The sequence below is a fragment of the Arvicola amphibius genome, chromosome 12 (assembly GCF_903992535.2).
Source record: "Arvicola amphibius chromosome 12, mArvAmp1.2, whole genome shotgun sequence".
Classification (NCBI taxonomy): Eukaryota; Metazoa; Chordata; class Mammalia; order Rodentia; family Cricetidae; genus Arvicola; species Arvicola amphibius.
The window spans coordinates 151,525,065-151,652,234 of record NC_052058.2 but is presented as its reverse complement, the minus strand read 5'-3'; the positions used below and the strand labels follow the sequence as shown (position 1 = coordinate 151,652,234).

General features: G+C 43.6%; 1 protein-coding gene and 2 non-coding genes across 4 annotated transcripts; 2 read left to right on the top strand and 1 right to left on the bottom strand.

Annotated features, from left to right (window-relative positions):
• The first annotated feature begins 29,681 nt into the window (after positions 1-29,681).
• Positions 29,682-119,136, top strand: Blm (BLM RecQ like helicase). Of its 2 annotated transcripts, none has more exons than XM_038313824.1 (22): positions 29,682-29,767; positions 57,180-57,280; positions 58,426-59,108; positions 62,585-62,747; positions 65,418-65,545; positions 68,637-68,769; positions 69,038-69,678; positions 71,714-71,905; positions 74,330-74,448; positions 75,746-75,859; positions 77,552-77,650; positions 77,848-77,996; positions 92,530-92,636; positions 93,522-93,682; positions 98,499-98,694; positions 102,528-102,718; positions 105,800-105,938; positions 109,553-109,752; positions 110,575-110,767; positions 113,342-113,464; positions 115,457-115,643; positions 118,496-119,136. In XM_038313824.1, the coding sequence occupies exons 2-22, from the start codon at positions 57,183-57,185 to the stop codon at positions 118,668-118,670; spliced, it is 4,191 nt and encodes a 1,396-aa protein (XP_038169752.1). In that variant the 5' UTR covers positions 29,682-29,767; positions 57,180-57,182; the 3' UTR covers positions 118,671-119,136. The 2 variants fall into 2 exon arrangements, with proteins under 2 accessions (XP_038169752.1, XP_038169751.1); XM_038313823.1 differs by having other exon boundaries at positions 69,035-69,678.
• On the top strand, positions 37,548-37,682 carry LOC119803130. Its single transcript, XR_005283546.1, has one exon. It is a non-coding gene; the product is annotated as a small nucleolar RNA SNORA70 (small nucleolar RNA).
• Positions 103,744-103,882, bottom strand: LOC119803139. The gene has a single exon (XR_005283553.1).
• Positions 119,137-127,170: the final 8,034 nt, after the last annotated feature.

Here is a 127,170-nt window from a genome sequence, read left to right as displayed (position 1 = left end):
GGCGTGTGCTCAGAGGACAGACCACAGCTGACCCAGCAGACTTGAGTCCCCAGGATTACTCAAACACCCGCCCGAGTGGCCTCAGGCTTCTTTTTCCTGCTCAGCTTGTTTAATCTTCGGTTTCGCTGTCACCAAGAGAAAGTCCCATTTAATTCGTACCAGATGCTGGGTGAGCTGCATGAATCAATACGGCATCTCTAGAACCCACCAAATGAATCACAAGAACAGACAGTGTTTTTCCCTCTGTAAAACAGTCACTAAAATAGTGCCTTGCCATTTAGGTAAAAAAAAAAAAAATGTACGAGGTTAAGAAGAGGCCTGCGGGCCTGCTGTCTGAACCACGTGTTTGTGAGTGGAAAATAAATTGTGTGAGCCCTGAGAGATCTGCCGCTGAGCCAGGTGGGCGCCTGCTGGAAGAGAGAGGCCCACGGAGGAAGATTCTGGACGGAGGGTCCAGCTATCCCCGAATCATTTATGTGATCTGTTTTCATCTGGGTCTCCAGGGTGTCTGAGACTCAGGGGGTTGGTCACCTCCTACTAAGGTTTGTGTGTCAGCTGCCCCCGAGAAGGTTCCGCATGAGAAGCTTGGTCCCCTGTGTGTTAAGAAGCAACAGGAGCTGTCAGGTATAATGGCAGAGTTCTGTCATGCCCACATGCAGTGAGCTGAGGCAGGTGGAGCCTGAGTTTGAGGCTAGTCAGAGCTGAATAGCTGGTCTCAGACTAAAAAGACAAAGAGGAGGTGGTGGTGAAAGGGGAGGAGCGGGGGGGGGGGGGGGAAGAGGAAGAGGGGGAGGAGAAGGGAGGAGGAAGAAGAGGAGGGGAGGAGGGGGGAAGTGGTGCCTGGAGGTCATTGGTGCACTGCCCTTAGAAAGGCTTGACACTGATGGTCGTGAGCTGCCATGTGGGTGCTGGGAATTGAACCTGGGTCCTCTGGAAGAGCAACCAGTGCTCTTAACTGCTGAGCTGTCTCTCCAACCCCCCTTTTTGTTCGTTTCTTCCTTTCTGTTTTTGTTTTGTTTTGTTTTTCAAGACAGGGTTTCTCTGTGTAGCTCTGGCTTTCCTAAAACTCACTCTGTAGACCAGGCTGGCCTCAAACTCGCAGAGATCCACCTGCCTCTGCCTCCCAAGTGCTTTGATTAAAGTTGTGTGCCTCCATAGCCCAGCTATTTTTTCCCATTTTTTTTTCTTCATAAAGTTACTCAGCCTCAGCTATTTCATTATAGTTTAAATTAATTACATCTGACTGGATATAGTGGCACATGCCTTTATTCTTAGCACTTGGAAGGCAGAGGCAGGTAGATCTGTGAGTTCGAGGCACGCCCCCACACACGTTCGAATATGAAAGAAGACTCCTGGGAACTAGGGAGTACCTTCCAGGAGCCCATCACCCCAGACCTCTCCTGGTAAAGTTGACGTGGTTCAGGAGCCTCTTCCGTGCTAGCTTTCTTGGCCCTGCTTCTCCTTGCCTGACTCTGGGAAGGGCACTTTGGTAATCTATGGGGGTCAGAAACAGAGTGGAGGGTGAAGAGGATGCACCAGCCCACCTGGACACAAGGACCTTGGCCCTTGGAAGGAAGGAAACAAGACTTTGGGATGGGTGAATCCCTGTGGGGACCAGATAGGACACTGTCAGTTACTGATGTGGGCACCAGCACTTTTCTTGTTCCTGTTCTTTCCAGACCCAGCTCTTCAATGTTCCTTTCCACTCTGTCAGGGACTCCACAACCTTGTGATCAGGGTCCACATTTGCTGCTTGCCACCTCAGCCCCAAGTAGCACGTTCCCTCCAAAGTTCCTAGAGGCTGGAACTCATACATTCCTCACCCCTCACGTCGGCAAGAACAGCTGGGAACACGCAAGGCCAGCTGAGTGGCAGCCTCAATGTTTTCTGTCTCTAATTCAGCAGCCTTGTCGTGTGCTTCTCTGGTCCTAGGATAATTGCAGTCAGCCATTTGCTCAGGTACCCAAGGTCCTCCCACCCCCCTACTCCCAGGAGAGGAGGCTCGTATACCACAAACAAGTTCTGGCCATCTCAGGAGCTCCGCTAGCTTCCTCGCACAGACTCCACACCCTTCTCCCCTCTTGGCTGCCTCTGGCCTGCACATTGTAGGGTATTTAGCAGCCTTGTTGGCCTCTCCACACTAGACAACCACACTAGTAGTACATCCTAGTTACGACCGTTGAGAATATCTCCAGACAGCAGGGCATAGCAGTGCACACTTGTAATCCCAGCACTCCAAAGACAGAGAGGCAAGAGAACCACTCTCAGACCCACAAAGGGGGGCTTGGAGCTATAGCTCAGCTGGTAGGTTCTTGCCTAGTAGCCACAAAGCCCTGGGTTCAATCCTCAGTACCACATATGCCAGGCCTGCTGGAGCACACCTGTAACCATAGCACTCAGAACCAGGAGCATAAGAAGTTCAAAGTCAGCCTCAGCTTAAGAGTGAGTTGGAGGCCAGCCTGGACTACAAGAAATCCTGTCTCAAAAAGGGATTTAAAAACCCAAAACAGAGTGAAGCACATAGTTCAGTGGTGTGTGCAGGAGTGCTGGGTTTAATCCCTACACTCCTTATGGTGTCCTTTTACCGAATGCGGTGGTTACGAAAAACTTGTTTCAAAGGTTTCTGGATATACAGCCACAAATCAATCCAAAGTCGGACAAATACCGAACCCAAGACGTTTCTGGCCACGCTCATGCAACCTCACTGCAGCCTCTGCTCAGAACACACGGCACACTTTGCCCTTTGCGTGCTGCCACAGCACACACCACTCACCGCAGCTAGCTGCCAGAAACAGCCTGGCTTAGTGGCTTTACCGGGCATACAAAGCTCTCTGCTCAGACAGAAGCAATAGCTTAGTTATAGAAACCAAAGACAAGGCCAGGTATGATGGTGGCGCACACCTTTAATCCCAGTCCTAGGAAAGCAGAGACAGGTGGTCCTCTGTGAGTTCCAGGCCAGCCACTCTCCACAGTGAGTTCCAGGCCATCCAGACTACATGGTGAGACTCTGACTCAACAACAAGAAGACAATGTTTTTCTATTGTCATTTCTCATGACGTAGGTTTAAAATTAGCTTAGTTTTGGATTGTATTGTGTAGAATGCTTGGTGTTAAAAGCTGCTTTCTGAGGGCTAGTGGTGGCTTAGCAGTTAAGAGCACTCACTGCTCTTCCAGAGGACTTGGAATCAGATCTCAGCACCACAGTGGGTGGCTCCCAACTGCCTATAATTCTGCCTACTTGGGAGCTAACACTGTCTTCTGCTCTCTATGGGCACCCACACATGTGGCATACACACAGGAGCGTGTGTCCACACACCCACATGCATTCACAACATGAGCAATAAAATAAACCTGTAAAAGATTGCTGTCTGAGAGGCCGAGGATGTGGCTCATAGGTTAAAAGGCTTGTTGTGCCAGCATGAGGGCCAGAATTCAGAGCCCTACACCTCCATAAATGCCACCATGCCTGCCCATAGCCCTGCACTCAGTAGTTGGAAACAGGATCCTCCGAGCAAGCTGGACAGCTGGACTGGTCAAATCTTAGAACTCTGGGGTCAAGGGTCAAGTGAGAGACTGCATCAATATGTAAGGTGGAGAGTGACCAAGGAAAACACCTGACAGTAAGCCCTGGTCTCCCCGTGCATGTGCACACATGTGCAAAACCACATACATGAAACATGCATAGACACACATGCATGCATGTAAGACAATAAAAAGTACTGTTTGAGTTGTTGACTTGAGTTTCATAAAAAGTCATTCGATGAATCTTGGCTTGGGATTAGCACAGGATTGCCGACAATTTTCGAAATGGCCTTAAACAAACCTCTGCCATTTTGTACTGCATAGTTATGAGAAGCAGCTTTCTCAGCCTTGGCAATCATAAAATCAAAATGTCAATCAACTCTGAAAAATGGTGAAGATGCTCTTCGGCCTGCAGCACCATTCAGCCCAGATTTTATGTTATTTTTATGTAAAAATCAGCAAGCACAGCCCTCTCATTAGTATGTAAATTTTCCCTCATCTTTAATAAGTGGTAAAATATGTATGCCACAAGTTTTTAAAATACATTTGTAATTTATTATCAATAAATGTTTGATTTGTATGTCTATATTTATAGACATACAATTTTCTCAAGTACAAAGGGGTTGTGAGGGGGAGGTTAGGCACAACATGTTAAAGGATTGGGATGGCGGATTCTCAAGACCGATTCCTGCTTATTTGTGGGGGTCGTCTTGGGGGGGGACTTGAGAAAGCTGGAGTGACAGGCAGATGTGAGTCACATGACATAGGTGCTGGACTCCTAAACTCAAGTCCTCTAGAAAAGCAGCAAGTGCTCCTAACTTGAACCATCTTTCCAGCCCTGAGATGAAATACTTTCTTTTTTTTTTTTTTTTTTTTTTTTTTTTTTGGTTTTTTGAGACAGGGTTTCTCTGCAGCTTTAGAGCCTGTCCTGGAGCTAGCTCTTGTAGACCAGGCTGGTCTCGAACTCACAGAGATCCGCCTGCCTCTGCCTCCCGAGTGCTGGGATTAAAGGCATGCGCCACCACCGCCCGGCGAAATATTTTCTTTTAAAAAGGGCTCTGCTGAAGACCTGGAGTGGGTGGTGGCGGGGAACGGATGGACACAGGACAAGGAGGTCCCAAAGAGGATGTGTGGAGAGGGGGTGGGGATTTCAGGTCCTATCAGGTCTCAAAGAGGAAGTGTGGAGCAGAGGGGGAAGGAGGAGACAGACGCAAACTGAGGCAGTCAGGATGGCTGCCAGCAACCTTTAATTGCAAAAAGACTACACTTTTTACACTGTATAATTTGTACATAGGCTTAAGCAGGAGACAAGGGGAGGGGTCTGAGAGCTGGGGTGTATGGGGCTTGAGGAATCTAGCATTGACCTTGACAATAGGCACAGTCCCATGTTACTGAAGAGCCACAAATTCTTCTTGCTAGAAATAAGAATAACTGCTTTATCAAGCAGAAACTTCCCTCAAGCCCCCAAAGGAATGGAGACCCTTATCCAAACACCTGACTTCTGGTGTTTTGGGGTTTTCTTTCACTCTAGCCCCATGTTGGAATGCTAAAATGTTGGGTTTTCTTTTACTCTTTTTATTCTTTTGGCTTTTTTTGATCTTTGATCGTTTGGGGGGGCCCACCACCCAGTTCCTAAATAAATACACATGGAGACTTATAAATGCCGGGCCTTAGCTTGGCTTGTTTCTGGCCTTTCTTTACGACCTTTTGCTTCTGGGCTTTTACCTTTCTCTATTTCTGTATACCTTTCTTTACTTCTCACTCCTTGACTGGCTGTGTAGCTGGGTGGCTGGGTGGCTGGCCCCTGACCTCCTCCTCTCCTTGTTCTGCCTGCTTCCTTCCCAGTCACTCCTCTTTCTTCCCAGATTTCTCCTTCTATTTCTCTGCTTGCCAACCCCTGCCTATGCTTGCTCCTGCCTCGCTATTGGCCCTTCAGGTCTTTATTAGACCATCATGTGTTTTAGACACAGTAGCACAGCTTCTCAGTTATGCAACCTAAACAAAAGTAACACCTTAAAATAATTTCCTATAGCCAGGTGGTGGCACACGTCTTTAATTCCAGCTCTCAGGAGGCAGAGGCAGGTGAATCTCTGTGAGTTCGAGGCCAGCCTGGTCTACAAGAGCTAGTTCCAGGATAGCTAATGCTGTTACACAGAAAAACCCTGTCTCAAGAAACCAAAAATAAATAGATAGATAGATAGATAGATAGATAGATCGATAGATCGATATAGATAGATAGATAGATAGATAGATAGATAGATAGATAGATAGATAGATAGATAGATAGATGGATAGATTGATACTTTTCTGCAGACCCTACACTACAGTTCTTAGTCTTACTATATGAGCTTGGACTCCCCTCATAACCTTCCCAAAAGGGATAATCATGATGTTCGTATGTGTGTGTGTGTACGTATTTCTCTACACAAATTAACTGAACTCCTGCCCTTAAGGGCCTCAGGTTCTGGATTGTAGGCATTTTATCCTTGGGGTCAAGTGGGTCTAGTAAATATAACATTCCTGTTCTTGGTGTAATTAGGAGGGCACAAGGGAATAATTCCTGAGTCCACAGTGGTGGGGATTTTTTCTCAAAGAATTATTTTGTTTAGAGAGACTGACATTGTACACATTTTTTAAAAAAAAGATTTATTTATTTATTATGTATATAACATTCTGCCTCGATGTATGCCTGCATGCCAGAGGAGGGCGCCAGATCTCAGTACAGATGGTTGTGAGCCACCATGTGGTTACTGGGAATTGAACTCAGGACCTCCGGAAGAGCAGCCAGTGCTCTTAACCTCTGAGCCATCTCTCCAGCCCCCATTGTACACATTTTTATCCTTTACCGAAGCCCGCACAGAATTTCCCAAAGGGAAAGGCATTGATAGTGAGAATCATTAGAAATGAAAGCAAAAAGGTGCTGGAGAAGTGTGATTACAACGTTGAAATGCTGGAACTTTGCCAAGCAGCAACGGTCACCATGCGGTCCACACCAGATTTGTTTTTTATATGTATGCGTTGGGGCTTGCACACAAACACACACACACACACACACACACACACACACACGTCCATGAAGAGGCTAGCACTGAGCCCAGGTCCTCTGCTAGAGCAGCTAGTGCTCTTAACCACTAAGCTATCTCTCCAGCCCAAAGTTAGAAACACTCTTCTCAGGTCTGCTGTCATAAGCCTGTAGTCCCAGCTCTGGAGGAAGCAGAAGGATTCAGAATCCAAGGCCATCCTCAGCCACATAACAAATTTGACACCAGGCTAGACCACGTGAGACTCTATCTCAAGACAACAAAAATGAAAAATAAAATAGCCTACTTTTCATGAAAAAAAAACACTATAGAAAATAAAACAAAGCCTTCTTTTTATTCTCAATTAAAAAGGGACCACCCAAGCTGTATAGTAACAAATACTTATAATCCTAGCCCCGGGAGGCTAACATGGGAGCGTCAGGAGGCAAGACCAGCCCAGGCTACAAGACTCAGAGAGAAAAACACATGATCACCTAAGACCACAGATCTCGGCAGAGCCTGAGAACTAGACCGGACCTACAGCCTGCAGCAGATGGTGACTTGTGACTCGGTGAATAGCTTTTCTTTATACTGATAAGGAAATTGAAATTAAACAAAGAGCCCTGCTTAGCCAGCTAATCAGGTCGGAGCTAGCTCCCAGCAAAGCCCTGCTCTAGATCCCAAACTGCAGACTTCCTTTCTTAGAATTCTTTCCCACTGCAGGGACTTGGATGGTTCAGCAGGGGTGAGGGGTGTGGGAAGGGGTCCACACACTGTCCTCCTGTGTGAGTTGGAACTTTTTCAAAAGAAAAACAAGTTAGAATTAATAATAATAATAATAATAATAATAATTAGTGTGTATCTGTGTGTTAGAAGTGAAGAGCAACTTGCAGGAATAGGTTCTTTCCTATTACGTGGATCCTCTGGACTGGCCTCAGGTTTTTAGATTTGGTATAAGGCTCCTTTACCTACTAAGCCGTCTCACCAGCCCCAACTTTTCCTTCCTTCCTTCCTTCCTTCATTCCTTCCTTCCTCCCCCCCCCCCCTCCCCCCTCCCTCCCTTTTTCCCCCCCTCTCTTTTCTTTTTTCTGTCATTCTGTTGTCCACGCTGGCCTCTGATTCAGGCCAATCCTCCTGCTTCAACTTCTCCCGTGCTGAGGTCACAGGTTTGAACCACTGCTCCAGAGAAAATAAATGTCTGTTTCTTCCCCTCTCCCACCTTCCTTCCACCCTGGCTCACTAATTAGCTCTCACCTAAAATATAACCCTTGCTCCAAGCGCATCCTCGACGAGCTAGTTTTCGTTTTGCTCCTTTGTTCTAACCATATGTATGTGTGCGTGTGTGCCGCTCTGAGAATTTCTGAGCAGGAGGAAGTGGTTCAGCCTGCACGTCTCTGAGCAGCTGTTGGCTTTTTGAAGAAAGGAATGGTTCTGCGTTGTTTCCGATTCAGATGCAGCACGAGGCATGCTTTCATCCACGTATCTAAATTTAAACTCCTGTCTTCTCTGCCTGGAAAGCTCTGTCCTCTCCCTCCATAGGATTACAAGTTGGGTATGCCTTTACGTGGTGTTTAGGTGGGACACACAAGGGGTTGCTGGTGTGGAGAAATCTCAAGGAGGGCCGTCACGGTGGCTCAGTGGGTAGAGGAGCTGGCTGCTGAGACTGCCGACCTGAGTTCAATCCTACACTCTGGAAGGACTGAACCTATGTCCCCAATTGTCCTATGACTCCCACACGTGCCGTGTGGCACTCGCATTACAACCCCACCTCTTCCCTGCTCGAGATCTTGACTTTCCTTCTGATCTGAGCTACTGAAAGCTGTGTCAAAGTTGTTTACCAGCTCTGCTTCTCAAGCACGTGTTGCCTTGGCCTTGAGGATCAGAGGATAAGGTTTTCACCTGTTGGCCCACCTGACTATGTTGGGTATATAAGCCTCCATGGTGCTACTGAATAAAGGGCTTCTTACCAGTGACTAGAGGTTCCTGTCTCTGTCTGTCTGTCTGTCCATCTGTGTGTGTCTCTGTGTGTTTCAACCTCCAGCCCCTTGCCCGAAGCTCACGAACTGTATGGTAGCGCATAGAACGCAGACAGGCGGTGTGTGTGGCACCCACCCCCATTCCACCTCCCACATAAAATAACATACAGAAAGATGTTTAACAAACAAACAGATCCTAAGGGAGAATGCTAACTGGTGTGTGTGGAAACCCGATGCAGGCCAGAACGCTCCAGATGGCGAGAATGTGGCATAAGCCTGTGTAGGCACCGAGATCGGCAGGAAAGTGCACTGGGACCAGGACCAGTCAAGGTCCTGGTGCAGCTAAGGTTCATCCTTTCCTCCAACCGTAACTCATAACTCCCGTCCTTCTGGCACCCCTCCCGCTCCTACGGCCACATCAGCAGAGGGCAGCCTCTCTGCATGGAAACTTGGGGCCTGTGTTAGTATCGGCTTGCACATTTTCTCCACTTTGCTTAAATGTTTACTTTGATATAATTTCAAACATACAAAAATCTTGCAATAACAGTCTAAAAGGGACAAATGACCTTTTATGTTGGCTATGGTTTAGTTCAGGTTTAGTTTTTGAGACAAGTTCTTGTCATGAAGCCTCAGGCCCGTAATTCCTCCCCCTGAGCCTCCTGAGTGTGGTGATTTTGCTATGCTCAGTTAGCAACACTTCCCTCTTCTCTCACCTAAATCCCCCTGCCTCCTTTTGTTGAATCTTGCTGGAGTTTATGAGCCTTACCAATCTTTTCAAAAAGTTAAATTGTAATTTTCTTTTGTTGGTTTGCTTTTTGTTTTTGTTTGGGACAGAGACTATACATAGCCTTGCTTGTCCGGTAGCTCACAATGTAGACCAGGAAATGCAGAGACCTGCCAGCCTCTGTCTCCCTGAGACTAAAGGTGGGTGCAACCACACCCAACTGTTGGTTTCCCGTTTCGCTGTTTCTGTTCATTTTTGTTTTTTTTTTCTCCTATCTCTTTGGATTAAAATTAGTTTGTATTTTGACGGTGTTTCTCTGGCTGTCCTGGAACTCGCTTCATAGACCAGGCTACAGCTAGCCTCAAACTCAGACATCTGCCTGCCTCTGCTTCCTGAGTGCTGGGACCAAAGGCATGCGCCACCATTGATGGGCTTCCTTCCTTTGTTCCTTTCTTTATTCCTTTCTTTTATGATCTAAGCCCCAAAAGCTACTAATGCTCCTCGGAAATGAGTCTCACCTACATCTCATAAATGTGTGACTAGCTGTTCCCTTCCTCTTTTTCACCATTTTATTCATTACTATTTTTTTGAGACTTGGGCTCACTGTGTAGCCCAGGCTATCCTTGAACTCTCCTCCTTCTCCTGTACCTTAACCACTAAGGTTTTTTCCTTGATTCATAAGTAATTTTCTAGTAAGTTGTTTAACTCCCCAAATTAGTCTTCATTCGAATTCTGTGTTGTTATTTAAAATGTTGCTCTATGATGCTCAGAGAATCTTCCTCTATGTAGTCTATATGGATGCCAGCCTTTAGGCTTTCTTGACCTATTTTGTAGCCCAGCTTGTCATGGGGTCTTGGGGACCAAAGTTTGTTCTTCAGTTACTGGGCATAGAGTTTCAGAAACGTCAGTTAGTACAGGCTGGTGGGTCACATGCCGTGTTCTGTATCTGTGATTGTCTATACAGATCAACGCCACAGGCTCTAGAATCATCCTGGAGAAGATTTCTAGGAATGTCTGTGAGGTTGTATCACAATCAGTTAATAGAGTTGGGAAGAAAGACCCATCCTAAAACATGTGGCTGGTGTGATTCCATCTGTGGAGGCTCTGCACTGGCATCCAACGCTCTCATCCGACACTCTCTGCTTCTTGGCTGCAGGTGCCATGTGACCAGCCCCCTGCCTCAAGGATCTATGGCTGTGACTCCCCTGCCACCATGACCTGTGACCCCAAATAAACCCCCTCTTAGATTGCTTTTGTCGGCGTTCTGCCACAGCCACAGGGCAACTAATGAACACAAGCTCCTTGCTGGTTTTTTGTACTCTTAGTCCTCCGATGACAGACAGATGCTAAAACCTTCATCAATAAACTGGTCTTGGTGGGTTATACCTATCATTCCACCGCTGGAGAGGCTGGAGCAGGAGGATTGTCAGAGTTTGAGGCTGGCCTGAGCTATAGGGTAAGACCCTCTACTGGATGGTTTTATGCCTACTTGACACAAGCTAAAGTCATGTGAGAGGAGGGGACCTCAGTTGAGAAAACGCCTCCAAAAGACAAGAGCACGTCAATAGTTCAGTCAGTAAAGTTCTTGCTTTACAATCACCAAGACCCATTTTTAAAAAGCCAGGCACAGTGACAGGCTTGGGATCCCAGGGTTGGAGAGGCAGACACAGGAGGCTCTCTGAAGCTTGCTGGCCAACCAATTTACTCAGAGAATTCCAGGTTGGTAAGAGACCCTGACTTGTTAAACAAAGATGAAGGGTGCCCGAGGAACCACAGCAAGGTTGTCCTATGGCCTCCCTGGCTATCCACCCATGAACTCGGACACACACACGCACGCACACACGCACACACGCACGCACACACGCACACACGCACACACGCACGCACACACACTGGTGGGCTCTCTGTCTGGACTGACTGAGGGAAAACACTGTGATGACCCGTGACAGAGAGAGATGATCTTCAGACAGAACTAGTCCTTCCAATTCCCTATTCTTAGACATCTAAATCCCGGGGCTGAGGAGGTGGCTCAGTTGGCCAAGTGGTTGCCTAGCATGTAAGAAACCCTAGAATTGCCGGGCAGTAGTGGTACACACCTTTAATCCCAGCACGCGGTAAACAGAGACAGTGAGATCAGAAGTTCAAGGTGGGGCTGGAGGGGCCACTCAGCAGTTAAGAGCACTGGCTCTTCTTCCAAAGGACCTGAGTTTAGGTTCACAACCAACTCTACCTCGGTCCCAGGAGATCCAGTGCCCTCTTCTGACCTCGGCAGGCACCAGGTGTTCATGTGGTACACAGATATACATGCAGGCAAAACACCCATATGCATAAAATTTGTTTGTATCTTTTTTAAAGAAGTTTAAGGTTGTTCTCCACACAGCAAGTTTGAGGTCAGCCTGGGATACATGAAAATCAGAAACGAAGAAGAAAAAACCCTCTCCTTATGTCTGTTAACAAGCTTATCTTGAAGCTGATTTTACTTGACCTTTATCTCCACGGCGGCTTTCTTGTTTGTTCTTATTCCTGTTTGTATTTCTTATTATTATCTTATTATATCTACATAATATACACTTTCCCATTCTCTTATTTTTAGTTTATCTGTTCATTTGAAATAAGTCACTTAAGACTGAATACATTTGAGTCCTTCTTATCTAGTTTGATATTCTCTGCCTATTAACTCAAGTGTTTGCTCTACCTACAGTTAACGCAATGGAAGGCAAGATTGGGCTTAAATGTACCACGTTGCTGTTTGTTTTCTGTTGGCTCTGCTTTTTTCCCTCTCTAATGTTCCTTTCCAACCTTCAGTTAATCACACATTCCCAGACCTCTGTTCTGGTTTCTCCATTTGTTTTGATTAGCTCAACCTTGTCATAGGCTTGTCATTGTGATCAGACTATGCATCCTTTATTGGTCATGTTCTACATAAAACTAATGCTTACCAAATTCCCTAAAAATGTATATTTCCCCAAGAAGAGTTCATTTACTCTCCCTATTGTCCTGCCATCATTCTCGTGTATTCTACTTTCAGTAAGTAGTGTCATTTTTTTGTTTTTTGGGTATTTTGTTGTTGTTGCTGGTGGTTTGTTTTTGTTTTAGTTTTGGTTTTTAGTTTTTGTTTTTTTTGAGACAAGGTTTCTCTGTAGCTTTGGGGCCTGTCCTGGAGCTAGCTCTTGTAGACCAGGCTGGCCTTGAACTCACAGAGATCCACCTGCCTCTGCCTCCCGAGTGCTGGGATTAAAGGCGTGCGCCACCACCGCCCAGCAAATAGTGGTGTTTTTGCTGGAATCATTTTCCAAAGTAATTAAAAGAAAATAGCAAAAAATACAGTGTTTCATATTTTTCCATTTTTCTTGTATATATTAATTTTATCATTTTAATTTTTGAGATTGTACTTATCTATTTCTTTTATTTGCTTTTTCTTTGGTTTTTCAAGACAGGGTTTCTCTGCAGCTTTTTTATCTTTTTTTAAAATATTTATTTATTTATTATGTATACAATATTCTGTCTGTGTGTATGACTGCAGGCCAGAAGAGGGCACCAGACCCCATTACAGATGGTGTCAGCCACCATGTGGTTGCTGGGAATTGAACTCAGGACCTTTGGAAGAGCAGGCAATGCTCTTAACCACTGAGCCATCTCTCCAGCCCCCTCTGCAGCTTTTTTAGAGCCTGTCCTGGAACTAGCTCTTGTAGACCAGGCTGGCCTCGAACTTACAGAGATCCGCCTGCCTCTGCCTCCCGAGTGCTGGGATTAAAGGCGTGCGCCACCACGGCCCGGCTTTTTTTTTTTTTTTTTTTTTTTTTTTTTTGGTTTTTCGAGACAGGGTTTCTCTGAAGCTTTTTTAGAGCCTGTCCTGGAACTAGCTCTTGTAGACCAGGCTGGCCTCTTTTTTTTGCTTTTTGAGACAGGGTGTCTCTGTAGCTTTGGAGCCTGTCCTGGAACTAGCTCTTGTAGCTTATAGACCAGGCTGGCCCCGAACTCACAAAGATCCACCTGCCTCTGCCTCCCGAGTACTGGGATTAAAGGCGTATCTATTTCTTTTTAAATTTTATTTATTTATTTATTTATTTATTTATTTATTATGTATATACAAGCCAGAGGGCACCAAATCTCATTGTAGATGGCTGTGAGCCACCGTATGGTTGCTGGGAATTGAACTCAGGACCCCTGGAAGAACAGTCAGTGCTCTTAACCTTTGATCCATCTCTCCAGTCTGTTTATGTATATATGTATGTATGTATGTATGTATGTGTTTATTTATTTATGGTTTTTCAAGACAGAGTTTCTCAATAGATATGGAGCCAGTCCTGGAACTCACTCTGCAGACCAGGCTGGCTTCAAACTCACAGAGATCCACCTGCCTCTGCCTACTGAGTACTGGAATTAAAGGCGTGTGCCACCACCATCACCTGGCTGAAAGTCAATATACTTTTGAGAAACCACAGCCACAAGGAGGGAGGGAGACTCACAAACACAGCATAGCCATGTCAGTGCAGAGAGCTCAGGATCCCAAGGGTGACCAAACAGAGTCACAAGGTAAAGCCATTGAAAGCAAGGGGCTCAGCTGGATCCGACCCTCAGCGCCAAAAGGAAAAGAAAACAAAAAAGAGCAAGCGGGGCTGTGTTTGTAGCTCAGTGGTACTTACTTAGCATGATCCAGGCTATAGGTTCAATCTCCAACATGGAAGGAAGGGAGGGAGGGAGGGAAGGAGGGAGGGAGGGAGGGAGGGAGGGAGGGAGGGAGGGAGAGGTGGGGGATGAGAATGAGAGAAGCTCTGAGGCTGGAGGATAACAGAAGAAAGAACACAGTGATGGAAGAGCACACAGATGAAACTCCACAGTGTTTGCCATGGCAGGTTCCAGAAGGCTGGACAAACCTCCCAAAATGATATTTTGGCTAATTTAGGAGTCAATCACTTATTTATTTTAAGTGTGTTCTCCTGGGAACCTAATGGGAAGTGTCCTGGGCCTGTCTATTCAAGTTTCAAGATAATAAAGTCCTGTCTTTTTGATAGGCATGCATTTCATATTGAGAAAAACCCTGAGTGGCATCCAGGTGCGTCATATCTTAACCAATTTAGTTGTCAAAATCCTATTCTGTCTTTTTTCTGCCTATATTGGCTGAATCTATTTTGAAAGGTTTGTCTGATTCACAGACTTTATTTCCTGTTGGACTTAGATGTCCTGTTACATTAAAGAAAAAAAAAACAAGGTGCTGTGGAATAATCCTGTACATTATGAATATGTATTATTCTCATTGGCTAATAAAAAACTGACAGGGAAGTAGCCAGGCAGGAAGTATAGGTGGGACAGCCAGACACAGAGGACTCTGGGAAAAAGAAGGACAGAGTCAGAAGAGTCACCAGGAACCACAGAGGTAACAGGACTTTGGAGGACAGGTAAAGCCACAACCCAGTGGCAGAATGTAGGTTAATAGATATGGGGTAATTTAAGTTGTAATAGCTAGTTAGTAATAAGCCTGAGCTATCAAACTAGCATTTATAATTAATAGAAGCCTCAGTGTTTTTACTTGGGATCTGCTGGTGGGACAGAAACTCTGTCTAGAACAAGGATGCTTCACATATGAGCATGAGGAGGCCATGGAGATTGCTCAGCAGGTAAAAAGAACTCACCTCACAAGCTGCAACCCCAGTTCAGTCCCTGAAACCCACAGTAGAAGGAGAGAATGACTACTAAAAATTGACCTCCAACCTCCACACTTGCACCCTGGCATGTGTGCAGCACCCAATAATAGACACCTTATTTTTAAACTATTTGTTGTTTATTACTGAATGTGCGCATACTTGTGGGCACCATGGCACACACATGGACCTTGGGACAACTCACAAGAATGGGTCCTCTTGCCGGGCGGTGGTGGCGCACGCCTTTAATCCCAGCACTCGGGAGGCAGAGGCAGGCGGATCTCTGTGAGTTCGAGACCAGCCTGGTCTACAAGAGCTAGTTCCAGGACAGGCTCTAAAAAAGCTGCAGAGAAACCCTGTCTCGAAAAAAAAAAAAAAAAAGAATGGGTCCTCTTCTTCACTGTGTGGGCTCAGGAGACCAAACTTTAGCTGTCAGGTTTGGCAGCCAGTGCCTTCACCCGCGGAGCACTCTCCCCAGCCGCAGGAATAAGTGATTTGAAAACTCTGAGTATGGAAACTCTTACCAACTCTTTGATGAGAGTCGTGTGTTAATTTTGTATAGGGTGATATTTCTTTCCTTTTATTTTTTTTACACTATCAGTTGAGATGTTTTCTTTCTTCAACGGATTTTTTAGAACATATATTCATGTAGACAGAAACTGCTTGTTCATTCTTGGCCGTCCAGACCCAAAATAATCACACAAAAACTGTATTAATTACAACACTACTTAGCCAATAGCTTTGGCTTCTTATTAACTAACTCTTACATCTTAAATTAACCCATTTCTATTAATCTGTGTATTGGCACGAGGCTGTGACTTACTGGTAAGGGTCCAGCAGGCATCTTTCTCCTTTGGCGGCTACATGGCATCTCTTTGACTCTGCCTATTCTCCCTATACATCTCTGTCCTGATTTCCCACCTGGCTTTATTCTGCTAAGCCATTGGTCCAGACAGCTTTATTCATCAACCAATAAAAAAAAAACACATATACGGAAGGACATCCCACATCATATTCATATTTTTTATTAAAATCTCGCAGGGTGGTCATGGCACACGCCTTCAATCCCAGCACTCAGGAGGCAGAGGGAGGCAGATCTCTCTGAGTTTGAGGCCAGCCTCATCTACAGAGTGAGTTCCAGGACAGGCTCCAAAGCTACACAGAGAAACCTTGTCTTGAAAAACAAACAAAAAAGTTATTGAAATCTCATGTTCTAAACTTAAACATTAAAATTAATATTTTTAAAGATTCTTTCTCTTCAGTTGTCAGGAAGATGTACTTTTCTTTCTTTCTTTCTTTCTTTCTTTCTTTCTTTCTTTCTTTCTTTCTTTCTTTTGAGACAGAGTCTCTCTGTGTAGCTCTAGCTGTCCTGGAACTCACTCTGTAGACCAAGCTGGCCTCAAACCTACAGAGATCTTCCTGCCTCTGCTTCCCCAGTTTTGGGATTAAAGGTGTGCACCACCACTCCCTGGCTAGGAGGATGTATTTTTCATTGAGTGTGTTGAAAATTAGGAAAACTGGCGGTTCTTTTCTGTCACAGTATTTTGACTGTTATTTTGACAGAACCCCGTTGCTCTGATGTGATTTGAGAATACTTGTTCCTTTTGAGCATACTCAAAGGGAAAGAACTGGGGTGTGGGGTGAACGCACCACACTGGCTGGAATCATTTTTGTTCATAATCATCTGGGGTCTGGACAGTGAGGAGGTTGTATGGAGCATCTTGGGACTCAAAATACAAGAAAACACAGGATTGCCAGGGCTCATGAGGGGAACTGGTGGTTCAGGTTTCATTTCTGCATCTGAAGTCCAAGTGCTTTTCTTAACCCAGTTGCAGTTGTTTCTCTCTCTCTCTCTCTCTCTCTCTCTCTCTCTCTCTCTCTCTCTCTCTCTCTCTCTCCATCTTCTTAATCTCTTCATCTTAATCAGCAGGTCTTTCCTGGCAGTGAGAGGTCTGGCGAAGGTGCAGGAACGGAAGGAAAGCTGTGGCAAAAACAAAGCAGGACAATCCTATCAAGTAAACTCAACGTCTGACCTGGGGAGTGAGAGGGTGGGCAAAAGCTGTGAATCTTCCAGTGACGATATTTCTGTATATCTGTGAACATACATTTCTATTCGTGTGATCAACAGTTTTTCATCTGGATGATATGAGCAGAATAATACCATTCTGGATTGTGTGCCTTTCATGATAGGCTTAAAAGGGCACAGAAGGGGTGGTAGTGGCATGTGGCTTTAATCCCAGCATTTGGAGAGCCGAGGCAGGTGAATCTCTGTGAGTTCAAGGTCAGCCTGATCTACAGAGTGAATATCCAGGGTAGAGACAGGACTACACAGAGAAACCCTGTCTGAGGGGCTGGGAAGGCAGATGGGACAGTTCTTTTTTTTTTTTTTCGAGACAGGGTTTCTCTGTAGCTTTGGAACCTGCCCTGGAACTCACCCTTGTAGACCAGGCTGGCCTCGAACTCACAGAGATCCGCCTGCCTCTGCCTCCCAAGTGCTGGGATTTAAGGCATGTGATACCACCGCCCGGCAGGGACAGTTCTCCAGTCCACTGTAAAACACACTGAAACACATCAGTACTAGCCAATGACTTAACCAAAAGTCTTGTATCTTACCCCTTTATTCCCAGGTGTCAGTCCAAGAACTCTGGAGCACCACCATGCGGTTTCCTGGAGATGCCTGGGGACAAAAAGTTTACCTTGGTGTAACATTCTGCCTCAGCAGTTTTCCTCCTTGTATTTGGGGTCTGGCTTTGGAGTGCAGAAGTGCTAAAGTCAGTTGTCAAAGGAGCCTAGCCAGTAGATAAAAATAGAAATAAACCATGGTCCAAGAAAGGAAAAAAAAATCCTGGCAGTAGCCAGAGGTTTCTTTTTTTTAAGATTTTTTTTTTTTTAGAAATATGTTTCATAGTAAAATGAGGGTAAGGAACCAAGATGTATCATATCCTCCCTAGTCCCATGTGCACAGCCTTCCCCGTGATCCACCCTCCACTAGAAGGCCAGTTTCTACAGTTGATGAACCTTCCCCGACATACCTTCAGCACCCACACTCTCTGGTCTAAGATTTGCTCAGGGGCCTGGAGAGATGCCTCGGGGGCCGAGAGCGCTCACCACTCTTAGAGAAGACCCAAGTTCGGTTTCCAGCTCCACAGTTAGGCAGCTAAAAACTACCTGCAACTTCAGTTTCAGGATGATCTGATGTTCTCCTCCGGACACACACACACACACCTGATAAACTGTCTTTTAGAGTAAAGGTATCCTTTTTCAATCCCAGCAGCAATGAATGAGCTCCATATTCTTACTAGGGTTTCGTACTGTCAATGTCCTAGACCTTGGTCATTCCAATGTATGTAGTGGTATCTAATTATGGTTCAATTTGCATCTCCTTTGTCACATATAGAGCATCTTTTTTATATGCATGGGAAAGTGTGACAATGTTTAGGTGGTGCATGTCTGTATCCCATCAGTTGGAAAATAGGAGAGACTGGCAGAAGGATCAGATAGTCAAGGTCATCCCTGGCTACACAGTGAGTTGTCAGACCAGCTTGGGCCACAGGAGACCCTATCTTTAAAAAAAAAAAAGAGAGAGAGATCCAGGTGGTGGTGTGGTGCATGCCTTCAATCCCAGCACTTGGGGGGCAGAGGGAGGTGGATCTCTGTAGGTTTGAGGGGCAGCCTGGTCTATAGAGCGAGTTTCAGGATAGCCAGGTCTACACAGAGAAACACTGTCTTGAAAAACAAAACAAGAGAAAGTGAGAGGGGGCATGGAGGGAGGGAGAACACGAGGGGTAGAGGAAGGTAAATAGGCCTGTTATTTATAAACTGCCCAGCCTGGGGGTGTGTTAGAGCAGCAGAAAACAGACTGAGACATAGGACAGAAAGCATGTGTTACAGAAGCCACCTGGCACCGTGAGAGCCTTAGTGTAGTGGCCACGGAACAGTGGCATGGCAACACACTTGCATCAGCTGCTGACACCTGCCTTTGACCAAGTCTGACCCCCCGATTCAAGAGATAACAGGAAAGATGCAAACAGGGATGGGGAAGGGGATCTTACTATGTTCAATTTCACATTTACTTTAAAAAACTGGAGTATCTTATCTCAATTAATAAGACGCCTGAAGGTTTCCCCAGGCTAAACTCTTTCCTGGCCATAAAAAAGCTACTGTGATAAAACAACCTGCCTCCATCTTGGTCTTGAAACCCACCTGATGTAAACTCAAACTAGACTCATTCCTGGTTATTATTAAATTTCTGTTTTTCAAGAATTGGGCTATGTCGCACACGTAACATTAGCTGCGGCGAGCGAGCCCCGACCAGCGGGGAAAGATCACCACCGACACAGGACACAGGATTCTTCTCTGATCACACTTTATTGAAGCGCTGCTTGGTTGAGGGAGAGCTGGAAGCAGGGGGCCCCCCGAGCCGGGCTGGGTGGCGGCTTATATACAGGAGGACGGGGCGTGTCTACTGATTAGGTGACGTGGCAGAAAAGGATTGGTGGAAACCTGTTGCTAGGCAGATGTGGCGCGAAAAGTTCGCGCCACATACTTGTTTACTTTAGCCCTCGGCGCCATCTTGTAATGGCGAAATGTAAGTGCGGCCGCCACAGTTCCCCCTTTTAATTTTATGAAATTTAAAAGACAGTCAAGGCTGAGGTCAGAGGACCTTACCCTGAAAATGTAGACATGTCCCGTTTTTCTCAGGGATGGGAAAAATAAGCGGGACTACCCATATGCATAAGGTCATGATCTCCTGAGTGGATCTACTCAGTGCACTCTTAGGTGCAAAACCTCCTGTCCAGGACAACACATCCCCAGATTCAGGGGAACCTCATCGATCCCTCTTTCCGAGTGCAATGGCTCAATGGCCTTCGGGTGCAAAAGCAGGGATTAGGGTCAGGAGTCCTGTAAGATGCTGATCCAAGCTTGGGGGGAGTTACCGGCCTCCAAGGCTGCGAGGGCACGTGCAATGGCCACCTTTTCCCGTTTCCTTACCCGAATCAGCCTTAGAATCAGAAACAACGCCAATATCACTCCCGAAGTTAATATTAATCCTAGCACACCTACCCCTGCCCATTCCTTAATATATGAAAAAGTATCTACCAGCCAATCTGTAAATTCCCCCAGCGAAACCATAGTCGCCTGGGTTTGATTCAAAGCCAAAATCTTCAAACTAAAATTGGCTTGCAATTGTTCCAATTCCCTTGTCCAATTGCCATTTAGATATTGAGTGTGGACTCATTGTGAACAGGAATTGGAATGGGCCATGTACGGGCCACAGCCCAGAAATAAGATTCTTCAGATTCAACTGGAACCGGCAGGTTCACCAACAGGATCAGGAGCAGCAACATCTCCTTGCTCTTCGTCAGGCTGTTCCAGTGTTGTCACGATTCTTGTCAGTCTGGTAGGGATCCACACCGGATCTGGCCGATTCTGAGGAAAGACACAAACAGCTCCCCTTCGGGGAATCGAACCCCGGTCTCCCGCGATTAAAGCAGGTACCTGATCTTCCCTGCCCCCTGGAGACTGCTAGCATAGCAGCCGCTAGACCAGCATTAGTTAGAGGGCCGCCTATCTCTCGGCAGGCCTTAAGCCAAGCATCCAGTCCTTTATTTTTCCACGGCATGATGGCTCTCTTACATTCTTTAGTAGCCTGTTCAAACACTAACTGCTGAACCAAAGGCATGGCCTCTTCGGCTTCACCAAACACCTTCCCTGCGGCTTCCATCATGCGAGCTACGAACTCCGAAAATGGTTCAGTAGGGCCTTGAATAATCTTCGTAAGATTGCCCGTTACTTCACCTCTTTTTGGTATCATTTTCCATGCTCTTGTATAGATTTCATTAATTTGTTGATAAACCTCCACTGGATAGGCTGTTTGATTAGCCGTCCATTGCCCTTGCCCTAATAACATGTCTGCATTCCAGGGAGCTCGATTTGGCGTTTGCGCATTTACTCGAGCCTGAGTGTGAGCAGCTTCTACCACTATAGATCTATAATCTAGATATTGACCTGTAGAAAGGCATGCTCTAGCAATTTCCCACCAATCTGTTGGTGTCATAGCTCTGGTGGTCAACCGAGTCAGTAATGTGCGAGTATACTGCGCATTAGCTCCATAAGTCTTTGCCGCTTCCACTAAATCTTTTAACTCTTTATAAGGGACTGGCTCATGATATCTTTGTTGATTTTGATCCTCAAAAACAGGAAATACCACCACTGAAGGTGGATAATGCACAGCTAACTGCGCAAGAGTGCCCCTGTCAATGAAATGGCAGCTACTCTTGGGCTGCACGTAAGGAGGGGGAAACTCTCTAGTGGGCACTTTTAGAGCTGGCCCATATCTCTCCTCCTCATAATGTGCATCTTCCTCCTCTAAGCTCTCCTCCTCTGCCTCTACCAGCTCCTCTTCAGCCAGCCGCAAGGCTGCGAATTCATCCAGCACCGGATATAGGGGAGGTGCTGAAGGTTTATTTATCTTAGGATCCTCCTTTTCTTTTATATCTTTCTTTTTCCCTTTTTTGTTCCTTATTACCGTGCACTTTTCTTCAGTATCCTCCTCTGTCTTTGAACCTGCTTCTGAAAGGCTGTCCTGGTGTCTTGCCAGCATTTTCCTTCCTTCTCTTAACTCCTCTACATTTTTTCCGTCTTTCAAACAGGAGTGTACTAATCTCCAAAAAGGATAAGTTCCCTTCTTTAATTGCCCCTGTTCCTTTGCTGCCTCCAAATCTTTGCCTAGCTTTCTCCAGCAATGCAAATTTAGATCCCCAGACACCGCAAACCACCGCGCCGTGCGATCAATATCCCCGACAATCACCTTTATGGTGGATTTCGAGATTTTCAATCCTCTCTCCTGTAGTAACCGCTGTATGGGATCTACAAAATCGCATGCACTGGAGACAGACTGATCGTTGCCCATCTTTGCTTACTTTTCTACAAGAGGCTTACAAAAGGGCAGAAAAATCGCATTATCTGCCACGGACTTACTTTCGCTTTAGATGTTGCAGCAGCGACACTCCTCTCCTGGTCTATGACAACGGATAAAAATGCAAAAGGCATAAACCACTACAGCAAAAACAACCACTGCTAATGCAAACCACAAAGGACTAATTCCTCCAAGAAGCATACCTGAGGATACTTACCGGCGCCGACCGCTTCGTGTGTAGAGTTCTGAATCCTCTTCGGCCCCCCGTGTGTGTCCGCCGAAGTTCCCGGGTTTCGGCACCAGCTGCGGCGAGCGAGCCCCGACCAGCGGGGAAAGATCACCACCGACACAGGACACAGGATTCTTCTCTGATCACACTTTATTGAAGCGCTGCTTGGTTGAGGGAGAGCTGGAAGCAGGGGGCCCCCCCGAGCCGGGCTGGGTGGCGGCTTATATACAGGAGGACGGGGCGTGTCTACTGATTAGGTGACGTGGCAGAAAAGGATTGGTGGAAACCTGTTGCTAGGCAGATGTGGCGCGAAAAGTTCGCGCCACATACTTGTTTACTTTAGCCCTCGGCGCCATCTTGTAATGGCGAAATGTAAGTGCGGCCGCCACAATTAGCCACACATGGCTCTATATTGCCTGTTCCAGGAAATGGCAACCATGCCTCTGTTTCAAAAAGTTGTCATGACCACCTTGTTTTGACTTCCGTACAACCATGTCTTTGTTTTAAGGCGTCCTTATGACCAACTTGTTATGCTTTTAAAACCGGGCCTATTTGCCTGCTAAACACCCCATTTGGAAACCCCCTACTCCTGACTATCAAAACCCTATCTCATCATTGAAGTAGGAGGTTCTTAGTGTTTGGAGATAGGAGTTGAGAGACTGGGTTTCTTGAGAAGCCTGTGGCAGGACAAGATGACCAATGGAGATTAGTGGAACGGAAGCCAACTCCTCGGAGAGCTGACCGGAACTGTCTTTGGATGCTTTACAACTATTTGCTTTACAAATATTATTTATTATACTTTCTTTTCTTCTTTTTTTTTTTAAATAGAGGTGTCTGTGTATGACCTTGAACTTCACATCGTCCTGCCTCAGCATTCTAAGTGCTGGGATTAGGGAGGACGTGCTCCGCTCCACCGCACCCAGCTTTGTATCTGGGTTCTGAGGCCCACAGCCTGCTTTAGAGAGGGGTCAGGAAGAAAAGGAAGCAGCTTCACCAGGACGGAGTCCCGTCCCCCCACACCAGATGCCACACACAGCTAGGAGGGCTTCACTAGGCAATAGACAGATGCTCCATTAGTTTGCGTTTGCAGGATTACAGTTAAGTCTTTTTTTTTTTTTTTTAACGACAGAAGAGAGTAAAGCGCTTACTGTAATGGGGTAGCTACCAGGACTTGTTTAAAGAGGGGGAAAAACCTTTTAGGCTTTGAGACCAAGGTAATTATTTAATGGTGTTATCTTGGGTTAGTTCTACTAGCGGTTTTGTATTTAAAGCGTATTTTAACATTTCCTGCCAGCCAAGCCCAGACGTGGACAAGAAGGTATGCATTAGTAAAATGGCAGTGGAGTTCAGGTCCCTGGAGAACAGCTGCTTCTCCAGAACAGAGCCTGTCTGGTTTGCCGATACATTGTGTACACTCAAAGAGCTAGGGACAGCATAATTGTAATTTATTTTAGCAGCCTCATGGCCCTTAAGGACACAGAAGGAAGGAAGATTGAGAAATCTTTTTTGAGGCCCCTTAATGAGGAGGAGGCCAACAGAAGGCCACTAACATATTAGATAAGAACACAGTTTCCAGGAAATACTATCTAAATCATTTTTAAGAAGCAGGGAGTACCGGAGTCCTGGCCAACTTGCAGATTAAATATGCACATCTGAGCTCATTCTTTCCAAGCCCTGCCTTGCTACAGGTAAACGATGTCCTAGCTGCAACAAATCTACAAGGATAAGAGGAATAGACTGGGTGATGGGAGCAACGCTGAGGAGGCCAAACAGAGGATAGAGGCTGTTGGCAGTCAAGACATGACAGTTCTGGGGCCACGGGCAGGGTGAGGGGGAGCTAGGTCATGTGATTACCGGACTGGTAAGTTCGAAATCTGTAAAGTGGCCCGGTGGTACAGCAGACACTGAGAGAATAAGCATTCTGTTTTTTTTTTTTTTTTTTTTTTTTTGGTTTTTCGAGACAGGGTTTCTCTGTAGCTTTGAAGCCTATCCTGGAACTAGCTCTTGTAGACCAGGCTGGTCTCGAACCCACAGAGATCTGCCTGCCTCTGCCTCCCGAGTGCTGGGATTAAAGGCGTGCGCCACCACCGTCCGGCTTCTGGTTTTTTTTTTAAAGATTTATTTTTGTTTGTGTGTGCACGTGCGCATGCACACACGTGCAGGTGTGACTGTTTATATGAGCATGCGCCATATTAAGTTTATGCCACATGTGTAGGTGTCCACAGAAGCCAGAGAGGGTGTCGGATACCCTGGAGCTAGAGTTACAGTTGGCCATAAGCTGCCTGACGGTGCCGGGAACCAAGCTGGGGTCCTGTGGGAGAGCAGCCAGCACTCAGTCTTTAAGTCTCTGTAGCCAGCCTTCTGATTTAAAGACCACCGTGAGGGTGGGGATGGAATTCAGTTAGTAGACTGCTTGCCTAGGGTCCACAAGGCCCTGGGTTAAATCTCCAGTGCTGCATAAACTAAGCGTGGTGGCAAAAGCCCGTCATCCCAGTAAAAGTTCAAGGTCATCCTCATCTACACAGTGAGTTTAAGACCAGCCTGGGATACATGACCTCTTGTCTATAAGTAAGTAGGTAAATAAATAAATGAATAAATAAATGTCACTGGGAAGGAAGACTCAGCATGGCTAGTAAAATTTAAGATGGTCTGCTGTAAACTTCCTCTTGTATGAGAGAAAAGCCAATCTTTGATACTGTCCTGGCTTTTAACTGCTTAGACAAAGCCTACCCGTGTTATTGGGGCATTATGGTGCAGATGTTTGTGTGTTGACGCTCCCCCTGCCCCCCCACAGCATAATGACATTTTCAGGAGGTTATGAGGGATGACTGAATCCCGAGGGAGCCTTCAGGCTGGCTATGTCATAAAGCACACACACACTTATAAAACCAGGTGTGGCAGTCTGCTCCTATAATCCCTGCACCTGAGACTTGGACACAGGAGGAGCTAAAGAAGTTCAAGATCACTCTCAGTTATATAAGTTATGTAGAGAGAGTTTGAAGCTAGCTTAGGCTACTTCTTAAGTGTGGGGTTTCAGGCATGAGACACCATACCTAGCTCTATCATCCTCTTTCCAGGATTTCATGTAGTGCAGGATGGCCCCAAACTTACTATGTAGCCAAGGATGACCCTGAACTTCGGGATCTTCTACCTTTACCTCCCGTGTACTGGTATTACAGGCATGAGCCATCACAATTGGTTTATGTGGTGCTGGGGATCAAACCCAGGGTTTAGGGAGCACCAGACAAGCACTTTTCCAGCTGAGCACCATCCTTAGCCTCAACTTTCTCTTCAAAAATGTTAGGCTTGCTGGGCGGTGGTGGCACACGCCTTTAATTCAATCCCAGCTCTCCGGAGGCAGAGGCAGGTGAATCTTTGTGAGTTCGAGGCCAGCCTGGTCTACAAGAGCTAGTTCCAGGACAGGATTCAAAGCTACAGAGAAATGCCTATAATGAGCAAGGCCTTGGATTCTGTCCCTAGGGTTCAGGTGTTTCCCATACAGGGCACATGTTCTCCAATGCATTCAACACAGTGCATAGTAAATTCAAATGTTTTGTATGTTCCTAGAAACAGATATCTCCCCTGATAGGACTATAGTCCCATCAGAGTTGGGGTTCTACCTTACATCATGTAATCTAGTCTCCTCCCTAAACTCCCAGACATAAAATCTCCAAATACAGTCACAATAGAGGTAAGGACTTCAACACGTGTGGGCTTTGTTTGTTTGTTTTTGTTTTTGGCAGGGATGGAGTGGGGAGATGAACACTCGGTGCAAAGCAAGAATCTCCTTGTGGAAAAACTACAGTCTTGATGGTCTGCTCCCATTCATTAGCATTTCTCCCAGCCACTACCCCGAATATTGACTATTCTGTCAATGGCAGGCACACTGCACACCTACTAGCACTTGGCCTATTGTGCTGTGTTCAGTGCCTATTTTTCAACACTTTGTGTCCCATCTCTCCAGGGACACAATACACCTTTCCTGGGCAGTGTGGTGTGTTATCTCATCAGCTTTGTTAGTGCACACACAAGATATTTCTGCATTCACCATTCTGGGTTCCTTTTTGGGTCCTGTCTCTTAATTCCTTTACAAACCAACAAGCCGGGCCTGGTGAGACACAGCTGCAATCCCAGCACTTGGAAAGTGGAGGCAGGAGGATTAAAAGTTCAAGTTTATCCTTAGCTACATAGTCAGTTTGATGTCAGTCTGGGATACATGAGACCCTGTGTTGAACACACGCAGGGTTGACAGGCAATGTCATCAGTACCTTTAGATCTTATGATCTTCCTTCAGCCTCAGACTACTTATGAGGTTTCTGATGTGAGAGCTCTCATACTGTACATTCTTAAGATGGCCAGCAACTAGCTCCATTTTGGAGAATTCCAGGAGATAAGGGTTCTCATCGTCCCTGAGCCTGGGACCCTCTATACCTATAACGCCTATATTGCCAACTATACTTTAGGTCATAAAAACTGAATCCCACAATCTTGGCACAGTTATGAAGTCCTCCTTAAGTCGGTTCAGAGGACTGGAAATGCAGCCTAGTTGATAGAGCACTTGCCTAGCATGTGTGAGGGCCTGGATTTAGTCTCTAAACACTACATATAAAAACCAGCCACAATGGCCCATGCCCACAATCCCAGCAGTTAGAGGCTGAGGTAGGAGAATTACAGATCTTGAGTTCAAGGCTCACCTATCTTACCTATCAGGCCCATGTCTCAAAGAAACAAAAAGCCAGTGTGGAACCTACCTTGGGCACTCTGGTGTAAATCCACCTGCAGGTGGTTTTCATTATCCCCAGCTCCTAGGCAGACGCTATGGTGCTAGGCAAAGTCCATCCTTAGGCAATGCAGCTCCTTGGTATGAACTGGGCAGTACTGGGCATCCATGGCTTATGGGAGGGTACTGACAGTCACCAAATGGGGTGAAGCTCAGCCAGCGCAGTGCATTCCATTCATTAGTCAAGGTGTCTTCTAAAGGACAGGCTTGGAGGCCTATGCATGTGACCATCTTCTGGCGACAGCCTTAGCATACGATGCTCTGGTTAACAGATATTTTCACTTTCACATTTATGAGGCAAAAGCATTTTACCATTACTTAAAAATTGTCCCCTCCAAGATAAGGAACTTTTACTCCCTGGAAGTACGAGATGTAAATGGCGATCGCGACCATTTTTACGTATACCAGTCACAGTGCAAGGTTTGACAAACACCCCGTTCCCTTTATACCACAGGGTGGTGTTAATAAAGACATTCATTTCTCTTCTTAGAATATATAATATGGGGAGACTGGCGAGATGGCTCAGCAGTTAAGAGCACTGACTACTCTTCCAGAGGACCCAGGTTCAAGTCCCTGCACCCACCTGGCAGTTCACAACTCCAGTTCCAGAGACTCTGACACCATTACACCAATACACATAAAATAAAATTAATTAAGCCGGGCGGTGGTGGCTCACGCCTTTAATCCCAGCACTCGGGAGGCAGAGGCAGGAGGATTTCTGTGAGTTCGAGGCCAGCCTGGTCTACAAGAGCTAGTTCCAGGACAGGCTCTAAAAAAGCTGCAGAGAAACCCTGTCTCGAAAAAACAAAAAAAAAAAAAAAGAAAAAAGAAAAAAATTTAAAAAATAAAATTAATTAATTAAAAAAGAAAAGAATATACAATTATAATATGGGTGTTTCCAACCCCTACTTCCCCCTCCCCCGCACAAGACGGGCTTTTGATCATTCTAGGCAAGCGTTCTACTATGTAGTGACATTCCCAGCCCTATGGTATAATTTAAATCATCTCTAAATTACAATAAATAACACAATTGGGAGGGTTGGAGGCGTTGTTATTGTTGTCGTGTAACCTGGTCTCTCTTTTTTTTTTTTGAGACAGGGTTTCTCTGTTGCTTTGGAGCCCGTCCCGGAACTAGCCCTTGTAGACCAGGCTGGCCTCGAACTCACTCAAATTGTCAGCACGATGCCTGCAGATGCATATAGGTAGTAAGGTTACTATAATCAAACAAATGAATTTCGTAATCATCTGTAGTTATCCTTTCTTGGTTTCTATAAAGCCTAATCAACAGAAATGCAATATACAGGACCTGCATATTATATACTGGATCTCCAAATATGTTCTCCTTATATGTCCTTTCACCCACATCTCTATACCAGTCTTTTTTAGATATGAATTTTGGAGTTTTTTTTTTGGTTTTTCGAGACAGGGTTTCTCTGTAGCTTTAGAGCCTGTCTTGGAACTAGCTCTTGTAGACCAGGCTGGTCTCAAACTCACAGAGATCCGCCTGCCTCAGCCTCCCGAGTGCTGGGATTAAAGGCGTGCGCCACCACCGCCCGGCCCGAATTTTAGAATTTTTAAAAGATTCCACATATAAGACCACGCAATAATTTTCTGTGCCTATCTTTTTTTCACTTAGCACAATGCCTCTCAAGTGCATCCATTTTCTGGCAAATGGTAAGATCTGGTTCTCTTTACAGGACTGAGTCACATTCTTTTATGTGCTAAAGTTTCTCTTTCCACTCCTGCAACTTATTTTCATAGCTTGGCTATTGTGGATCATGAGAATGAACAAGGAAAGAAGATAGCTCTGTGAAGGTATCATTTATGTCAGAAGAGATATTGCTGGGTGGCTTAATTTTTAGTATCTCTGAAATCCTCTGTACTGTTTTCCATATGACGAAAACAATTTGAATTTCCTTCTTATAAGAGACTAAGGACAGAAAAGAGGGTGGGAAGATAAAGGGTTAAAAAGAAGAACCCAGCCTGGTGGAACAAGACTGTGGTCCAAGTCCTTGGGAAGTGGAAGTAGGTGGGTCAGAAGGTCAAGGTCATCTGCTAGGTAGTTTGTTGGAGGTTTGAGGTCAGCCAGGGCTTTGTAAGGTCCCATCTTAGAAACAATAAAAATTACAAAACTAGAAGATCGGGCATCACCCAGGGCCACATCTCTTTTATCATTATTTTATTTGTGTTGTTGCCTGTATGTATGTCTGTGTGAGGGTGTTGGATCCTGGAGTTACAGACAGTCGTGAGGTACCTTGTGGGGGCTGGGAATCCAACCCCGGTCCTCTGGAAGAGCAGTCAGTACTCTTAACCGCTGAGCCATCTCTCCTGCCCCAAGGGCGACATTCTTAGTGGCAACTATCCGATAGAACTGAAGCTTCACACTCAGGCACTGTACAGACCCCTGAACCATCTGAGTTTGCGACTCCAGTTCCCCACCAGTGACAGCAGCGGAAGACCACCGAAATCTCACAAGAGCAGAGTATCAGATCCAAGAGAAGGAACACAGACACTTCGCCTGACTTATGCAAACTAGCAAGTCTCGGTTGCCTCCAAACACCAGAAAATTCCTATCATGTCAGAGCCTGGGCTTCAGGAGCCTTTCCCCACACTAGGAAAAAAAAATAAATAAAATAAACAACAACAACAAAAAAACCCACAAAAACAAAGCCTTTCTAGTGCCGGAAGCTCGGTACGTTTGCCACGATCACCTGACCCACCAGCTGGCTTCTGATTGGGCTTTGGGAGTGTGTGCTCTGTGGATCCCGCCCCTTGGAGCTGCTGGGGCGGGACCGAGTCCCAGAGGCTACGGTATTGGTTAGTCCCCCCCAAGGTTCATCCAATCAGAACTCTCCTTCTTGCGGCGCGAAACGAGCGGAGCGGGGCGCCGGAGGGCTTCGTCGGCGCGCGGAGTTTGAATAGCGATTTAAGTTGGCGCGGCGTGAGCCTGAGTGAGGTGAGTTCGGCGAACTCGGGGCTGCGGTGACTCTGCCAGGTACCCGGCTCTCCCCGGGCCGGCCCGGAGTCCCAGGCCTCGGCCATTCCCCTAGTCGTCCGCCCCAATTCCTCGTAGCCTCGCTTGTGGCCAGAAGCCCAGGCGAGAGAAAAGACCCGGAGCCCCAGAAAAGGCCGCGTCGGGCGGCGACGCTTGAGTCTTGCTGTCCAAACATTCCTTAAGGTCCAGGATCTTGCTTTTTGTCTGTCACACGCGAGAAATGGTCTCATCTGCTTCCCGGAGTTCAAGGCTGCAACGACCCCTATCAACACACAAATTGCCCTGGTTTTAGACGGCAAGACTCCGAAGCTCCAGCCTCGTTTGCCTAAAGGGCACGTGGGCTTGGATGCCAGAGAGAAAATCTGAATAAGACCCGCCCAGCTCGGAAGCGTGTCCCACTGCCAACCTACCCATAGGTCGCTTGCTGGCTGAGATGAACCCGCCTCCCATTTGACAGCTCCCGGCGCCATCCTCAGCCAACACAGCGCTCCTGTGCCTACCCCATTAAGGGGCAGGGGTAGGAAAGACTGATTGAGGTGTCCCTAGGTGGAGCAGCGGAGAGGCAGAAGCCTGGCGAGTGGAAAATCCATTGGATCTGTAGTGGAACTTGAAAGACTTCCTCAGTCACCCAGTGCTGACTAGCTGAACACCACGCCCAGCTCGAATCAACAGTCTGTTAGCCTGGCTGCTATTCTGTCAGATGGTCTCTTTAAATTTACTTGGAGGAAATGGAGTTTCTAGGTGTCAAACCACTTTTGGAGTTGGGGACGGGGTTTTGAGACAGGGTTTCTTCGTGTATCCCCGGCTGTCCTGGAACTCACCCTGTAGACCAGGCTGGCCTCAGACTTAGAGATCCTCGGCTTCCCATGTTGGGGGAGGAGGCAAAGGTGTGCGCCACCCCCACTGCCCAGTCACTTTCAATGCTAGTTCCCAAGTCAGGGAGTGGCTATCAATTTTTTTGTTGTTTTGGCCCTTGTGGTCCAGGCTGGCCCTCAAGCTTGTGTAGCTGTGGATGACCTTAGACTCCTGATCTTGCAGCCTCACCTCACAAGTGCTGGGGTTACAGGCTCGTGTCACCAACCCAGATATTTTAAATTGTATGTTTTGAAATGTATACCTTTAAGAGACCCTAGCATAGAATGTAACGCTTGGTTGATGGGCATATAGCTGTCTCTCTGTTTTCTGTATGTTTCCTTTGTCTTTTGTGGGGAGTGGGGATATGAGTGTGTCCTTGTTTGTGCAGATCTGTGTCATTTGTGGGGGAGTGGGGATGAGTGTGTTCTTGTTTATGTTCGTGAGTGTGTGTGTGTGTGTGTGCGTGTGTGTAAGCAGGCCAGATACATCTTCCACGGTTGTTTTCCACCTTGGTGTTTGGGACAGTCTCTCACTAAGCCTGGAACTTACTGATTTAACTAGCAAGCCTCCCAGAGCTGGCATTATAGGTGCATGTTACCACACCTAACTTTTTAGGTGAGTTCCAAAGGTCTGAAATCGGCTCCTCGTGTTTGCAGACCTCATGTTTGCACTTAGACTAACTGAACCATTTCACAGGTCTTTGCTGTCTCGCTGGATTCAAAGGGATTGCGAACTGATCTGTACAATTTAGTGTCTAAAAGCCTCTGAGTGTAGCGTTAAGATCAGCTTCCACAGGAGTGGTGTTCACACCTGTATAACTCCAGCGCTTTGAGTAAGACAGGAGATGGAGAGTGAGCAGCTGTATGGAGACTACAGAAGCTGTATGGAGACTACAGAAGCAAGCTACCTGTGGCAGCTCAAGCCTGTGTCCACACACATGGAAGGGGAGGTAGAAGGGTCAGGAGTTATTCTACCTCGGTTACATAGTGAATTTGAGACCAGTCCGGAATATATGATGAGACCCTGTCTCCAAAACCGAAAGCAAACATTAAAATGCCCATTGCTTTTCTTTTTTTTTTTTTTTTTTTTTTTTTGGTTTTTCGAGACAAGGTTTCTCTGTAGGTTTGGAGCCTGTCCTGGAACTAGCTCTTGTAGACCAGGCTGGCTTCGAACTCACAGAGATCCACCTGCCTCTGCCTCTGCCTCCCGAGTGCTGGGATTAAAGGTGTGCACCACCACCACCCGACAGGTTCAGAGATTTTTAATTGAGTGTTACTCTACATAGCATACAAGGGCTCTAACAATGAGCTCTGCTACCAGCTCTTGGGTTTTGAAACAAGGTCTTGTTATATAACTTTGGCTGGCCATGAACTGGCTATCCTTGCCTATGCCTCCTGAGTGCTGGGATTATAGTTGCATGTCACCATGACCAGCTCTGTGTGTTTTGTTAATATTTGTTGTTAATTTTCTGTCTCTTTTCTTTTGCTCTGTGACATGGTAGGAGTTGCGCCTAGGGCTGGTGCTCACCAGGCAGGTGTTTGACCACCACTCACTTATACTCGAGCAGTTAATAATGTTTCTAAGATGCATCTGGTCGAGAGCAGTGGTTCTTTGGGGAAAGTGCTTACTGCACAAGCATGAAGACCTAAGTTTAGATTCCCAGAACCTACATAAAAAAAGCCAGTTCCAGCGGCACAAACCTGTAATCTCATCACAGAGATGAGACAGGAGCTTGTTGGCCATCCAGTCTAGTCAGACTGCCAAACTCCAGGGTCAGTGGAAAGACACCTGATTGGCTATGGCCTCCACACATGAACTCACACGCTTGCACTTGTGAGTACAACACACACATTAACACACACCCTATCGTGGAAATTTGACTGCAGCAGGTTGGACAGAAGTTGTGGATAATATTGGGGTCCCCTATTTATGGTTAGAGTCTGAAGCAGATGAAAGAAAGGCATGGGGCCAGGCATGGTGGTGCACAACTATAACCCTAGTGCTCAAGAGCCTCTGCAGTAGGATCGCTGGGAGTATAGGGCAGTGGTGGTACACGCCTTTAATCCCAGCATTCGGGAGGCAGAGGCAGGAGGATCTCTGTTAGTTCGAGGCCAGCCTGGTCTACAAGAGCTAACTCCAGGACAGGCTCCAAAGCCACAGAGAAACCCTGTCTCAAAAGAAAAAACAAAAACAAAACAAAACCAAAAAAGATGACAGTCCCACAACACAGATGAACCTTGAAGACATTCTAGTGAGCAACATTGCCAGTTACAGAGGGACAAATACTACGTAACTCCACTTACAGTAGGGTAAAGTTGCCATGTGTAGGGAGATGAGCAAATTCTATTTGATTAGGTTTAGGAGAGAAAGACAAAGATGCCTGGCGATCTGCAGGACAGCACTCTGCCTATATTGTATTATTCCCCTAAAGAAATTTGAGACAGCAAACAAGAGTTCAAAACCAGCCTGGGCTATACAGTAATACCTTGTCTCAAAACCAAAAATGAAACAAATCCATTCAGCGTGTAGATTTCAGGTGTTCTTATCACAATAAAATGAAAACAACTGGTATAATTACATAATACAAAATTTCAATTTATTAACAATATTCAAATATTTTTATTTCATGGGCATTGGTGTTTTGCCTACATATATGTCTGTGTGAGAGTGTTGGATTCCATGGACTTGGAGTTACAGACAGTTATGAGCTGTCATGTGGGTGCTGAAAATTGAACCTGGAAGAGCAGCAAGTGCTCTTAATCGCTGAGCCCCAATGAAATATGTTTTTAAGGTATAAAAATTGGTGCTAAAGAGGTAACTCGGTAGTTAAGAGCACTTTCTACTCTTCCAGAGTACCCAGGTTTGATTCCCAGCACCAACATTGCAGGTCACCACCATTTGTAACTCTAGTTCCAGGTGATCTAATGCCCTATTCTGTCACCCAAGGACACCCAGACACAGAGGTACATAGACATGCATGCAGGCAAAATACTCATAAGCAAAGTACTTTTTTTTTTTTTTGATATAAAAAAGGGGCTGGAGAAGTGGTCCAGAGGTAACGAGAACTTGTTTCCCTTGCAGAGGATCCTTGCTTGACATCATTCCATAAGCCTGACGACCATTAAACCGGATATAGAAGTGTGGGTGTCTGTGACCCCAGTGCAATGATGGGAAGTGGTGATGGAGGCAGGAGAGTCTCTAGAAGCTTGTCAGCCAGCTAGCCTGGGTTACACAGTGGTAGAGAAACCCCATCTTAAGGGCAGAAAGTCTAGGAGCCAACTAAAGATTGTCCTCTACATACATGCCATGTGGATGCATCCCAGTGTGCACACACTTACACAGTATTAGACTCGGCTATTAAGTTCCTCCAGAAAAACAAAAGTGAGAATTTTGATTGGAATTTTATTGTTTAGATCAGTTTGGAAGGAAGTAGCATCTTGAGAATAGTACCTTTTTGTCATGAATGTGGCTCATTCGTTTGTTCTTTAATTTTTTAAAGAACTTGGTTGTTTCTCGTGAGCATGTGTGTGTATAGACATAGTTTGTTGGATATTGTTGATGTCACTGTACGTAAATCATAAGTTTTCTGGTTTTTTGTTTGTTTGTTTTGTTTTTGTTTTTCGAGACTGGATTTCTCTGTGTAGTCTAGCCCTAGCTGTCCTGGAACTAGCTGTAATCTAGTATTGTGGTGAGCTCTCTTAGTTGATTTTCTAATGATGAACTAGCCTTGTATTCTCGAGACAACAGATATGGCCCTGGTTTTATATATAGCTGGGTTTTGTCTGCTGTCATTTGGAATTTGTGCACCTACATCTGTGAATAAGAAATAAAGCCTGGGGTGTTTTCACTGTTGAGCTGGCTTGCAGTGTTTGCTTTTGGATGCAGATGTACATACAGTAAGAGAAATGAGAAGCTGGTCTGTGCTCTGGGGTTGTCCGTGTGGAATTGGAGTGCTTTTTATTGTAAATATTCAGAACACTCTGTTCGCTACTTCCTCTTGTCTCCCCTCCCCCAAAAAAGACAGGGTCTTATGTGATAGCCCAGACTACCCAGAACTCACTGTGTGGCCAAAGCCAGCCCTAAACTCACAGCAGTGCTCCCTATTTAGCCGCCTACGGCATTAGCCATCACACCTGGCACTTCCAGTTTTTCTGAGACAGGATCTCATACACCCCAGGTTGATCCTGAACTCTTTATACAGCTGAGACTTGCCTTGAATTCCTGATCTCAATTGCTCACCAATTCCAGGTATTCAATATTGCTTTGGCAGCTTAAGATAGTGAAATCAGGTAAGAGAAATTATTCAGAGGCACAAAGTTTGAGGGAAAAGGTATCACTGTCCTTACCTGCAAATAATAGAAGTGTCTAGAGCACAAATAATAATCAAAATAATTAAATTAAAAAAATTTCCCAACACTCATATATGACTGCATTAGATTTGTATTCGAGGTTGTGCTAGCTACATGGTGAGTTTGGGGCCAACCTGGACTATGTAAGATTGTCTCCAAAACAGCACACACACGAGAGAGAGAGAGAGAGAGAGAGAGAGAGAGAGAGAGAGAGAGAGTTTAGTAAGATGACAGTGTACAATTTACATGCAAAACCAATTGTTTAACAAATAAGTTAAACTATATAAGGAAGGGGATAGTCTCATTATAGTAAAAATAGAAAGATTAAAACATTTAGGAATTTTAAGACATAAATGGAGAAATCTTTAAGACTGCTAAATCTTACAGAAGTTGACTTAATCAAATGCAAAGTCTTTTCCCAGGATAGAATGACTTAACACCCTGAGAGCACTGGATCTACATAAGTTGACACAGATTTAATGTAGTCTCAGTAAAGATATCAGCAAGGTTTCTTTCTGGTGTTAGGCATGTTGGTTCTAAAGTTCATGTAGAACAAACAAAGTACAAAACCATGAGGCCAGGTATGGTGTCTCACACCTGTAGTTTGAGCACCTAAATCCATAACTGGTGGAATGAAAGAAGTAATAAAGACCACAAAAGAGACCAGTGAAATATAGAAAGTACCCTGGGTGTGGTGGCACATGCCTTTAATCCCAGCACTCTGGAGGCAGCGGCAGGTGGATTTCTGTGAGTTCAAGGCCAGCCTGGTCTATAAAGTGAGTTCCAGGACAGCCAAAGATATACAGAGGAACCCTGTCTCAATCTCCCCCCCCCCAAAAAAAGACAGAAAGTAAAGCAATTAAGAAATAGACAAAATCAAGAGTTGGTTCTTTGAAAAGATGTGGAGTTCAGAGGACAGCTTGAGGAAGTTGTTCTTTGCTTCCACCGTGTGGGTTCTGAGAATCTAACTAAGGTCATTGGACTTGGTGACAAGTGCTTTTAATTACTGAGCCATCATCACAGGCCCCTGAGAAGGTATTTTTAAATTGACCATCTTTTAACTAGATGAACAAAGACAGTGTCTTAGTTCCTTTCCTATTGCTGTGATGGAACATCACACCCAAGGCAGCTTATAAAAGAAGCGCGTAGTAGGGTCACGGCCCAGAGGGCAGCAGAGCATGTGACCGTCATGGCAGCAGGGAGGCAGGCAGTCATGGTGTAGGAGCAGTAGCTGAGAACTTACATCTAACCTGCAAATTGGAGGCAGAGATAGAGAGGAGAGAGAGAGCACCAGCTGGAATGATATGGGCTTTTGAAACCTCAGAGTCCCCCCAGTGACACATCTCCAATAAGACCACACCTCTTCCAACAAGGCCACGCCTCCTAATTCTTCTCAAACAGTTCCACCAACTGTGGACTAAGATTCAAATGTAAGAGCCAATGTGAGGCCATTCTAATTCAAACCCCACAGAAAGAAAAGCCATTCAGGTAACGTAGGAATGAAAGGACTGTTATAACTGATTGTAGAAGTGAAAGGGTTTTTACCCTGGTCTGGTAGTACAGGCCTGTAATTTCAATTTCTCAGGAGACTGATGCAGGAAAATTGTAGGTCAGTGCCAACCTGGGCTACAGAGTATGTTTAAGGGAAGCCTGAATGGCTTACTAAGACCTGTTTCAAGATAGAAAGTGCAAAGGTTGGTTGTAGTTTGGTGGCAGTGCCGTAGGTTCTGTTCCCAGCATAAGGTGAAACTCAAAGAAATAAAATTCTTTTTTTATGAAAAAGCTATGAGCAGTTGTATGTTGGCAACTATGATTTGAGGGCTGGAGAGTGACTCAATGGTTAAGAGCACTGATTCCTCTCCAGGACCCAGGTTCAGTTCCCAGCACCCACATGAAGGCTCACAACAACCTGCAACTCCAGTTCCGAGGATCTACTGCCCTTTTCTGGCCTCTTTGGGCATCAGGTATGCGCATGACAAAATACATGCAGACAAAATATTCATATGCAGAAAATCTTTTTAAAAACCTTCCAAGGGGCTCAAGTGTCGGCACTTCCATTCCTCAGTATGACTGTTGAGAGGCCAGCCTACTGGGAAATACTGGATCATGAAAAGAGAGACCTCAGGGTTCATGAGTGTCTTTCTCATGGGAATGTGTCTGCCCCATCTCCTCTTTTCTGCATGAGCCTCTTTCACCTTGAAGGGCCCACCAGGAACTGACAGACCCTGGAGCCATGCTCTTTGGCTTCCTGCTTTTTGTAACTGTAAGCTAAAATCAACCTTTCCTTTCTAAGTTACCCAGTTTCAGGTATTCTGACACAACAGAAAAGCTGTAGCACACTTGATAATGTAGATCAAATGTACATGTTCTAGAAATGTTTAAGTACTGGATCATGAAAAAAAGAAAAGGAAAAATTGAACAGAGCTAGAATTAGTAAGTAGATTGAATTAATCAGGAATGTTCTTAGACACCAAAAAAATCTCAGGACCAGATGGCTGCTGGTGATTTATACTGTAAGTTTAAAGAATTAACCCTCGGTACTGCCAATTTAGCTGGTCATGTTCCTTTTCTCATGAGAGCCTTGTGTGCAGTGGCTCCAAGCTACTGCCCCTTCTTGGAAGTGTGCAGCCTGTTGCTTGTATGTGTTGCCCCACTGGACCTTGGAGAGAGTTTTTGGTTAGTATTCATGTGTTTGATCTAATTCTGTCTCTGACCTAGGCTTCAGACATGTATGCAGGTTGCCTTAGGGCTCAGCGGGTTCACATTGGTCAGGTCTTCATGTCTATCCTCACCAAGTTTCAGAATAAGGAATATGTGATTGAGACCTTGTGTGAGTCTAGTTCAAGTTCCCTGGCCACCAGAAGCTCCACATTGCAAAGAAGTGAGGCTTCACCAAGTTTAATGCAGATTAATTTGAAGACATGGTAGCTAAGAAGTTGTTTATCCTTGGTGACTTTGGGATCAGGAATGTCCCCAGCTGTGGTGCCCTGGACAAGGGATGGGCCCTGTATTCCTGAAGATCTCTTGTGCTGAGTCCACACCCTACCAAACCATGTTCACTAATTAATTTTGCATCCAGTTAAAAGATTAACACTAAAATTACTTCAGACTGTATAAACAAATCATATATATATATGAGCTCAGCAAATTAGAAACACCAGTTTGAAAGGGTATAGATGAGCTGAGAATTTTACTTAGTGGTTGTACCCTTTGAAAGGCCCTGAGCTTGCTTCTAGCACACACACACACACACACACACACACACACACACACACACAAAGCACAACGTGGGCGAAGGATTTTTCTCGAGAAGATATACAGTGGCCAGTAAACACATGAAAAATGCTCATTTTCATAAATTGTTAGAGAAACGCAAATAAAAATCAGAATAAAAGAAGACCTTACATCCATTAGAATGTGAAAAAAACAACAAAAAAGCCGGAAAATAGCACGTGTTGCTAAGGATGCTTAAAAATGGGAATCTATGTTCACTGTTGGTAGCAGTGTGAAAATGGTATCACGGAGGGAAACGGTATGGTAGCTCCTCAAATGGTAAGAAGAGAACGGCCTTACGCTTCATTTAATCCACTTCTGGGTTGTATCCAGGACAACTGAAATCAAGATCTCAAATGTAACGGTTAATTATTTAAATTTTTTAGATTTATTTTATGTGTGTGAGTATTTTGCCTGAATGTGTGTACATGCACCATGCGCATGCCCGGTGCCTGAGAGCTGGAGTTCGAGGGTTGTGAGCCGCTGTGTGGGTCCTGGGAGCCACACTCAGGTCTTCTGCAAGAGCAGCAAGTGCTCTTCACAGCGAAGCCATCTCTCCCGTCCTGTGGCGATTGGTTTAGTTATTAGTTAGATTGGATTGGGGAAGACCTGGGATACTGGTAAAGCACACCCTGGACGGTCTGTAATGGTGTTTCCTGAGATCCTGAGGGCTCTGGCCCAGTCAGTGGATTAGCCCTTCGATGAATTCATGAGGTGATGGCCTGTTGTGAGGTGGTATCTAGTAGAAGAAGGGCTCACTGGTGGCTGTATCTTCCTGCAGTTCCTCGTAGGCCCTTTCCTCAGCTCCCAGGCCTGAATGGTGTGAGCTGTTCTGCCCTGCTATTCCTTCCCCACCATGATGGACACCCACTAAAAAACCATAAACACAACTAATGACAGCTCTTAAATTGTTAAGGTGTTTATTCAGACACAGCAACAAGAAGGTTAGCTAATTTGTCAAGTATTTCTATTCCCATGTTCATAGCAGGGTTATAGTAGCTGTGATATAATCCTTGACTGTCAACTTGACTGGAATTAAGTAAGACCCAAATGGCTATACACACCTGTGAGGGATTTTTTTTCTTAATTAAATCACTTGAAGTGGGAAGACACACTTTAAATCCAGGCAACCCTTCTCCTGGAAGCCTGGAAGACTATGTAGAGGACATGGAAGAAGGAAACTGTTCTTTATCTGCTTGGTCTCATGGCAAGGCCATTCCTTCACTGGCATTAGAGCCTGCTTTGGAATTCTGGCTTATACAGAAACTGCTGAGACATCCAGCCATGTGGACTGAACAACTGCTGGATTCTTGGGCCTTCTGCTGGTAGATAGCCATTGTTAGATTAGCTGGATCACAGCCTGTAAGTTATTCTAATAAATCCCCTTTATATATGCATATCGGTTCATTCTATAAGTTCTGTTCCTCTAGGGAACTCTAATACAATAACCAACAAGTGGAAGCAATCCAAATTTCCATCACGAGATAAACATAAGCAAAATGTAGTATATACATATTTTAGAACATTGCCCAGCTTTAAAAATGAAAAGTTCTCACTCATGCTGCTTGAGTGAAGATGTTATATTCAGTAAATAAGCCACCTGCAAAGAGCAGGGTCTCTGTGACTCCACCTGACTGAAGAATTAGACACAGCCGACTACAGTGTAGTGGGTGCTGGTGTCTAAGAGGAGGGAGAAATCAGAAGATGGTGTTAGCAATGGATAATGCTGGTATTATAAAAGCTTCTGGAGTTTGGTGGTGCAGCAGAGCCACTCTCGTGAACACTAACCATTCTAATTAACTTTTTGTTGTTGTTGCCACGATGCACATGTGAAGGTCAGAGAACCATTTTCAGAGTTGGTTTTCTCCTACCTTGAGTTCCAGGGGTTGAAATCAAGTCGTGGGGCTTGATCAGCAGGGGCTTTTACCTGTTGCCTGCCTTGACTGCCTTAGAGAACACTAAATTGATGATGGTAATCATGTGTCATATGTAGTTTCATGCAATATACAAGTTTAAAAAGACAGCTTGAAGCAGTACTTCTCTCAGTGGTCAAATGTGAACTAATTTGTGTGTCTACATACAGTTGTCCCTCTATCTGTGAGGGACTGGTTTCGAGACACTCTGGGTGTAAAGACTGTATGTACAATGACCTCATTTGCTCTTGGCAGGTTACTGAATGTTTAATCTCTTTATTTCTAATTACTTAAAAAGAAAGAAAAAAGGCCTTATTTGCTGTAGAGCCCTGGCTAACCTGGATCTTTTGAGGGGCCTTCTTGCTTCTGCTCCTGAGTGTTTAGATTATAGGTGTAGGTGTAGAACTGTGCCTGGCAGTTCCTCCTCCTTTCTCCTTTAACACTTTTTTTTTTCCCTTTTTGGTGCTAGTAACTGAATCCAGGATCCTTGTACATGTTTGATAACTCCTTGTTACAAAAAAAATAGATTTTAATTTATTGTGTACATGTGTGGGGACTTTTTTTTTGTTTTTGTTTTTGGAGATAGGATTTTTCTGTGTAGCCCTGGCTGTCCTGAAACTCACTCCATAGGTCATATTCCTGCCTCCTCCTGCTGGGATTAAAGTGACTCCTGGCAGGGACACCTTTATTTTTTAAGTAACAGCTTTATTGAGATAGTCATATAAAATCCAGTTATTTAATGTGAACAGTTCATTGACTTTTAGTATACTCATTGAGGTGTGCACTTATTAGCATGGTCAAGGTTAGACCATTTTCATGAGCCCAAAGAGAAACCCTAGGCTCTTGTCAATATCCCTAGGTCCTGTCATCCTCCCAACCCTAGACTGTCTGATTTGGGGCTTTCCATCAGATACTTGCTATGTAGCTCGAGGGTGTACTTGTTCTGTTGGCCAGGCTGGCCTTACATTTGCAGCACTTTCCCAAGTGCTGGGACTAGAGGCGTGCACCACGATACCTGGCTAGTATCCTTGACTTTTAGTTATTTTTGTTGTCAGAGCAGGTAGAGTTTCTTCATATTGAAGATACTATGTTGTTGTTGAGATAAGGTTTTGCTTCAACCCCGGGCTGGACTTGAACTCTCAACCTTCCAATCTCAGGCTTCTTCTGAATTACAGATACACACCACGCTGCCCCCTCTACTGGTGCTTATTGTCCCATTTACATTTTGTGTCTTGCAGATACTGCCAAATGTGCCTTTTATTTCTCAAATCAAATATCTTGTTGTTTGTCTCAGGTCTGATAGCGTTATCAGGGCTCTGTTCATTAGTTATTTCCCATGCCTTGTTTATGTGCGTGTGGCTATTGCTGTGCCTGTCCTTGGAAGTTGTTTTTGGAATTATTTAAGGTCTAGAATAAAGGCATATTTTTCCAGACAGGGTTTTGTGCTTGCCAAGTGACTTAGTGTTAGACTTTAAATTCATACCTTCATTTTTTTTTTTTTAATTTAGGTGGTGAAAGTTGCTCAGATTTGTGGTTTCAGTGTTTCCCTTAGTTAATCCTTTAGAAACAGGTAACTTTACTTTTTCTGTAGGTTCTTGGGAAGTGGGGCTTAATGTTTTGTTTCTTCTTCCCCAAAGAACATAGTTTGTGGGAATGCTCACAACCTTCATGGGCCTCCAGTCTCTTCCTCCGAAGTGTAAATTGGTGATGGTTCTCAAGATTAGACAGACATCCTCTGCTCTCATCACATTTCTGGGTGCCCCGTGCTGTTGAGATTATGGCTTCAGAATTTTTCAGAGAAAATATAAAATATTGGATAGATGTACTTCAGATTTTTATTTGTTTTATCCAGCAATAATCAAGAGCATAAGGCATTTCTACAAATGACCAGATAGTGAGATTTTAGGCTTTGCGAGGCTGGAGGTCTCTGCAGTTCTGTGCAGTGCAGAACAGCCATAGGTAATATGTGAGCATGTAAACCATGTTTACAAACCAGGCCTCTGCTCAGGTTTGGCCTGAGCCATAGCTTCCCCGTTGTTTATCTGGAGAACAGTGCTGATTTACTGTCCTCATAACTTTTGTTAGGTAATGACTCCTATAACATTTAACTTCATCATTGTGGGAGAGTGGGATGGGGCTTAAACCTAGAGCCTCTTGCCTGCCAAGCTCGTGCTCTCCTGCTGACCTATGTCTCTAGTTGCTGCTCTGGTGTTACTTAGTACCTTTATCTTATGCTTTTGTCAACTGGATTTTATTTTGGATTTGAATTTCTTTTTTTTTTAATTAATTAATTTATTATGTATACAATACTCTGTCCTTGTGTATGTCTGCAGGCCAGAAGAGGGCACCAGACCTCATTGCAGATGGTTGTGAGCCACCATGTGGTTGCCGGGAATTGAACTCAGGACCTTTGGAAGAGCAGGCAATGCTCTTAACCACTGAGCCATTTCTCCAGCCACTTGAATTTCTTTTAATATTTTAATTAGAATAGAATTACATCATTTCCTTCTGTCCCTTCCCCCCTACAGCTCCTCAAATTGATAACCTTTTTCTCTGATTATTATTGTATGAATATGAACAATTTTATTAGTTTATTGTGTGTGCATGCACACATACACACGTGGAAGTCACAGAACAACTTAACAGGAAGCGTCTCCTTTCACATGTTGGTTCCTAGGGTCACACTCAGTCCTCAGGTGTGGCAGCAAGTGCTGACCCATCTTACCCTACCCTCAGCTGAATTTTAGAGGCATTTTTGTCAAGGTTTGTGAGATATTCTTGTAGTATTTTAATTAGAATTTTATTGATCCATATACTATTTTATAAGGAACTGTTATCTTTATATCTAGAACTTTTATTTAAGAGCATGGATATTTCCATAAGACGTTTGTTTTTTCCCAATAGTATCTGGTCATTTTCTTCATATCACCTATATATGTTTTTTGGTGGATTAATTGCTGGTTGTTAAATACTCTTCACTGTTATTGCAATTGAATGACTTTTTAATACTGTATTTTCTAGTTAGTTATTTTTGCCACGTGACAGTACATTTGGCTTTTGAGAATTTATATCTTTTATCTTATTTTTCTGAAGTTTTTTTTTTCTCATGGTTTATTTTTTTTTTATATTTAAAAATTTCCATCTCCTTCCCTCCTCCTCCCCCCTCCCTCCGTTCCTCCTCCCCCTTCCCTCCCCTCCTTCTCCCCCTTCCCTCCCCTTCCCTCCACCCATACCTCCCCTCCCTCCCTCTCAAGGCCAAGGAGCCATCAGGGTTCCCCACTCTATGCTAAGTCCAAGGTCCTCCCAACTCCCCCCAGGTCCAGGAAGGTGATCGACCAAGCTGAGAAGGCTCCCACAGAGCCTGTCCATGCAGAAGAATCAGAGCCCAGCGCCATTGTCCTTTGCTTCTCAGTCAGCCCCCGCTGTTGGCCACATTCAGAGAGACGGGTTTGGTCGCATGATCCATCAGTCCCATTCCAACTGGAGTTGGTGATCTCCCATTAGTTCTGTCCCACTGTCTCCATGAGTGAACGCACCCCTCACGTTCCTGACATTCTCCCTCATGTTCTCGCTCCTTCTGCTCCTCATCAGGACCTTGGGAGCTCAGTCCAGTGCTCCAATGTGGGGCTCAGTCACCTTCCCCATCTGTCGCCAGCTGGAGGTTCCCTCACAGTCCTGACTTTCTTTCTCATGTTCTCTCTCCTTCTGCTCCTCATCAGGACCTTGGGAGCTCAGTCCGGTGCTCCAATGTGGGGCTCTGTCATTTTCTTCATCTATTGTCAGGTGGAGGTTCTATGGTGATATGCAAGAAATTCATCAGTATGGCTATAGGAACTGGCCTTTTCAGGCTCCCTCTCCTCAGCTGCCCAAGGAACTAACTGGGGGCGTCTCCCTGGAAACCTGGGAACCCCTCTAGGGTCAAGTCTCTTGACAACCCTCAGGTAGCTCCTTAAATTTATATGCTTCCCTGCTCCCATATCCACCCTTCCTATATCCCAAGCACCCCATTCCTCCGAGCTCCCCCCATTCTCCCCTTCACACTTTTCTCTCCCCATCTTCCCTTGGCCCAGTCTCGCCCAACCCTCAAGTTCCCAATTTTGCCTGGCAATCGTGTCTACTTCCAATATCCAGGAGGATTACTGTATCTTTTTTTGGGAGTTCACCTTCTTATTATCTTCTCAAGGATCCCAAATTTATAGGCTCGATGTCCTTTAATTATGGCTAGAAACCGATTATGAGTGAGTACATCCCATGTTCATCTTTTTGGGTCTGGGTTACCTCACTCAGAATAGTGTTTTCTATTTCCATCCATTTGCCTGCAAAATTCAAGATGTCATTGTTTTTTACCGCTGAGTAGTATTCTAGCATGTATATATTCCACAGTTTCTTCATCCATTCTTCCACTGAAGGGCATCTAGGTTGTTTCCAGGATCTGGCTATTACAAATAATGCTGCTATGAACATAGATGAGCATATGCTTTTGTTGTATGATTGGGCATCTCTTGGGTAGATTCCCAATAGTGGAATTGCTGGGGTAGGTTGATCCCGAATTTCCTGAGAAACCGCCACACTGCTTTCCAAAGTGGTTGCACAAGTGTGCATTCCCACCAGCAATGGATGAGTGTACCCCTTACCCCACAACCTCTCCAGCAAAGGTTATTATTGGTGTTTTGGATTTTAGCCAATCTGACAGGTGTAAGATGATATCTCAAAGTTGTTTTGATTTGCATTTCCCTGATAGCTAGGGAGGTTGAGCATGACCTTAAGTGTCTTTTGGCCATTCGAACTTCTTCTGTTGAGAATTCTCTGTTCAGTTCAGCGCCCCATTTTTTAATTGGGTTAATTGGCATTTTACCGTCTAGACTCTTGAGTTCCTTATATATTTTAGAGATCAGACCTTTGTCAGTTGCAGGGTTGGTGAAGATCTTTTCCCAGTCAGTAGGCTGCCTTTGTGTCTTAGTGACAATGTCCTTTGCTTTACAGAAGCTGCTCAACTTCAGGAGGTCCCATTTATTCAATGTTGCCCTTAATGTCTGTGCAGCTGGGGTTATGCGCAGGAAACGGTTCCCTGTGCCCATTTATTGTAGAGTACTTCCCAATTTCTCCTCTATCAAGCTCAATGTGTTCAGATTAATATTAAGGTCTTTAATCCATTTGGACTTGAGTTTTGTGCATGGTGATAGATATGGATCTACTTTCATTCTTCTACAGGTTGACATCCAGTTATGCCAGCATCATTTGTTGAAGATGCCCTCTTTCTTCCATTGTGTACTTTTGGCTCCTTTATCAAAATTACCTATTGTTATGACAGTTTTCTTTGGATTGTGTTAGTGTATAATAGTTGTCTCCATGTAAGGGTAAACTCATTTCTCCTATTCTTTCCCTTTTGCCAGTACAAGAGTGGAAATGAGAGAACAATCTTGATTTTGTCTTTATTTTTAATAGACTCATTGCTAGTATAAAATATGACATATCAGTTTTAGAGTTTTAAATACTTATGGTTTTTTAAAGATTTATTTATTTTTGTTTTATGTGTGTGAATGTTTGCCTGCATATATGTCTGTGTACCATGCCTGCAGAGAACTGAAGAGGTTGTTGTATCACTGGAGTGATAAGACAGTTGTGAGCCAGCTTGTGATCCCCTGCAAGAGCAACAAATACTTGTAACCTCTGAGTCAGTTCTACAGCCCTAATGATTCTATTTTAATGCATGTCTAAAGTGGTTTGAGTTTAGGGCTGGAGAAATGGCTCAGTGGCTGAGGGCCGCACCAGCACTTAGTGTTCTTGTAGAGGACCTGAATTTGCTTCCCCGCGCCCATAATGAGCTGAATGTTGAGCTGAATGTAGTGGCCACTACTATAATCCCTGAATTTAGGAGCTAGAGTCAGAGCTACAAGTGAGACCCGGTCTCAAGGAGAAAGCAAAGCAGTGGCCTGGAAAGATGGCTCCGTAGTGAATAAAACTAACTGCTCTTACAGAGGACTTGGTTTCAGTTCCCACCACCATCTGTAGCTACATTTCCAGCGGCCCAGTACCCTCTCTGCCCTGCATGGGCACCAGGCATGCAACTGGTGCACATACATACACAGAGACAATACATTCACAACATTTTAAAAAATCTAAGAAAAAAGAAACAAACCAGAAAAGAATAGCAAAACAGATCCAACTGGGAAAGGGTGCAGGAACCTCCTGTGTGCTGGGAATGCTCTGTACCTTGGTTTGAGTTAATTCAGTTGTGTATGTAAGTAAAACTGTTGACGCCCCCCACCAAAGTCACAATTTTTGCCTAGCATTGCATAAATGCTACATCTCCATACATACAAAAATCATATTTATCGGATTATACATGTTTTTATTAGTTAAACTGTTCGGATGGTAGATTAATAGTTTAATTTGTTCCAGACTTATGTTTCTCGGGTAAGTCATAGTTGATTACAATTTTAATCCTCTTCAGACATCTTTTTTATATTCTTTAACACTTTTTATTCTCATCCAGTAAATATTGGTTGAGCCAGGCATGGTGTTACACCTGTTTAATCCCAGCTCTCTGGAGGAAGAGGTAGGTAGATCTCTGTGAGTTCAGTCCAGCTTCTACTTAATAAGTTGTCCAGCCAGGCCTACACCGTGAGACCTGTCCCTAAATACATAAATAAATATTGGTTGAGCTCTAAACACTTAGAGATGCTGTTAGAAAACTAATAATAGCTTGTATTTACCATTTAGTGAGAAAATAGTCAATCAGATAATTAATTATAAAATGAATGTTAAAGCCAGGCGGTGGTGGCGCACGCCTTTAATCCCAGCACTCGGGAGGCAGAGGCAGGCGGATCTCTGAGTTCGAGGCCAGCCTGGTCTACAAGGGCTAGTTCCAGGACAGGCTCTAGAAACTACAGGGAAACCCTGTCTCGAAAAACCAAAAATAAAATAAAATAAAATAAAATAAAATAAAATAAAATGAATGTTAAATTGCAGCTATAAGTACTCCAATTGGAAGTTATTTGTTCTTACGATAGCGTTATAGGATAGCTTTCACTAGGGCCAACCCCAGCATGGGTGACAACTGGAAACCTGGAGTGCGTGGCGCATTTCAGCAGGTTCAGACGGTGTCTCTCCAGGCTGCTCAGTCGGGCTGACTGCGAGGACCTCAGCTGTATGTGCACACACGTGAGTGAGTGTGCATGCTGGCGGCAGGGGGACTTACTGACTGTTCAGGTTCAGGAGCTTCCCCAAGTCCTTGAGTATTTTCTTCCTGATTCTAACAAGCTTCTCTGCAGGCTAGAACGTTGTACTTTCACTTAGAGCATGGTCTTGTTTGACCTCCCATTTAACATCCTGTGTCTTAAGGACCAGGATTCCCTCTAAGAGGGAAGACTTCTGGAGGAAGTTGTTAAATAAGTTGCATAACAACCGTATGAGGTGAGCAAGCTTTTGTTTTACAAAAGCAAAGGTGAGATTTTTGTTTGGTTTGGTTTTTCAAGACAGAATTTCTCTGTATATCTTTGGAGCCTGGCCTGGAAGTCGCTCTGTTTACCATGCTGGCCTCAAACTCAGAGATCCACCTGCCTCTGCCTCCTGAGTGCTGGAATTAAGGGCGTGCACCATCACCACCTGGCATAAAAGTAAAGGTGGATTTTACAAAAAGCTTTTAATCCATTTTGAGTGTAGACATTGAAAGAGAGAAAGGCTAGGATAGTTTTATGCACCCAAGGGTAGATGTGTGCTTCTCAGAAAATGTCACCTAACCTAGGCCTTGTATTGTTTATTGCTGAGGTTGCTCACTGTAATCTAGGTGACCTCTCAATCAACATCTTCCTGGTTACCCTGCTGCCTGTGTGCTGCGATTATACAAGTGTACAACAGACCTAGTTTCTCTTTACGCTTTTAGATTTAGCTTTCTTTTCTTGCTATGTTCTTTGGGTCATATAGATTAGATGTAGCTTGGGCAGTTTTTAAACTTTTTAATTCCTGAATTTTCCTTTGAACATGTAGATTCCTTTTATATTTCTTATCAATTGTTTGCTTAATTTTGTTAACTAGACATTATTGAAACATAACCTATTTGTAAAAGGCTGAGAATTACTTGACTATATTTTTACTGTGGGTTTGTTTTTTTGTTTTTTTGTTTTTTTGTTTTTTTGGGTTTTTTTTTGTTTTGTTTTGTTTTGTTTTTTCTCTTCCACAGTTTTTCCTCCCTCTTCTCTGCCCAGTTGCTCCCCTCTCTCCCAGATCCACCCTCCCTTTTTCCCCTCCCAGAGACATCAACCAAACACAGCATTGTATACTATTATAAGACCAGGCACATACTATATCACATAAAGGCTGGCTGAGGCAACCCAGTAGGCGGAAAAGGGTTCCACAAGTAGGCAAAAGAGGCAGCAACCCCCCCCCCCCATTAGGAATAGCATAAGAACATCAAGCTACTCCTTGCAAGACTCCCTGAGCTCCGCCTATGTTTTACTGTGGGACCCTGCATTATTCGTCAGCTGCTGGATGGAATCTCTCTGGTCTCTTTGATGAGGATTGTGCTAGGCTCTGGTCCAGAACACTCTGCAAGTAGGGCAAACCGTAGGTTTTGTGGCTGGTATCCCAGTCCCTCTACTTGAGGCCTTGCTTAGTTACAGAAGATGACTGGTTCAGGCTCCATGTTCCCCATTACTAGGAGTCTTTGCTAGGGTTACTCTTGTAGATTCCATGCAGTTCCTTTGCACTAGGTTTTCACCTCACCCCAAAAATGCCCCCCCCAATTCCATTCATTTCTCCTAGTATTCCACATGCACACACTTGATCTCCACCTGTTCCCAATGCCACCTCCCCCAGTCCACCCCCAAAATCTATTTCGTTTCCCCTTCGCAGGGAGATCCATGTGTCCCTCTTAAGCCCTTTGCCTCTCTGGGTCTGTGGACCGTAGCATGATTATCTTTTACTTTACAGCTGCTTTATCTTTTATTTTACAGCTGCTACCCACTTATGAGTGAGTACATAACATGTTTATCTTTCTGGGTCTGGGTTACCTCACTCAGGATGATTTTTTTCTAGTTCCCTCCATTTGCCTGTAAATTTCCTGATATCATTGTTTTTAACAGCTGAGTAGTACTCCATTGTGTATAAATGTATCACATTTCCTTATCCATTCTTGGTTGAGGAACATCTAGGTTGTTTCCAGGCTCTGGCTATTATAAATACAGCTGCTATGAACATAGTTGAACAAGTGTCCTTGTGTTAGGATTGGGCATCCTTTGGGTATATGTCCAGAGGTGGTATAGGTGGATCTTGAAGTAGGTCAATTCCCAGTTTTCTGAGAAAGCACCATACTGATTTCCAGAGTGTCTGTACAAGTTTGCACTTTTACCAGCAGTGGAGGAGTTTTCCCCTTGTTTTCTATCCTCGCCAGCATAAGTTGTCATTAGTGGTTTTGATCTTAGCAATTCTGACAGCTGTAAGAGAGAATCCCAGAGCCATTTTGCTTTACATTTCCCTTATGGCTAAGGATGTTGAATGTTTCTTTAAGTGTTTCTTAACCATTTGAGTTTCCTCTGTTTATAACTTTCTGTTTAGATCTGTACTCCATTTTAAAAATTGGATTATTTAATTTTTTGAGTTCTAATTTCTTTTTTTTATATATATATATATTTTGGATATTAGCTCTATGTCAGATGTGGAGTTGGTGAAAATCTTTTCCCATTCTATAGGCTGCCTTTTTATCCTAATGATGGTACCCTTTGCCTTACAGAAGCTTTTCAGTTTCATGAGGTATCATTTATTAATTGTTGATCTTAATATCTGCACTATTGGTGTTCTGTTCAAGTTGTCTCCTGTTCCAGTGAGTTCAAGACTACTCCCCACTTTATCTTCTTCCTTTTTTCCCCCCACTTTATCTTCTATCAGGTCTGGTGTGTCTGGTTTATGTTGAGGTCTTTGATCCACTTGGACTTGCATTTTGTGCATGGTGATAGATATGGATCTGTTTGCATTCTTCTACATGCCGGCATCTGATTAAGCCAACACTATTTGTTGAAGATGCTTTTTTGCCATTGTATAATTTTGACTTTTTTTGTCAAATCAGGTGCCCATAGGTATGTAGATTTGTGTCTGGGTCTTCAATTCAATTTTGTTGATTAGTGTGTCTGTTTTTATGCCAATACCATGTGGTTTCTATTACTACAGCTCTGCAGGACAGCATGATGTCAGGGATGGTGATTCCTCTGGAAGTTCTTTTATTGTGCAGGATTGTTTAGGCTATCCTGGGTTTTTTTTTTTCCATATGAAGTTGAGTATTATTCTTTCAAGATCTGTAAGCAATTGTGTTAGAATTTTGATGAGAATTGTGTTGAATCTGTAGATTGCTTTTGGTAGAATGGCCATTTTTACTATGTTAGTCCTACTGATCCATGAGTATGAGAGATCTTTCCATCTTCTGATAATCTTCTTCAATTTCCTTCTTCAAAGACTGGAAGGGTTCTTTTTTTTAATCATGCAGGTCTTTCACTTGCTTGGTTAGAGTTATGCCAAGATATTTTATATTACTTGTGGCTATGTGAAGGGTGTTGTTTCCCTGATTTCTTTCTCAGACCATTTGTTATTTGTATATAGGAGGGCTCCCAATTTTTTTTTCAGTTAATCTTGTACCCAGCCATTTTGCTGAAGGTATTTATTAGCTGCAGGAGTTCTCTGATAGAATTTTGGGGTCACTTGTGTATACTTTATCTTAATCTGCAAATAGCAATACCTTGACTTCTTCCTTTCCAATTTGTATCCCCTTGATCTCCTTCAATTTTCTTACTGCTCTGGCTAAGACTTCAAGTCTGTATTGAGTAGATATGGAAAGAGTGGACAGCCTTGTCTTGTTTCTGATTTTCACGGAATTCATTGAGTTTCTCAATATTTGATGTTGGCTATAGACTTGCTGTAAGTTGTCTTTATTATGTTTAGCTATGTTTCTTACTTACCCCTGATCTCTCCAATACTTCTATCATGAAGGATTGTTGGATTTTGTCAAAGGCTTTTTCAGCATGTGATGAGATGATCATGTGGTAGGTTTAAAAAAAATGAGATGAATCTGTTTTTATAAACAACTGTAAATGAGAAGATTCTTGGGAAAATGGGCTTTGAAGCTCTGATAACCATAATTAATTCAGGAATACATTTGGACAGCTGTTTTTCTACTTTAGGTTAGAGAGAATATTACATGTCTTGTCCCAGTTTCCTTGCTGTTGCTATGATAAAATACCCTGACGGAGCACCGCCAGGGAGAAGGGGTTTATTTTAACTGGTAGCTCAATGTATAGGTCCATCATGTCAGGGAGGTCAAGGCAGCAGGAGCATGAGCTGGTCACGTGGTGTCCACAGTCAGCAAGAGAGGGATGGGTGAGCTTTCATGGCTGCTCGGCTCCCCTCTCCACTCACGGCCCGGCCTCCCCAGCCAGGGAAGGTCCCACACATAAGTAAGATGTCTCTTCCTGTTTCACGTGATGTAATGAGTCCATTTTCTCACAGCACACCTACAGGTGCATTTCCCAACTGATTCTAGATTCTATCAAGTTGATAATCAAAACTAGCCCTCTTAAAGAGACATATGACATTAATGAGGGTCCTGTCTAAAGTTTCTGTTCAGAAATTGTTTACTTGATGTTTGGTTTGCTAGACAGCCTGTGTTTCTAGGGTACCAGTTGACTTTATGGAGTTATGATTGTTCATGTGTGGAGGCTTACCACCTTTGCCCCAGGGAAGATCACCTTTCCCCACTGGCAGGTCACCTGGTGAGGCTTGCAGAGCTTGGCTGTATTTTCAGGAATGACTTCCTAAAAGCTCTGCTTTCAGCAGAGAACTAGAGTAAGGAATAGTCTTTTTGGCAGTCCGCCTCTTGATATTCTGAAGTAGCTCTTGGTGCAACGAAAGGAATAAAAGCAAAGTTTGTCCTAGAAAAAGAAGTTGTCCTAATTTTGAGAAATCTAAAAATTGTTCATTTATTTGAAAGAAATGGAATCCTTCACCCCAAAAGAACTTTTATCTGTCATGTCTCTGTGTTATTAAAGAGGTTTATTTATTTATCTATCGTTAACAACTTGATTTGATTTGATTTGATTTTACGACAGTCTGTGTAATCTGTCCTGGAACTCACTGTGTAGACTGGCCTTAAAGTCACAGAGATCTGCCTGTCTCTGTGTCTCTGCCTCTAAGTGCTGTTGAGCCACCATGCTTGGCTCATTTTTTGTTCTGTTCTGTTTTTTAAGACAGGGTTTCGCTGTGTAGCCAATTGTCCTGGAACTCACTCTGTACACCACGCTGGTTTCGAACCCAGAGATCCACCTGCCTCTGCCTCACAAGTGCTGGGATTTAAGGTGTATGGCACCACTGACTGGCAATACTTATTAAAGTTTTCTAAAAATCTTTCTTTTGTTTTAATAATTATATATTTTCTAGCAGTAGCCCTTTTCTTATTACTCTTCCTTTGTTATTGTTTATAATTTTGTATTATATGGCATGCATGTATAGCATATGGTCACATGTGTACATGCATGAGCCTGTGTGTGCCCACATGTATGGGAGCCAGAAGAAATTAGATGTTTTTCTGTATGTCACTCTCTGCCTTATTTCTTTGCGACAGGGTCTCTCACTGATCCTGGAGGTGGGCTGGTGGCCAGCAAGCCTCTTCCCACTCTTCAACACTGGTTGTAGGCACGTAGCCACACCTGGCTTTTTATATGGGTGCTGGGATCTGAATTTAGGTCCTCATGCAGACAGTGCCCTTGCCCACTGAGCCATCTTTTCCAGCTCCGTCTTAGTATTTTTAGGTTATTTATTTATTTATTTAAATATTTATTTATTTATTTATTATGTATACAATATTCTGTCTGTGTGTATGCCTGCAGGCCAGAAGAGGGCACCAGATCTCATTACAGATGGTTGTGAGCCACCATGTGGTTGCTGGGAATTGAACTCAGGACCTTCGGAAGAGCAGGCAATGCTCTTAACCACTGAGCCATCTCTCCAGCCCTTTAGGTTATTTAATATACCTGGCTAACTTAGATAATCAATTCCTTCTGTTTTATTGGTTGATTGATTGGTTTTGGTTTTTCAAGACAGGGTTTCTCTGTAGCTTTGGAGCCTGTCCTGGAACTAGCTCTTGTAGACCAGGCTGGTCTCGAACTTACAGAGATCCTCCTGCCTCTGCCTCCTGAGTACTGGGCTTAAAAGTGTGCGCCACCACCACCCAGTTTAGTTTTTATTTTTTAATTTTTATGTGTATAGATGTTTTGCCATGGGTGTCATTTTCTGGAACTGTAATTACAGACGTTTGTGAGCTATCATATCAGTACTAGGAATTGAACCCAGATCCTCTGGAAGAGCAGTCAGTGCTCTTAACCACTGAGCCATCTCTCCAATCCCTTTTTGTTTATTTTTATGATCACTGTTGCTTAAATTATTTGGATAATTTTAAATAGCTAGTTTTAAAGATAAGCCTTGAAGTGACCAATGGTTAAACTCCATAAGTGGGGCCGGTGAGACGGTTTAGTGGATAAAGGCACCTGCTGCCAAAACTGACAACTTGAATTTGATTCCCAGAACTGGTGTGGTGAAAGGAGAGAACTGATTTTTTCGTACAAGTTATCTTTTGAGCTCCACACACTCAATGAACAGACAAATAGTTAGTAAAAGGGCAAAGGGGATGTGATGTCACAGGTCTTGAATCCCAGGAGCCTGTAAACCCAGTGCTGTGAGGCAGAGGTAGGCAGATCTCTGCGAGTTAAAGACAGCTAGGATTACATAGAAAGACCCTGCCTCAAAACAACAAAATTAGAGCAAACAAAAAGTTAAAGTGTGTGTGTGGGGGGACTCTTTAGAAGATATTTTCCTTAGAGCCCTGGCTGGTAGCAGAGGCCTGTAGTCCAGCTACTGGGGAGGCTTACGGCAGGAGAATCTTGGTTTCAAGGTCAATCTGGAAAACTTAGTGTGACCCTGTTTCAAAGTTAAAGTTTTTATTTTTATTTTTTAAATTTATTTATTTATTATGTATACAACATTCCTTCCATGTATGCTTGCATGCCAGAAGAGGGCACCAGATCTCACTATAGATGGCTGTGAGCCACCATGTGGTTGCTGGGAATTGAACTCAGGACCTCTGGAAGAGCAGTCAGTGCTCTTAACCTCTGAGCCATCTCTCCAGCCTCAAGTCAAAGTTTTTAAAGGGGTAAGAATGTACCTTAGTGATAGTTCACTTGCCTAGAGTGTATGAAGCCCTAAATTCAATCCTCAGTAACACCAAAAATTTAAAAAAATAAAAAAAGACTACCTCTGAATATCATGATCTGGTTGTTAAATAATATAGGCTCTCTCGATTTCTGGTCTGAAATCTTATTAATTCAAGACATAGTTCAAATTAGATTCCTTTAATCATCTATTATGGGATAATGCTTTTGTACCCTGTAAAGATTTGTCACTTGTATTGGTTTAATAAAACGGTGGTTCGTCAGTAGATAGGAAGGAAGTATAGGCAGGGCTACCAGACTAGGAGAATTCTGGGAAGAGGAAAGGCTGAGTCTGCAGTCACCACCCAGATGTAGAGGAAGCAAGATGAAAATGCTGCACTGAGCTGGGCGGTGGTGGCGTATGCTTTTAATCCCAGCACTCAGGGAGGCAGAGGCAGATGGATCTCTGTGAGTTCAAGGTCAGCCTTGTCTACAGAGTGAGTTCCAGGACAGCCAGAGACACACAGAAAAACCCTTTCTTGAAAAACCAAAACCAAAAATAAAACAAAACAACAACAACAAAAAAGAAAATGTTACAGTGGGAAAAGGTACCAAGCCACATGGCTAAACATATATAAGAATTATGGATTAATTTAAGTTGTAAGAACTAGTTAATAATGAGCCTAAGCTAATAAACCAAACAGATTATAAGCCTCTGTGTGTTTCTTTGGGGCCAGGCAGGACAGAAACCTCCGTCTACAATCATGTATTCTTTTCATCATTTGTTTTTGGGATAGGTGTAGACCATGCTGACTTTGAGCTTGCTATGTACCTCAGGCTGGCCTCAAACTCTGATTCTCCCAAGTGTTGGAATTACAGGTATGAGCCACCATGCCTAGCTTGGATATGGTTTTCCAGTTTGTTTGACCCTCTACTTTGATTAAGAAAAAAAAAATTACTCACAGGTATGCCCACCCATTTGGGTTTTAGTTCATTCCCGATGTAGTCAAGTTGACAACCAAGAGTTGCCACCATAAGTCTACTTAACACAATCATCTCCTTATGTCATGCTTAATTTCCAAATGAAAACAATAATCAGGTCATAATTACATCTAACATGTTATAACTATTCTACATAGAATCACAAAATGCATTATATATTTAACCAGGTTGTTATTATTACACCTAACATGATAGAACTATCCCTCCTGAAACAGCAAACACTTCTATTTTAGTCATTGTTCTGTTGCAACAAAGAGCCACCATAACCACAACTCTTATAAGAAAGAATTGGGGCTTAGGTTTCAGAGGCTTAGTTCATTGTTGTCATGGTGGGGAGCATGGAAGCATGCAGAGAGACATGGTGTTGGAGAAGTAGCTGAGAGTTCTACATCTGGATCTGCAGACAGGAGAGAGGGAGGGAAGAAGGGAGAGAGAGGGGGAGGGAGGGAGGGAAGGAAGTGGAGGAGAGACAGTGGGTCTGGCTGGAGCTTCTGAAACCTCAAAGCCTATCAAAGAGTTCCCCAACCTGTGTGTGTGTGTGTGTGTGTGTGTGTGTGTGTGTGTGTGTGTGTGTGTGGGTGACAAATATATGAGTCTATGAGAGTCATTCTTAATTAAAACACCACACCTAGTATCAGGAAGAAATGGGGCCTGTAAAGTGGTTCAGTGGGTAAAGGTGCTTGCTCTGTAAACCAAGGACCAGGTTCGATCCCTGGAACCCACATAAAGATGGAAAGAAAGAAAGCAGCTGCACAAAGTTGTCCTCTGACCTCCACAAGTGTAGCAGGTGCCCTTCCATCATCCATGCGTGCAGCTGTACACATATACACTAATTGGAAATGCTGTTTAAATCCAGGTAGAGTGGGAAAGGGGGGTATAGCTTATCTGAAATACCCTCCTTTTTTTTTTTTTTTTTTTTTGGTTTTTTTTTTTTTTTTTTTTTTGGTTTTTCGAGACAGAGTTTCTCTGTGGCTTTGGAGCCTGTCCTGGAACTAGCTCTTGTAGACCAGGCTGGCCTCGAACTCACAGAGATCCGTCTGCCTCTGCCTCCCGAGTGCTGGGATTAAAGGCGTGTGCCACCACCGCCTGGCAATAACCTCCTTTTAAACTCTTCATAAATGACCACTGTCTTTCTTTAGCTCAGTGATATCCAGGTGGTTTGAGCTGTGCTTTATCTGGGTGAACGCTAAGCAGTGCAGCAACTTGTTACACAAGGGATATAAATGGATGTGACACACTGTTCTAGGCTGGAGCCAGCTGATTATGTAGCATGCTCTCATGCTGGTCAACCTTTGCACTCGCTGCAGATGCTTTTCTATCTTTACCAGATTTTTACCTTTGGACAGAGAATTCACTGACTGGGTGTTTTTGCTAGTTTGCTTTGATTATTCCTCCCGCCTCCCTTCTTGTCCTCTTCCCTTTTACCCTCCAAGCCTAGGCCAGACCCTTTTATTCTACAGCCCTTTTCTAATCACTGCTTCTCTAACATCTATTGTGTTGATTTTAGCATCTGTTGAGGAAAGGGGGGAAACCAGGCCATTTGTTATTCAAGTAAATCTTTAGCTAGTTAAAAATTGTGTTTTTTAAATGTCACCAGATGTAAATGGTAAAGCAATCTGTTGACCAGAAAAAGAAAAAAAGAAAAAGAAAAAAGGAAAGTAAAAGAAGCAATAAAAGCATGTTACTCTGGGCACATTTGGAACAGTGACTGAGTACAGTCCTTCACTGCCTCAATAAATATGTTGAATGGCACAAATTACCTAACTCCACTGATGGTTGCCCTTTTCCTCTTTAGATCATGGCTGCTGTTCCTCTGAACAATCTACAGGAGCAACTGCAGCGTCACTCAGCCAGAAAACTTAATAATAAATTGAATCTTACAAAACCCAAATCTTCGTAAGTATATTTATTAGCATGTGGACAATAACTTGTGTCATACAGGTGGGACTCTCGTCTCTCAGGTCTGTCTAAAGTAGGATCCCATCTGTACCTCTTAGTGGCCTAGAACTTACTGTGGTTCGGGCTGGCTTCCCTCACACCCTGCAGCAGCCTGCCTTAGCCTCCTGTGTGCTAGGACCGTCACCACACCTGCTTCTTCCAGCTCGGCCATTTTACAGAGGAGGTGAGGGGCTCATTGGTTTTCTAACTTTGCAAATTGCTAGTAGAGCATATTCAAGCAGATCTGGGTAGTGATTGCTCTGCAGCTTTACACGGTTCCTGGCACATACTTATTCAGCAAAGTTGGATGAACAAGTAATGAATTTTCTTGTAAATATGAGCAGATATTATACTTAAATATAATCTCATATGATCTGCCAAACTTTGTAGGGAAACGACCACTCTTGTTCTGATGTCGCCTACAAGCTATATCCCAAATTTCTAATGGTGCCTAATAATAATTTGTATTTGTTGTGCCCCTAGGGTGCAGGCACTGCTTCAGGTGCCATTAATTTCAGCTCCTGGTCAGGACTCCGCCTCTGTTGTGTCCTTCACATCTCAGCAGTCTCTTTGCTTTCTCTCTTTCTTTCTCTCTTTCTTTCTCTCTTTCTTTCTCTCTTTCTTTCTTTCTTTCTTTCTTTCTTAACTCTTTTGTCTCTTAAAAAATTTTTTTTATCAGAATAACTAAAGCCAGTTAGAGTACCATCATTATTTTCCACACATTCTGTCTCTTCCTTCTGAAGGTGTTGTTAAGGACTGGCAGCCTGGGAAATAACGTGTGGGCCTGGCCTGGGAACTCTCAGACTCAGTGGTCAGCCTCTGAGTGGGAGGATCAGAGAAGCCAGATGTATTTGTTACCTGGGAAAATTTCAAAGCCACGGAGGGAGATGGATTCTGTGCTTATTTGTAGTAAAACTAATGCAATTTGCATTTGAAAATATGTTTTATAGGTGAGTGAGTTAGGTAAAATGGAAATGGCTCTACCTAGGGGCTGGGATTGTAGCTTATGTTAGAACACTTAGCATAAATGAGACCCTGGGTTCAGTCCCCAGCATCAGAAACAAATGAATTAATCTAATTTCAGCTTTTCCATTATTTTTCAGAGGTTTTACTTTTAAAAAGAAAACATCAGAGGGCGATGTGTCTGTAACCAGTGTGTCAGTGGCAAAAACCCCTGCGCTGAGTGATAAAGATGTGAATGTGTCTGAGGCCTTTTCAGGCACGGAGCCTCCGCTGCACACACCAAAGCAGCAGCCTGGGACTGGTGACTCCCTCAAAAACTCCCCGGGAGGACAGCAAACCAAGGGGCCCTGTCCTGAACCGCCACTGCTGGACTTGACGCAGACTCCTCAGGAAGTCTCAGCTATAAAAACCCCAGCTGGAAAGAAACCCCACGTTGCTGTTTTCAAGAAGTTAGAATTTAGTTCTTCACCAGATTCCCTCAATGATTGGGCTGATATGGATGACTTTGATATTTCAGCATCCAGTGCCTTTGTTTCTTGGACCAAAAATCCTGCTGTAAGAGCAAGCACCGCTCAGAAATCAAAAAAGACTAAGAGAAACTTTTTTAAACCACCACCTCATAAAGCAAGTACAGTAAAGGCTTATTTGACACCTTCTTCCCCGGAAAACCCACAAGTGGATTTAACCAAGGACCAGAAGGATGAGTCGGAATGCCTGAGCAGTGATGTGATTGTCATCGACAATGACCCTTGTTCTGAAGAACTCATGAAGAAAGATACTCAGGAAAGTCAGTCTTTGGAAGCTCATTTGGGAGCTGAGAAAGGTAGCCATTATTTCATCTTCATTTCAGTATGTTTACAATACGTTTTTAATTGAAAGCTAAGCATTGGGAACAGTGGAAAGCAGTTTTGTTCTTGAGGGTCTTAATATCTGCTATGCCGGGGTTAGCTCTGTGGTTTTATACATGAAGAAAATAAGATGGTAATATATAATCATTCTGTTTAATACAGTCATGTATCACTTAGTGACAAGGATATATTTTGTTTTGTTTTGTTTTTTAATTTATTATGTGTTCAGTGTTCTGCCTGCATGTACAGCTGTGGGCCAGAAGAGAGCACCAGATCTCACTACAGATGGTTGTGAGCCATCATGTGGTTGCTGGGAATTGAACTCAAGACCTTTGGAAGAGCAGTCAGTGATCTAACCTCTGAGCCATCTCTCCAGCCCCAAGGATATGTTCTGAAAACACCTTATTATGCCATGTCATTTTGCCAATACCATAGGGCACTTTAACCTAGATGGCAGAACCTACTATACACCTAGGCTATATGGTTTGCCTCTTACTCAGAGGCTCCAAAACCATACGTCTGTGAATACTGTAGGTGTTTGTGCACAATGGAATATATCTGTGTATCCAAACACTTCTAAATATGCAAAAAGTATAGTAAATATAAATATTGTACTGAGTAGAGTACATACCATGAATGGAGCTGAGGACAAGAAACTTTTTTGAGCGAGTAGAAGTGAATATGGAGGCATAGGATGTTGCTAGCCATTTCCGTACATTGTAAGCACTGCACTTAGCTTAGAGCAAATTCATTAAACATTTACACTTCCTCAATAATTACTTTTAGTTCATTGTAATTTTTTTTTTTCGAGACAGGGTTTCTCTGTAGCTTTGGAGTCTGTCCTGGAACTAGCTCTTGTAGACCAGGCTGGCCTCGAACTCAACAGAGACCACCTGCCTCTGCTTCCCGAGTGCAGGGATTAAAGGCGTGCGCCACCACTGCCCGGCTTCATTGTAATTTTTAAGCTTTAATTCTTGTAGTCATGCTTACCTTAAATCATAAAAAAACACTGACCATGCAAAATTTTGCCCACCTCACTAGGCAGTGCCACCCCTGGGTTGATAGTGCTGGGTGCTATAAGAAAACAGGATGAGAAAGCTAATAAACAGTGTTTCATGGCCTCTGCAACAATTCTTGCCTCCGGATTCCTTCTGAGTCCCTGCTCTGACTATCTAGATGGTGGAGAACATGATGAAAAAAACCTTTCCTCCCTAAGTTGCTTTTGGTCATGGTGTTTCATCACAGCAATAGAAACCATAACTAAGAAATAATGTGTATGAGTGTTTTACCTGATTTTGTATGTTTATGTGTGCATTGTGTGTGTGCTTTGTGCCTTCAAAGACCAGAAGAAGGCATCAGATCCCTTGGAATTGGAGTTACAGATGGTTATAAGTCATCTTAAGGGTGCTGGGAACCCAACCCAGATCCTATGCATGAATTGCAAGTATTTTAAAGGTGTTAAGCCACCTCTCCAGTCCCTGCTCTTGATTCTTGCTACTCCTTCCTCAGTCTCCTGAGTTCTGAAATTAAGATTATAAGCTACCAGACCCAGTTCATCCTTTGCTTTTCTTCCTTTCCCTTCCCTTCTTTTTCTCCCTCAATCTTTTCTCTCCCTCTCTCCTTCCCTCCGTCCCATTTTCCATTTCTTTATTAATGTTCTTTTAAACTAGGACATGAACATTAACAACACAGGGTCAGGATTGTAAGCATCGTTGTCCTCTCCCATCACATCTCCCCCCTGAAGGTCTTTAGGGGCAACAACAGGAAATGATCCTCATCTTTTGTGCATTGTTTGTTTTGCCTGCATCTGTGTTAGAGTGTCAGAAGTCCTGGAACTGGAGTCACATGCTAGCTGCCGTGTGGGTGTTAGGAAGTGAGCCCGGGCTCTCTGGAAGAGCAACCAGTCCTCTGATCCACTGACTTATCTCCCCAGCCCCTTGATTGTTTTCTTTTGTTTGTTTTTTTGAGACGTGCTCTCTCTACATAGCCCTAAGTGTTCTGGGATTCACTGTGTAGACCTAGCTGGCCTCCATCTCACAGAGCTGCACCTGCCTCTGCCTCTGCCTCAGGAGGACCAGTGCACACCTGGTTCTTCTGTGCATTCTTATAGAATACCACTTATTCTTTGGTTTTGTTTGAGACAGATCTCACTGTATTGCCCTGTCTGGCCAGCAGCTCACTTGCCTCTGTCTCCTACGTGCTACTACACCCAGTTTAGAATACCTCTTGAAAGGCCTGTATGAGAATATTCTGCAGTAGATGGAATGCATTGGTAAATAAACACACTAGTGCCATGCCCAGTATAATATACTGTAAGTAGTTATATACCAGAACAGAAGAGTAGGGCATTGCACTATTATTATTATATTTTTTGTTTGATATTTTTGGGTTTTTGGGGTTTTTTTTGTTTGTTTGTTTTTCAAGACAGAGTTTCTCTGTGAAACAATTCTGGCTGTCCTGGAACTCACTCTGTAGATCAGGCTGGCCTTAAGCTCACTGACTTTAAAATTTTTTTTAAAAGTTGGGTCTTGTGTTCAGACTTGTCCTGATCTCCTGGACTCAACGCATTACCACCACTACCCTTCCCTTATATTTTAGGAATTGAATCTAGGAATGTGCGCACTAGATAAACACCATCACTGACTTATATTCTCAGCTTTTTATTTACTGTTTATTTGTGACAGGATCTCACCACACTCTCTACATACACCTTAAGCTTGCAGTCTTCCTAGCCTAGCCTTCTGGGTAGCTGGAATTATAGACCATTCTTATGCCTCAGCCTCCTTAGCAGCTCAGACCGCAGGTACATGCACATCCTGAAACTAAAATTGTAAACACCAGTTCTATTAAAATTGCTACACAATGAGAGAGGACTGAAAAGTAATTGATTAAAAAAAACAGCAAAACTCTAGTTTAATCTCTTGTGTTGCTGTTTCTCAAGAGAATTCTGGGTGAATAGTAAACGGCAAAACCAGAGAGCACCAGAGAGATGCTTGTATAGCTTGGACACCTCTGTGGTGGAGATGGTTTGTCTGTATAGCAGCAGTGTGTGTGCCAGCTCTGGTGTATGCCACGCCTGTGATCTTGGATGAGGAGGTGAGGCCGGAAGATAAAGAGTTCAAAAATGTAGGCTGTATAGCAAGACCCTGTCTCAAAACAAGCCCAAGTGTTTGTGCTGCTGCAAATTACTGAAGTGAAACAAGAGTTTCATAATTTAACTAGAAATAGGTCTTGAATTCCTAAGCAGATCTCTGGCTTTAGTCCAGCTTTGGACTTCTTCCAGTTGATTCCCTTATTTGTGAAGAAATCAGCCAGCATTAACCTGCAGGAGACTCCCATACAAAATGTTCTGATTGCTTCTGTCTTGCCCAAAAAAGCCCTCATAAAAGCTCGTGCATGTTCTGTCTCGCTAATTATTAAAGTAATCTGTTTACCAACTGTTTTTCTTTAGATAATAGTGAAAAGAAGAATCACGTAGACGAAGTTCATTTACAGTCAACTGAGGAACCTCTGTACTTTCAACTTGATGATGATGACTATGATATAGATTTTGTTCCACCTTCTCCAGAAGAAGAAATTATTTCTACAGCTTCTTCCTCTTTGAAATGTTCCAGGTAAAATAGTTAATAATAAATATTATTGTTTGTTTTTAAGATGCCTTAAGTATGTAGCTTAGGTATATAATATCATTTCTATATAAGTATTCTTTGTGCTTCTGTGGTTTATTTTGTATTCAAATGAAAGTGTCCAGAACGTTGCTATTTATTGTTTACTTGGTTGTTTAGAAACCATTCTTTGCTGGGCTTGGTGAGTCATGTTTTTAGTCCCAGCACTGGGGAGGCAGTGCAGACAAATCTCTGTATTTGAGACTAGCCTGGTCTACATAGTAAAACTCTTCAAAGACAAAAACAACAACAACAAAACTCTTACTGTGTTACTCAGGCTGGCCTTGAGTTCAGGATCCTCCTGCCTTAGTCTCCCAAGTACCACGATTACAGGTAGCAACTACCATAATTGGAGGGAAGTGGGGGCTACTATTTTATTTTACTGGTCATATTTTAAAGACCTGCATTGGTGTTTTGCCTGCATGGATGTCCGTGTAAGGATGCCAGATCTCTTGGAACTGGAGTTACAGACAATTATGAGCTGCCATGTGTGTCTGGGAATTGAACCCTGGTTCACTGGAAGAGCAGCCAGTGCTCTTAACTGCTGAGCCATTTCTCCAGCCCCGTTTAAGTCACTATTTTGACAGAAACAGATCTCTGTAGTCTATCATCTGGATTAGGAAGAGAAGGAAATGTTTTATATGTAACTTCTGGTTTGTGCTTTAAAATTTTTATTATTAGATTTACTCATTTATGATGTGTGTTTTGCCTGCATTTAAGTATATGCACTACCATGTATGCTTTGTGCCCAAGGAGATCAGAATGGGGTATCAGAACTGGAGTTATGGGTGGTTGTAAACCATCATGTGGGTGCTAGGAGCTCAACCTGGATTCTCGTCAAGAGCAACAACTGCCCTTAACCTCTGAGCCATGTCTCCAGCGCCTGGCTTGTGATGTATTGTGATGTCTGTATTGTGATGTCTGAGGAAGTGGTGAAGGTTGAAGTATGATCACTGTTCGCTACAAAACTGATGAGCCATACCCACTCACCTGTCTCCTTTCCTTGCTGACAGAGAACCAACCAGACAAGCATAGAAAGTTAACCACTGGAGTGAAAGGTGTTCTCTAACAGCTGAGGCCAGGGAGGGGCAGGAACTCACCAGGGTCAAACAGTTCGTAGCACATGGGCTAAGACCCAGTGTGGTGCTCTCTCCTTACCCTTCTGTTTCCATGTTGAATGCTTAGCTTTATTCTTTATTAAATATATGTATTGCACTAATGACATTGTAGCCACCTTAACTAGGATTTTAAATAAGCGGGAAGAAACATTTTTAGCTCCAAAGCCCTAACAAACTATTTCTTGTTCTTGCTTGGTTCATGTTGTGACTGATAACAGGTGTAATTTCAGGCCCTGATTATTTTCTCTTAGCATTATTCTCCATATTGCTATTGTGTCCTTTCCTAACTTACTGAGTTCTTCTGCCATGGGTACCTTTGCATAGCATGTTATTTTGCTCGTTCTGTGACAGACCCTGTGTGAAGAAGGATTTGCTTTGGCTTGCAGTTTCAGAGGGTGCGGTCCTGCACAGTAGGGCAGGCATGTGGAGCAGGAGCTTATGATGCTCACTCTCCCAGGGTGGTGGCTCAGGATGTAAAAATGAAACTGGAAGTAAGGCTAGCTAAGTTCTCAAGGTCCACCTCTGGTGGCCTCTATTGCCAGCCAGGCCCTACGTCCCAGCGACCTCTAAAAACAGTGTTGCCAGGTGTTCAAACATGAATCTTTCATACCCAAAGCATAATTTAGATTTTTAGCAATTGGAAACGATTATTTACAAGGTTGATTATTTTTCCATTATTGCCTAATGTGAATAACTGTGCATATTGTGTCTTAACTAGGAATTTTATTGCTGTGAAGAGACACCATGACCAAGGCAATCTTATAAAGGAAAACATTGAATTGGGGCTGGCTAACAGTTCAGAGATTTACTCCATTATCATTATGGTGGGGAACGTGGCAGCATGCAGGCAGACATGGTACTGGAGAGGTAGCTGAGAGTTCTACATCTCAATCGGAAGACAGAAAGACTGGGCCTACCCCTAATGATACACGTCCTCTAACAAAGCACACTTGCTAATAGTGCCACCCCCTGAAATGAGAAGTTCAGGTAAAGCTGCTTGGAATCTCAGAAAACAGTGTCATTAATAACTGCTTTCCAGGGAGAGCAGTGACGACATGCTTGAGACTCTAAGAACATGTATAGTTTGGGTACAGTGAGCTTGGGACAGCAGGTTTTCCAAATTGAGAGAGGAGAATCCATGACCCTAGACAACATGGAACTCATGCAGTTTGATTGAGTCTAGTGTAACTGAAAGGATATACTTGGAGACAGGAGTTGAAAGGGTCTCTTGGGACCAGAAGATAGAAGATGTGAGGCTTAGCTAAAGAGAGATACAAACGTGTTTCCCAGCTAGATATGGTGCAAGACTCTAATCTCAGCACTTGGAAGCCTTGGGCGTAGAGCAAGTTTCTGGTCATCCTGTGCTTCTTGACCCTGTCTCAAAACAAGCAAAAGAAAAGAAAACGTTTCCTTTGTCTGTTAAGTATTTATTGGAAAAGATTGGGAGACAAGGTTTGCATTCATTCTGCATGATTGATTTAGCACTTTTTTTTTCTTGTAGTATGCTAAAGGATTTTGATGACTTGGATAAAGAGAAAGGCATTCTTAGCACCTCAAAAGACCCTTTGTTGAAATCAGAGAAAATAAACACCCAGGAGCCTGATCCAGGAGCCAGTACAGACTGTGACGGTATAAAAATCATGTTTCAGTTACTTCTATAAATATAATAATTATATTTGCATACCATAGCTGCATAGTATAAAACGGTATATGTACTGTATCCGTTGTTCTGATATACTTCATTTGTTAGCTAGTGTTTTTGTGAACATCTCCTGAACTCAACATCTCACAAGCTTGTTGACTCATTTCACAGGTGGAGCCAAAATTCACCTCCCTGTAAGTTTAACCCTTGTTAGAGGAATTAAAAACCCCTAGAAATTTTGTGAGTTTTGTTGGTTTTGTTTGTTTTGTTTTGATACAGTGTCTTGTTATGTATCCCAGGCAGGCCTTGAACTCATTGACAGTCCTTCTACTTTGGCTTCTTTAGTACTGAAATTACAAGAAGTTCCTATAAGTTTTACACACACACACACCCTAAACCTGTTGAGTCCTCTTCACAGCCACATTGATTTCTGTAGATCATTCAGCTCCTCCCTTGTATGTATTCTGATCTGGGTCTGGTATCCATTGTAAGCTAATTAATTCTCTTTTTGCCTGTTGACTCATTCCTTTCTTCTCTTCCTTTATTGCTGGGGATTGGACCCAGGACCTCTGTGTTCTACCATTTGTCTGGATCTCCAGCCCTGTTTCAGTTCTTTCTGCTTCTCTTGTTTTTTCTTTCTGCCAAAGTATCTAGTATAAATAAGCCAATCGCTCTGGAAGACTTTGAAAAAGAGCAGTCCTTTGGAACACCTTTGATTTCAGCTTCTAGACACACATGCCAGAAATGTGTGTTTTCATTTGGGAAATTTATCTGGTAATTTTTTTCCCCTTTTCTTTCTCTTACTCTATCTAGAACCTACGCTATTTGGATGTTAGACACACACCCCTCCTTAATTTTCTCATCTATTTCTTATTTTTTTTCTATGAAATAGGACCATTTTCTCAGGTTATTTTAGACTAGGTCTCACTATGTGGATGAGGCTGGCTTCACACTCAGAGCTGCCTGTCTCTGCCTCCTGAGTGCCAGGGTATGAACGGCCAGCACCTCCACACCTGGCCAGCACCTCCACACCTGGCCAGCACCTCCACACTTGGCCAGCTCCCTCCGTTTTATCACTAACTTTCTTTAATTGATTGTTTTTGTCTATTCAGCTCCTGGAAGCCCAGGAGCTCTTTTCTGCTCTCTGAATGTCATGAGAATCTCCTTAGACACATCTATACTCTTCCTGTGTAGTGCACGCGCTTTCGTGTAGTCTTCTCTGTTGGTTTTGTTTTCTCCAAGTTTGTTGTATTTCTTTTCAGTTTTTGCTTTTCTTGCTGGAAATGTTCCTGAAATATCTGTTTCTCACTCTAAGTCCTACAATACAAACTGTTTAATCTCCATCCCATCACCTTAAGGTAGTTGCTGTTACCTCTTACCATAGACATAAGGAAACTAACATACAGAAGAATTAATAATTAAATGGTTGCAGAATTAAGGCAGCAGCAGAGCTAGAATTTGAACCAGCAGCGTGGAGGCTCTTGAATTCACCCTGACAACCATGGTGCTAGTCGGTTTCTTCATCTCTAAGTTTCCCTGTTATAATGGCTGCATTTACAAGAATGTGGACAGAGTCCTTCAGTGTCACAAGAGACTTCCCTTGTAGCTGACATCAGTTAATTTGTCACCTAATTATGAACCTTTCTTCAAGATACTTCTCTTCCTTCTCCATGGAATTACAAAAGACTAGGTTATAGGACTCCAGAAAAATCAGTCTGAGACAGGAAGAATGAAGGGATTGAGCAAGCTGCGGACGGATCTCCTGCTCCTGACAGTGACAGCATTTCAACTAAACCTCTTTGGACCTTACTGAGTTTTGGGTTTTGGTTAATTAGGGTCTAATGCTATAGCCTAAGCAGCTTCTAACTCATAATCCTACCTCTGCTTCCTGAGACTTGGGATTGTAGGCATGTAGCACCACCCTGCTCTCAGGTTTTCTTGTAGAAAATGAAGAGAATAATACCTGCCTTGCTGGATAGTTATTAGATCTCAAGGTGTACTGTAGGCCATCAGGAAATGTGAGCTATTCTTATCTGCTAGTCTAGTAATCCTTCCAAAGAAGGAGCAGTAAGATGGCTGTTTTGTTTTTATGAATGTTCTGTAACTCCATAATTGTTTCCTCTTGGAGAGCTACAAAGCAGCGTTTTGATAGTGTGTTCTAGAGTTTTGCCTTGAGTCAACACAAGGTCACTAGTTTGTAGCTTTTGGCAATCACTTTTTTTTCTTTTTCTTTTTTTTAAAAATCAGAACAATGTCTGTCTTCACTTTCCTTGGAGGCCTTGGCCAGGTTTTTCCTTGGAGGCTGAGATGGGATGTGGTCTGTCTAGTAGGGTGCCATTGTGTAGGTGTGGTATTTCTGAGCCTGCTTTAGCTTCAATTTTTTAGACCATTGTGAAATCCCTTCTTTCCAGACTGAGACTCCTTTTATAGAGAACCAAAATGGCACCTATGCCATTCAGCAGCTCTCCAATCAATACCTCCCAGCCATGCCCTTTTCCCATAATTACCAGCGGGCATCCACACTTCCTGAGTCTTTCTCATGCAGATGCTTGTCCCTATGCTGTTTTGTTTTGTTTGTGCTTGAGTTGTTTTGTTTTGTTTTGGTTTGGTTTTAGTTTTTAAGACAGGGTTTCTCTGTGTAACAGTCCTAGCTGTTCAGGAACTCGTTCAGTAGACCAGAGTGTCCTCGAACTCACAGAGATCCGCCTGCTTCTGCCTCCTGAGTGCTGAGATTAAAGGCGTGTGCCACCTTCTCCTGGCTCCCTCACTGTTTTTGTATGGCCCTGTCTTTTCCTCTTGTCTTCTTCCCGCCCCTTAAACCCATCAGCTGACTGTTTTCTTCTGAGCATTTTTTTGGTCTGTTCTGATCCCCTTGCCTCCAGAGAGTGCTGTCTTCCCACAGCCCATGTACACTGGCATCTCCTCCTTCATACCATGTGGAGTTGAGTGGGTGTCTCTTGTTGTATGGCTTGATAAAGAAGTCGGGGTGGTTTGTGAGGCAGCACACGGGCAGAGTGCTTGCTGGGCATTTGGGGTTCTGGGTTTCACCCTCATTCTTTATTTATAATTGCTTCCTAGACAAACAGATGAGTGTAAAGGAACAACTTATTCGTGTGATGGAGCACATCTGTAAATTAGTTGATACGGTTCCTACTGATGAACTGAAAGCTTTGAGTTGTGGGAACGAGCTGCTTCAACAACGAAACATAAGGTATCGGGTTGCTATTCACTACTCCAAGTCGAGAAATGGCAAAATGTCCAGACTTTCTGGCCTAGACAGAAGGATGATAGTCACATCACTAAGTTTTAAATTTATTTAATTTTTAGACCATTTGTTTAAGATTTGTATTCAAATTTTTTAGACTAGAAAAAAATGACATTTTTTTCCCTATAGTTTCTGTTGGGGTTAAAAATGAAAGTAAACTTTGCGGCTACTGTAACAAACTAGTCACATTTAATATGTTCTCTTTCTTCAGAAGGAAGCTCCTGGCTGAAGCTGATTTTAGCGGAAAGGGTGTCAGTATTCTGGGTTCACTGTGGAGATGCAGGCCTGACTCACCTGGTAACACTGCACAGGGCAATCCCTCCCCTGTTGGGCGTCCTAGTAAGGAGTGCAGTTCTCCATCCTTTCCCTCACATTCCCTTCCCACCAAGGAATGTTTACCAACCGCCACTCCAGGAAAGACAGGGTTCTCCGCCACCGCGAAGGACCTCCTTGAAAGGCCGTTATTGAATTCCCATTTACAGAAGTCCTTTGTAAGTAGCAACTGGGCTGAAACACTAAGGACAGAAGAAAGAAACGAAAGCTCTTATTTCCCAGGAAATGTTCTCACAAGCACCACTGTGAAAGATAAGAACAAACACACTGCTTCGGGAAATAGCTTAGAGAGAGATGTCCAGGCTTCCTTTGATATTGATAACTTTAACATTGATGACTTTGACGATGATGATGATGATGATTGGGAAAACATAATGCACAGTGTTTCAGCCAGCAAACCCTCCACAGCTGCCTACCCACCTGTCAAGGAAGGTGGGCCACTTAAATCTCTGTCAGAGAGGATTTCCTCAGCCAAGACAGAATCTCTTCCAGTGGCATCAACTGCTCAGAAGAGTTACACTGGTAAGTCTAGAGTAAATTGGATGCTTAAATATTATAGGAAAACAAAACCATCCAAAATAGGCACAAACCATTGCCTGAAAGCCACATTGTTTCTACTCAAATTTCTACTGATAATGTGAGTTACAAATCACAATTTAAAAAGCAAGTTGCTCTTTTGTGTCTGTAGCAGCTGTAGGTTTATAAATGTATAATTATAACTATTGTAGTAGAGCCCTGAAGTCATCACAATGCGCTTTGCCTTCAGACTAGCATCTTCTAGTCCCTAAAACAAAGCACACAAGTGCCAAATTCTTAGTGATTTGGGGGAAGGCCAAGTAGAAAGGTGAATTTATATGCTCTAAATATGCATAGTTTTAGAATTCTGGATGATGATAAGTAATTCATTTATAAAGTAGAAAACTGTGTCATGTCTCACAACATTAAAATGTGAGGCAGCATAAGAAGGTTATAAAATCTGAAATTCAGCAAATATAAAGTTAATCATGGTGGCTCTCACCTGTAATACCAGCACTTGGGAGGCTAAGGTAGGAGGAAGACAGTGAGTTTGAGAATGACCTGGACTGAGACCTTGTCTCAGAACAGACATCTCTTAAAAGCTCAGTAAAGGCTTACGGTGTGTCATGTCCTGAGTTGGGCTCTGGGAAGATTTCAGAGACGCCGTGTTGGAGCTACAGTTTAATGAGAAATGAACTAAGCTACTGCAGAAGCTCGGGAAAGCCTAAATAAATGTGGAGCCTTACGTCAGCCCTGTAAAGTTATCTCAGAGTGCTTTTACTGAAACAAGAATGCATGTGCAAAGTTTTAGGAAGTACAGCCCTCCCTATTTTTGCCATTGATGACTTAATAGCTCTGAGTTTGTTCTTACAGTGATGCTGCTGACCTTTAAAATAGCCACTAATGGATTTATTTTGGTATGCTAGAATGTGTCACACTCGATGTTTGCAATTATCTCTGAGACAGTTGGAGTGAGAGGAGCTGCCAGAGCTGATGTGTGAGAACCTCTTGTTCTCTTGAACCAGAACCGCCCCAGTAAGAATGCAGCGCAGAGAGAGATGCGAGAGAGAGTGAAGGAAGTATCTGAGAAGTTCAGGTGACATTGAGGTCTCACACCCAGGTGGCTGTGACACCATCCACAGAAGTAGGGAGGTCAGAAGGCAGAGTTGGATATAGACCACAGCTGAGCAGGACTATTTCAGACTGTTGAACTTGAAACTGGAAGCCATTGTAGTAGATGTGTGTAGAGATGGACTGTCAGTTCAGAGCATTGGCGTTCTTCAGAGAACTTGGGTTAGGTTCCCAGCAATCCCATGGCAGCTCACAACTGTCTGTAACTCCAGCTCTAGGGGAGCCAGCACCCTCTTTTGGCCTTCTCAGGCGCCAGGCATACATGTGGTCCACAGACATACATGCAGACAAAACTCTCATATCCATAGAATAAAAATTATATAAATTTTTAAATGTTTTAAAAAGAAAGCAGTATTGTACAGGCAGTAGAATGTATGTAGGTTGGGAGCTTAAGAGGACATCAGGAAACAGCTAATCTTTCTCTGCACACAGAATCTGTTGACTAGAAAAACTCCAAATCAGAATGTGTCAAGAGCCTAGTCCTAGGTATTTGAAAGACTCCCAAAGTTAAGAAGTGGAGCCAAGGAAGGGAATTCAAAGCCAGTAGAGTGACTGGGGTGTGCTCACTGTGTCCTGATGATGGTGCACTGCAGCCTAGCATGGACAAATCATAGGTTTGCTTGCTAGCACAGAAGAAATAAAATAAAGCAAATAGAAAAGGTATGATTATCTTGAAACCAAGGGAGAAGAGGAAGGGTGAAGAAATTGTGTTGATAGGAACTACAGAAGAATAAGGAGAGACTAGATGTAGGCCCTGAGGAACGTCTGAGACTAATTGGGAAGGAAGCCATGTAAACAGTTAAAAGTGTGCTGTAGGGAAAGTGTGCCGTTGATCCTGCAGGGTAAAGGTGAATGTTTAACTATGTTAACTATATTAATGCACTGTTTTTAAACATTGATTGTTTTGTAGATAAGATGGAACAAAATTTATCATCAAAAAATCTGAAACATGAACATTTCCAAAGTCTTAATTTTCCTCATACAAAAGAAATGATGAAGATTTTTCATAAAAAATTTGGCTTACATAATTTTAGAACTAATCAGCTAGAGGCGATCAATGCTGCGCTGCTTGGTGAAGATTGTTTTATCCTAATGCCCACTGGTATGTATTTTTAGATATGAATTGGCAGGAGTCCATCGGCAGATGTTAAATGAAAACTCTTTAATGAAATAAAAAGAACACCTCCCATTATTCTTATTGTTTAGAAACCCTTTAAAACCTACAAACCTCAGTAAAAAAGCCTGTCCCCTTAGCCTCTGTTCAGGTTGACACAAGGTTTCTACTCTTTAAGGAAGTGAACACACAGCTCATTGGGTTGACCTGATTTAGAGCTTTTCTTTGAACAATTTTCTTTATTCTAATCTAAACAAACCTAGAAGGGAGCAGAAGATGGATGTGAGAGACCATGACCATTTCTGGCTAGTGTTAGTGCTGCCTGGCGGCTCTGATCGTCCTTTCTGGACTGAAGGCCCAGGCTCCCAGTGTAGCTCCACCCCCTGCCAGGGAGGGGTGTACCTGTGGACAGACTAGCCTCTTGGCTCTTTGTGGGGTATGGTCAGGACAGTATGCGGTACAGTGCCACTCCACAGGTGAGGCTCAAATGAAAAGGATGCAGCGTGATTCTTTGTCAGTCTCAGTTTGGAAGAGACCAGGACTGTGCATTGTTGTAAAAGCCTGTAAGAGCGGCTCAGTGTTTTGAAATCAAACACATAAGATGTTAGCTATGTGGTTAGGCTAGGAAGCAGGTTCAGTGTCTCCAGGTAGACCTCCTGTGTGTTGCTTGCCTTGTTACAGGCTCTAGCAAGTCCCAGTTGTTGCTGCTGCTGTCACATGCTATTGACTTGACACCTGACTTCTTTCAAACCGCTTTAAATCTTTTTTCTTTAATTATCACGTAGCTGTAGATATGATGGTCAGGAGAGCCATGTGCGAGCCAAGGCACACATGTGAAGGTCAGAGGACAACCTCATGAAGTCCATTTTCTGCTTCCACCTTTGCTGCATTCCATGGGTCACACTCCTGTCAGGCTTGGACAGCGAGCTTTTACCCAGGTCCTCAAACTGATTTTAAAGATGAGACAGTGTTGCCTTATCCACATTTCAGACTTTATTAACTTAGTGACATTGTGCCTCCATTTCCACCCTGGTTTGGTCCTTGGAAGCTCTAACACTGGAAAGGACGTTGGCAGTCTAATCAGGCTCTCAGTGGCTCTTCCCAGCTTCAGGAGGTGTTGTCAAGTCCTTCCTACCCTGGTTCCAGTCTCTTGACAGATACAATAAAAAGATTACAAATAGAGTTTCTTTTGGACAACCCTTTTTGATGTTGTTTTGTTTGAGACAGGGGTTATCTTTGTATCCTTGGCTGTCCTGGAACTCAGAGATCTGCCTGCCCCTGCCTGCTGAGTGCCACCATCACCCAGCCTTGGACAGCTCTTTAAACCCGTGGCCTTGTGCATTTTACAGATGAGGAAATTGAGACCTGTCTGAGCTCATGCAGCTAATTAAGTGCATCCCACTCTTGCCTTGACATGTCCATGTATATGCCAGGATGAAATTTGCTCACTGTGGAAAAGAAGGAATGCAGGACATACGTTTAGAACACATTGAAGTCCTCAAAGCTACCTAGCCCACCCTTTGCCATTAGTAGAGGGTGAGATTGCAAACTAACTAGAATATAATCATGCAGTTATTTTAAAATATGTTCTTGGGGGCTGGAGGCATAGGTCAGTGGTAGAGTACTTGCCTGCTCTGTACAGAGCCCTGGGTTTGAGCCCCAATGGGACAGGCAGAGAGAGAAATAAATATGCATTTAACGTCTGCTATTTTGTATCGGAGTAAATAGCAAAATTGTGTTAGATTTTCAAGTTCTCTTTTTCATTATCTTCTGTTAATATGCACACATGCAGTTTTGCCCTTTTATTTCAAAGGAAGATTGGGACTGTTACCTTAGAAATCGGAGTACTGGTAGTTAAAGCTGTATTAGAAGACTCTGCCTATGGTTTTTAAAATCCTGAGGTCTGTGCTGGGTATGTAACTCAGTGGGAAAGCTCTTGCCCAAGTGTCCAGGACCCCCAGCAGGGGTGGGGGAGGGAGGTACGGCTAAGGGGTATCTTAATACTAAGCCAAATCTTTGTTTTTACTATTGTATATTTTACTGCATTATATAAAAAGCAATTATGTTAATCCTAGACTTAAGATTTTTTAGAGATGGCTTATATTTCGAGAAGCAAAAAAAAGTTTATTCTATTTGGATTTCTCTGGTAGACTTTCTTACCAGTTCCCTTGGCTCCAGTTTCTTGCTCTGGTTCTTGCCTTTACTGTCGCATGTGCCTATACAAGGTGTCCTGAGAGACTGTTTGCTCATTGTTTGCATTCCCTGAAGAATTCGTCTCATGTGTTATGGCAGATTGCTGGCCCCATCCGTGGACAATACCATTTGATGTCCTGTTAATTATTATATTTGCTCTCTTTTCGCCTTCACACTCAAGATGGAAGCTGACAGTCTTTTTCATTATTTGTCTTTTAGGAGGTGGTAAAAGCTTGTGCTACCAGCTGCCTGCCTGTGTTTCTCCTGGGGTCACTATTGTCATTTCTCCCTTGAGGTCACTAATAGTAGATCAAGTCCAAAAGCTGACTTCCTTTGATGTAAGTTATTACTTAAAGTTTTAATAGGAATGTGCCTTAGAAACACATTTCAGTGTGCCAGGAAATCTTACTAACTGCTATTTGAATTATAAGAATAATTCTCAAATTATTCTGGGTATATAGCTCCATGGCAGAGTGTTTGCCTAGCATATTGCAAAAATATAAAAAATAAGATTAAATAAATAAAACATATAGTTAAATTAAGCTCTAGAGTTAAGCACATGTGTTAAATCATTTTGATTCAAATAACCATCTGTAATTCAATCTGACTTTATTCTTCTACAAGAATGTATTTCAGTGAGAGCTCTTAACCTATATTTTGCTGATGTAATTTTTTTACTAATAGAGAGGGGTTTCTTTTTTTGGCTAGTGTGAGATCATCATAGTTCTCTATCCCTGTGCACATGTGTGTGCTTGTACACCTGTTTTTTTTTCCTCATTTCTGAATTGAAGGAATTATGTCTGCATTTTGTTAAGTTCTTCACATTGCAAAAGGATTGGTTATACTGTTGATTTTGGTCACATGATTTTCCTTCCAGAGAATGTCAGTGCAGGGATGGTAGTATTGCCCAGCATCAGCACACACTGAAACCTTGAAGATGCATCACAACCTTTAAAGTAGCCAGACTAACCATGGTGATGCACACCTTTAATCCCAGAGCTTGGAGGCAGAGCCAGGACCCTCTGTGTCAGTTAGAAGCAGGCCTGGCCTTCTAGCAAGTTTCAGGTTAGCCAGGGTTATAATGAGACCCTGTCATACAGAAACACACATACACCATCGTCTTGTTTACAGATAGAAGAGACAACGCAATATAGAAAATGAAAGGAACAGTGGGGAGGTTTTTGCAGTTTTTCCTGACATAGAAGCATCTTGCCATACCACAGGCTAGCTTCAGATTTGCTATGGTGCAAAGGCTAGCCTTGGTTGGACTCCTTATCCTCTTTTCTCAGCCTCCCAAGTGCAGGGATCCCTCATGTGTGCCACCACACCTAGGTGGGAAGGCTATTTTGAGTTGTGTTTAATATGAAATTTTAAAAATATGTGTACTAGCTAAATATGGCACACAACTAAAATCAGCTCTTCAGAAGCTGATGATGCAGGAGAATCACAAGTTTGAGTCTCAAAGTAAGATTCTGACTTACAAAAAAAACCTTAAAAATTTGTGCACTGATTGTTATGGTAAGCTATTTGTTTCTTTTAGCAGGTATGATATGTGACTTATATAAAATCTAAAAACATAATCATGTCTGAATATATATAAATAAAATGAAATTCAAATTATTGCTTTCAACTTAGATTCCTGCTACATATCTGACGGGGGATAAGACTGACTCAGAAGCTGCAAATATTTACCTCCAGTTATCAAAAAAAGACCCAATTATCAAGCTCTTGTATGTCACACCAGAGAAGGTTTGTATCAGCCTCACTGTTTCCAGAGTAACGGTACAACACACTAAAATACATCTGTGTTAAAGACTTGGTCAAAACTTTTTTTTTTTTAAAGATTTTATTTATTATATGTACAGCATTCCTTCCATGTGTGCCCAGATGTCAGAAGGGGGCACCAGGTCTCATTATAGATGGCTGTGAGCCACCATGTGGTTGCTGGGAATTGAACTCAGGACCTCTGGAAGAGCAGTCAGTGCTCTTAACCACTGAGCCATCTCTCCAGCCCATAACTTTTTATATTTCAAGAATTAGACTTTCACCCCAGACCACAAATGGTAAAATTTTCTCCATCTCCTTTATGATTCATTCTTTCTCCAGTTTGTTCTGAACATTTGAGAGTGAGTTCAGGCCTACCATTTTAACCCTAATTACTTGAGTGTGTGTCTTCTGACCATCTAGCTTTCCCGCAGTAACCAGTGTGATTTCCCTCAGGAAATGTACAGGGGCACATACTGGTCCTTACCCTGTTAACCTACGGTAAGGACTTTTCTAAAGAGAAATCCCTGTTGAATTTTCTTTTCTCTAAACACTCTCATGGGTTTGACATTTTAGGAGCCTGTGGGTCAGTTTGGAAGACTGTACCTCAACTTGAATTTGTCTTGTTTCTTGCTGATTAGATTCATGGTTCTCAGCCACAGGGCTGTGGCAGATGTGGTGGCCTGTTCCCACAAATGCTATCAGAAGACACTGGTATTGACTCATCCGATTACCAATCACTCGATTAAAATAGTACTGCAGCTGCTTCTCCGTTGTACTTTTTCGTTACCCTTTTGTCTTTGGGGTTAGCAGAAGCCCTGTGGTAGGTGTCCTGAGACTGCAGAGCGACCCCGTCAGACAGCAGAGTCCCCAGCAAGTTTTAATTCCCATTAATGATTTGTTCCCAGTTATTACTTTAATGAATGCCAAGTTCTGATTTTACTAATATCCTGGCATAGTGAGAGTTAAGTGTTTATCAGTGTGAATTGTGGATTGTTTATTTAGTGAGTTTCAATCAGTTACCACTATGTATTTTGATGTTCTCATTGCCTAGATTTGACGGGTGAGGAAACGTCATCAACTTGGCTTGTGTCCTTTACATATGTCCCTGTCGAGACATGCTTGGGATGCCATTGCTTATAGACAAAGCTAGAGTGCAAGCATATAGCTATCTATATGTGTAATACATAGAGTTTCCCCAAATATCACACACATACCAAAACACATCTCAAATCCTATTATCAGGCTGGCAGGGTGGCCCAGTGGGTAAGTGTGCTGGCCGTATAACCCAATGGCTTGAGTTTGATCCTGGGGACCTACGTGATAGAGCCAAACACATTAAGTCTTCGACCTACACATATGTGCACCATTGTGTGCACGCACCCACCCCACACATGCACACACATAAAATTAATAAATAAATGTAAAGAAATTAAGTTCCATTACCAAAGTAAATAAATAAATGGTTACCTTCAGATACACTGAGGCAGACAAAAGTTTGAGCCACTAACCTGGTAAGTAAAACTGTTGAATGTAAGTAAGCATACTAAAATGTCTCCTTTGCTATTTACTTCTGTTCTCTTCATAGATGTGGGCTAGGTTAATAGGGAGTAATTGTATGGTGGGGACAGTGTCATTCAGATGCGCGTTCAGAACTCTCCCTTGTCTCTGATCCAGGTCTGTGCAAGTAACAGGCTGATTTCCACTCTGGAGAATCTGTATGAGCGGAAGCTCTTGGCACGTTTTGTCATTGATGAAGCACATTGTGTGAGTCAGGTAAGTGTGTCTCAGAAGACCAGTAAGTTTATACCTCCAGAAGTACTCAGAACCACAGTGCTGAAGCACAGTACACTCTGCATGTGTGTTCTGCTGCCTCACTGAAGAAGAAAGTGCTTCCTCTGTATTGACCAGTATTGGCTTTCGTAGAAGAGAGATAAAAATAATCTAAAGGCTGTATTTTTTTTCCCAATTAGTGGGGTCATGATTTTCGTCAAGATTACAAAAGGATGAATATGCTTCGCCAGAAGTTTCCTTCTGTTCCAGTGATGGCTCTCACAGCCACAGCGAACCCCAGGGTGCAGAAGGACATCCTCATGCAACTGAAGATCCTCAGACCTCAGGTGTAAGTTATTAAAGGGAATGGCTTTTTTTTTTTTTTTTTTTTTTTTTTTTTGGTTTTTCGAGACAGGGTTTCCCTGTAGTTTCTAGAGCCTGTCCTGGAGCTAGCTCTTGTAGACCAGGCTGGCCTCGAACTCAGAGATCCGCCTGCCTCTGCCTCCCGAGTGCTGGGATTAAAGGCGTGCGCCACCACCGCCCGGCCGGGAATGGCTTTTTGAGTCGCAGCTCTGTACATTGGAATCACCTGTAGGACTTTAACACTCCAAGTATCCAGACTGTACTTGGGACAGCTAAACCAGAATATTTGAAGTTGGAAGGCTTTTTTTTTTTTTTTTTTTTTTTTTTTTTTTTTTTTAAACTTCAAGTGATTCTGGTACAGTCAAATTTGGGAACAGAATCTGGGGTTTTTCTTTACTTAACAAAATGAAATCTCAAGAGCAGTTGAGATGACACAGCACATAAAGGCACCTGTGGCCAGGCCTGACTGCCTGAGTTCAATGCCTGGTATCTTTGTGGTAGAATGAGAACATCTTCCTGCCTTGTTGCCTTTTGACCTCCATAAGCAAGTCCCAATAAACGAGCAAGTAAATATAAACAAAAGTAAAGTTATCCCACTATATACTTTAGAATTGGGATAAATCAAATTTGGTACTGGGCGAGCCCGGTGTAATCTCTTTTTACACATCTTATTTTGGCCTGAAGGAATAATGGTTGAACAGAATATTGAGGATTTTTATTTCTTCTTTTGCAATGATTTATTTTTATTTTATGTGTATGAGTGTTTGTCTGCATGTATGTCTGGGCACCACACTTGTGCCTGGTGCCCATAGAAGCCAGAAGACATCAGATCCCCGGGACTGGAATTACAGATGGTTGTAGGTTACCATGTGGGTGCTGAGAACTGAATCTGGATCCTCTGGAAGAACAGCAGGGTTCTTACTTAAATGCTGAGCCATTTCTCCAGCCCAAGGTGGATTTTTCAAGCACAGCTTTTGATCATTAGAAAATAACAAACTGATATGGTGACTCATGCATGAGGGAATGACTTAAGCTTATGAGTTCAAGGATGGCCTAGGCACCATAGTAAGACCCAGCCTCTAAAAAGAAAAGGGAAACTGGCTGTGTGAATATTGTAAACATAGCGCGGCATAGTACTGCATGCCATTAATCCCATCACTTGGTAGACTGTAAGCATAAATGTAATAAAAGGCACACACGTGCTATACATACATGCAGTCAGGCAAAACACACACACATAAAATGAATAAATCTAAATGAAAATAACAAAAGTATCTCTCAAAGAGGTGTGCCCTGAACTGAAAATTCTATATGAAGGCTTTGGGGTCATGAGCAACAGAGTTGTAAAGCCTTTGCAGATCACAGTGGCAGCTACTACGTTCTCATACCTAGAGCGAGCAGTGTGTGCTGCACTTTGGATTTCTTCCAGCCTTTGAGTTGTTTGGGACCAGCTAGATATCTCTTGTATACCACGAATGACCATTCTTGAGTGCAAGAATTTTAGATTTCTCAGAATTCTGTGTGTATAATCACAAAATGTGAAGTGGAATGTTTTAATTTAATGTCATTTGCAATGAAAGATATTTATGTAAATTTGGAATAAGAGATATATTTTGCTTACATATTATATATGTGCTTTTCCACTATATTTAAAATGTTATACTTTAGGTTTTAATAAATGCTGGATACTAGAAAATTGTTTTTACAAGTGCTGTACTTCTTATAAACTGTTTTATTCCTGCCCCTCCCCTTGTGGTTTTTGTTGAGATGTTGTGCAGGGTCTTGATATTAAGCCTTAGCTGACTTGACTTGGAACTAGAATATAGACCAGGCCGCCTCATCTTCCCACATGCTGTGATTGCAGCTGTGCACCACCACAGTGGGTTTTGTGTATTTTCCTTGTGTGCATGTGCATGTAGGTGCTTATGTGTTTGGCCAGAGGTCAACGCCTGGTGTTCCTTAGGAGACATATGCCTTGACCTGGAGTTCACCATGTTGGCTAGGCTGACTGGAAAGATGCAGGGATCCACCTGTCTCTGCCTTCCCAGTGTTGGGATGACAAGTGGTAAGCAGATGCTGTCAGCCAGTTATATTAATTGGCAAAAGCCCACAGCTAGAAGAAATCATGTAAATTCCCTTGCATTTGAATAACTTTCTGGAAATATAGGGCTTATGTTTTATGTTTGAATGAACAGCGCACATATTTATCTAGAGGCAGGCACCTCGAATCTCTTTCCTGGAACTGTGGGAAAGCAATGTGCCTGAGAAAGCAAAATTACACATATCTGGATGCTAGCACGTGGTTCCTTGTGCAAATCTGATACTCAGTAAGAATGAATAAGTGAAACATATGGAAGGGTATGGTGAATGTGGATAAAATGAAACTCTGTTGATTCCTTAATATATTTGGTATTTCTGCTTTAGAAACTTCTAATTTCCATAGAAGAATTAGATTTTAAGAAGTGCTTTCTGATACACTGTCTCCTGATCTTCTTCTGCCAGTGGGTCCTATTTGAATTAATTTGCCAGCTGCTGCTGTGTCATGGTCTTAGTGAATTCAGGTGCTCCTAGGCTTAGAGTGGTGGCCCCAGGTGCCTCTCTTCCTATAATTCTGGGATAATATTCGTCCTCTTTAGCTTGTAAAAATAAATTCGATTTGTAAATTACAAGAATGGCCAATTATTAAACACAAGATTTCATGCAATTCTTGTAGGACCCTAGCAGATGAACTAGGAAAGAACAGAGTCAGACATGATAAATTAACAGTGTACAGCTCCAGTAATAGCCAGCACAACAGTGTGACAACTGCTGTTCCTAGCATTGTATATGACATTTTATGCATCCACCATTATAAAAGTCTTGCATGATATATAATCCTCCATTTTCTCATTCTCTAGATAAAGAAACTGAGTCATAGCACCCATGATAGAAAATACCTGAAATTCCAGGACTTGCTTTGTGGTTTTGAGACAGGGTCTCACTATGTAACCCTGGCTAAGCTGACCAGGCTGGCCTCTAACTTACAGAGACTGACCTGCTTCTGCTTCTGCTTCCTGGGTGCAGGAATAAAGGCATACACCACCACACCAACATCTCAGCACTTGGGAAATAGAGACAGGATTAGAAGTTCAAAATCATCTTCAGTACATAGCAAGTTAGAGGCCAGCCTCTAGTGCATGAGATGTTGTTGGGGAGTGTGGGGGTAGAAAGATGGCTCAGTAGTTAAGAGCACTGGCTGCTCTTCCAGGGGATCTAGGTTTGATTCCCAGCACTCAACATGGTGGCTCACAACCATCCATAACTCTAGTTCCAAGGGATCTAACGCCCTCTTCTGGCCTCAGAGGACATTACCTACATGTAGTGCACAGACATACATGCAGGTAAAACATTCACACACACAACAAATACATTTTAAAGATTAAAATGTAAAGAACTGACAGATGGCTCAGTGGGTAAAGGCACTTGTCATCAGCCCTGACAGCCTGAGTTCAGTACCCACGGTGGAGGGAACCAGTTCCCTCAAGCTGTCCTCTGAACTCTACAACATGCCCACCATAGTACATGCATACATATGCGTGCGCGCACACACACACACACAATAAATAAAATAAAATGTCATTTAAATTTGTTTTTATGTAGAAGTTGGTCTGTAGTGATATTTTATGTGCATTTTAATAAACAAAGCTTGCCTGAAGATCAGATTGCAAAACTAAGCCACTAGAGGCCGGGGAGTTGTGGCACATACCTTTAATCCCAGTGTTTGGGAGGCACACATCTTTAATCCCAGCACTAGGGAAGTGGAGACAGTAAGGATTATGACTGGGCAGAGAGAAGAATATAAAGGGGAAGAGACAGGAACTCAGTGGAGTCTAGAGTTTGAGGATTTGTGGAGATAGGATCCTTTCCGTCTGAAGATTTGGTAGAGGTTAAAGGTCTCCCTAGTGACTGGCTGCTATACTTTTCTGATCTTCAGCTTGAACCCCAATATCTGTCTCTGGGTTTTATTATTCATGCTACATTGGTCCTCTTCTACCATGTGGGTGGGCTCTGGGGATTGAGCTCCATCATCAAGCTTTTCAGCAAGTGCTGAACCTACTAAACTGTCTCACCAGCCCTTTAACAGTCCGGGCGATGGGGGCGCGCACCTTTGATCCCAGCATTGCGAAGCAGAGACAGGCGGATCTCAGTGAGTTCAAGGCCAGCCTGGTCTACAGAGTGAGTTCCAAGACAGCCAGGACTGTTACACAGAGAAACCCTATCTCGAAAAACTTTTTTAAAAAAGATAAACAGTCACACTGAAATTAAGTAACTTGCAAAGTTCATAACCCTAGCAAATATAGGAGTGAGGACTACAATCCTAGCAATCTGGCTGTAGAACCCTATAAATAGTACTCTGAAATGCAAAGAGGAAGCCATGATTAAAGACGTAATTGTAGACTAGGGTAACCAGGAAGTCAGCATTATAACCCAGTGTGGCTGTACTGATTTCTGCCTTTCATACCACTGTAAACTCACCTATTTAAAGTCCAGGATTCAGTGCAGCGTTTCCCATTTTCTTATGGAGTTACACAATCGTCACCGCTATCTACTCTTAGTACATTTTGTCTCCCTTAAGAGTTTTGTTCTCGTTAACATCTAATTTCTTTCCTCCTTTGCCCAGGCAACCATTCATTGACTTTCCAACTTCACAGATTTTTGCTGTTCTGGACATTTCGTATACAGGTTAATTATCCCCAATGCTTGAGACCAAAGTGTTTTAAATTTGAAGTTTTTCTAGGTTTGAAATATTTGCATATACATAAAAAGAGATATTTTAGGGATAGACTTAAGGCTAATTAAACATGAGATTCATTGTTTCATATTTATACAGAGAGTTGGAAAGTATTTTTAATTTTTTTACTTCAGTCATTTAAAACTTTTTACGTTTATTGTGTGCGTGTTTGAGCATGCATGTGCTGTGTGTGGACGTCAGAGGACAGCTTGCAGAAAGTGGGTCCCTCCCTCCATGTGGGTCCCTGGGATTGAACTCAGGTTGTCAGACTTAGTGGCAAGCCCCTTTGGCTGCAGAGGCATCTTACTAGCTTTCTCTTACTCACCTTGAAACAGTGTCTTACAGTGTAGCCCAGGTTGGTGTAGAACTCACTAGGTCTCTTAGCCTTACCTCAGATTTTTGTCTGTTTACCTTGGCATGAGGAGTCCAGGTGTGCAGCATCTTACCCAGCTCAAGAAAATTACCTTATTTATTTTCATCTTCTTTATTTCGTCTTTTGAGATGGGAATCACGTGCATGTCAGACTATCCTCAAACTCTACATAACAGATGATGACCATGAACTTCTGATCCTGCATTTACCTCCCCGGTTCTGAGATTACAGGTCTGTGTTGTCATATCCAGTATATGGTTGTGGAGATCCAGACCTGGGCTTTGCGTGTCTTAGGCAAGCACTGTACCAACTGGGCTGCATTTGCAGCCCAGGAAGGTCTTCTTAAACAGTGGTTGTAGTGTGTGTTTTCACTCCGTTCTGTTTGTCAGGTGAGGTCAGGTGCGGTGCGGGTGTTTCCAATCTTTGGTTAATATGCCTCCTTGCTTGCCCCAGGTCTGTAGATTGAAGTCCCCAGTACCCAACAACAACCAAACACATGCGAGCAAGAGCTTTTTTGTAAACAGCAAGAGGTGATTTGTTTGTTTGTTTCTGTAATTTTTTAGATTAATTTAATGTACATGAGTATTTTGCCTGTGTGTATGTATGTGTTCCATGTGCATGCCTGGTACCTGTGGAAGTCAGAAGAGGGCATCAGATCTCTATATATTGGAGTTATAGATGGTTATGGGCCACCATGTGAGTGCTGGGAATGGAACTTGGGTCCTCTACAAGAACAAGTACTTTTAACTAATGAGCTACCTTTCCAGGGCAGCCCAGACAAATACTATCACCATTTTATGTTCACTAAGTGAGACTCATAAAGCCCATTGTACAGTGTCATTTAGAGCTGGAAAGCCGGCTCATTGATTAAAAGTGCTTGCTGCTTTTCCCGAGAACCTGAGTTCAGTTCTCAGTAACTACTCAAAGCTGCCTTATCCAGCCCCAGACCTCACGCTGCCTTCTGACTTTGGAGTGCACCCCACACACAAGAAACCCACACAGATACATAAATAAAAAAATAAAATTAATCTTTAATATTTATCACTTAGAATGTGAATATTTCAGTAGCACAGTATTAGCCTAGAATACATTTAAGCCCTTGGTAAATCCCTAGCATTGGAAAAAAATGGGAGGAGAAAGAAAAGTGTTTTAATTCTTACAGAATTTATATACAGAGAGAATATGTATTTAATTTGAGACAGGGTCTCTATGTAACCATAGTTGTCTGGATCTCACTATGTAGACAGTGTGGCTTTTAACTCCCAAAGATTCCTCTTCCTCCCAAATGCTAGGATTAAAGGCTTGCACCACCACCTCCTGTAGTGTGAGCTGTTTTTGCTTGTTCTATCACATTTACATGCATGTAAGTTATATACATCTCCTGAACCAAAATTTTCATCCGATTTAATTCTTAAAATTACTAGTTAGGGGCTGGAAAAACTGCTCATTGGATAACAGCACTTGCTACCAAGCCTACTGACCTGAATCTGCTCTCCAGAACCCACATGTTAGAGGGAGAGAGCTTACTCCCACGAGTGTGCATGCGCACAACACACACACACACACACACAAGTAAGTGAAATCATTGCTCATCCTTATTGGAGTAGTTACATGTCTGCGTGACTTTCTTTAAAGGCATACTTCATTCAGTATATCTAAACAGAGTCTTGTTGTGCAGCCAGGGTCAGCTTCTCAAGTGACTGAAACTTCGGGAAATACACTACCACATCTAGCTTAAATATGTTTCAAAAATAATTTTAGGCATAAGCTTTTTATTGAGATTATATCTGTTAATGAGTCAAGAATTTTCTTTTTAGTTTACATATCTACAGATGAATTGATCCAGTTCACACATTTTTACTTTTAAGGGTGTAAGCTCTGGGAATGTTGCTGACACAAACATGTAGATGGGAATGAAAAGCATTTTATTACAGCAATAACACTCAATTATTCGAATTTCTTCTGAAGCATATGCCAAAATTACATCATGATCTGTCATCAAAAATTATTTTTAATGATCTGTTAACTGGCATCTCAGTTAAGTATTCTAAATTTTGGGGACATAAAAAATTGGAAAGTATTTGACTAACAAGCAATATTACTGTTTACTGTTTTTTCTGGACCATATTCCATTAAAGACTTTACTAGGTTTTATCTAATGAATGTGAGGTATTTAGCCCTAGTTGTCCAGAAACCCACTATAGACCTGGCTAACCTTGAACTAGAGAGACCCACTTACCTCTTCTTCCTGAGCTCTTTAGCTCCTGAGTGCCACATCTGGCTTGTTTTTGTTTGGTTGAGACTTGTAGCCTATGGTAGCCTTAAATTTGCTATATAACTGAGCTAGCCTTGAACTCCTGATCCTCCTGTCTCTGCCTCCTAAGCACTTGGAGTTACAGACATGTATTTATCATTTTCAGGCAAATTTGTCATTTTAAAGGCAATGTTTTAATACAGTCTTAGTCAAGATACAGTGAAATCTAGTTTGGGGTTTTTTGTTTTGTTTGTTTGTTTTTTGGTTTTTTTTTTGTTTGTTTGTTTTTTTCGAGACAGGATTTCTCTGTGTAGCTTTTTAGAGCCTGTCCTGGAACTAACTCTTGTAGACCAGGCTGACCTTGAACTCACAGAGATCCACCTGCCTCTGTCTCCCGAGTGCTGGGATTAAAGGCGTGCGCCACCACCGCCCGACTGGGTTGTTTATTTTTAAGTACTGTTGAATTAATTCATGTGCCATAAAACTCAGCTATTCATAAGGCAGTTGTGTGTGCCTTTTACATTTTCATAGAGTTATATGCCTGTCTCTACAGCTTAAGTCTAGAATATACTTCTATTATCCTCCAAAATGGAGTTGAGTTACGCTTAACTCCTTGTTTTTCCTCTTTCATTTTTGGGCATATTTGCAAGAATCATCTAGGTAATTGTGTGTGTATGACCTCACCAGTGCCAGGTGAGGACTTGACCCCTGAGCTGTACATGAAATCTTAATTCTTCATTTTTGTGGTTGAAAAATTTTCATTTGTATAGGTGTTCCAAATTGTCTTTTTTCCGTTTATTTTCTGGTAGGCACTGTCTCTAGCTGGGTATCTAGTGATCTCTAACATCCTTTTTTTCCAACAGGCAATGCAGGATTTGTTATAAGCAATAAAGTCTGAGGTTCTGTTTACTTTTCCATCGTAACAAACTCATGAATGTTACTCTCCATTAGTAGCCTGCAGACCTTTTGTGGTAAAATGATTTGTTTGTTTTGGTTTTAATTGGATTTTTGATCTACAAGTTTATGTTTAAATCTCATTTCATTTTATTTTTTTTAAGTAAAGGTTTATTTGACCAAATTAAGTAGTAAATAGTTCTGTTTTTCCAATTATGTCACAAATCAAACCATTTCTGATTACGTTCCAGATGTTTTTAATAAGATACATCCACATCATCCAACTCACATTTTAAACATGTGATCCAGTGGTTTATGCTGTATCCTAATTTGTACACCATCATCACAATTTGAGAACTTTTTTTTTTGCCACTAAAACACTTCACCTATTATCCATTTCTTCTTCTCCTTTTCTCCACTTACCGCAATAGCCCTAGGCAACCACTAAGATTACGCACTTTCTGTGCATAGGTTTGGCTATCCTGGGTGTCTCAGATAAACATTCATTCTATGTGTATATGATCTTTTATGAATGACCTCTTTAATTTTGTGCGTGTGTGTCTACACCATGGCAAGCATGTGGAGGTCAGAAGACAGCTCACTGGCATTGGCTTTCTTCTTCCACATGTGGGTCCTGGGGATCAAACTTGGGTCATCAGATTTGGCAACAAATGCTTTACCCGTAAGCCGTCTCGCTATCCCCTTGATTACTTTTCAACAGATTATTTTTAAGATTTGTTGCAGGAGGGGCGAGAGAGATGGCTCAGCTGTTAAGAGTACTTGCTGGTATTTCAGAGGACCTGGGTTCAATTCCCAGCATGCATGTGGTGGCTCGCAACTGTCTGTAACTCCAGTTCCAGAGGATCCGACATCTTCACAGCAGTGCACATAAAGTGAAATAATTTTTTTTTTTAAAAAAAAAAAAGATTTGTTGTAGGAAAAAATTCTCCATTGTGTTGTTTTAGTACCTTCTTTAGCCACTCACCTAATACTAGGATCCTTTCCATTTTGTTGGTTGTTAGGAATAAGGCTTTTATACAGGTTTTTGTGTGGGCATGTGTTTTCATTTCTTTTGATGTACTCCTAGCAGTTAGATTATCAGGTCATATGATAGCTCTACTTCACCTTTTAAAGATTTATTTAAGGTGTGTTTGTGTGCGCCACCCTGTATGTATGTGTATGTATGTAGGAAATGATTCAGGTGAAGTGAGAAAGGGGAGTTCGATCACCTGGAAGTAATTACAGGCAGTTTTGAGTTTCCTGTTGTGGGTGCTGGGTACCAAAGTCAGGATTTCTGCTAGACTTACATGCTTTTCACCTCTGAGCCATCTCTCCAGCCCCTGCTTCACTCTTTAAAGAACTATCAAGCTGTCTTCCAAAGAGGCTGCAACATTTTACATTTCCAACATCCATCTGTGCAGGTTCTGACTCCTCCATGTACATCCCAATGTTTAGATCCCATGATCGAAAGCCTTTGTTGTTTTAAATGAATGAAACACTCTCCTAAACATAAAATGTAGTTTAAAATGGGGAGCGGGGAGATGTAAAATCATTCCTGTACACAATTCCCCTGGCGTTCCTGTCAGTAGGAAGCCCACATCAGCTCACCTAATTCTGGAAATTTCTTCATCATTCATATTTCTAGGCAGTTTTTTGAACAGGGTCTCACTAGTTAACTCTTTCTAGCTCTAAACTCCATATCCTCTTGCCTGGTAGGAAGTGGTTTTTAGTGTTTTCACTAACAATTCTGCATCCTGTGGCAGTGTCAGGGTCAGCCCTTCTGAAGTGAGAGTCATGCCCACCACATTGTTGACATTATATCTGAAATCAGAAGCCCCAGTAAGGCTGGAATTCTCTGTTCCGAGTGATACTCTTTACCCTTAACAAAAATATGTAACACAGATAAACACAGGCAGCTCTGCCAAGGGTTTCTAATGCTCTGACAGGAGAAATTTCACCTGTACCCATGCCATAATTTACTTTGTCTTGAATGGGTGGAAGGTGAGATTTCATTGTATTTATTTAGAAAATAGAAAAAGGCTTATAAAGGGGGAAATGGGAAAGAAAGGAGTAACCAGCAGGATAACTGGAGTGCAGGGCCATTCCCATGTCTGTTTTAGGGAAAGTAATATTAAAGCTGAGGCTTTGGGTTCCCTTAGAGCAGTGGTTCTCAACCTTCTTATTGCTGTGAGTCTTTAATACGGTTCCTCATGTTGTGGTGACACCAACCATAACAGTATTTTTATTGCTACTTTGTAACTGTAATTTTGCTACTGTAATGAATCATAATATAAATATGTTTCTTGATGGTCTTAGATAAACCCTGTGAAGGGATCATTCGATATCCAAGGGGTTGCAACCCACAGGTTGAGAACTTGCTGACTTAGAAGCATCTCTTAGAAGTCTTGATGGGCAGGCAGTGGTGGCACTTTAATCCCAGCACTCAGGAGGCAGAGGTAGGCGGATCTCTGAGTTCAAGGCCAGCCTGGTCTACAAAGTGATGTGGGATTCCGCTCTGTATGCTCTGAATATGTTTTATTACCATCGATTAGTAAAGAAGCCGTTTTGACCTATGGCAGGGCAGGATATAGGTAGGCGGGAAAACTAAACTGATTGCAGGGAGAAAGAAGATGGAGTCAGGGGAGGCTGTGTAGCTGTGGAAGGAGAGAGATGCTGGAACCTTATCAGGTAGGCCACAGCCTCATGGCAATACACAGATTAATAGAAGTGGGTTAATTTGAGATGTAAGAGCTAGCAAGAAATACACCTGAGCCATCGGCTAAGCAGTATTGTAATTAATATAGCTTTGTGTGATTATTTGGGTCTGGGTTCCTGAGAAACAAAAGTGCAGTCTCCATTTACAAAAGAGTGAGTTCCAGGACAGCTAGAGCTATTTACACAGTGAAACCCTGTATTGGGGTGGGGGGAGGTCTTGATGAAGCCTTTTTAGGCATGCATGCGTGTTTGGTCTAAACACATGTTGGAATATGGTTCAGAATTCTGAAAACAGCCTAAGCTGAGGGGCAATTGAGAAGAAGGAAAGAGGCATCCAGATATTTGGAGGTACCCCCCTCTCTCTGTCTCTCTCTCTCTCTGTCTCTCTCTGTCTCTCTCTCTGTCTCTGTGTGTGTGTCTCTCTCTCTCTGTCTCTCTCTCTCTCTGTCTCTCTCTCTCTCTCTCTCTCTCTCTCTCTCTCTCTCTCTCTCTCTCTCTCTCTCTCTCTCTCTCTCTCTCTTCAAGACAGGGTTTCTCTGTAGCTTTGGAGCCTGTCCTGGAACTAGCTCTTGTAGACCAGGCTGGCCTCGAACTCACAGAGATCCGCCTGCCTCCGCCTCCCGAGTGCTGGGGTTAAAGGCGTGCACCACCACCACCCAGCTGGAGGTACTTCTCCTTTAAGGAGTAGGCAAAGGAAGAAAAGTCAGAGGTGTATGGTTGTTGTAGGGAAAGAGGACCTGCTTGTTTTTTCCGACTACCCAGCTAGCTTAGCCCCAAAATAACCACACAGAAACTGTATTAATTAAAACACTGCTTGGCCCATTATCTCTAGCCTCTTATTGGCTAACTCTCACATCTTGATTTAACCCATTTCTATTAATCTGTATATTGTCATGTGGCAGTGGTTTACTGGAAAAGATTTGCCATGTCTGACCCTTGCGGCTCCATGGCGTCTCCCTGACTCTGCTTACTTTTCTCTTCTAGCTCTGCTTGGATTTCCCACCTTGCTCTATTCTGCCCTGTCATAGGCCCAAAGCAACTTCTTTAATAACCAATAGTAACAAAACACATTCACAGCATACAGATAGGAATCCCACACCATATGGTGTTGGTTGTTTACTCTTTTTACTCTTAGCTCTTTTGGGGGTTCATCACCCAGCTCCCAAATAAACACATGCGAAAGTCTTTTCTTAGTTATGAATGCCCAGCCTTAGCTTGGCTTGTTTCTAGCCAGCTTTCCTTAACTTATCCTGACTACCTTTGCCTCTGGACCTTGCCCTTTTTTTCTGTAAGATGCCCCTAGCATCTTCCCCTCCTTACTCTCCTGTTCCTTCCTCGCTGCTCTCTAGATTTCTTCTACTTATCCTCTCTGCCTGCCAGCCCCGCCTGTCCTTTCTCCTGCCTCACTCTTGGCCGTTCAGCTCTTTATTATTTAGACAGGCAAAGAATCACAGCTTCACAGAATTCAACAAATACAGCATAAACAAAAGCAACACACTTTAAAATAATGTTCTACAACAGGTGTAGAGGGAAGATTCATCAGTACCTAGAGTTGTGAGTGAGTAGAGTGGATGGCCTGCCGACAGCCTGGGACCTTAGAAATTTGCAGGACCACCACTACACATGTACTCTGAATGCCACTGCCTGCTGCATACACATGTGGTAGGAGGAGAGAATCTAACTCAGACCTTTGCACACATTCCATGGACATTCCCCATAATTAATAAATAAATAAAGTTGTGAGCAATGAGAAATAAAACATAGCAAATATTTGATAGAATGATGGCAGTAGAAAAGGGAGAGTGCTGAGCATTAAAATGGGATATGTGACAGGACAGAACCAGATCTTCTGAGAAACCTGCCGTGGGAGGGAAAGTGGTACAGGGGAGAGAATATAGGTCAGGAGAAGCTGTCGTGCCCTTGGAATGTGGTCCTCACACTGGAGAGTCTAGGAGTACAGAAGATATGCAGAGAATGAACTAAGGAAACGTGAAGGGGCAGATGGGAGCCAAAAGCAGTCACCTGGAGGAGGAGTGTACATGTCAGAGTCCCCGCGTTTGCAGTCCAGAACAAAAGCAGAGTGGTCCATGTTCTCTCCGTGTATTTATTTAGAGCATGTGTATGTGCGCTACCCCTTTTATCTTTTTAAGTATTTAAGTTATACTTATTGTATAATTTTGCTTAATCATTTAACCATCTCTGCTGTTTTATTTTGTTTTGTTTTTGACACCGTCTATTTTGCCGTTTCTGCTTTTTTTTTTTTTTTTTTGGTTTTTCGAGACAGAGTTTCTCTGTGGCTTTGGAGCCTGTCCTGGAACTTTTTAAAAAGAAACTCTGTGTGTGTGTGTGTGTGTGTGTGTGTGTGTGTGTGTGTGTGTGTGTGTGTGTGTTGTATACATACGGATGCAAGCATATGTGCTAATGTGTGCATTAGCCATAGGTCAGCATCTCGTGTCTTTCTTTCCACCATAAGTGAGACAGGGTGTCTTGATGAACTTGGAATTTACCCATTAGACTAATCACTCATTACCTGGCTAGCCAGGAGAGTCCCTGGGATCCTCCTGTCTTCACGTGCCAATGGCAAGATTGCCGAAGCATGCCACTGTGCGGAGCTTTCTGTGTGAGTGCTAGGGATCCAAATTCAGCCCTCGTGATTGCATAGCGAACCCTTTACTCATGGAGCCATCTCCCTTGACCCCTCCTCTGGGTTCAGTCTACATCGTCTTTGTGACTGTACTCTTGGTTCATCTTTTTTCTTGTCCAAGTCTCCATCATCTACTCTGTGTCTTCTTCTTTATCACCATCTTTTTAGTTCGTTAAGTCTCAACCTAATGTCCGTCTCGGTGTCCCCTTATGTCACCTGCCAGGGACAATGGTCTATGTAAGACAGCTTGCACTGAGGTTTGCATGGTAGAAAAAAAGCAGTATTTAATATTTGAAGATGCCGCCTTCATTTCAACTGCTATAACAGTGTCATAGACTGTGATTCAGACAAGAGAAATTTATTTCTTGTGCTTCTGGGGTCCCTCTCCCTGCTTTGTACTTTGTGGTATTTCCATTGGAGCCATAAGTACTAGGGAGGGAAGGGCCAGTGAGGTCTCTGTTTGGGTGAGTTTTTGTCCTTTTTCTTTAAGATTTATTTTACTCTGTGTATGCACACATCCTTGTGTCTGTGTGGGTGCCTGTGGAGGCCAGAAGAAAATGTTGAATCCATTGGAACTGGAGTTCAGATGTTTCTGAGATGTCTAATGTGGGTGTTGGGATCCAAATTCCAGCTCTCTGAGAGAACAGTAACTGCTCTTAACAGTTGATCTAGCTCTCCAGCCCCTTTGTTTTTATAAGGACCCTAATCTCCTTGGTGACTCTACCCTCCCCACCTAATTACCTCCCTAAGGCCCCACCTCCTAATGCCATGGCATTGGGGGAAGAACTTTGGGTGAGAAACATTCAGTTATGATAGTGGGTGCAGCTGTATTTTCTCATAATATTAAGTATTACGTTTGGGTCTTGTAGGTTCAGCATGAGCTTTAACAGACACAATCTGAAGTACTATGTGTTACCAAAGAAGCCCAAAAAGGTAGCATTTGATTGCCTAGAATGGATCAGAAAGCATCACCCATGTGAGTACAGTCAGGTAATTACTTATGTCTAAAAGTCTAGATTTTAAGTCATATATATATATATATATATACTGAATTATAATAGAATATATAAACTTGCATATTAAACATTTCTTGCATTGTGATAGCACCAACTTGCTATTTGTGGGGAATATTATAATTTTGAAATCTCATTTGGTTCCATAACAATAAACCTTAGCAAAAAATATATTAAATATGCCTCCTACACACCTACATTATAATTCTTGGTTTCAGCGTCTTTTTCTCTGGTGTCTATCAGTGTATGAATAACACAGCCCTTTGTTTTAGTGTCTTCTCCCAAGTGTGTTTGCCTTTGAGTTATGTTAACTAAAATGAGATTCTGATGTTCATAACCATTTTCCACGTAACACATTTTCAACATTTTGATCATTTTCCCATGACTTTATAAACTTAGGAAGAACTTTTAATGGTTATAGTGTGTTTATTTCATAATTCTTTATCTTAATTATCCCCATATGTTTCCTATTGAGCTTTCATTCCAAAACTTTTGGCCTAAGTCCTTGTACCATTTTATTTCCTAGGTTAGTTTCCTGGAAGGAAACTGAGTCAAAGGGTATTTATCAGGCTCTTGATAATTGTGCCATATTTCTACAAAATTCCTGTCAGGGTAGCTCCCCATTGTTGAGTTGGTGCAAGACAGCCCGGGATTAGTCCAGGCTGCCCTTGCAGGAGCAGGGTTACAAGCTCAGTCTTATTTCCTATGTTTATGAGTCCCTTGCTTGAGCTCTTCTGTGTGACACAGCAAAGCTCTGTGTACAGGGTCCTGTGTTTTAAGACCACGGTGTAGATGTGTTCTTAAGTGAAAAGCCCTGCTCCCTCAGCTCTCTCTGGCTTCCTTGGCAGATGACTCGGGGATAATTTACTGCCTCTCCAGGAGGGAGTGCGACACAATGGCGGGCACCTTACAGAGAGATGGTCTGGCTGCTCTGGCTTACCATGCTGGCCTCAGTGATTCTGCCAGGGACGAGGTGCAGAACAAGTGGATCAACCAGGATGGCTGCCAGGTGATGCTTGCAAGTCAGCAAACCCTCCATGGTGGACCAGTAGCTTTGTCTGTAGATAATACAGTTTCTGCTTTGTTTTTGAAACGGGTTCTTGCTATGTCATTGAGACCAGCATTGAACTCAGGGCAATTCTCCTGCCTCCACCTCTTACCTAGCTTTGTTTTCTGTTTGTTTTATAAAGGGTGTGTGGTATGTGTGTGTGTACATGTTGTGTGAAGGTCAGAGACAACTTTCAGGAGACTGTTCTTTCCTCCCACAGTGTGGGACCCAGGTATGGAGCTTACATCTTCAGGCTTGGCGACTCAGCTTGTTTTTGTCCTAACGGTAATAAACATCAAAGTAAGACTGACAGTGAATCCATGATGCAGTAAGTAACTAGAGAATGTTACGGAGAGAGGAGACGAACGTTGAGGTGAGGGCTAAAATGCTGTTTTTAGTTATAGGGAATAGGGATTCATCCTAAAATAATAATTGCATCCAAGGAAGCCTTCGCAGGATAGTAGATACAGATGTATGTATTCTAAATTAATTCAGGAGGTGCTTTTACCAGCTGGGTTTGGTGGTGCACACTCTTAATCTCAGCATTTGAGAGGCAGAGGCAGGTGGATCTTTGAGTTTGAGGACAACCAGGACTACACAGAGAAACCCTGTCTCAAAAAACAAACAAAAAAGATACATGTACCAAACACAGGACAGTCTGGAATCAGAAGAGTTTCCTAGCCGTTCATTGTCATTTCTGTTGAAAATGGCAAAGGCAAAGCCAGGTGTGGTGGCCCATTCCTGTAACTCCCATACTCAGGTGGCTGAGGCAGGAGGTGTGTCAAGAGTTCCAGACCAGCTTAGGTTCTAATGTGAAACCCTGCTTCAAAAGAAAAAAAAATATTTCAGATAAGAAAGTAGTTTTTGGTTTATCTTCATTGAAATAGGCACAGTTCAGTTTTCTCAAATGAGTCTGTATATTTAACTAATCAAAGTTCCAATAATTTTTTCTTTGAAAACTTTTTCTAAAATTTTCCTAGATGAATATTCAAGTGACAATAAAAAGAATTTGGCAATAAGAACAATAACATGGCCAGGTGGTGGTGTTGCACACCTTTAATCTTTAATACCAGCACTTGGGAAGGCAGGGGCAGGTAAATCTGTGCGTTCAAGGACAGCCAGGGCTACGTAGAGAAACCCTGTTTCAGAAAAACAAAACACAAAAAAGAATAGTATGAATACTGGTTTGCAGCGTGTTACATGTAAAAACAATAAATGATAAAGTATAAAAATGTCATGAGAAGCCGGGCGGTGGTGGCGCACGCCTTTAATCCCAGCACTCGGGAGGCAGAGGCAGGCGGATCTCTGAGTTCGAGGCCAGCCTGGTCTACAAGAGCTAGCTCCAGGACAGGCTCTAGAAACTACAGGGAAACCCTGTCTCGAAAACAAACAAACAAACAAAAAAATGTCATGAGAAGTGAGGTTGGAGATATAGCTCATGCACTCTGGGTTCAGTCCTAAGGACCACAGAAGACTGCGCATGGCAATACTCCCTGTCCAGGAGGTGGAGGCAGGTGCATCAGAAGTTCAAGGGTTCAAGGTCATCCTCAGCTATGTGCTGAGTTTGAGGCTGACCTGGGCTACATGAGGCCCCATCTCAAAAAAAAAAAAAAAAAAAAAAAAAAAAAAAAGATGAGGGGTTGCTTGATGGATGAGAACATATGCTGCACTTGCTTCTTTTTATTTGTATTTTTTTGTCTTTCAGAAACAGGGTTTCTCTGTGTGGCCCTGTCTGTTCTGGAACTCTCTCTTGAGACCAGTCTGGCTTTGAGCTCACAAGATCTTCCTGCCTCTGCCTCTGAACTGCTAGAATTAAAGGCGTGCAGTACCACCACCCAGCCCATTTTAGAATCTTATACTAAAATAAAATATACAGGGCTGAAGCGATGGCTCAGTGAGTAGAGGTGCTTGCCAACACTGACTACCTGAGCTGGGTCCCAGGGACCGTGTGATGGAAAGAAATCATCAGTTCTCACAAGTTATGCTTTGACCTTCACACATGTACTATGATACATACATATGTATGCACATGTGTATACTCACATGTTTGCCACATGATAAATGTAGTATTTTATTTTAAAATAAAGCATATTGCTGTGTCTGGTTGTACATGACTGAGCAGGAAGCCCACCATGAGTTCAAGGCCAAAGTACTTACTATTTATGCATAAGGACTTGAGTTCAGATTCCCAGAACCCATGTAAATGGCCCAACTCTATTCCAGAGCTGAAGGTAGACATGAGGTCACCAAGACAAATTGTCAGACCAGACTATGTAAGTAAATTCTGGGTTCAAGTAAGAGACCCTGACTCAATAAAGTAGGGGGTGATCAAGAAAGACTGACTTATGGCCACCATACACAGGCACTATACGTGCATATGCACATGGGGGGAAGAAAATAAAATCAAGGCATGCTTGGGCATGCCTACAACAGCACTGGGAGCAGATAGGCAGAGTCCAGGAACTCACTGGCTGGCCAGCCTACCTAGCTTCCTTTCCATTGAAAGACATTGTCTCAAGGCAGGAATGCAAAGAGCCATTGAAAAGGACCCAATCCCATGCTCTGGTCTCTGCACACACAGGTATACAAACCTACATACTTGAGCATGTGTGCCACATATGTTCACCACAGTGCACACACAGACATAGACATGTGTGCTTGTGAGCCTGCATCATCCATACACTACACACAACACAACCATGTGTGCACACACAAATAGAGGTTAAGTGGAAAGAACTGATTGAGATTGGTGTCTTATTATGAAATTGAGAAACTAAGCTTTAAAATAGCCCAGAAGAAAGTAATTGCTAACAGTGACTTAAAAATAAGCACTTGGACATGGGTAAGAAAAAGGTAAGCAGCAGCATGAATTAATTATATCTTCAGAATATAAAATGTAAGAGTTTAAATGTTTTTGTTAAAGTACATGTGTGTGTGTGTGTGTGTGTGTGTGTGTATGAGGCAGGTATTGTGTGCACACTTTTAATCCCTGCTCTAGCTAGAAGCAGGAGGATATCTGTGAGTTCAAAGACTGTCTGGTCTATATAGCAAATTTCAGGGCAGCTGGGACTACATAGAGACAGACCCTGTCTCAAAAAATCAACGAGTGTAGCATCAAGTTTTAAAAACAACAAAGAAATAAGGAAGTTATAATTGATCATGATAGCTTATGCTTATGATCTCATCACTTGGGAGGCTGAGGCCAGAGACTCATGAGTTTGGACCAACTTGAGCTACATGAGAATGTGACACATACAAACCAAAAGAAGAGGAACTATCAGAAAGAGTTGGCTTCTTGGTGACCTGTACCATGTGCTTCACAGCCGTGTACTCACCTAACACGAGAGGTGCACCTCACAGAAGCCTGCAGGTCACTCTGGTGGAGCTGGGGCCAGCATCTCTCATGTGCACAGCCTTCTGCCAGCTTTCCTTCATTAGAGGCCACAGTAAACTTTCTCTTTCCGGGGACATTTCCTTTTAATCAAAGAGCCTTAAGTTTAGATGGATGAGTAACCCTGAGTACATCCTGTGCTGGTAATACCCCGATTTGCTGACCCTGTGCGTGTGGTTTGTAGTTCCTCTTTCAGTCATAATGGCAAAATCATGTCATTAGCCTTAGTACGGCTGCTAGGTATTTCTGTCACTTTTGAAATGCTGTTCTTGCAATAGCAAGTCATTTTTTGAATACTAAAAAAAGACAGCTTTATTTGTATAATGTAATTTTGCCTGAAAATACAGTATTTGGCCTTGGTCAAATAAGTCCCAGATTTTCAGCAAAATAGATATCTTTTAAGATTTATTTTGTTTTTAGCTGTGTATATGGGTGGGGGTGGGGGACAGAATGTGCACATGTGAATGCAGGTGCCTTCAGTCCAGAAGTGCTGGATTTCCCCTGGAGCTAGAGTTACAGGAATCATAGTGCTGCTTGCAAAGCCCAGCTTATTTTAAAATCCGTGTGCATGAGTGCGGGTGCCCACAAAAGCCAGAAGAGGGTGTTGGATCACTTGGGGTTTCTAGGCAATCGTGAGCTGCTCAGCACTCAGTATGGGTGCTGGAAACTGAGCTCTGGTTCTCTGCAAGCACAGGTTATACTCATTGACAACTGAACCGTCTCTCCAGACCTTGAAATAGATACAACTTTGTCACATTCCTAAAGATTAACTATTGCCTAGCTTCCGCTAAATAATCTGTATGGGCCAAAGAAGACAATCCCTGGCCTTCCTGTTTTGTTTTTATGGTTTTTGTTGTTTTGTTTTTGTATAAGCAGCTTAAGGCTTTCATCTAAGTTAAATTAAATAAAAACAGTTAAAATTTCATAAGCTTTTACTTTGAAATCCCCTGTTGAAAAGTAAGTTAGTGTATGATCACTTGGTACCATGTGGAAGGCTGATGATAAGCACTAGAGTAGATGAGAATGTCACTGTTCCTAAGTCACGGGAAGAGCTAGCCGCAGTTAGCTCTGAGGGCTCGAGACCACCCAGGAGCTCAGCACATTGCTTATGTACCTTAACTTGGATGTCATGGTTATGTTAGCAGCACCCGCCACACAACCCTTTCAGAAACAGGGCAAACAGTCAGCACACAAAGGACTGATTGCAGTTTGTTCTGGGTCCTTCCGATGGTAATATCAAGTCACACAGGAAGATTCTGCTACTCTGAACATCTCTTTACCTTCTTGGATCTGAGCAGAATTGCAAGTTATCAATATGAAAATCTCACCTTGTTCGTGCTAAATACTAGGACCAATGAGTCTAATAGGCTTTTATTTTCATACCAGGTTATCTGTGCAACAATTGCATTTGGAATGGGAATTGACAAACCTGACGTGCGATTTGTGATTCATGCATCTCTCCCTAAATCTGTGGAGGGTTACTACCAAGAGTCTGGGCGAGCTGGAAGAGATGGGGAGATATCTCACTGCGTGCTTTTCTACAGCTACCACGATGTAACTAGACTGAAGAGACTTATAATGAGTAAGCCATGCACCTCTGCCTGTGTTACAGTGTTTGGATCCTGTTTTGATTAAATAGTCATAGAAAGATAAAGGCTTTTAATATATATTGTAACATTTATTTTAGCTTATTATGAAGGTACTGCATACTTGTGTGGTAAAGTCAGGTGACACCAGCATGCACAAAGCACAGCGTTTCCAGACCAGGCAGGCTGAGCCTCCAAGTAGTGACTTCTTTTATACCCTCCTAGACCCAATACCATTTCCAGAAAAAAAACAAAAAATAAGAGAAAATAATGAACTCTTGTACTACGATCACAGTTTAAGGGTTAGTTGGAGGAAAGCCAAGTATAGAAGCATATGGCTGGGTCTCACTGGGGAAGCTGAGGTAGGATTGTTGTTTGACCTAGGAGTTTAGTTGAGTACGAGGTTGGTCCTGAAGAAGGAAGCAGGAGGAAAGAAGGGACAATAGAAGCAACCCCTGTGCAACAGCCCTCTTCAGTTTGTGCCTCTTCCATTAGAGGCTGGCAGCATCTTGTATTTGGTATTCCCCTTACCCAGATGCAAGTGTTCTCAAACGTAAATGGTGGTCTACAAGATGTTTCAGTGGTTAGATGCTTGCCACCAAGCTTGGTAACCTGGGTTCAGTCCCCCCAAAAATTGTCCTCTGGCTTTCACACATATTGAACTAGCATATGTACATACATGCACATATTTGTATGTGTGTGTGCATTTACACAGATAAATGAATGTCATTTTAAAAATAAATGTAAATACAATTATAGACTCATGTAGGTATTGTGTATAATTGTTCCAATTACATAGTCTTGTTATTTGGGGTTTACTAAAGCAATCCCCTTAATAGATATTTAAGTTATTATTTTGTACTGTTATCACCACATAGTACTGGACAGTCTTTCAGTACTTCATAGTACAGAGGTCTTTCAGCATTTGTAGAATTCTGTATAGAGGATAAATTTCAACTGTCTTAGTAGGTCAAATGAACCTGTATTTTATAATTTTATCATTTGTGTACCCTTTTTTCCTGTTGAAGTAGTTAACTGTTTTGTAATCCTGCTCCTTTGTTTTTGAGGCCGCTGTCATTTTTCTGGCACAGATACTGAGCATGGGAAACGGCACTGGCTACCCTGGGACTCTGTCACCTTTATTACCTTTCTTATTCATGAAAGCTGGCTTTGGACACACAGTTGCTCCTGTGAAAAGAAGTGAGCCACAAATAGGTTCATAGATTCAGGGAACAGACTGGCCCTGATGCATGTGCACTTCACGTATGCACTTCCCGTGTTTGTTTGTTGGGTTTTTTTCTTGATTTTTTCTTTTGAGATACAGTCTCATTTTGTATCCCAGGTTGGCCTAGAACTTGTGATCCCCCTGCCTCAGCCTCCTCAGTGCTTTGTCGCCGCTCGGCTCATTCTGTCTTTACCACAGCGCCAGAAGAAATGAGACACAGCTAGAGAGCAGTGAGCTGTCCGCATTCATGTTGCTGATTGTGTTTTTAAACAAAGCCCCGAGAAGCAGTCTTCGTTCATGGTGTCTTGACTGAGTTCAGCCTTATGATAGGTTTATGCTTTCAATTGAGCCATGCTTTGAGTTTTTAATCGTGGTATGGGGAGGCTTGGCGGGGAGTTCTAATTTTTATTTTATGTGTATGTGTAAATCCCTGAATGTTTATGTGCACCACTTATGTGCCTGGTGCCTATGAAAATCAGAAGAGGGCACCAGAATCCCTTGGAACTAGAGTTATAGCCAGTTATGGCCTGCCATATAGTTGCTGAGAACCAAACCCACATCCTCTGCAAGAGCAGCAAGTGCTCTTAACCACTGGGCCTTTACCCGAGCCCCTAATGCTGAGGTTTTTATGAGCTAGCGAAATACAGTCTGGTCTTCTCTTGTGATGTGGGGTGTTAGCAGCCTTAGCTTGACGTCCGCCTTACAACCACAAGGGTCAGTCATCAGCAGTTTATGATCTGCTGTGTTCAGTCGTTTAGGTGCATTAAGTACAGTGTCCCGTGTATGATATTTTCAACTTAAAATAAGTGCATCAAGATACGACCTTTCAGAACTCTAAAACATTTGTATTGTTAAGCAGCAATCATTTAATAAGTATTTAAATCCTGGTATCCAAGCAACTGTTTGAAAAAATAGTGCTCAAAACTGGAAGGAAAATAGTAATTTTATTCTTAAGTAACCATGCTTGCCTATTAATGGAAAATATACACCAGTGGGTTTTTTTTCATTTTAATAGATTTTCTGTGTGTGTACACGTGTGTGCATGCACATGCGCGTGTGCAGTGGTAGAGGACAGCTTGCATGAGTTGGTTCTTTCTTTTCACCATGTGGGTTCCAGGGATGGAGCCCAGGTCGTCAGGCTTAGCAGCAGCACCTTTGCCCTGCTCAGCCATCCCACCAGCCCATGTTACTACCTCTCCTAGTTTCTGTTTTCTGTTAGCTTGTGTAGGACAGCTAGGGATGAAACCCAGGGCCTTGCAGGAGCTCTACTACTAAACTACATCCCCAGTCCTTGGGGCTTTTTGTTGGGTCATGGTGGTTATTGGAGACAGGTCTCACTATGTAGCTCTGGCTGACCTAGAACTCACTTCGTAGACCAGGCTGACCTTAAACTTACAGAAATCTGTCTGCCTCTCCCACCTGAGTGCTAGAATAAAAGGCCAGTCCTGTCTTGTTTGAGATAGGGTCTCGCTTTGTAACCTAGGCATGTATCACACTCAGCCCTCCTGCCTCCCCAGTTGGGGTCACAGGTGTGTACCTTCATGTTGTCACGTTTGTTTTAGGGCATTGCTCATTTTATCACAGCACCTTCAAAAATTCCAACTTGACGGAGCCGTGACTTCACCAGAAGTTTAAAATAATGCAATGTTGACTCTTGAACCACCTTAGATAACTAGTCTGGGTGGTGTTCAACAGATGTAGTTATTGCTATTTCCCTTAAATTTAGGACATCCTGTCTCTGAGCTCCCTAGAGTCCCCTGGATTCTTGACCACAGTTTTAGAAGCCCTAGTTTCACTAGGAGTTCAGCTATGGGGACTGCCTGCTTCCTCTAGATATGCATCTTAGCACATATCTACCTAGAGAGAAAGTGCAAAACAAATCTCCACCATCGGGGATGATAAAGATGTAAAGAAAATTCAGTTTTAAAAAGGAAAATTAAACAGTATAGGGTGAAATAGCTTATGCCAGTAATCTCAGTATTTTGGAGTTTGAGACAGGAGAATTTCAGTTTCAAGGCCATCTTGGGGTACAGTATGAAACTTTGCCTCAAGAAGAGGAAGAAGAAGAAATTCAACATTCCTATAAAATTAAAACCGTGAGATATGAACTTCAGCATCCAGTGACCTGCAGTGTAGAAGGATGTCGTTGACACTGTTGATAACAGCAGTGACCTGCAGTGTAGAAGGGTGTCGTTGACACTGTGTTGATAAGTCTTTTTCTTATTTGGTATTTAAATCTAGCAGAGCACAGTGGCTCGTGTCTGTCTTAGCGCACAGAAGCCGATTTGCAGGGTTATTTAAAGCTCATCTAGCCATAGCAAGACCTTATCTCCAAAACCAAACAAAAAGTAAGTTATATGAGTCAGTAAAAAATATTACTTTTATATTCTTTGGTTTTCTACTATAAAACTTTTACATTGGGCCAGGCAGCGGTGACACACACCTTTAATTCCAACATTCGGAGGCAGAAGCAAGCAGATCTCTGAGTTTGAGGCCAGCCTGGTCTACAGAGTGAGTTCTGGGACAGCCTGGGCTACACAGAGAAACCCTGTCTTGAAAGAAACTGGGAAAAAAATTTTTTGTTCTGTTCTTCATCTCTTTTAGTGGAAAAAGATGGAAACTCTCATACGAAGGAGACTCACTTCAATAATTTATATAGCATGGTCCATTACTGTGAAAATATAGCAGAATGCAGAAGAATACAGCTTTTGGCTTACTTTGGTGAGAAAGGATTTAACCCTGATTTTTGTAAGAAATACCCAGATGTTTCTTGTGACAACTGCTGTAAAACAAAGGTAAAATATGTCATTTAAAATTACTTAATACTTGCCGGGCGGTGGTATCACAACACTTTTAATCCCACCACTCAGGACGTAGAGGCAGACAGATCTCTTAGTTCATGAATAGCCTGGTCTACAGAGTGAGTTCCAAGACAGCAAGGGCTGCAACAGAGAAACAAAAACAAAACAAAACCTTAATAATTAAAAAAATTGTTGACTTTTTTAACTTAAATTAGGTCAGGTGTGGTGGTGGAACAAGGTAAGCAGATCACTCTGAGTTTGAGCCAGCCTGGTCTACATAGTGAACTCCAGGACAACAAGGCTACTTCGTGAAACCCAGTCTCCAAAAGATAAGTAAATAAATAGTAATGTAGGCCAGGCATAGTGGAACACGTCCTTAGGAGGCAGTATCAGGAATGTCAGGAATCCAAGGTGCCCTTACTACATAATCTGTCCGTGCCAGCCTGGGCTTCGTAAAACCTAGTTTCAAAAAGTAACAAAAAACAAAAAAGTAAGCATCCAAAATAATCCAGTATGGACAAGCAGGGTATTTTAAATTCAACTATAACTTACATTTAGAGATCTCATTCTTTTTTTTTTATTATTATTTATTATGTATACAGTATTCTGTCTGTGTGTATGCCTGCAGGCCAGAAGAGGGCACCAGACCCCACTACAGATGGTTGTGAGCCACCATGTGGTTGCTGGGAATTGAACTCAGGACCTTTGGAAGAGCAGGTAATGCTCTTAACCTCTGAGCCATCTCTCCAGCCCCTAGAGATCTCATTCTTAAGACAGTAGTGACGATAGTATTATGTTTGAAAATTACTTGTTTGTTTAGCTGTGAAGAACAGTGAAAGGGACGTGATGATACAATCCCAGCAGTTCAGAAGCTGAGACAGGAACAAGAGAGAGTGAGGCCAGCCTGGGCTACATAGTAAGATCATGTCTCAAAACTCAATAAGTGCTCTACCAAAGAACTATATTCCCAAGCCTCCGCCCTTTTTATTTTATGCTTTTAAAGACAAGATATTTTTTTTAATGTATGGAGCCATCGCATAGAAAATCTGATAACTATACAGACTCTGTTGGCAGGAACCAACTGTTCTGATGTATGTGACTGTCTATGGTTGTAAAGACAAGATTTTTATAGTTGTCCTAGATTGCTTTAACTGTCAATTTGGCACAATCTATAGTCAACTGTGAAAGAAGTCTCAATTGAAGGATTGATTGCTAGGATCAGATTAGCCTGTGATGTCCACTGTGGGCAGCACCATTCCCTGGGCAGATGATCCTGGTCTGTACAGGAGAGCTAGCTAAGCGTGAGCCAGCCAGCAAGCAGTGTTCTTCCATGATTTCTGTTCCAAATTCCTGCCCCAAATTCTCTAATAGGCATATCTGTAAATTGGAATAAATCTTTTTCCGGCTACGTTAGGTTCGGTTAGAATGTTTTATCACAGCAACAGAAATCAGGCTAGACTAGTAGCCCAGACTGACCTCAAATTTGCAGCAATCCTCTGCCTCAGACTCCCACGTATTGATATAACAATAAGCCACACCTGGCTTACAGTTTTCTCTTGTAATGTTTGTGATGCCTCACTGTTTCCAGGTTTTGCACACTTGCAGTGGGCTGGGAACATCCACTGAAGGGGCAGACACGTGACACAGCACAGTAAGTGGTGACGCGGAAATGTGCAGGGCGGACAGAATCTAGGTCCACTGCCCTTTCCACCCACCACACCCTAGAAATGCTGCTTCCGCGTACCCATGCTCTACCCAGCCTGTGACACAGGCTGTTCTAGGAACTTAAGATGCAGGCCAGTATGGAGGATTAGGGTAGATGAAGGCAGAAGGGTCCTCTACGCATGAGGATGTTAAAGGGTGGAAACCCTGAGGAAATGAGAAGAGGAACTAAGAGGGATCGTCATGTTTAGTGGCCCATGTAGCTAATCCAGCACTCTGGAGGTATATCTGTTCAATGAGAGCCTGGTCTACATAATTTCAGGAAAAAACATATCACCAAAGACTGACAAGAGATTAGAAAGGTTAGAGAATTTGTGAATTGCACTTATGGACAGTGCTTTTCATCCTAAAGTCTGTCGTCTCATAAGAAACAGAGCACTGTTCCAGGAATTGTGAAGGATGAAGGACCAGTTTTTCCTACTCAAGAATGGTAGGGGAGATGGAGACAGAGACCCACACTGGAGCACTGGACTGAGCTCCCAAGGTCCTAATGAGGAGCAGAAGGAGGGAGAACTTGAGCAAGGAAGTCAGGTCTGCGAGGGGTGCGCCCACCCACTGTGATGGTGGGGCCCATCTAATGGGAGCTCACCAAGGCCAGCTGGACTGGGTCTGATGGAGCATGTGATCAAACCGGACTCTCCGAACGTGGCTTACATGGAGGGCTGACTGAGAAGTCAAGGACAATGGCACTGGGTTTTGATTCTACCCCATGTACTGCCTTTGTGGGAACCTAGTATGTTTGGATGCTCACCTTCCTAGACCTGGATGGAGTCGGGAGGACCTTGGACTTCCCACAGGGCAGAGAACCCTGACTGCTCTTCGGGCTGGAGAGGGAGGGTAAGGGGGAAGGGGAAAGGGGGAGGGAAATGAGAGGAGGGGAGGAGGTGATATTTTGTAATAATAATAATAATAATTTAAAAAAAAAGAATGGTAGGTAGTTGAAAGACAAGATATATGTCTGAAGCAGCAATAACATGGCCACAGTAGAGGCCTAATTATTCTAGAATTTAAGAATGAACATTTGGAACCCCTTAGGTTTTTTTAATGGTTTATTTTTTATTTTATGTGCAATGGTGTTTTGCCTGCATGAATGATGTATAAGGATGTCAGATACCCTGGAGCTACAGACAGTTGTGAGCTGCCATGGGGGTGCTAGAAGTTGAATCCAGATCCTCTGGAAGAGCAGCCAATGCTCTTAACCACTGAGCCATCTCTCCAGTCTCTAAAACGTCTAGTTTTTAATCTTCATTTTAGTGTGAAAATAAATTGTAAGTTTTACCACAATCGATATTAAGGTCTAGTAACTGGGTCTCCTTGTCTTAATTATAGCAGAAGGTAATTTTTTATTCATAGGATTATAAAACAAAAGATGTGACTGATGATGTGAAAAATATCGTAAGATTTGTTCGAGAACACAGTTCATCACCAGGAACTAGAACTGTAGGTCCTTCTGGAAGATTTACTTTGAACATGCTGGTCGACATTTTCCTGGGTAAGTCCTCTGCTGTATTGTTTGAATTATATCAGTTAAAATTAGAAATCTAAAAGGAGTGATTACAAGTGCATTAAAAAGTCACTAAGTTGAGTTTTCACATAGAAAAAAGTTATAGAACTGGCAAAATAACACAAAGACTGAGTCTGATCCCCAGAACCTACATAAAGAAATCCAGACTGGCCATGCGTGGTCGTGCCCACCTTTAATCCTAGCACAAAGGAGGCACGCTGTTACATAGGGAAACTGTCTCAGAGAAGGAAGGAAGGAAGAAATCCAGACTTGGGCTGAGGAGGCAGCTCGGTTGGATACAGTACTTACCACAAGAATTATGAGGATCTGCTTCCCACCACCCATGTAAGATCTGGCCTTCCAATACTATCTATAACCCTAGTGATTGAGGGAGTGACAGGAATCTCCCAGGAGCTTGCCAGCAGTCTAGTCAAGATGGAGAACTTCAGATAAAGGCTTAACTTTAACCTCTACTGCCCATATATATACACTCATCTGTTGGCTGCCCGGAACTCACTTCATAGACCAGGCTAGCTTCAAACTCACAGAGATCCGCCTGCCTCTGCCTCCCGAGTGCTGTGATTAAGGGTGTGCACCACCACCGCCCGGCCAGAGACAATCTTGAAAGCTTTAGAAAGGTAAAACAGGTGCTAAACCAGACTGGCATTAGGTGGCTGTCAGCAACCCTGGAGAATACAGAAGTGAGTGCGCACTAGCGGAGTGCACAGAGGCCCTGACCTGAGCACCCAGAAAGGGCCAGCCGGCCGGGGCTGCAGTAAGACCCTGTCTCTGAATAATTAAATAAATGAACAGTAAGTAAGAATAAAAGAAGTAAGGGGCTGCTTCCAGTGGTCATACTACATACATACAATAGGAAGGAAGGTGGCCAAGAATCCTGTCTGCAGGTACAAAAACAGTCAGTGAATAAGCAGTAGTATATCTTTCATAGCATGGACTGTGTTAGTCACCAGATGTCAGGTGGTAACTCCTGTGGTGGAAGGACTGCAAGGGTTTGTATTCTGTGTGCAGGTGACCGCCAGAAGCACTCACACTGACAAGCCGGTGATGGCCTGACTGGAGGTGTAGTTGAGCTGTAGAGCATTTGTCTAGCATGCTCCAGGCGCTGGGCTTCACCCCACATGACACATACAAGTTAAAGGTGACGGAAAGGGAGGTTAAGAAGGACAAGGGTAGAGTAAGATTGTGACTTGCCTGTCCATCCTCATCCTTCTCTCTGACCCTCCCTCCCTTCACAAGGTGTCACCATACTGCCCATGTAATGTATATCATTTGTATTTGATAAGATACAGTCAGTCTCCTAATTTAAGTAGTTTCATTTCAGGACATAGTTTCTGTTATAAAAATGGAATGGTAAAATAGTCTTTCAAACAAATCTTTGACCACATCTGTTAGACTTTTCATGTAGATTTATAAAAGATCAGTAGCAGGGAGGCAGTGGCACACTCCTTCAATCCCAGCACTCAGTACTAGACAGAAGGACGCAAATCTCTGAGTGTGAGGCCATCCTGGTCTATATAAGAAGTTCCAGGACAGCCTGGGCTAAACAAAGAAATCGTGTGATTAAAAAACCAAAAATTAAAAAAAATTACTGAATTAGAGATTAAAGATTACTGGAGCAAACATTTTTGTCACACATTCTTCAGCTTCTTACTAGCTCTTACATGTGCATGCATGTACACACCTGACATTCTGTCACTTGGGATGCAGAGGCAGAAGAATTGTCATAAATTTTGAGTCCAGCTAAGATTACATAACAAAAACCTAAATCTGAAATAAATAAATAAAAATTTGTCTCCATCCTTGAACTTTATTGGTTATGTTATGCTTAGTGGTGGTGTAGCTACATCTTTAAAAAGCCTGTTAGCAGATCAGTGGTCCTGTTCTAGAATGTTAGGGAAAACCATCTGAAATTTCATAAAGTTCAAGTCTTCCAAAGTAGCTTCTCATTCTGGTTCTCAATCGTCCATGTTACAGGCTTTAAAATGGAGAGCTGTGGTAAAATTGTGAGACCAGGGAGTGAAGCACTCCTGGAGTCCCAGCACTGGAGACAGAGACAGGAAGACACCACAGTCTCAAAGCTAATCTTGTCTATATATTGAATTTCAAGCCAACCAAGTTATGTAACAGACTGTCTCAAAAAGTTTTTTGAGCCTGGTGGTGGTGGTGCATGCCCTTCAGTCCCAGCACTGGAGACACAGAAGCAAACAGGTCTTTATGAGTTTGAGGCCATCCTGCTCTGTATAGAAATTTTCAGACCTGTAAGAACTCCATAATGAGATCGTGTCTTTAAAAGAAGCAATTTTGTTTTTGTTTTTTGAAACAGGGTTTCTCTGTGTAGCCCTGACTGTCCTGGAATTCACTTTGTAGACCAGACTAGCCTTGAACTTACAGAGATTCCTCTACCTCTGCTTCCCGAGTCCTGGGATTAAAGCCATGTGCCACCACAGCCCAGCGAGAAAAAGAGAAAAACTTTTTTTCAACATACCCTGTCTTTTAAAAAAAAATGTAATATAATTTTTAGCTTAACATTTAAAATTGTGTTAACGTGATGAGATCACTGCCGTTCTCAGGTGACGGGGCAATGCAGGCCCTTCCAGCTTCACCTCTTTTGAGATCTAGTGAAATACTACATTTTCGTTTTAGAATTTGTGTGTGCTTTATCAGAGTATAACAAAATATGCAGATTTAAGTATCTACTTTATAATCGAATAGATATTTTAAAAAGTAGGACCAGAGATGGTATTTAGAAAACCAATTCAAAGGCTCTCTGGTAGAGTTCTTACCTAGCATGTAGAAGAGCTGCCCAGCATGACAGCCTGAGTTCAGCCCAGTTGAGAGAGAACCAACTCCTGCAAGGTTGTCCTCAGCTTCTGCAGCATAAGCTGTGGCACATGTGTGCACACAACGAATAAATACTTAAAAAATACTTGTTAAAATATTGGTAGGCTGCACATGAGGGCACAGACCTGTAATTGTAAGTGCTTGGAAGGTGCTCACAGTGGGAGGGTCAGAAGTTCAGATAACTTTAGGACAGCCTGGGCTATATAAACCCTGTCTCAAAAACAACAACAAAAATGTTGTATAACTTTATCAACAATGCACAGAACATACATACATAAAAATATAAAGTGTATATAGATATAAAGTGTAACAGAGTAGTATAAAGCTACTAGCACATACATAAATTCTTTATTCTTTGCTCTGTTTTTCTAATGCAATTTTATAAACTGTGAATGCAACGTTTTGAAATAACAAGCTAAATTTTGCTGTGGTTTGATCAACATGTTTTAAAACAAGGAGAAGTAGAAGCAGCCAGGGGCTGGGGTAGAGTACAAGCTCAGTGTGCACAAGGTGCTGGCTCCTGCCCTGTCACTGAGAGAAAGTACAGCGACCACAGGAACCTCAGAGTTCTCCTCAGATGCGCTCCTAACTCAGAAGTGAGGTCTGCTTGTGCTATGGGTTTCCTATGGGACAGACGATCCCTTCTGTTTGTCCAAAGATGTCCTTGAGTGACTTTTAGCCTCCTCTGTGTGAATAATGAGACAGCTATACTTAGTCATCTAAATTTTTGAACCTTCTAGGGAGTAAGAGTGCAAAGATTCAGTCAGGAATATTTGGAAAGGGATCTTCTTATTCACGACACAATGCTGAAAGACTTTTTAAAAAGCTGATACTAGACAAAATTTTGGATGAAGACTTATATATCAACGCCAATGACCAACCAATCGCCTATGTGATGCTAGGAACTAGAGCCCAAGATGTGCTAAGTGGCCACTTAAAGGTAAGGTATTTTAAATGATCATTTTGCTACCTCACAGTGAATGTGCCAGATTATATCATGACTTTAAAGTTTGATGTTCTTCCCTTAGGAGTATATTATGATCTTAATTGGAAAGAGATCTTGAAGTTGAACCAATTAATATGACATTTGTCAAAATGAATTTAATAGATATTCAAGCTACTAAGTCTTCCTATATTCATTAAATAAGCATTTATGGGCTAGCAAGTAGGTCAAGGGACTTGCTACCTGGCTTCATGACATTAGTTAAATCTCTGGGACCAACGTGAACAAAGAAGAGAGCGGATTCTTGTAAATTGTCTTTTACATACATACCATAGCATGCATGCATATGTGAGTACATGAGTGTACACATGCGCACAATTAAATTAAAGTAAAGAAAAATTAAGTACACATTTATCAAAAGGTACTTTTGTGTATGTGCCAGGCCCTGGAAATAGAAAGATGGAAAATGTACAGTTCTTGTTCCCAAGGGGGTTTTATACCTTTTGGCAGGAAAGAAATACAAGGGTAGGCAATGTGGCTCAACAGGCAAAGGTATTGCCATTCAAGCCTGGCAAGCTGAATTTGATCCCCAGAACCCAGGTAGAAGGAAAGAACTGACTCCAAAATGTCCTGTGACCTCTACACAGTCACCGTGACATACATATGTACACACTCATGCCCACACAGACTAATATTGTCTAATATTAGTAAATAGAATTTTAAAATAAATTTAAAAAAAAGTCAAACACTGAAAGATGTCATTCCTTGGGAACAAGTGTGCTTCTGCCCATCCCTCTGATTACTTTCTTTCTCACTAAGGTGGACTTCATGGAAACAGAAAATTCCAGCAGTATAAAAAAACAAAAAGCTCTAGTGGCCAAAGTATCCCAAAGAGAAGAAGTAGTTAAGAAATGTCTTGGAGAACTTACAGAGGTCTGCAAATTGCTGGGGAAAGTCTTTGGTGTTCATTACTTCAATATTTTTAATACAGCTACACTCAAGAAGCTTGCAGGTATGTGCCTGTGTGCCTTGCTCTTCTGGCCCAGATCAGTGGCCAGAAGTTCTTACTAAAGGACACTATTGTTTCTGAGACAGGGTCTTTTAATTAATTTGTTGCTGTTGAGACAGGGTTTCACCATGTCACCCTGATTGACCTGGATCTCACTATGTAGACCAAACTGGCCTTGAACTCATAAAGGTCTGCCTGCCTTTGCCTCTACCTCCCAAGTGCTGGGATTAAAGGTGTGTGCCCCACTGTGCCATGATGAGACAGGACCTTATGTAGTTCAGGGTGGCCACAAATGGCTAACCCCCTGGTGCCAGCCTCCTGAGTGCTGGGCTTGTAAGCATGAGCTGCTGCTAAGGGGCTTTGTAAAGTCTTGTTCTATTTTAATTATTTTTGGTCTAATCTCTGGGTTTTCGACCCAGAGACACCACTTAAGCTCTTTCTTGCAGTAAAAATATTTAAGATATATACAGTTCAGATATGTGCTATAATTTTAATCTTATATTTTTCTGTAGAGCTGAATGTTAGGATATGAATAATTACCATCTACAAAGCCAGATGTCAATTACTTTTTGCTTTCCTTCATGATGCTGAGCTATTTCCGTCCAAGTACTTTGCAGCGAGGATCTAAACATGAAAGAAACTGTCTTAGGCTTCTTTGAATCTGGATCTATAACACTGCTGTGTTTTTAGTTAAGAAATATTTGCTGATCTGAGTTATTTGCATGGGCTGAGTTAGCTTAACCCAGAATTTCAGTGGTAAGGTCTCTGGGAAATGAGTTGTCATTGACTGCTGTGTATCCCTTCTGTGCTCTTCCTTCATGAAACCCCATAATCATCACTCTGTCGCTTTGCCATCCACCATCAAACCCTTCCCTGTCCAGCTGCCCGCCTCTGACATTCCCCATCCTGACTTTGGGATCTGGTTTTGGTTTTGGTTTTGGTTTATAGTGCTGTTGTGCTGGGGATTTAACCCTGAGCCCCACTGTTCCAGTACAGGTGCTTTTCTGATGATAGCAGAAGATGTCAACAGAATCTCAGTGAGGTGTAACCAGAGGACAGTCTCGTGTGCTGTTCCTCTTCAAGCACCATCCACCTTTATTCTTCCAACAGGGGTCTTTCACTGGGACGTGGGGCTAGACAGCTGTCCACTGAGCCCCAGATGTCCTTGCCTCTGCCTCCCAGCACTGGAATTATATGCCCAGCTTTTACATTGCTGCTGGCAACTAAACTTCCATCCCCGTGCCTGTGCAACAAGGATGGTACTGACTGAGCCATCTCCTCGGCTTTTTGAAGACATTTCATGTCATTAAACTCACGCTGAGGGGCCAATAACAGGGAGCTTGTTGACCTGCCGACTGTTGATTATTAATAGCTGTACGTAAGATCTCACATGCACAGGCAGCTGCAGCTTGTCCAGCCGTATTCATGAGACACTTCTTGACTTCAGAAACAGTGTGTGAGTTAGAGCCGGTGAAAAAGCCTGGTTTTCCTTGGCTATTAATGTAGTTCCCTAACTGGTCTCTTTAGTTCCAGATGTGAGCATAGTATGCTTTTAATTTTTCCAAAACCACTAAAGCTACAACAGCTCACTAGATACAACACAGTTCTCCCAAAGGGTCAAAGGGTCTGCATCTGCTTGCCTCTCCCACTTCATCTCCCCTAGCCTTCTTCATGAACCTTCTGCTCTATCCCACAGTCTGTCGCTTTTCTTCTAAACATAGGAATGAGGTGAAAGTCACAGATGGGAAAGGATCTGAAATCCACCCTCTGCTCAAGTCAAAAACTTAGGGATTAGCACTCGCTCACTCTCCGAAGCCAGCACTCCTGGCCTCCAGAACAGATCCAAGCCTTCCTAGTCTCTTCCACCACATCTGACTTGCCCTGTCCTTCTTCCTTCAGAAAGCACTTCGCACGCCTTTCTACCCTTTTCTATATATACAGCAGCCAGAGTGACCTTTTAACCCCAGGCTTGTCCAGCCATAAGGTGTGTGTGCTATCTCTACAGAGGACTCCAGGCTCTACTTGTCTCGGCCTATGTGGGACTGACAGATGAGGAACAAACTTGGGCTGGGGCAGCAGCAATTCAGTGTGTCTCTTGAGGTGGAATGTGCATGTCTGCACTGCAGGGAAAGAATCAGAGCTAGGACTAGAATGTGGGTGTTCGTAACAAATGCGGGGACAGCAGTCTTGCAGCTAGACAAGTCTTGGGGGCAGTGGGCAAGAGCCGGGTGTGCTGAAAGGCTGCACACAGCGCAGATCCCACCCTCCTGCTTCCCCCAGACACTCGGCTGTCTCGCACTCACTACCTTGGTGTCTATGCCTTTGCTGCTGAAATTGGCTCGCACTCACTACCTTGGTGTCTATGCCTTTGCTGCTGAAATTGGATGGTGGCTCTTGCCCCCCAACCTGTTTGCTACATTTCCAGTCTAACTTTGCCTTTTAGAAAACTCGCCATGTATCTGGTGCCCAGCAGTAGTTGGGTCTTAACAAATATGAGCCAAATGATTGGATGCACTTGAATTTAGTGGGTTTTCTATGAGTGGTAATTTAAATTCTTAATTTTATGTCCACACACAGAATCTTTATCTTCTGATCCTGAGGTTTTGCTTCAGATTGATGGTGTTACTGAAGACAAGCTGGAAAAATATGGTGCAGAAGTGATCCCAGTGTTACAGAAATACGCGGAATGGACAGTACCAGGTTCAGTACCCTCCAGACATGTTCTCTAAAAGCCTGTTTTAGTGCTAATTATGTGATTAATGCAACCTACACCTGTCACACTGGAATCCAGGTTCTAGGAGCAGCCCCTCGTGATGTGGCAGGCACCTCCAAGAGGACACAGTGTTTAGGCCCCCAGGGAAGCCAGTCATTAAACCCACTAATGGAGCCAGGCGGTAGTGGCACATGCCTTTACTCCCAGCAGAGGCAGGTGGATATCTGTGAGTTCAAGTCCAACCTGGTCTACAAAATGAGTTCCAGGACAGCAAGGACTGTTATACAGAGACACCCTGTCTCAAAAAAAAAAAAAAAAAAAAAAAAAAAAAAGAAAGAAAAGAAAGGAAAAAAGAAAGCCCACTAATGGAGGACAGATGGGAACCTCTGAGCCCTCAGTCCTGCACATTCTTCTGGTAAGGCAAGTGCCCAAGGAGTCACAGACTCTGGGACCCATTCCAGAACTACCATCATCTCACTGTGTGATCTTTGGCAGGATACCAGCAACCTCCGTGTGCTTCAGTGTCCTTATCTGAGGAAGGAACGTGTTATCTAACAAGCATGTCTAAGATAACATGTAAGAGTAGGGCTTGCGTGCTTTGGGGAAACGAACATGTCAGTGGAACACAAGCCTGACTCAGTGAGGACATCAAAGCGGAGCTTCCCAAGGCTGCATTAGGTCTGTCCTGTGATGCCTCTTCACAAGCCCAGCACTGGTGTAGGAGTCGCTGGCTGAGGGAAACTGAGAGAAGGGGCAGCTTGTGCCGTACAGTGAGTTATCAACCTCAGTAGGCCTGCTGTCTTAGTCGGGTCTCCACTGCTGTGTAAGCACCAGGACCAAAAGCAGCTTGGGAGCGAGGGGTTTGTTTGGCTTATATATCCACATCATAGTCCACTAAGGGAAGCCAAGGCAGGAGCTGAAGCAGAGGCTATGAAAGAACACTGCTTATTAGCTTGTTCCATACTTGACTTGCTCAGCCTATCCTCCCGTACAACACCCCGGGACCACCTTCCCAAGGACACCTTGGCCAGATGTGGGCTGGACTCCTTCATCAATCAAGAAAGCGAGTGGTGGGCTGGAGAGATGGCTCAGAGGTTAAGAGCATTGCCTGCTCTTCCAAAGGTCCTGAGTTCAATTCCCGGCAACCACATGGTGGCTCACAACCATCTGTAATGACGTCTGGTGCCCTCTTCTGGCCTGCAGACATACAGACAGACAGAATATTGTATACATAATAAATAAATAAATAAATATTAAAAAAAAAAAAAGAAAGTGAGTGGTGGCGTATGCCTTTGATCCCAGCACTCAGGAGACAGAGAAGCAGGTGGATCTCTATAAGTTCCAGGACAGCCAGGGCTACACAGAGAAACTCTGTCTTGAAAAACAAAACAAAACAAAAAGATGCAAATATCTATGAAAATTACTTTCTCCCTTACAAATGTTTCCATCAAGCCAGGCTCCTGCTTGTTAGCCTGATATGTGAAGTGTTCATAACAATTAGGCAAAGAAATGGCATCCGTCTGCAAGGAGTAAAATGTGGTACTGAATTTTTGGTGTGTTTATTATTAGGAGACTATTGCTTAAAGATGAGGGATTTGTTGCCTTTTTATGTTGGACTTATTTTCTCAGTATGTTTAAAATGATGAATAAAATCAGCTAATGCTTGTGGCACCCTTCACCTCAGCTCACAAGGGTTAGTTGCACAGTGTAAAATGGACATAGGCCTCATGCAGCAGTGTGAACTAAACCTGACATCTCCAGTTGAGCTAAATATTACCATAAAATTTTTTAGGTAATGAATTTTGACTCTCTTTTATTAGATATAAATTGCCGTTTAATACACTTGAGCTTTTAAAACTAGAAATGTTTGATTCCTGCTGAGTTGTTGAATCCATACAGCGGGGAAGCACCAGGAAAGCAGCTGGTATTGGGCTCCAAACCCAGGGTCACCTGTTAATGTCTGCATTTCCTATCTGTAGCTGAGAACAGCTCCCCAGGCATGAGCTGCACCAGGAGGAACACGCCAGAGGAGGCTGACGAAGAGGAGCCTGTATCTTCTCACTACTTTGCAAATCAAACTAGAAATGAAAGAAAAAGGAAGAAAATGCCAGCCTTCCAAAGGCCCAAGAGGAGGAGAGCTAGTAACGGCGGCTTCAAGGCAAAGGGGTATGGTCTTTGATGTCCTTTGCAGCATCAGTGAGAGGGGAAAAGAGCAGAGGTGCACATAAATGCTCTAGTTTGGTCAAAGAACTAATTTAAATTAGCCATGATTGGGTAATGGGTTGATGGTTAAGACCCAAATCAAAACACAAGCATGGCTTCAGATTTTTTAAAATAATCTATTTCAGAGTTTACAAAAACTTCTCAAACTTTGACCTTACCTTGGAATTTTTGTTTGTTTTGAGGTAATTGCTCTTCTTAAGGTACTTTTCCATCCAAAGCACAACTCATACACCCTGGGTGAATAATAACAGGGCTTTTGTGAGTTTCCAGTGTTGGCTACACTTCCTCTGTGACTGCAGGATTCTCTGGGCTCTCTGCTGTATGACCCTGACTTTAAACTTCTGCCTCCGCCTCCCACGTGCTGACATTAGCTACATGGGCCGTCACACATGGTTTATGCACTGATGAGATCAAACCCATTGCCTCCTGCGTGCTAAACAAGCCTGCCAGCCCAGCTACATCCCAGCCTTCCCCCTGCTTTCAGTGACTTGGAGAGGTGGCTCCTCCCTAGCCTTAGCAGGGTAGCTGAGAAAAATACCACATGGGGAAATCCAAAAGCCAGGCAAGCCAGGTTTCTTTAGGGCTGTGTAAGTGGCTTCTGTCTTCCCCGCCCTTCCCTTTCCTCGGCTTTGGGCTACAACATGTCTTCACAGGGAGAAACAGGTAGAGTGGCCAGGTTTTGGCAACAGATTTGTTTCTCCCCATTGGACCATGCCCACCAGCCCCTCTCCCAGCCTCTGCCGCCTCTGCCAGGTGTCCTCCACCTCTGCCTTGCATCTTTGCATTTGATCCAGATATGGTGGCGCACAGAACTGCATATTGTAACAGACCTGCTTAGAAAGCAGGAAACAAAGCTGCAGTGACTTTTGCAAGCTGTTGTGTTTGCTTTTGCAGTTTTCTCCCTCTTCTCCTTCTCGGTGGTAAAAACAAGATTAAGTGGGGGAAGAGAAAAGAAGGCAGTGTCACCAAACTGTCTTTTCTTGTTAAATCCATAAACAGACTTCTTACATGTGCTAACCTTCTACCAGAGGACAGAATTAACAGCCTTCATAAATGGTGGCTTGGTTTTGTGGTTTTAAGTGCGCAAGTGACCATCAGATACTCTTCAGTGGGGACGTTTTCTCATTTCTTCATTTATTCTTCTCCCTGGAGAGACATTTGTTTCCTTGGTTGCTCACAGAGCAGGAGACCTTAAAAAGCTTCTGCTCCAGCCCCGTCGGGTTGAGGGGTGGAGCCCGGCCGGCCTGCGTGGGAAGGGGATTGGACACTGGCTGACACAACTGCTTGCGCGTTCCCCTCTGCCTGTCTGTGGACACTGAAAGCAAAGCGTGGGCGACCTGTCATCTGGCTTTGCTTGTTAGAAGAAAGGAGGCCAACACGTTCGCTGCTGCTGGCTCCTTTATTTCATTTTCACAGCATTTGTTTGTGAGAAAGAAGCTCTTTGCTGTGTCTCCTGGAGTCTAGTTTAAGGAGTAAAACTCATACTTAAACCAGGCATGAAGGACCATGCCTCTAACCCTAGCACGGGGAGGTGGGAGGCAGGAAGATGAGAATTCAAAGCCAATCTGGGCTGTGTGACACCTTCTCAGAAAACAAAACCAACGTAGTATCCTACAGCCGGCACCAGTTTCCATGCCAGGTGTAATTAGTCTCTGCCTACCGGCTTGGTAACTAGTCACTAGCCTCAGCGTCTTTGCATCTGCTCTGGTCCTCTGGGTTTCACAACCCACCCCTGAGAGGGTTTCCAGCCCTCACACTGTGCAGTGGGAGACTGCTGGGGCTCCTTGCCAGAGCCCTTCACCTCATCAGACCACTGGGGCTCACATCTCCAGAATAACACACAATGAGCCAGGTGTGTTCTAAGCTCTCTGAGTGGGAGGAAAATGGATGAGCCGTTGAAATGGAGGCTGCTGTTGGCAGATTCATTCTGTAAATCAACATAAACAGCAGGTTTTTGCTCCGGGCTTCATTTCTCAGCAGGAAGTCAGCATAGGGAAACTTTAGGCTGCTTCTCTGCCAGATCTGCAGTGAAATGCCTTCCCTCCAGCAAGAGGTTTAAAATGTTGAAAAACTCTTTACCTAGCCCCAGCAGTGTGCCATGGAATCTGGAACTGATGGTGGACCTCAGTGGGTTTGCAGAGCCTCTGAAGGGGCTGCCCACTGTCTCTGTAAACCCACTGGCAGGCTTGCTATCCTCAGGTCAGCAAAGAAGTGATACACACGACTCAGCTCAGGCTATGACAGGGCCCTCCTCCTTGTGTGCAGGAGGCAGTGAGCAGGAAGACTTGGCAGGTCTCTGGGTGTAGCTGGGGCTGCTGCCGGCTACGTGGCCTGACACATGCCAGACCAATGCATGAGGCAGCTTGGTCTCTCCCTACAGAGCAAGATCCATGTTGTGCCTAGGAAGTGGCCACCCAGAGGCTCTGCCCATCTCCACTACCCACAAAGCTGTCTTGCTCGAAACTGTGCCAGTTCGCTAATTCTAGGGTGTCTGATGGCCAGAGATTTGGGGTCTTTTAGAGATGTCTTCACTTCCTCTTTTGTCAGAACAGATCCGGAGCGTCTGACTGTAGGTTGTAGAAGGTATGACTGGAGAAAGGGTCCGTAGGTGGTCACAGCCCAAAACTCGAGTCACTTCAGAAAGGGAAACTCACCCTACCCTCCGGATTTCCAGGCAGAAAATGTAGACAGACACAAGACAGAGAAAATCATGCTCGTTTTCCTAGCAAGTTAACAAAGACCATTAACTTGGTCTCATTTAGCATTTTAATTTTCTTTTCTTTGCCACATTTTAGGGGCTTTACTACAAGCAGAAAAACGTCTTCTAAAAGTAAATTCTCTGGTGTAACTGGATCCAGCTCAGCCTCGTGTGCTTCTCAAGCAACATCAACAGCAAGTAGATTGGGGATCATGGCTCCTCCAAAGCCTGTAAATAGAACGTTCCTGAGGCCCGCGTATGCATTCTCCTAACAGCCCCTCTCAGCACACAGGTCTGGTTTGTCGGCGTCTGACCATCTGTGAGCAGAAAGCTGTTAGTCTTGTTACACCATTTGAAGTTTTCACTTCTGTCTATTAATATTTAAATGTATCTCTTGTGATAGTTCTTATTTTTAAATAAACATTTTCTTTGCTGCCACTGCAAGTGTGGTGGCCATTGTTTCTCAGAGCATCTGAAGCAATGGCTGAATCATCTACCCTAGAGAAATTCTGAGTATAACGTGACACACTGAAGCCAAAAGAAAAGGCAACGTGGGACACTGTGAACTGTAGAACTTCTTGTGTGAAACAGCCCAACAAAAATCAAATGACAGAGAAAATAGAAAATATATTACATGATAATTCCTGTAATATGCAAAGAGTATCTATAATCGTTAAGAGAAAGTCAGCACAGAAGACGACAGAACAAAGGCTGTGGATAGACGAGTCTCCCCCCAGAAAATTCAGATGGCCCACAAATATGTGAGAAAGACTCGATCTCCCCAATTAAAAGTACAAATTAAAACATGAGGTGCTGTTCGTTTGTCAGATTGTCAACCATAGGGCTGGGTATTGTGTCACACAGCCAAACGTCCCAGTGACGCCAGAGGCTGAGCTAAAGAACAGCTGAGTCCAGGAGTTCAGGACCAACCTACACAACAGATACATTCTCTTAGAAAAGCTAGTTGGGCGGTGATGGCACATGCCTCTAATTCCAGCACTCCGGGAGGCAGAGGCAGGCGGATCTCTTACTTTGAGGCCAGCATGATCCAGGACAGCTGGCGCTACACAGAGAAACCCTGTCTCAAAAAAGAAAGCAAAACAAGCAAACCCAACAGCAACAGCAAAAAAAAAAAAAAAAAACTACCTAGTCTGTCCTGGATGGAAATAGCCAATAGACTCTGCTTACAAAAAAAAAATGTACTAAATATTGATGTGCCTGCTGTTTTGTCCTGTGTGTAGTGCCCAGCTACTGGAAGGGAACTGGAAGCCACTGTCCTGAGACCTCAGCACTGAGGTGGGCATATACCTATGCTAAGGGACCACCTAGTTCCTACCAGCAGGAGCCTTTGGCTGTTTAGTGGGGAGACTAGTCAAATGAGTTAGCTCAGAGCTGTTTGCTTAAAAAGCCTTCCAGAGCTGGCAAGCCATGACTCCAGTTGGGTCGAAAAGAGGGAACAGAGAACCAAGTAACCAGGGTCACCAGGAGAGCTCTGGTCTAGACAGACCTAGCATTCCCTGTGGCAGCTCTTCTGGAAGGAAGGGCTGCTGCCACCTCTGCTCTAGGCTAGCTGGGTTAAGAGTTCAGGGTCATCCTCAGCTATGCCATGAATTTGACCACAGCCTGGGCCACGTGAGACCCTATTTCCAAAATAAAAGGACAGGACAGTTCTCCCAACCTCCTGACTGGGGCCCAGAGCCTGGGGACTTTGATTTGTCCAGAATCTAATAACCACAAGTGGCAGAAACCGACTTCACTCAGCTCTAGGGAAACATTCTAATTTGGAACTGTTGGAACTGACATAGAAACCGCAGCTGCCTCCTTCCTCCAGCTTGGGCTCCAGTCTGAGCAAAATACCCCAAGGAATGCACCAGTCCGTGTGGGCAACCCCCAGAGGAGGCAAGCAAAGCCAAGTGACAGTGGAGCTGCCCTGGGCTGAGCCCTGATGAGGATACTCTGCACAGCCATTGCCTAAGGGAAGGCGAGAGACAGACCCGTCCACCAGGAATGTCTAACCTGGGGCCTTCCCCTAGGAACACTCATCAGGAGGCTTGACGCATCTGTGGAACTTGTCTTACGCACATCCCCCAGGAGACCCTTGGATTCCAGAGAGCTGAGGCTGACTCCCCTGATCACTTCCAGGGACAAACGACCTTCTGTGACAGGAAAGGTCGAGAGCCAAGTCTACGCCAAGGTCATCCAGCAGCCAGCCCTGAAAAGCAGCGCATCATGGTAACCTTTTTATGTAGGAGCAGATTTCAGAAAGGTTATATAACCTGCCTGAAGACATGCAGCTAGGAAGTGGTAGTAAGTTGGGTAACAGGTCTCTTGCTTGCCCCGAGTCCCAGTTTGCATCTGTTTCCCTGGTGTAATTAACACAGCCCCCTTTCGTTCTCAGAAGTGTTCCAGTTAGGACAGTCCAGGTCTGTGTGCCCAAGAATCTCTGTTCTTTCTCTAAGCACTCCCAGCCTCCTCTTCCAGCCCCATTTTTCCAAAGCCTCGGGGGGCCACCTGCCCTGACCTGTTCTACTCCTTGCAGCAGGCTCCAGGGACAGCCAGTCTGCAGAGTCAGCCAGCACAGCTCAGCTGCAGCTTCTCCACAAGAGGAGATGAAGCCCCAGGGCCCTGCTCTTCTTGAGAAACTGATACACCTCCTCCCACCACAGCCTGGGAGAGTCCCTCCATCCTTAGAAAACTCCAGAAGCCTGGCTGAATCTCTTCTCTCAGCTCCACAACTGTGTAGGTGGGGGACTTCTATAGGTCTGGAAGCCCTACTCCAGTCTGCTTGAGACATCTAGGCAGAGGGACCATGGCCTGGACCAAGTCCTCATAAGTCAACCCCCACAGCCTCTGTATGTGGAGACCAAAGAGGGAAGTCAATGGGTCTCACACAGGAGGCAACTTCCTGTGCGACCCTGCAGGGTGCTGTGGTCTCTGTTCATAGCTGCTGGGTGCTCTGGCCCCTGTGGGTAGCTCCTGGACGCTCTGAGGCAAGAGCTCAGTGTCTGCAGTTAAGCAGAGCAGAACAAAGCTCCAGGGAGCAGACTTTGCAGGCTTGGGCTTCCAAAACAGTCTCCTGCTTTTTCTCCTCTACTTCATTCAGCCATGTGTTCCCTGTTGGCAGGGGAGGAGGCGGGAACAAGCTACACAGTGGTAAGGGCAGCGTTCATACCTGTGACGACTGGAATGAGAATCAGCCAAGCCTGGCGTGGTGGTGCACACCTTTAACCCCAGCACTGGGGGGTGGGGGGGGGACAGAGGCCGACAGATCTCTGAGTTCAAGGCCAGCCTGGTCTACAGAACAAGTTCCAGGACAGCCAGTACTACACAAAGAAACCCTGTCTCTAAATAAATAAATAAATAAATAAATAAAAACAAAAATCAAACAAAAAGGACAACCAAGAAGACAGAACTTAAGTTCCTGGGGCTAGCTAGGTCCTTATATCCAGCCAAGTGTGCACAAGTTTGGTTTGGGGACCAACAGGAGGTGCTGGAATGATTCTTTGTATGGCCTCTAGACTGAAGTCTCTTCACTCACAAAAGACCTGTTTGCCACATAGATACCACACAAGGACAGCCATTCTTATACAAGGGTCAGCCTGGCCTGGCACTGTCTCAGACTCTGCTGGGAACTGTGTGACCCTTTGCCAACGCAGGGCTCCACCTCCCCCAGGGAAGACTTCCTTATGGGAAGAAAAACTCCAGGCAGTGACCCTTTGAACAGGGTAAGATTGGAGTTGAGAAACTGGGGACTTGTGATCATTAACAGCCTGACATCCTGACCTGGAAGGAAGGACTGCAGAGATACCAAGACTTATAGCCAGAGGCCAGCAGGAGCTCAGCATCCTTCCATAGGCAAGACCTTGAGCTCCCTCCCTCCGGGACTGACAGTAACCCCATTACTGTCACAGAGGATTGTCAACATCTGGCGGCTGTGCTGTGTAGCTGGAGGTTAACCATGCAGAAGGACAGGCCTACTCCAGCGCCACTCAGCAGCATCACCTCACAACCGTCTGTGCCTGGTGCCAGGATGAGGACTCAAGCGTCCAGCCTAGGTAGAACCATCAGGACGCTGCCCTGACCTCAGAAGTCAAGTGACTGTAAGCCCTGTGACCTTGCCGAGCTCCTGGGGGAGGGGGGGTTAAAATGGCCTGCACACGTGTTATCCAAGCATCCCCACTTAGTCACATCCTCAGCTCTCTTCAGTTCTTGAGATAGTCTCACTAAATTGCCCAGGAAGGCTTCGTATTTGCGATCCTGCCGCAACCTCCAGAGTAGCTGAGATTATAGGTCAACACCACCAGAACTGGCTTAGTTTCTCATCCACACAGTAAACAGCCTCTGCCTTGTCGCTGCCTCTGTCCCTGGAGGTTGTGACTTATCCTCTCTTTAAGAGAAGCAGGTTGTGTGGTCCCACTCTGTGGCTCTGGCTGGCCCTGAACTCCCAAGTAACGGATCACAGGCTTACATACACTACCATGCCCTGCTGTGGCATCCTTCTGGACAGTCACTCTTGGCCAAATCACCAGCCCAGGCAGAAGGTGGTGGGAATCCAGATCTCTGCAAGGACCCTGTGTCCTTGGAAACTGTTGTTGTTTGGACAGCCTCCTTGCTGTGTAGCCGTGAATGACCTTCAATCTTGATTTTTCCACCTTCGCGTCCTGCATGCTGCAATTGCAGATGTGTGCCATTTTGCCCCGTTTGTGTGCTACTGGGATTGAACCTGGAGCTTCGTGCATGTTAGACTGTCAGCTGAGCCACATATCTGATGTCTCTTGTGGAATATTACTTTAACTATGTGAAGATATATTCCATTTGTTTATGTTATGGAATATTACCTTAACTAGGAAAACGTGTTAGATTTGTTTAGGTTGCATTTGTTTAGTTATGTAAATATATGTTGAGTTTGTTTTACCTTGCCTGCCTAAAGCACCTGATTGGGCCGATAAAAAGCTGAATGGTCAGTAGCTAGGAGTAGAGGGGTAGGCAGGACTGGAGGGCAGAGAGAATGAGTAAGAGGAAGAATCTAGAATGAGGAGGAAAGAATGAGAGACAGAGAGAGACACTTGGGGCCAACCAGGCAGACACAGAGTAGGACATACAGAAGAAAGAAAGGTCAAAAGCCCTGAGGCAAAACATAGATGAAGAGAAACAGGTTAATTTAAGTTATAAGAGCTAGTGGGACAAACATAAGATAAGGCCGAGCATTCATAATTAATATTGTCTCCATGTCATGGTTTGGGAGCTGGTTGGTGGCCCAAGAGAAGACTTCTTATGCTGAATTGTTTTATTATTATTTCTTTGATTTTAAAAATTATGCTTGTATTGTTTTCCCTTCCTTTCCTCCCTCCAAATCCTCCCACATACCCCTCCTTGCTCTCTTTCAAATTCATGGCCTTTCTACTTTAATTGCTGTTCCATGCATCTATGTAAAAGAACTATAACACTTTACTAAACCAGCCTAATCCCTAACTACAGTCTAAATACTTGTCCCTATATCCACAGGGAAGTGTAGTCTTCACCCCTCAACAAAGAACCTCTCTCTGCAGCAGACAGAGACCCCTACAGAAAACCACAGCCAATCAAAATGCAGAGGCAAGCTGGACCGCTGATGGCATCGTGGGTGGTGATGGTGGTGATGGAGCCGACCTTTTCTGTGGGCTAATTCTCTAAGACTTTATTAGTGCCCTAGTTTGCTTTCTTCTGCTGCGATAGACGATGACCAGAAGCAGTCTGGGGAGGAAAAGGCTTATTACAGCTTGCAGTCCGTCCCTCCATCATTGAGGAAGGGCAGGGCAGGGACTCAAGGCAGGAACTAAAGCAGAGGCCATGGAGGAGTGCTGTTTACTAGCTCTAAGCCTGTGGCTGGTTTAGCCTGCTTCCCATTCCTGGCTACCAGTTCTGTCCTGGGGTGGCTCCACCCTTGGTGGGCAGGGGCTCTCACACAGCAGCAAGGAATCAAGAAAATGTTCCACAGACTTGCCTCCAGGTAATCCCTCAATCAAGGTTCCTTCTTCCCAGATGACTCTAGCTTGTGTCAAGTTGACAAAAAAAAAAAAAAAAAAACTAATTGGTGACCTCACAAGCACATTTAAAGCTTGTGTGTCCCATCATGGTTTCACTTTCTGCCATGAGTCAAACCACACAAAGTCGCACCAGAAACTAATCAGGTGCTACGATGATAGATACCTCACTGCCTTTAAACTTTTGAGCTAATTGAACTTTTTTCTTTATATGTGACCCACTCTCGGGTATTCCCTTATAGCAAAAGAAAACAGATTGAAACAGACCCCCATCCCCTAAACAGCTCCTGTGTAGCCAGCTTTCTTGGATCTCCAACCCCAAATCATGACACGGAGGTTTATTAATTATGAATGCTTGGCCTTAGCCCAGGCTTCTTTCTTGCTAGCTTTAAAAAAAAAAAAAAAAAAAAAAAAAAAAAAACTTAAACGAACCCATTTCTATTATCTGTGTGCTGCCCCGAGGCTCATCTACCTCATCTGTGTACAACCACGCTTCCTCCGTTGTTGGCGGTTACAATAAAGTAGTCCCACACTAGCCAGAACGGAGTATAATAAAGCGTTCTTTATTTAGGGAACCGAATCCAGCAGCCAAGACAGATGCGCACGCTTCTACATCTGTTTGTATAGTACCCAAAGCCACCAGCATCTCAAAGGCCGTTGGTTTAAGGAGCTCCCTCAGCATCCCCCCCCCCTTTAAGAGTGATCCAAACCCAATACAAAACTATATACAATACCGTTGTCCTTGGTTTCTCAGTCCTCCACCGTCAGCCACATTCAGAGAGTCCGGTTTGGTCCCCTGTTCCATCAGTCCCATTCCAATTGGACTTGGTGGTCTCCCGTTAGATCTGTCCAACCGTCTCAATGGGTAAACGCACTCCTCACGGTCCTGACTTCCTTGCTCATGATCTCCCTCCTTTTGCTCCTCATCGGGACCTTGGGATCTCAGTCCGGTGCTCCTATGTGGGGCTCTGTCATTTTCTCCATCTTTGTCTTGGAGAGGGGTGGAGTGGGGGTATGGGTGGAAGGGAGGGGAGGGAAGGGGGAGGAGATGGAAATCTTTAATAAAAAAAAAATGAGAAAGAAAAAAAATAAAAAATACTATTTAGCTTAAAAAAAACTATATACAATAAAAACAGATATCAGGTATAAAATTTAGAATTACAACCAGCATATACAACCTTGAGACCTTGTCTCAAAACAAAGACAAAAATGACTTTGTACTCGGTGATAGCTGTTACTTCCATCTTCAGTGTTGAAATGGCTGCCCATGGGGACACAGAGTGTGAACACAAAAGTGGAACAGCCTTGCCCAGGCGATTGCCACAAACACACTTGCCCATAAGAGGGACAGGGCTCTGAGCCCTTCCAGCTCTGAAGAGCAGCTGCGAAGGTGGGGAGACACTTGGGAGTCTTACCTATCTTTAAACACCCTTGACCTTGCTGTGTAGGCAGAGATAACGAACTTCTGCTCTCCCTGCCCCCCAAGCAGGATCTTCATCGTGCCTTTGCCTGTGTTGTGCTGGGACTGTGGCTTTATGCATGGTAGACAAGCCCTCTACCAGGTGAGCTACATCCCAGCCTTGTGTTTTTTGAGGCAGCTTCTCACTCTGCAGCCCTAGCTAGCCCTGAACTCATCACGTAGATCAGGCTGGCTTTGAATTTGTGTACATTCTCCTCCCTCAGCCTCCCAGGTGCTGGGGTTATAGGTATGAAATACCACACATCATGCCCAAAGCGCATCTTCTTTTTTTTAATGGTGTTTTTGGCTGGAACTCCCTCAAAGTGCATCTTAAAGAGATTTGACAACAAGAAACAGACCCACCAGTCCCAGCATGCACTTTGCAGAGTGTACTGGAAGCAAAGGAAACTTCTTGAAAACTGTAGAAGCAAGTGTGAGCTGACATTTTCCAGGCCTTACCAGCCTGTAGGGTCAAATAAGGGCACGTCATCACCCAGATCCGCCCAGAGCAGAGCTGTCTCCCTGCCGGGCCAGGCAAATGCTGCTTCGTGATAAGGTCTGCAGAGGACTCTTAGATGGGGCTGAGGACGCCAATGTGAAACAGCAGCTTTCTACAAAACACGGGTTGTGATATTTGCTTAGCGTTCCCTGCTTAGGGCCCAACAGGATCCAACCAACCTGTCTAGGAAGAGATACTTCCTAACAGGAGATGGCCAAGTCTTTTTTTAGCAGGGGAGGATTTTCAGATGGACTCAGGTTTCTGAACATTGAAGGTCAAGTTAACCATTCACTGCGTGAGCATGAGGACATTGCTTAACTTACCTGTGAGTGATTTCAGCAGCATACCCTGGATAGAGTTTGTCCTGAGTCCTGCCGAGGTAATTGAGCAAATTGCCAGGGTTGGGACCACAGCTGTCAAATGTTGGGGGAGGCTGCTCATTCAGAGGAGCTAGTGTCGCCAACAGGTGAAGCAACTGAAAAAAGCCTGGCTAGCTCGGCCACTTCCAGGAATGTGCTGGCCCGTCTGAAGCCAGCAGGCTGCTCCTTGCCCGCACAGCTAGAGACAAATAAGATGCTGGGGTCACGTTAGGAGGGACGCCCTGGGCAGTGGTGTTATAACATTAGTGAGGCAAGAGCTGTAGGGAGAGATAAGCCCAGGAGGTGCAGGGTAGAGGACCCGTCTCACCAGAGACTGGCAAGGCAGTGTTCGGTGGAGTGGGGCAGCGGGCCAGGGGAGAAGGCACCACACCACACAGTCCCTGCGGCTCAGACGTTCACAGCAAGGAGTGG

Bases quoted from the DNA above. Each gene is read 5' to 3' on its own strand.
- Blm (XM_038313823.1), top strand. From the start codon at position 57,183: ATGGCTGCTGTTCCTCTGAACAATCTACAGGAGCAACTGCAGCGTCAC. The intron at 65,546-68,636 runs GTATAAAAATCA...ATTGCTTCCTAG, and splicing joins AGCCAGTACAGACTGTGACG to ACAAACAGATGAGTGTAAAG. The intron at 77,651-77,847 runs GTAAGTGTGTCT...TTTCCCAATTAG, and splicing joins AAGCACATTGTGTGAGTCAG to TGGGGTCATGATTTTCGTCA.